Here is a 144179-nt window from a genome sequence, read left to right as displayed (position 1 = left end):
TTCTAGCCTCTCATGGAGGCTATTGAAGCATGGCAAAAGTTAAAAAAAAAGTTTAAAAAAATGTGAAAAAAATAAAAAAACATAAAAGTTTAAATCACCCCCCTTTCGCCCCAATCAAAATAAATCAATAAAAAAAATATCAAATCTACGCATATTTGGTATCGCCGCGCTCAGAATCGCCCGATCTATCAAATAAAAAAAAGTATTAACCTGATCGCTAAACAGCGTAGCGGGAAAAAAACTCGAAACGCCAGAATTACGTTTTTTTGGTCGCCGCGACATTGCATTAAAATGCAATAACGGGCGATCAAAAGAACGTATGTGCACCGAAATGCTATCATTAAAAACGTCATCTCGGCACGCAAAAAATAAGCCCTCAACCGACCCCAGAGCACGAAAAATGGAGACGCTACGAGTATTGGAAAATGGCGCAGTTTTTTTTTTTTTTCTAGCAAAGTTTGGAATTTTTTTTCACCACTTAGATAAAAAATAACCTAGTCATGTTTGGTGTCTATGAACTCGTAATGACCTGGAGAATCATAATGGCAGGTCAGTTTTAGCATTTAGCAAACCTAGCAAAAAAGCCAAACAAAAAACCAATGTGGGATTGCACTTTTTTTTGCAATTTCACCGCACTTGGAATTTTTTCCCCGTTTTCTAGTACACGACATGCTAAAACCAATGATGTCGTTCAAAAGTACAACTCGTCCCGCAAAAAATAAGCCCTCACATGGCCAAATTGACGGAAAAATAAAAAAGTTATGGCTCTGGAAAGGAGGGGAGCGAAAAACGAACACGGAAAAACGAAAAATCCCCCGGTCATGAAGGGGTTAAGCTTCGTTCTTTGAATAAGGCTCCATAAGCTGCGGATATCAGAGGGGTGATCATTGTGCCGTGTACGTTAGATCTGCGAGAGACCTTTATTTTCGAATAAATGGGTAAATGAGGGAAATTGTCGGGGAGTGTTTTTTTTAAAAATAAAGGACTTTTGCGTGTGCTTATTTGTTCTTAAATAACTTATCTGCCAATTATGAAGATATAAATGTTTAATAAATATTCGCTGCTTCCTCCTAGAGATGGGCGAGGGAAGCAATGAAAATTCATTCTATCTTCCGATTTCAGAGATCATTGGGTCAAGCATCGGTTCCCCGGGTCCTAATAGACTCAGTGATGAGATGCGGCCAGCCAATCACAGTAATGCAAGTATCCAACATGGCTACTGCATTACTGTGTATGGCAATCAATCTCCGCATGTTGACTGGTTTTCTAACAGTCGTGAAACATATGGGACAGGGACTCGAGCATTGCGCTTGAGCATGCCGGATACTTGGACGAGTAATGGGCATGCCTGAACACCCTAATGTTCGATCCAGTAATGAGCAGTGCCGAGCGCGCTCAGTCATCTCTGCTTTCTACACGCTGTTGTCAAACATGGTGGGGCTTAACACTTTCACCTGGTGAACTGGATTCTCTAAGCCTCAGGTCCAGGTGGGCACACAGACCCCTGGAGTTGGTACGGAAAGAAGAAAGGCATGTGGGAAGCGAGGACACGGCACATTTTGGATTTTGGGGAGCAACAGGATGGATGCAGTGCAACCCAGCTGGAATAAAAACAAGTTAAAGCACATGGAGTACTCTCAACAAGTCTTGAGACTAATCCCTAAAACATAGGTTTGTGTCCTAATGGGTCTTAAATAGGATTATGGACATGATGTCACTGAGGCTCATCAGGCAATCTAAAAAACTTGACGTGGAGCACAACAGAGGGCAGCAGACCATGGTGAAGGAAGCAGAGCCAAGGGATAACCGGGACAGGTGTGTAACATGTAGAAAAATGACTGTAGATTTTAGGATCTAGATAAAACACTCTAGGAGTCAAATTAATTTGTTTGGTGGCATCATAATAATAATAAGGTCTAAAATAACGTTATACTACCTTTTATCCATCCCCTATAAAATTATTGCGATAAATATAAAAAACTGCTACCCCAGATGGGCACTACAGCTTTAGTCTTTTTATCCGAAGTTTTATTGCCGAAAAATCCTTGCGACATTTCCCTCTCTGTAACCTTATTGTGTCGGCTCTAAAACATATGAAACACAAACTGCTTGTGTCTAGTACTTTTCTCCATGGGAAAATTATGTTCTCTGCTCCAGTTTGACAGTTTGTTAGAAAAAAAAATAGAAGCGAAAGCCCCGGTGGACACACAACGATGGCCCAGATATTGTGACTATTACTTCCATTGTAGCGTTATACATTCTGAACTCAGTGTGGATTTTATTAAACCAAGATCGCATTTCTTCTATTTTGTTTTTGTGTCTGATGCTCCTCGTACTCCGTGTTCTTTCATACACTTGCGTGATAAAATTCCGAGTGGTGAATGATACTTTTCATTACTTCAATTGACACCTTAATAAAAGTGATCTTCATTAAAGGAGCTGTAGGAGAGAACGCTTCTGATTGACATTTGCTGCTTGATTAGATTGTAAAGATATGATTTTAGCTTTGTCATACAACAAGTCTCTCTCGGCTGTTTTCTGCATTTTAAATCAGTCCTCTTGGCGATGTAAAGGCGCGCGGCTTCGATAAGATTCTGCAGTGAGAAATTATACACTGGTCTCAATGTAGATTTCCATAAACACATTTCCACCGGTTCAATGGAAAATTGGATTACAGAATTCTTTAACAGGATAGATTAGACTATCGGAGTTTTTGTATCTTATTTTTAGCTAATGAAAAAAAGATCTTTGGCTTCACTTTCTGTCCGTCGGATATCCCCTAGACATCTAAGGGGGGTCCATACACTTTAATTTGGCTGATTCCTCAAGGAATTGGACAAATGCTATATTTGCACACGGCTATCTCTACCGATTAGAGGAGCATCGAAGATCGAGTAGAATTTCCTAAAATTATTGGTTTCATGCAAATTCGAGCACTTTGAGATTCGATTCGCTTTCCACCAGAAAAAAAAAAAAACTTGTCCGACAGCATTTCCCACATTGAAGTATCAGGTAGCGGGCTAATGCCAATTTTGGAAGCCCTACAGGTTCCTCCATGATGCTCTATGGCTGTTACATCTACTTGTTACATATAGCAAATTATCATGCCTTATACAATGGTGGTCAGTACTAGGGCCATCACCAATCGGTGGTTCCCAGTGGAGCACAGTTTATAGGGCAGACTTGTTTTCTAACTTCAGAGTCACTGGGTAAATCTCACTATCCTTTAAAGTGTAGGCTTTTGTTGTCAGTGGGGTCCTCTCCCTTTCTTCTGTAGAGTTTAAGATCTTATGGTAAGTGTGGTCCTCTCGCTTTCCTGTAGAGTATAAGCTCTTATTGTAAATGGGGTCCTTTTTCTCTCTTTACTGTAGAGTGTTAGCTCTTATGGTCAGTGGGGTCCTCTCTCTATGTCTGCTATAGAGTGTAAGATTTTATGGTCAGTGGGTTCATCCCTCTCCTGTAGAGTGTAAGCTGTTATGGTCATTGAGTCCTCTCTTTCCCTCTCCTGTAGAGTGTAAGCTGTTATGGTCAGTGAGTCCTCTCTTTCCCTCTCCTGTAGAGTGTAAGCTGTTATGGTCATTGAGTCCTCTCTTTCCCTCTCCTGTAGAGTGTAAGCTGTTATGGTCAGTGAGTCCTCTCTTTCCCTCTCCTGTAGAGTGTAAGCTGTTATGGTCAGTGAGTCCTCTCTTTCCCTCTCCTGTAGAGTGTAAGCTTTTATGGTCAGTGGAGTCCTCTTTATCTCTCCCCTGTAGATCGTAAGCTCTCTCTTTCTCTCTCTCCTATAGAGTATAAGCTCTTATGGACTGACCTGGTTTGGAGTAGTGATATTTCAACCACTAAGGGCAGCACCGGCAGGTATTGTAGGAAAAAAATTGCCAAGGAGTCGGTACACAAGAGAAGCAATGTAGTTAAAAGATCAGCAGGTAGTATAGTCAGGAATTGCCGGGGGCCGGTACAAGGAAGCCGCAATATAATCTTGGAATGAAGGAGCAGGTAAAAAGGAAGCTTGACTAAAGGCTGGTAGCTCAATAATCTCACAAGGAAGGATGTGCAATGCCAGGTTTAAGTAGGTTGTTCAGGGTGAAGCCAATCAGAAATTCAGGGTGGAAACAAACAGGAACTCAGGGTGGAGGCTTTCAGAAACAAAACAGGTACTAGTATCTGGGTTAGCAAGGAACTGTCCAGCGAGCTCCATAGCTCAGAGGGTAGAGCTGCTGCCTGATGCACAAGACCTTCTGGGTTCGATTCCTGACACTTTTACTCAACTGGGCCCTACTGACCATAAATGCTTTTACTCTACAAGAGAGAGACTAACCCATTGACAACCTTGCTGTACAAGTTGTGTTCCACTGGGAACAGCTGATCTGTGTTGGTTCCGGTACTGACCACCCTAGTATAGGTTTTGATAATCCATAAGATGTCATTTACTCAGGGCTTTATTGAGAAACCCACATGGCAACACAAACTGACATTGGCCCACTTTCTGTTGCTTCAGCAGTGTGGGGAAATCTGCCAGGGAATGCTTTTTTTTTGCGAATCGAATCTCACAGTGTTCGAAATCACATGAAATGGTAATTTCAACTCAAACTTGATTGTCCTCGTATCGATCTGTTCATCTCTAGAACTGTGCATGATGATCACCCAAAAGGTCGAATTTCCCTCCACAAGCCTTTTGTCCGCTCCATGGCTAAACCTACAGAAATGTCCACAGCAGATTAAAGCTAAGAATGCTTTTAAAAAATCCCTACAAAATGTTTTCTAGACCTGGAATAGTGTAACAAGTAGATTCAGAGCGGCTTGCTTTCTATTGTGCGTTATCAGCCTGGGTTCCTTGTATGGTAACACAGGTAGCATAACAGATGCCTACGCCTTTGGTAATTACATATTGGACAAAGCACTATGTTACAAATAAAGGGATACATTAAAAAAGGAGGTAACTGTGATTATAGGTTCTAAGTACGAGTTCCATCACTGTTTACGCAAGTTGTATCTATCCTCCTACGAATTACACAATTCCGCTGCAAATGATGTGATGCCTCATTCACACCTAATTCTAAATAAAATGTTTGCTAGGATGCCTCCATGATTCTCATAGACTTCATTAAAAAAGAACACAACGGCCGCTTCACTGCTAAGGCTCCTTCTATATGTATCTGCAGATGGTCATCTAGTCTTGGTCAACGGGGCTCATGAGAGTCAACTCTCCTGATACCGGGCAAGCAGGCTATTTTCATGAAAGATGAGAGACTAAAAGTTGGATATGCTCTAAATATCTGAAAAAGTATCATTCCTATGTATTTAACATAAATTTGAATTCCCATCTCACTTATTGATGGCTGAGATGGCAATATCCATCTCACAGCAGTGGCCACAAGTGGTCCAGACTGCAGTAAATGCGGAAAGACTTGAGCAACCCTGTTTCGATAACTCTGTACCACTCCTTGGCTGTTTCTATAGTCCTGACCACCTGTGACACACAGAGATAAGATGTGGATATCCTTTAAGTTTAATGTGTCATCTCAACAGGCTGCAATACGTGGTCGCATACAACATAAACATCTCGCAACAAAGTATCACAAAATCATGTTCTTTGTTTTTCAGTTGTCCTAGCTCCAGCACCATCTGCCTCACTTGTCTCCTCCGCTAGCTTGCTCCTTTTGTGCCTCTGTTCATTGGGTTACAGTGGTAACCAAGTGCACACCTCTGTGGTCATGCTCCCAGGCGTTATGGGATGGCTCCAGCAGAATGCTGCCTGAGTATTCAGGTAGTTGCTATGCTAACCACTACCAAAAATTATTATGCTAAGCTCCACTCTACATATCAACCCCACAGTGAGACTACTGATATAACTAGCTCTATAAAATTGATTGCTACATCTACAGTGAAACACAAGATCATCTGAAGTCTGCTACATCACTGGGCTCTACATACACAGTGATTCATTTGACCAGTTCAGCTCTGCTAGATGGCTCTACTCTGCTACTCATCTATGTTAAATCACCAGATACACTCTACTCTGCTACATTATTGGGCTCTACTACAATACTACAGTGAGTCACCAGATATACTCTGCTTCATCACTGGGCTATGTTACATTAACAGGGCAATATGGTGGCTTGGGCAACATGTAGCTCGAGCTGCAAGGTGACTCAGGTGGTACAGTGGCTCAGGCAGAATGATAGTTCGGGCAGCACAGTGGCTTGAGCAGGATGGTGGTTTGGGCAGCAAAGTGGCTTGGGCGGTAAGGTGGCTTGGATGGTAAGGTTGCTCGGGTGGCACAGTGGATCTGGCAACACAGTGGCTGGAGCAGCACACTGGCTTGGGCAGCATGGTGGTTTTGGCAGCAAAGTGGCTTGGGCGGTTAGGTGACTTGGGTGGCAAGGTGATCGGGCATAACAGTCGCTCGGGCAGCTTGGTGGCTCTGGCAGCATGGTGGATCATGTGGCACAATGGCTTGGACAGCACAGTGGATTTGGCAGCACCATGCTTCAGGCAGCATGGTGGTTTGGGTGGCATGATGGCTCGGGCAGCAAGTGGCTCTTTCAGCATGGTGGCTCTGGCAGCACAGTGGATTGGGCAGCATGGCAGCTCAAGCAGCACAGTAGTTCGGGCAGCATGGTGGCATTGCAGCACTGTGTTCCAGGATTCATATCCCAAGGACAAAGGAGCTAACATGTCTTTCCCATGTTTGTGTGGATTTCCCCTGGGCACTCTCACAGCCAAACTAATAAGGAATTTAGATTGTTTGCCCCAATGGGGTCAGTGATGATGTCTGTAAAGAGTGGTGGAAATTAATGGTGCTATATAAGCAGGTATATAAATATAACAAAAAATATATTTTAATGTGTGACTCATGGGAATAACAACTGGTGTGACTTATACCTAAAAATATATTTTGTTGCATACTGTTATGTTACAGTTCATAGAGAGTTAATGAGTCCAATTGTTAAAAACGATCCTGCAAAACCTCTTCATTGACATTTTACCTCGAATTCCTAACAAAAACACCAACAAGGCATCAATAAAAGCTCATCGTTATCATCATGGCGATATAAAATCATCCCGGATAAGCCGGCTATTCATCCCTAGTGGGTTTTGGCATTGAGACTAAACATTGTAAACACGATACAAAAATGATCTATTATGATGATCGATAATGGGTCGTCTTGTACTATTACTGGATGAATGACAGACTATAAACACATACCAACTTCTGGGCTTCTGGGGAAATAAAAGCACTTTTTTAAATCGGATAAATAATGATTTTTTTTCTTCTTTTTTTTTTTTCTTACGGAGCAGACGTAGCAAGGTTTTGTATCGTAGAACTTTGTACACTCATGTTATATTAAACAAATGCTGTAATTCTCACTTAACCAGAAACCGCCAGACAGAATCAATTGGAAATTGACTTTTTGCTCCTTGTATGGCACAGTTTAATTCATGTTTGAATGCTTTTAAATTCCATTGACCAACTCATAAATGTTTAAAATACTTACCCGGCAGCCTTCCGACAGTCCATCCGTCATGGCGCCCTTGACAGCTGACACGGGTACAATTAGAGGTAGAGCCCATAAGCTCACGAGCGTCTTCTGGTTCAATTGCACTGGAGGGAAAGTGGAATCCTACACTTGCTAATGGTGTCTAAGTAAGTCTACGAACCTTGCTCTCTCGTCACCATTGGGAAATCCACTTGCTTAGTGAGCATTTAAAGATGGAATCAAATGTGTCACTGAACGAGAGGTTCTACAGCTGCATCTCTTCAACCTACTTACAATTAATGTTAATTCTGAAATGGCTTCTGCATTTGATGCCACCGGTGGGAATTGCCCAAGCTTTACTTGCTACTTGTGCATATTTCATGCAGAACAAAACTGCTGATGAGTTTTTTTCTTTGCTTCTTGTCTTCATTTGATTTCCATTCCTGGAAAATTGAGAGCATGGCCAACTTTGAAGAACTCAAGCTGTGCCGCCAGAAAAGGAGCGATGGGGGAATTTTGTATAAATTCACTGGAGTAATCTAATACCCTTGGTATGTAGGAGAGGAAATTGACTTGAAGGCTTGGCTCTTTAGTAATCTTCCCCGATATGTCCATAACTCACCCTACCGGGCAGTTTATCATCATTTGTGGTGCTCTGTTTAGCATGGTGTGGTACCAATTGGCACTATGAGTGGTTTCATTTGGAAAATTGGGTGCAATTGGGTCATAATTTGTGATGATCTGCTTGACACTATTATGTACCATGGTACTAATTGGCACTGTAAGTGGTTTCATTTGGGAAAATTGGGTAAAATTGGGTCAACATTTGTGGTGCTCAGTTTGGGATTATTATATAACCTTGGCATGGTTACTAATTGAGCCTATGAGTGGTTTCAAGAGTAAAATTGGGTCATTATTTGTGATGATCTACTTGACAGTATCATGTGCCATGGTACCAATTGGCACTATGAGTGGTTTCATTTGGGAAAATTGGGAAAAATTGGGTCAGAATTTGCGGTGTTCGGTTTGGGATTATTACGTAACATTGGCATGGTACTAATTGGGTCTATGAGTGGTTTTAAGGGTAAAATTGGGTCATAATTTGCGATGAGCTGCTTGGGACTATTATGTAACTTTAGTATAGTACTAATTGGGTCTATGAGTGTTTTCCTTTGGGAGCATATTACTGTAGCTTCACTCTTTGCCTACTATTCTTCAAGGAGTTGTCTTATCATGTTTACTGGGTCAAATGTCAAAGTGGTTGTAAAAAAAAGTAATTTTGCATTATATATCTTAATAAAAATCTTCTAAATTCTCAAGAGCAGAGAGATTTTTAATTCCATAATTCACTGCTTCTTGCTCAGGTTACTGGTCTCCCGTGCAGTCTGTCAAAGGTGACTAGCCTCCTAGGCAAGGAGTGCAGAAGTTGCAAGCTCTTTTCTGTGCAGCTTGTAACCGCTGCTCTGATGCTGGCAAAATTGTTCAATCTAGCCAGCCTCAATACCCCAACGCTCTTCTGATGCTACAGAGGCAAGTATGCTTGTGTTTGTAGCATTTTATTTTTTTATGGATTTCCTCAAATAAGATTGTGAGACTCACTGAGAAGGTTTATTATTCTGAGTAATTATCAGTGGCGCAACTTGAAGCGCATTGGGTTCAATGCAAAAACTCGAAGAGGGCCCCTAACCGATGGTGTGAATTTGCCAGGATCAGGTGTTATACAGTTCAATAAGGAAGACCACCATTCAAAAATAAAGTCTTTACGGAACGGTAACTTGGTGGCGGTTATGTATAAGGGTTTGCGGGCACAAAGTCTTATGGACGTTTCCTTTACAGTATGAAGCATTTTTCCACACAGCATCCTTCCTTTGCAGCTTACTCCAGGGCTTTCAAGGCACGCTGTTTATCCCGACTTCACCACAACCCAGCTTTAACACTACAGTCCTGACCAGCAAGTCTCCTTACTTGATCAGGGGTTCCGCCTCCTATTTCTGCCACTGCTAGCGCCCTGGAACTCCCGCTCGGGAGCCTTCACTAGTCCCCGTCTCTCAGTCCTGCTAACGTCTGTTACCTTCTGTGTTACTAGCTTCAGGATTCGTGGCTAGGCATCCTCTCCTAGGACCTGTCTCCGGAAGGCCACTATGTCTGATCGGTCACTTTTTTCTGGATCTCACTATCCCTTGTCCTTCAGTCTCCCTTCACTAAGGGTCACCCTTTTTGCAGCTCTGCACACCACTCACTCCAAACTCTTTCTCATTAACCAACAGAAAGCGGTCACCTGCCCCTAACGCTCCTCACTCCCCACTCTTAACTTACCCTATTGTCTACTATCTATATCTTTACACTACCTATCCTATAATGCTATATCTTACGCTATCCTATCCATACTTATCCTACACTACTATACACTACTCTTGACAAAGCGTCGGTGCGAAACGCGTGTCGGGTGGTCGTGGTGATATTCAAGGAGTTCCTTGATTTCATTATGGGTAGGTACTGAATCTATTAAGCTCTGCTGAAATGGACTAGCATGTATGAATTAGGGCAATGTTAGACCATATACTCACTGTTAAACCAGCTAGTATTCTCCCTTTGGCATTGTATATACCTATAACTATACCTAAGGTTAGACCTTACCCACCACTTCCTTTCTCTATACTTGATTTATTCTCTTCTTTGAATCCTCAAACATGCATCATCAATTATGTGGTTCATGACTTAATAAAATGTGTTTAATAAAATATAATTGACTTTTATACTTTTGTGAGTGTGGTTTATTGAAAACTTTGTATTAATATGTAGGTTGCTATACACTGTAATATGCGATTGATATTTTTAGAGGTAGGAACGTAACGGTACAGTCCATCTCACTTACAAATGTAGTGCAGATCTTTTATTGTGAATGGACAAGTAAACTTGCTGCCAGGTTGTCCAACTCCGCCCCCAGGACTGATTGGCTTCTTCCTGCCTATGCACAGTGTAGTGTGGGCGGGGTTATACACAGCTCAGCATTCAGAGATCTGCAGCAGTAAAAACTGTGATTTTATCAAAACTGCAGCAAACAGCCCAGTGGTTCTTGCTGCTGCATGTTATATTTGGTGAATTTTTAGCCAATTTAGGGCATTTTGATGCTAATTAACAGAAAGCAAAATGTAATAATCCTAAAGATAATTCCTACAGACCCACTAAACCGAGCACAACCTGTGAGAACACTGCATGAAAAAAACTCTCCGTAGAGGCATAGTAACGAGAATACAGCCACATTCAAGGCATCTACTATATGATGTTGGATTAATAATGCAGAATAAAACTCCCCATAATGGATAAAGCTAACGTCTTATGTGATCGGTAACTGCTGTGTTGCCAATGGGGCCTGCAAATGTCCAACCCCGCACCAAGGCCATAAATGTGGCTCTTTAGGTCCATAAAACGACAGTGCAGGATTTACCCAAACTTGTCACTTGGGAGGAATGTTATCTAATGAAGCTTGCTGCGCTGTCAGACCAGAATAAGTATTCCTTCTGCTGCTCGCCTCCCGTGGCACAGCCTACTGAGCCTCATTTTCTGTTGGTACACATAAAATCTTACGTGGGTTATAAATAAAATGATGGATTCCAGAACCAAGAAAGAATCGGGAGAAGATGAAATTTAGAGCGAAACATGGAATCGCCATTTGACGTTATTAAAGTTTCAGGTATGCGATCAGAAGGCGGCCAACGGAGGGATAAAGGAAAAGAAACCGATATCAGAGGCTTTTTATGGTAGATATAAGATGTTTGTAGAAATCAAAGCAGTCGGCACTAAGAAAAAAGATATTATTTTGTTCCCAATCACAGTAAGGAGAGGTAAAGGCGGACTTTGTAAATGCTGGTTAATCAAGTTGAAGATGAAATGATCTCTAAAAGGTCTAAAGTTAACGACAACACCTTTCCTTTGCATCTGAGGCAAAAAGACGTATTTTCATTTTTTTTACATTTTTAAAATTACAAAAAGGAAAATTGGAAGATGCAAAAGTTTGGGCACACTGTTAGTACCTAGTAGCACCCCCTTTTGCAGTATCACAGCTTACAAAATGCTTCTTGTATCCAGACAAGAGTCTTTCAATTCTTGTTTCAGGTATTTATATCCATTACTCCAGTTCTGTGAGATTCCCGAGTCGTCTTCCATCCTCTGCTATTTTGAGGTCCAGCCACAGATTTTCAATGATGTTCAGATAAGGGGACTGTGAGGGCCATTGTAAAACCTTCAGATCATTATCCATTTGTAGAGGCCATGCTCTGTTCAACTTCAGCTTTTTTACAGATGGTGTTATGTTTGCATCCAGAATTTGTTGAAATTTCATTGAATCCATTCTTCCCTCTATGCATGAAATGTTCTCCGTGCCATTGGCTGCAACACAACCACAAAGGATTATTGATCCACCCCCATGCTTAATGATTGGTGACTCGGTGAGAGATTCTTTTCCTTAATTCCTATGCCCTTTTTTCTTCACGCATATCTTTAATCATTGTGACTAGAGAGTTCTATTATAGCCTCATCAGTCCACATGACTTGTTTCCAAGATGCATCAGGCTTGTTTAGACGTTCTTTTCATACTTCTGATGCTGAATTTTGTGGCAAGGATACAGGAGAGGTTTTCTTCTAATAACTCTTCCATCAAGGCCATATTTATGCAGGTGTCTAGTACAGTAAGACAAAGTACCATAACTTCAGAAATCTTTCTGAAGGTCTTCTGCAGTCAAGAGCTTTGACTGAAATTTTGCTAGGTCTTCCAGACCTTTTCTTGGCCTCCACTGCTCCTGTTTACTGGCATTTCTTAATTACATTTTGAACTGAGGAAAGGGAAATTTGAAAAATCTTTGCTTTTTTCTTATAGCCTTCTCCTGCTTTGTGGGCCTCCGCCATTTTTATTTTCAAAGTGCTAGGAAGCGGCTCAGAAGAACCCATGGTTACTGTTACTTGGCACAAGGTTAGAGAAATTTGCATCACCTGGCCTTTCCTAATGATGTTAGTGAACAAGCCATAACCCTAACAGGCTAATTCAGGTCTGACCTTGATCAAAGTTATCTGACCACACAAATCTCCAAGGGTGCTCAAACCTTTGCATCAACCCAATTTCCTTTTTTATAATTCTTAAAATGTAAAAAATATAAAAAATGTAAACAAACGCAAAGGAAATATCTATCTATCTATCTATCTATCTATCATCTATCTATCTATCTAATTAGCGCATCATCTGAAATTCGAATTCACCAGTTCTTCTGAATTTGACTCCATGAAATAATAGTATTAGGTTCATATAGTAAAGTAATGATAAACTAAAAACTTTTTATCTTGGAACAAAGCCACATAAGAATTCCTAAACAACAATACTCTACTTACGAAAACTAAGATTACTACAGTGTGTCCGAGATATAAAGTACAAGGCATCAACTGAGCTTAATGGACTTAACGATCTGTTCAGAAGAATTAGTCTCTTCCTGTGTACAGTAAAGTCATGTGCCATAAAGCTGTTTTGGTTGACAATTATAACGCCTGATCTGGTCATTAACCGCACATTTGGATTGTAAGAACCTTCAAGGTAATTCCGAAAGCATTAAATGGATTATCAGCTGGAGGTAAAGCCTAAGTCAAAGTTGAAACAAAAGGTTCCGATATAGAATTACTCTGAGTTTTATTGTGCCCATGGAAGGTAATTATTCTGAGGGACACCCTATATCTTTACAGAACATGTTCATGCATCACATACTTATATTCTTTGGCCAACGAGTTATCATTACTAAAGTCTTGTTAGCTATTTGCTAAAAAAAATGCTTAAGAAATAGACACTAGAGGTAGGACATTGGTTACAAAGTGTAATGGGCTGGGTGGTGGAACCACTGTGCCAAAGACCAAGGAAGACCTTGAGGGGCATGACTTGGAGCCCCACCCAATCTGACCACGGGCATGCAGCAGCTAACGACACCGAGATCCATGGAGAGACAAGGGAGGTGATCCAGGTGCTACTCCAGGTCTGACCTTGGGTAGATGGCAGGTGACCCCTAGGAACGGGTAGCTGATGATGTCACTATCCAGAGTTTGTTGACTCTCCCGAAGAGCCTACTCTCGCATCCAATGCAAATGTTTTGGGCATCAAACCCATTGTTGACGAGAAATGAAAACTTAATACAATACCAGAAAAATGATTCCTTGCACCGTACATCATCCTTGTAGAAAACTAAGAGGATCTTGCTTGGTCTATTCTTGTCACTACCCTCCAACATTTTATGATTTCTTCCTGACAGCATAATGATGAGCGGGTTAGGTGAGTTAAGGTAACGGTTCAACTTTGCAGCTGGAGAAACCTCTTGAGATTCGTTTCGGCGCATCACATGTCAGTCTACATAATTTAGTAAAATAACACTTTGCCTATTATTTTATTAATTAGCATACATTCACTTTTCATCGAAGTCGCATTCAGTCCTTTGAAAGTTGCTTTAGCTTTTATCTTGCCGATGCTGAATACGTGTATTGCGGAGAAAGCAAGACCGAGAATGTCATCAATCCGACCCCAACGGTGGATGGTGACAGCAGGCGCTGAGGCTTTTGATTACATGCAGACATGGTATAAATATAGGAGTTATGGAAAAGCGGAGATGATCACATCTGAGTTTTTATTTGACACAATGTATAAAATGCTGAATTGTAGGAAGAGTGAGGCAGATAGGAACTGGTTAACTGAAGTCATCAATCCCAAAATCTCCCCATTAGTGCAAGTTACAGAAGTTGGATCCTCACCTGTCATCTGTCCAGCATACATATGTTTCAATTGCATATATCACTATCTCTATGTAGAAATGCACACTTTCAAACTGGCCTCTAAGCCAAATACTTGAATAATACTTTCTGTTCTGTACAGATGATTTTTCAGCAGACTCATTATCATCATAGACAGGACTACACTCACTACACTACACCTCTAGATAACACAGGATCCACAATTCACAATAGGTGAGGTCACAGCTCACCTCCTCCTCCTGTACAATGACTGATAACACCTCTATATACAGTAGATAACACAGGATCCACCATTCACAATAGGTGATGTCACAGCTCACCTCCTCCTCCTGTACAATGACTGATAACACCTCTATGTACAGTAGATAACACAGGATCCACCATTCACAATAGGTGATGTCACAGCTCACCTCCTCCTCCTGTACAATGACTGATAACACCTCTATATACAGTAGATAACACAGGATCCACCATTCACAATAGGTGATGTCACAGCTCACCTCCTCCTCCTGTACAATGAGTGATAACACTTCTATATACAGTAGATAACACAGGATCCACCATTCACAATAGGTGATGTCACAGCTCACCTCCTCCTCCTGTACAATGACTGATAACACCTCTATATACAGTAGATAACACAGGATCCACCATTCACAATAGGTGATGTCACAGCTCACCTCCTCCTCCTGTACAATGACTGATATCACCTCTATATACAGTAGATAACACAGGATCCACCATTCACAATAGGTGATGTCACAGCTCACCTCCTCCTCCTGTACAATGACTGATAACACCTCTATATACAGTAGGTAACACAGGATCTGTTGTGAATTCTGTGGCTGAGTTCACTTCTGTGGTCACAAGTGGTATTGCAGTCTCTGGGCTTCCTCCCTCAGGTGTTTTGGTGAGCTCGTTGGCTGCCTTGCTATTTAGCTCCACCTGAGTCTGTCTTCCTTGCTCCTTGTCAATGTTCCAGTGTTGGATCTGAGCTACTGCATCTTTCCTTGGGCCTGCTGCTCTGCTAGATAAGTGCTTCTAGTTTGTTTTCTGTTTTTTCTGTCCAGCTTGTTATTATCTTTTGCTGGAAGCTCTGAGAAGCAAAGGGGTGCACCGCCGTGCTGTTAGTTCGGCACGGTGGGTCTTTTTGCCCCTTTGCGTGGTTTTCGTTTTAGGGTTTTTTGTAGACTGCATAGTTCTCTTTGCTATCCTCGCTCTGTCTAGAATATCGGGCCTCACTTTGCTGAATCTATTTCATTCCTACGTTTGTCTTTTCATCTTGCTAACAGTCATTATATGTGGGGGCTGCCTATTCCTTTGGGGTATTTCTCTGAGGTAAGTCAGGCTTGTATTTCTATCTTCAGGCTAGTCAGCTCCTCAGGCAGTGCCGAGTTGCATAGGTAGTGGATAGGCGCAATCCACTGCTGCTTCCAGTTGTGTGAGGATAGATCAGGTACTGCAGTCTACAGAGATTCCACGTCTCAGAGCTCGTCCTATTGTTTTGGGTTATTGCCAGATCTCTGTATGTGCGCTGATTACTGCACGCTGTGTTGCCTGATTGCCAGCCATAACAGTACAAGGAGCCCTTCAATGATTTCCAATAGAGGGAAAAAAGAAATCCTGACATCATTTTTTTTTCTTAGCTCTGTCTTCAGTCTTTTTTTTCCCCTAGACATTAGAGTGCTTCAGGACACAGCTGTGGACATGGATATTCAGGCTCTGTGCTCCTCAATGGATAATCTCGTTGTAAATGTACAAAAGATTCAAGATACTATTGATCAGAAATCGATGCTAGAACCAAGAATTCCGATTCCTGATTTGTTTTTTGGTGACAGAACTAAGTTCCTGAGCTTCAGAAATAATTGTAAGCTATTTATGGCCTTGAAACCTCATTCTTCTGGTAATCCTATTCAACAGGTTTTGATTATTATTTCTTTTTTGCGCGGCGACCCACAGGACTGGGCGTTTTCTCTTGCACCAGGAGATTCTGCATTGAGTAATGTTGATGCATTTTTCCAGGCGCTGGGATTGCTTTACGATGAGCCTAATTCAGTGGATCAAGCTGAGAAAAATCTGCTGGCTTTATGCCAGGGTCAGGATGATGTAGAAGTATATTGTCAGAAATTTAGAAAATGGTCAGTACTCACTCTGTGGAATGAATCTGCACTAGTGGCTTTGTTCAGAAAGGGTCTCTCTGAAGCTCTTAAGGATGTAATGGTGGGATTTCCTATGCCTGCTGGTTTGAATGAGTCTATGTCCTTGGCCATTCAGATCGGTCGTCGCTTGCGCGAGCGTAAATCTGTGCACCATCTGGCGGTATTGTCTGAGAGTAAACCTGAGCCTATGCAGTGCGACAGGACTATGACTAAAGTAGAACGGCACGAACACAGACGTCTGAACAGACTGTGTTTCTATTGTGGTGATTCTACTCATGCTATTTCTAATTGTCCTAAACGCACTAGGCGGTTCGATAGCTCTGCCGTTATTGGTACTGTACAGTCTAAATTCCTTTTGTCCATTACCTTAATGTGCTCTTTGTCATCATATTCTGTCATGGCGTTTGTGGATTCAGGCGCTGCCCTGAATCTGATGGATTTGGATTATGCTAAACGTTGTGGATTTTTCTTGGAGCCTTTGCGGTGTCCTATTCCGTTGAGAGGAATTGATGCTACACCTCTGGCCAAGAATAAGCCTCAGTACTGGGCCCAGCTGACCATGTGCATGGCTCCTGCACATCAGGAAGTTATTCGCTTTTTGGTACTGCATAATTTGCATGATGTGGTCGTGTTGGGGTTGCCATGGCTACAAACCCATAATCCAGTATTGGATTGGAACTCTATGTCGGTAACCAGCTGGGGTTGTCAGGGAGTACATGGTGATGTTCCATTTTTGTCTATTTCGTCATCCATTCCTTCTGACATCCCAGAGTTCTTGTCGGACTTTCAGGATGTATTTGAAGAGTCCAAGTCTGATGCCCTTCCTCCGCATAGGAATTGTGATTGTGCTATCGATTTGATTCCTGGTAGTAAATTCCCTAAGGGTCGTTTATTTAATTTGTCCGTACCTGAACACACCGCTATGCGCAGTTATGTGAAGGAGTCCCTGGAGAAGGGACATATTCGCCCATCGTCGTCACCATTGGGAGCAGGGTTCTTTTTTGTAGCCAAGAAGGATGGTTCGCTAAGACCGTGTATTGATTACCGCCTTCTTAATAAGATCACTGTTAAGTTTCAGTATCCCTTGCCATTGATTTCTGACTTGTTTGCTCGGATTAAGGGGGCTAGTTGGTTTACTAAGATTGATCTTCGTGGTGCGTATAATCTGGTGAGAATCAGGCAGGGAGATGAATGGAAAACGGCATTTAATACGCCCGAGGGTCATTTTGAGTATCTGGTGATGCCGTTCGGACTTGCCAATGCTCCATCTGTTTTTCAGTCTTTTATGCATGACATTTTCCGTGAGTATCTGGATAAATTCTTGATTGTTTACTTGGATGACATTTTGATCTTCTCAGATGATTGGGAGTCTCATGTGAAGCAAGTCAGAATGGTTTTCCAGGTACTGCGTGCTAATTCCTTGTTCGTGAAGGGATCAAAGTGTCTCTTCGGTGTGCAGAAAGTTTCATTTTTGGGGTTCATCTTTTCCCCTTCTACTATCGAGATGGATCCGGTTAAGGTTCAGGCCATCCAGGATTGGACTCAGCCGACATCTCTAAAAAGTTTGCAGAAATTCCTGGGCTTTGCTAATTTTTATCGTCGCTTCATCTGTAATTTTTCTAGCATTGCCAGACCATTGACCGATTTGACCAAGAAGGGTGCTGATTTGGTTAATTGGTCTTCTGCTGCCGTGGAAGCTTTTCAGGAGTTGAAGCGTCGTTTTTGCTGTGCCCCTGTGTTGTGTCAACCTGATGTTTCTCTTCCGTTCCAGGTCGAGGTTGATGCTTCTGAGATTGGTGCAGGGGCGGTTTTGTCACAGAGAGGTTCTGGTTGCTCAGTGTTCAAACCATGTGCTTTCTTTTCCAGGAAATTTTCTGCTGCTGAGCGTAATTATGATGTGGGCAACCGAGAGTTGCTGGCCATGAAGTGGGCATTCGAGGAGTGGCGTCATTGGCTTGAGGGTGCTAAGCATCGCGTGGTGGTTTTGACTGATCATAAGAACCTTACTTATCTTGAGTCTGCCAAGCGCTTGAATCCTAGACAGGCCCGTTGGTCGTTGTTTTTTGCTCGTTTTGATTTTGTGATTTCATACCTTCCGGGCTCTAAAAATGTGAAGGCGGATGCTCTGTCTAGGAGTTTTGTGCCCGACTCTCCGGGGTTATCTGAGCCGGCGAGTATCCTCAAGGAAGGAGTCATTGTGTCTGCCATCTCCCCTGATTTGCGGAGAGTGTTGCAGAAATTTCAGGCTAATAAACCTGATCGTTGTCCGGCCGAGAAACTGTTCGTCCCTGATAGGTGGACTAGTAAAGTTATCTCTGAACTTCATTGTTCGGTGCTGGCCGGTCATCCAGGAATCTTTGGTACCAGGGAGTTGGTTGCTAGATCCTTCTGGTTGCCATCTCTGTCACGGGATGTGCGTGCTTTTGTGCAGTCCTGTGGAATTTGTGCTAGGGCTAAGCCCTGCTGTTCACGTGCCAGTGGGTTGCTTTTGCCCTTGCCGGTCCCGAAGAGGCCTTGGACACATATTTCGATGGATTTCATTTCTGACCTTCCCGTTTCTCAAAAGATGTCTGTCATTTGGGTGGTCTGTGATCGCTTTTCTAAAATGGTCCATCTGGTGCCCTTGGTTAAATTGCCTTCCTCCTCTGATTTGGTGCCTTTGTTCTTCCAGCATGTGGTTCGTTTACATGGCATTCCTGAGAATATTGTTTCTGACAGAGGTTCCCAGTTTGTCTCGAGGTTCTGGCGAGCCTTTTGTGGTAGGATGGGCATTGACCTATCTTTTTCCTCGGCCTTCCATCCTCAGACTAATGGCCAGACCGAACGAACCAATCGGACCTTGGAAACATATCTGAGATGTTTTGTTTCCGCTGACCAGGATGATTGGGTGTCATTTTTGCCGTTGGCTGAGTTCGCCCTTAATAATCGGGCCAGCTCGGCTACCTTGGTCTCTCCATTTTTCTGCAATTCTGGGTTCCATCCTCGTTTCTCTTCAGGACAGGTTGAGTCTTCGGACTGTCCTGGTGTGGATAATGTGGTGGACAGGTTGCAGCAGATCTGGACTCAGGTAGTGGACAATTTGACCTTGTCCCAGGAGAAGGCTCAGCTTTTCGCTAATCGCAGACGCCGTGTGGGACCCCGACTTCGTGTTGGGGATCTGGTTTGGTTATCTTCTCGTCATATACCTATGAAGGTTTCCTCTCCTAAATTTAAACCTCGTTTTATTGGTCCGTATAGGATTTCTGAGATTCTCAATCCGGTGTCTTTTCGTCTGACCCTCCCAGACTCCTTTTCCATACATAATGTATTCCATAGGTCGTTGTTGAGGAGATACGTGGCACCTATGGTTCCATCTGTGGAGCCTCCTGCCCCTGTTTTGGTGGAGGGGGAATTGGAGTATATTGTGGAGAAGATTTTGGATTCTCGTGTCTCTAGACGGAAACTCCAGTATCTGGTCAAATGGAAGGGTTATGCTCAGGAAGATAATTCCTGGGTTTTTGCCTCTGATGTCCATGCCCCAGATCTTGTTCGTGCCTTTCATGTGGCTCATCCTGGTCGGCCTGGGGGTTCTGGTGAGGGTTCGGTGACCCCTCCTCAAGGGGGGGGTACTGTTGTGAATTCTGTGGCTGAGTTCACTTCTGTGGTCACAAGTGGTATTGCAGTCTCTGGGCTTCCTCCCTCAGGTGTTTTGGTGAGCTCGTTGGCTGCCTTGCTATTTAGCTCCACCTGAGTCTGTCTTCCTTGCTCCTTGTCAATGTTCCAGTGTTGGATCTGAGCTACTGCATCTTTCCTTGGGCCTGCTGCTCTGCTAGATAAGTGCTTCTAGTTTGTTTTCTGTTTTTTCTGTCCAGCTTGTTATTATCTTTTGCTGGAAGCTCTGAGAAGCAAAGGGGTGCACCGCCGTGCTGTTAGTTCGGCACGGTGGGTCTTTTTGCCCCTTTGCGTGGTTTTCGTTTTAGGGTTTTTTGTAGACTGCATAGTTCTCTTTGCTATCCTCGCTCTGTCTAGAATATCGGGCCTCACTTTGCTGAATCTATTTCATTCCTACGTTTGTCTTTTCATCTTGCTAACAGTCATTATATGTGGGGGCTGCCTATTCCTTTGGGGTATTTCTCTGAGGTAAGTCAGGCTTGTATTTCTATCTTCAGGCTAGTCAGCTCCTCAGGCAGTGCCGAGTTGCATAGGTAGTGGATAGGCGCAATCCACTGCTGCTTCCAGTTGTGTGAGGATAGATCAGGTACTGCAGTCTACAGAGATTCCACGTCTCAGAGCTCGTCCTATTGTTTTGGGTTATTGCCAGATCTCTGTATGTGCGCTGATTACTGCACGCTGTGTTGCCTGATTGCCAGCCATAACAAGGATCCACCATTCACAATAGGTGATGTCACAGCTCACCTCCTCCTCCTGTACAATGACTGATAACACCTCTATATACAGTAGGTGACACAGGATCCACCATTCACAATAGATGTCTCAGCTCACCTCCTCCTCTTGTACAATGACTGATAACACCTCTATATACAGCTGATAACACATAATCCACCATTCACAATAGGTGATGTCACAGCTCACCTCCTCCTCCTGTACAATGACTGATAACACCTCTATATACAGTAGAAAACCTAGGATCCACCATTCACAATAGGTGATATCACAGCTCACCTCCTCCTCCTGTACAATGACTGATAACACCTCTATATACAGCTGATAACACATAATCCACCATTCACAATAAGTGATGTCACAGCTCACCTCCTCCTCCTGTACAATGACTGATAACACCTCTATATACAGTAGAAAACTTAAGATCCACCATTCACATTAGGTGATATCACAGCTCACCTCCATTTTTGGATGTGATGTGACCATTGCTGGATGTGATGTGACCATTGCTGGATGTGAAGTAACCATTGATGGATGTGATGTGACCATTGCTGGATGTGATGTGACTATTGATGGATGTGATGTGACCATTGCTGGATGTGAAGTAACCATTGATGGATGTGATGTGACCATTGCTGGATGTGATGTGACTATTGATGGATGTGATGTGACCATTGCTGGATGTGACGTCACCATTGATGTTGATGTGATGTGACCATTGATGGATGTGATGTGACCATTGATGGATGTGACGTCACCATTGAGGGATGTGATGTGACTATTGCTGGATGTGATGTCACCATTGAGGGATGTGATGTGACTATTGCTGGATGTGATGTCACCATTGAGGGATGTGATGTCACCATTGATGTTGATGTTATGTGTCCATTGCTGGATGTGATGTCACCATTGAGGGATGTGATGTCACCATTGATGTTCATGTGATGTGTCCATTGCTGGATGTGATGTCACCATTGAGGGATGTGATGTGACCATTGATGTTGATGTGATGTGTCTATTGCTGTATGTGATGTGACTATTGCTGGATGTGATGTGACCACTGATGTTGATGTGATGTGACCATTGCTGGATGTGGTGAGACCATTGATGTTGATGTGATGTATCTATTGCTGGATGTGATGTCACCATTGAGGGATGTGATGTGACTATTGTGAGGTGAGGTGACTAAATGTAAGGTTATACACATGGGAAGAGGGAATCAATATCACCATTACACACTGAACGGGAAACCACTGGGTAAATCTGACAGGGAGAAGGACTTGGTGATCCTAGTTAATGATAAACTTACCTGGAGCAGCCAGTGCCAGGCAGCAGCTGCCAAGGCAAACAGGATCATGGGGTGCATTAAAAGAGGTCTGGATACACATGATGAGAGCATTATACTGCCTCTGTACAAATCCCTAGTTAGACCGCACATGGAGTACTGTGTCCAGTTTTGGGCACCGGTGCTCAGGAAGGATATAATGGAACTAGAGAGAGTACAAAGGAGGGCAACAAAATTAATAAAGGGGATGGGAGAACTACAATACCCAGATAGATTAGCGAAATTAGGATTATTTAGTCTAGAAAAAAGACGACTGAGGGGCGATCTAATAACCATGTATAAGTATATAAGGGGACAATACAAATATCTCGCTGAGGATCTGTTTATACCAAGGAAGGTGACGGGCACAAGGGGGCATTCTTTGCGTCTGGAGGAGAGAAGGTTTTTCCACCAACATAGAAGAGGATTCTTTACTGTTAGGGCAGTGAGAATCTGGAATTGCTTGCCTGAGGAGGTGGTGATGGCGAACTCAGTCGAGGGGTTCAAGAGAGGCCTGGATGTCTTCCTGGAGCAGAACAATATTGTATCATACAATTATTAGGTTCTGTAGAAGGACGTAGATCTGGGTATTTATTATGATGGAATATAGGCTGAACTGGATGGACAAATGTCTTTTTTCGGCCTTACTAACTATGTTACTATGTTACTATGTATTGCTGGATGTGATGTCACCATTAAAGGATGTGATGTGACCATTGATGTTGATGTGATGTGTCTATTGCTGGATGTGATGTGACCATTGATGTTGATGTGATGTGTCTATTGCTGGATGTGATGTGACCATTGATGTTGATGTGATGTGTCTTTTGCTGGATGTGATGTGACTATTGCTGGATGTGATGTGACCATTGCTGGATGTGATGTGACCATTGATGTTGATGTGATGTGTCTATTGCTGGATGTGATGTGACCATTGATGTTGATGTGATGTGTCTTTTGCTGGATGTGATGTGACCATTGCTGGATGTGATGTGACCATTGCTGGATGTGATGTGACCATTGATGTTGATGTGATGTGTCTATTGCTGGATGTGATGTGTCTATTGCTGGATGTGATGTGTCTATTGCTGGATGTGATGTGACTATTGCTGGATGTGATGTGACCATTGCTGGATGTGATGTGACTATTGCTGGATGTGATGTGTCCATTGCTGGATGTGATGTGACCATTGAGGGATGTGATGTGACTATTGCTGGATGTGATGTGACTATTGCTGGATGTGATGTGACTATTGCTGGATGTGATGTGACCATTGCTGGATGTGATGTGACCATTGATGTTGATGTGATGTGTCTATTGCTGGATGTGATGTGACCATTGCTGGATGTGATGTGACCATTAATGTTGATGTGATGTGTCTATTACTGGATGTCATGTGACTATTGCTGGATGTGATGTGACTATTGCTGGATGTGATGTGACCACTGATGTTGATGTGATGTGTCTATTACTGGATGTGATGTGACCATTGCTGGATGTGGTGAGACCATTGATGTTGATGTGATGTATCTATTGCTGGATGTGATGTGACCATTGAGGGATGTGATGTGACTATTGCTGGATGTGATGTCACCATTGAGGGATGTGATGTGACTATTGCTGGATGTGATGTCACCATTGAAGGATGTGATGTGACCATTGATGTTGATGTGATGTGTCTATTGCTGGATGTGATGTGACCATTGATGTTGATGTGATGTGTCTATTGCTGGATGTGATGTGACCATTGCTGGATGTGATGTGACCATTGATGTTGATGTGATGTGTCTATTGCTGGATGTGATGTGACCATTGATGTTGATGTGATGTGTCTTTTGCTGGATGTGATGTGACTATTGCTGGATGTGATGTGACCATTGCTGGATGTGATGTGACCATTGATGTTGATGTGATGTGTCTATTGCTGGATGTGATGTGACCATTGATGTTGATGTGATGTGTCTTTTGCTGGATGTGATGTGACCATTGCTGGATGTGATGTGACCATTGCTGGATGTGATGTGACCATTGATGTTGATGTGATGTGTCTATTGCTGGATGTGATGTGTCTATTGCTGGATGTGATGTGTCTATTGCTAGATGTGATGTGACTATTGCTGGATGTGATGTGACCATTGCTGGATGTGATGTGACCATTGCTGGATGTGATGTGTCCATTGCTGGATGTGATGTGACCATTGAGGGATGTGATGTGACTATTGCTGGATGTGATGTGACTATTGCTGGATGTGATGTGACTATTGCTGGATGTGATGTGACTATTGCTGGATGTGATGTGACCATTGCTGGATGTGATGTGACCATTGATGTTGATGTGATGTGTCTATTGCTGGATGTGATGTGACCATTGCTGGATGTGATGTGACCATTGCTGGATGTGATGTGACCATTGATGTTGATGTGATGTGTCTATTACTGGATGTCATGTGACTATTGCTGGATGTGATGTGACTATTGCTGGATGTGATGTGACCACTGATGTTGATGTGATGTGTCTATTACTGGATGTGATGTGACCATTGCTGGATGTGGTGAGACCATTGATGTTGATGTGATGTATCTATTGCTGGATGTGATGTGACCATTGAGGGATGTGATGTGACTATTGCTGGATGTGATGTCACCATTGAGGAATGTGATGTGACTATTGCTGGATGTGATGTCACCATTGAGGGATGTGATGTGACTATTGCTGGATGTGATGTCACCATTGAAGGATGTGATGTGACCATTGATGTTGATGTGATGTGTCTATTGCTGGATGTGATGTGACCATTGATGTTGATGTGATGTGTCTATTGCTGGATGTGATGTGACCATTGCTGGATGTGATGTGACCATTGATGTTTATGTGATGTGTCTATTGCTGGATGTGATGTGACCATTGATGTTGATGTGATGTGTCTTTTGCTGGATGTGATGTGACTATTGCTGGATGTGATGTGACCATTGCTGGATGTGATGTGACCATTGATGTTGATGTGATGTGTCTATTGCTGGATGTGATGTGACCATTGATGTTGATGTGATGTGTCTTTTGCTGGATGTGATGTGACCATTGCTGGATGTGATGTGACCATTGCTGGATGTGATGTGACCATTGATGTTGATGTGATGTGTCTATTGCTGGATGTGATGTGTCTATTGCTGGATGTGATGTGTCTATTGCTGGATGTGATGTGACTATTGCTGGATGTGATGTGACCATTGCTGGATGTGATGTGACTATTGCTGGATGTGATGTGTCCATTGCTGGATGTGATGTGACCATTGAGGGATGTGATGTGACTATTGCTGGATGTGATGTGACTATTGCTGGATGTGATGTGACTATTGCTGGATGTGATGTGACCATTGCTGGATGTGATGTGACCATTGATGTTGATGTGATGTGTCTATTGCTGGATGTGATGTGACCATTTCTGGATGTGATGTGACCATTGCTGGATGTGATGTGACAATTGATGTTGATGTGATGTGTCTATTACTGGATGTCATGTGACTATTGCTGGATGTGATGTGACTATTGCTGGATGTGATGTGACCATTGATGTTGATGGGATGTGATCATTGCTTTATGTGATGTGACCACTGATGTTGATGCGATCCACCTAAAGTCCATATAACACTGAACTGGAAGATGCCACAAGATCACTACAAGCAGTGAAAACACTTTTTTCCTATGCCTTATGGGTATTCTAGGCTTCTGCCTCGCATTTAGCAGTGATGTTGGCAATTATGCAATGCAGATGCTTTTCCTGCCAATATGCATTTCCATTTTAATCCTCCAATAATAAATAAGATAGTAAAGGACTAAAATCCAAGAAGCTTCTAGAGAGAGAAGTGCAGTCGTACTTGGCAAACATAAGGAAAACATGCTTACATAAAAAGCAATATTGATTACGCCGCGTTCTGTCTCTTTCTCTGGAGGCTTCTCTGGCTGTCACAAAGTATCTGTACTTGTGTATATAAGCAGATCCTCTAAATTTAGAGTAATCTCTATGGTGTTATGAAACACACCAGTGAGCTTCTCTTCTACAGATCAGCGGATGTTCACATGCAAATCGGCCACCAGTGAGCGCCAAGAGTCCCAGTGACTGCTCCCTTCCTTAGAATGTATATGTGATGTCTTCATCCCCAAGATCCGGAGAAAATTGCATGGCTTCTCCCTCTCGCGCGTTCCGTGTTTATGAGATCTGACAAATGGGAAAATCCATGTTGTATAAATTACCGGCTTGCTGTCTATTTCCTCGCTAAACAATGTCTGTGATTAGAACACCCACACGTGCCGGAGTGACGACTTCACAATGAAATTCGCTGCAACGTGACGCCTGAGCGGTGTCAGTGGGCCCCTATAGATCGTGCCCACAGATGCCGCATCGCCTAATGATATGTTCCATTAAATATAACACAGATGTGCTGTTTGCTCATTCGATCGTCCTTGCTACACTCTACTTTGTTCGCATTGATAAAATATTTCGAATTACTAGTTATATTCTCCTTTTTTTTAAATTGCATATGCAAATCTATGGGGGCGGCAGGACCATCTACCCTCTTCATAGCTAGCATCATAATGGAAAGGAGTCTGGATAAAAATGGAAATATTCCCCAAAGTCCCAGAAGTTAAGGTACTGTGCAGTATATAGGAGAACTTTCTGGTTGAGACACTGTGTATATGACCATTTCTCGCATCAGCACTGTTGATAAGTACATTGTTTTGCTAGGGTGATTGCACTATGCATGCACTGGGTATGGAGCACTCTCTGGCAGTGGCACTGGGTATGGAACACTCTCTGGTGTGGCACTGTGTATGGAGCACTCTCTGGCAGTGGCACTGTGTATGGAGCACTCTCTGGCAGTGGCACTGTGTATGGAGCACTCTCTGGCAGTGGCACTGTGTATGGAGCACTCTCTGGCAGTGGCACTGGACACGGAGCACTCTTTGGCAGTGGAACTGTGTACAGAGCATTCTCTGGTGTGGCACTGTGTATGGAGCACCCTCTGGCAGCGACACTGTATGGAGCACTCTCTGGCAGTGGCACTGTGTATGGAGTGCTCTCCAGCAGTAACACTGTATGGAGTGCTTTCTGGCAGTGGCACTGTGTATGGAGCGCTTTCTGGCAGTGGCATTGTGTATGGAGCGCTCTCTGACAGTGGCACTGCATATGGACCGCTCTCTGGCAGTGGCACTATGTAAGGCGAGCACTCTGCCAGTGGCACTGTGTAAGGAGCGCACTCTGCCAGTGGCACTGTGTATGGAGCTCTTTCTGGCAGTGGCACTGTGTATGGAGCGCTCTCTTGCTATGGCACTGTGTATGGAGCGCTCTCTGGCTGCGGCACTGTGTAAGAAGTCCAATCTGACAGTATCAATGTATATGGAGCACTCTTTGACTGTGGCACTGTGCATAGAAAGCTCTCTGGTTGTGGAAGTGTGTTTGGAGCGCTCTCTGGCTGTGGCACTGTGTAAGAAGTGCTCTCTGGCAGTGGCACTGCATATGGAGTGCTCTTTGGCAGTGGCACTATGTAAGGAGAGCACTCTGCCAGTGGCATTGTGTAAGGAGCGCACTCTGCCAGTGGCACTATGTATTTGGCTCTTTCTGGCAGTGGAACTGTGTATGGAGTGCAATCTGACAGTGGCAATGTATACGGATACTCTTTGGCTGTGAACTGTGCATAGAGAGCTCTCTGGCAGTGGAAGTGTGTTCGGAGCGCTCTCTGGCTGTGGCACTGTGTAAGAAGTGCTCTATGGCAGTGGCACTGCATATAGAACTCTCTCTGATAGTGGCACTACATATGGAGCACTCTCTGGCAGTGGCACTATATAAGGAGTGCACTCTGGCAGTGGCACTGTGTATGGAGCTCTATCTGGCAGTGGCACTGTGTGTTGAGCACTCTGGCACTGTGTATGGAGTGCACTCTGGCAGTGGCACTGCATATAGAACTCTCCCTGTCAGTGGCACTGTGTATGGAACCCTCTCTGACAGTGGCACTGTGTATGGAGCCTTCTCTGAAAGTGGCCCTGCATATGGAGCACTCTCTGGCAGTAGCACTGTGTAGGGATTGCTCTCTGGCAGTGGCACTGTGTACGGAGTGCTCTCTGTTAGTGGCACTGTTTATGGAGCGCTCTCTAGCTTTGACTCTGTATAAGGAGCAATCTCTGGTAGTGGCACTGCATATAGACCTCTCTCTGGCAGTAGCACTGTGTATGGAGCAGCACTCTCTGGTAGTGGCACTGTGTATGGAGCACTTTCTGGCAGTGGCACTGCATATGGAGCACTCTCTGATGGTGGCACTGCACTACTGCACTACTGGTAGTGGTACTGTGTATGCAGTGCTCTTTGGCAGTGGCACTGAGTATGGAGCGCTTTCTGGCAGTGGCACTGCATATGGAGCACTCTCTGATGGTGGCACTGCACTACTGCACTACTGGTAGTGGTACTGTGTATGCAGTGCTCTTTGGCAGTGGCACTGAGTATGGAGCGCTTTCTGGCAGTGGCACTGCACATGGAGCACTCTCTGGCAGTGGCACTGTGTATGGAGCGCTCTCTGGCAGTGGCACTGCATATGGAGTGCCCCTTGGCAGTGGCACTATGTAAGGAGAGCACTCTGCCAGTGGCACTATGTATTTGGCTCTTTCTGGCAGTGGAACTGTGTATGGAGTGCTCTCTTGCTGTGGCACTGTGTAAGAAGTCCAATATAACAGTGGCAATGTATATGGAGCACTCTTTGGCTGTGGCACTATGCATAGAGAGCTCTCTGGTAGTGGAAGTGTGTTTGGAGTGCTCTCTGGCTGTGGCACTGTGTAAGAAGTGTTCTATGGCAGAGGCACTGCATATAGAACTCTCTCTGGTAATGACACTGTGTATGAAGCACTCTCTGGCAGTGGCACTGTGTAAGTAGCGCACTCTGGCAGTGGCACTGTGTATGGAGCACTATCTGGCAGTAGCACTGCGTGTTGAGCACTCTGGCACTGCGTAAGGAGTGCACTCTGGTAGTGGCACTGTGTATAGAGCGCTCCCTGGCAGTAGCACTGTGTATGGAGCGCTCTCTGGCAGTGGCACTGCATATGGAGCACTCTCTGGCAGTGGCACTATGTAAGGAGAGCACTCTGCCAGTGGCACTGTGTATGGAGCTCTTTCTGGCAGTAGCACTGTGTATGGAGCGCTCTCTGGCAGTGGCACTGCATATGGAGCGCTCTCTGGCAGTGGCACTATGTAAGGAGAGCACTCAGCCAGTGGCACTGTGTATGGAGCTCTTTCTGGCAGTGGCACTGTGTATGGAGCGCTCTCTTGCTGTGGCACTGTGTATGGAGTGCTCTATAGCTGTGGCACTGTGTAAGGAGTGCAATCTGACAGTGGCAATGTATACGGATACTCTTTGGCTGTGGAACTGTGCATAGAGAGCTCTCTGGCAGTGGAAGTGTGTTTGGAGCGCTCTCTGGCTGTGGCACTGTGTAAGAAGTGCTCTATGGCAGTGGCACTGCATATAGAACTCTCTCTGGTAGTGGCACTACATATGGAGCACTCTCTGGCAGTGGCACTATATAAGGAGCGCACTCTGGCAGTGGCACTGTGTATGGAGCTCTATCTGGCAGTGGCACTGTGTGTTGAGCACTCTGGCACTGTGTATGGAGTGCACTCTGGCAGTGGCACTGTGTATGGAGTGCTCTCTTGCAGTGGCACTGTGTATGGAGTGCTCCCTGGCAGAGGCACTGTGTATGAAGCACTCTCTGGCAAAGGCATTGTGTAAGGAGCGTTCTCTAGCAGTGGCACTGCATATAGAACTCTCCCTGTCAGTGGCACTGTGTATGGAACCCTCTCTGACAGTGGCACTGTGTATGGAGCCTTCTCTGAAAGTGGCACTGCATATGGAGCACTCTCTGGCAGTGGCACTGCATATGGAGCACTCTCTGGCACTGTGTATGGAGTGCACTGTGGCAGTGGCACTGTGTACGGAGTGCTCCCTGTTAGTGGCACTGTTTATGGAGCGCTCTCTGGCTTTGACTCTGTATAAGGAGCAATCTCTGGTAGTGGCACTGCATATAGACCTCTCTCTGGCAGTAGCACTGTGTATGGAGCAGCACTCTCTGGTAGTGGCACTGTGTATGGAGCACTTTCTGGCAGTGGCACTGCATACGGAGCACTCTCTGATGGTGGCACTGCACTACTGCACTACTGGTAGTGGTACTGTGTATGGAGTGCTCTTTGGCAGTGGCACTGAGTATGGAGCGCTTTCTGGCAGTGGCACTGCACATGGAGCACTCTCTGGCAGTGGCACTGTGTATGGAACACTCTCTGATGGTGGCACTGCATATGGAGCACTCTCTGGCAGTGGCACTGCATATGAAGCACTTTCTGGAAGTGGCAATGCGCATGGAGCACTCTTTGACAATGGCAATGTATATGGAGCATTCTCTGTCAGTGGCACTGCATATGCAGCACTCTCTGGCAGTGGCACTGTGTATGGAGTGCTCTCTGGCAGTGGCACTGTGGAAAGAGAGCTCTCTGGCAGTGGCACTGCATATAGACCTTTCTCTGGTAGTGGCACTGTGTATGGAGCACTTTCTGGCAGTGGCACTGCATATGGAGCACTCTCTGGCAATGACACTGCATATGGAGCACTCTCTGATGGTGGCACTGCACTACTGCACTACTGATAGTGGTACTGTGTATGAAGTGCTCTTTGGCAGTGGCACTACGTATTGAGTGCTTTCTGGCAGTGGCACTGCACATGGAGCACTCTCTGGCAGTGGCACTGTGTATGGAGCACTCTCTGATGGTGGCACTGCATATGGAGCACTCTCTGGCAGTGGCACTGCATATGGAGAACTTTCTGGAAGTAGCAATGCACATGGAGCACTCTTTGACAATGGCAATGTATATGGAGCACTCTCTGTCAGTGGCACTGCATATGAAGCACTCTCTGGCAGTGGCACTGTGTATGGAGTGCTCTCTGGCAGTGGCACTGTGGAAAGAGAGCTCTCTGGCAGTGGCACTGCATATAGAACTCTCTCTAGCAGTGGCACTGTGTATGTAGCACTCTCTGGCAGTGGCACTGCATATGGGACACTCTCTGGCAATGGCACTGCATATGAAGCACTCTCTTGCGCTGACATTGTGTATGGAGCACTGTCTGGAAGTGGCACTGCATATGGATCACATTCCAACAGTGACACAGCATATGGAGCACTCTCTGACAGTGGCACTGCATATGGGGTGCTCTGTGACAGTGGCACTGCATATGGGGCACTATCTGACAGTGGCACTGCATATGGTGCACTCTCTGACAGTGGCATTGCATATGGAGCACTCTCTGGCAGTGGTACTGTGTATGGAGCACTCTCTGGCAGTGGCATTGCATATGGAGCACTCTCTGGTAGTGGTAGTGTGTATAGAGTGCTCTCTGGCAGTGGCACTGCATATGGAGCGCTCTCTGGCAATGGCACTGTGTAAGGAGCTCTCTCTAGCAGTGGCATTGTGTATGGAGCACTGTGTATGGAGCACCCTCTGGCAATGGCACTGCCTATGGAGCCCTCTCTGGCAATGGCACTGCATATGGAGCACTCTCTTGCATTGGCATTAAGTATGGAGCACTCTCTAGCAGTAGAGCTGTGTATGGAGTGCTCTCTGACAGTGGCACTGTATATGGAGCACTCTCTGGCAGTGGCACGGTGTATGGAGAACTTTTTGGCAGTGGCACTGCATATGGAGCACTCTCTGGCAATGGCACTGTATACTGAGCACTCTCTGACAGTGGTACTGTGTATGGAGTGCTCTTTGGCAGTGGCACTGTGTACGGAGCGCTTTCTGGCAGTGGCACTGCACATGGAGCACTCTCTGGCAGTGGCACTGCATATGGAGCACTCTCTGATGGTGGCACTGCATATGGAGCATTCTCTGGCAGTGGAACTGCATATGGAGCACTTTCTGGAAGTGGCAATGTGCATGGAGCACTCTTTGACAATGGCAATGTATATGGAGCACTCTCTGGCAGTGGCACTGCATATGGAGCACTCTCTGGCAGTGGCACTGTGTATGGAGTGGTCTCTGGTAGTGGCACTGCATATAGAACTCTCTCTGGCAGTGGCACTGTGTATGTATCACTCTCTAGCAGTGGCACTGCATATGGAACACTCTCTGGCAATGGCACTGCATATGAAGCACTCTCTTGTGCTGACATTGTGTATGGAGCGCTGTCTGGCAGTGGCACTGCATATGGAGCACCCTCTGACAGTGGCACTGCATATGGAGCACTCTCTGACAGTGGCACTGCATATGGGACACTCTCTGACAGTGGCACTGCATATGGAGCACTCTCTGACAGTGGCATTGCATATGGAGCACTCTCTGGCAGTGGTACTGTGTATGGAGCACTCTTTGGCAGTGGCATTGCATATGGAGCACTCTCTGGCAGTGGTACTGTGTATGGAGTGCTCTCTGGCAGTGGTACTGTGTATGGAGTGCTCTCTGGCAGTGGTACTGTGTATGGAGTGCTCTCTGGCAGTGGCACTGTGTCACTGTGTAAAGAGCCCTCTCTAGCAGTGGCATTGTGTATGGAGCACTGTTTATGGAGCACCCTCTGGCAGTGGCCCTGTATATGGAGCACTCTCTGGCTGTAGCACTGTGTAAGGAGCACTCTCTCACAGTGTCACTGTGTATGGAACACTCTCTTGCTGTCGAACTGTGTAAGAAGCGCTCTCTGGCAGTGGCAATGTGTATAGAGTGCTCTCTGGCTGTGGCACTGTGTAAGGAGCGCACCCTGGCCGAGTCACTCTGTATGGAGTGCTCTCAGGCAGTGGCACTGTGTACGGAGCATTCTCTGGCAGTGGCACTGTATTTGGAGCACTCTCTGGCTGTAGCACTGTGTAAGGAGACCTCTCTGGCAGTGGCACTGTGTACGGAGCACTCTCTGGCAGTGGCAGTGTGTATGGAGCCAGGTACCGACTCCTGGCATTTGAAATCACACAGGCCCATGTTGTCCCTGTCCCCATGAACCAGATGGGATATATTACTAATATTATCCTGAATGGAGGAAAGGAAGATTTCGTACAATACCAATATTTCTAATGGTACCCGTGGCCTGCTGGGGTAAGTGACGGAGTCAGCAACTTTGTGCTCCATCACAACTCTTAACAGTATAGGTATCTTGAGAACACTGATTCTGTTAACAGCGTAGCAGACAAGGTGGTCCCCAATCAGACAGGTCCTTCTGGCATTTGCCAGAATTGCTTGTCTGGCCCTGTATGGAGCATTCTCTGGCAGTGGCATTTTGCATGGAGTGTTCGCTGGCTGTGTCACTGTGTAAGGAGTACTCTCTGGCAGTGGCATTGTGCATGGAGTGCTCTCTGGCAGTGAAAGTTTGTATGGAGCACTCTCTGGCAGTGGCACTGCGTATGGAGCACTCTCTGGTAGTGGCACTGCGTATGGAGCACTCTCTGGCAGTGGAGTTGTGTATGAAGCACTCTCTCTTGCAATGGCACTGTGTATGGAGCGCTCTCTGGCAGTGGCATTGTGTTGGAGTGCTCTCTGGCATTGAAATTGTGTATGGAGCACTCTCTGGCAGTGGCACTGCTTACGGGGCACTCTCTGGCAGTGAAACTGTGTATGGAGCACTTGCTGTCTGAGGCACTGAGTATGTGACTAAGCTAAGCTTGGGCTCTGTGCGAAGAGATCACTTCTGGTTACTGCATTGTTCATGGGGCAGTTTCTGACTAGAGCACTATTTATGGAGAACTGTCTGCCTGAGGCTCCATGTATGGGACTACTTATGGCTTGGATACTGTGCAGTAACATACTCCTTAACTAAGACACTGTGAATGGGGCAGGCTCTGGCTAGGACACCATTTCTGGAGCCCTCTTTCGCTGAGCCCCGGTATATGGGACTAACTTTGGCTTCAACAATGTGCTTTGAGATACTCTTTGGCTAAGGCACTCTGCATGGGACTCTTTCTCACTGGGGCACCATTTATACAGCACTCTCTTGCTAAGGCAGAGTGTATGGGATTAACTGGCACAGCCACCATGCAGGAGGATAATTTTTGGCTGAGCCATAGTGCATAGGGCACCTTCTGGCTGGGGGTTAATTTATGATGTACTTTAACTAAGGCACTGTGTATGTAACCAATCCCCGGAAAAGGCACTGGAAATGACAGCTAACTCCGGCTGAGGCACTGTTATTATGGCACTAGGTGTAGTGGAATTCATTGGCTGTGACCGATTATGGAATTACCCTTTGCCTAAATGGGGGTCAATCTTTGGTCCTGTATAGAAGCACTTTGGCTGTCCCTTGGATAGTTCAACCATCATAACAAGAGCATGGACATTTGGGTAAAGCTTATATGAAAAAAAATCTCATCGCAACATATTCTTAAAAATGGCAAACATGGGGCCGATTCATCAAGAGTGGCGTAGCGCCAGTCTTGATGTAGTAGAAGAGACGTTGAATTCATTAAGAGGTGCATGGCACTTAATAAATTTGGCGCTCCTTCTCCCTGCCCCGCACCAGAAATGCTAATTCGGTCAAGGTCTCGAATAGCATTTCTGGTGTAAAACATGGCTCCACTTTTCAAGAATTGTATTGGCAGGTACGATTTACGCCCCATGCCTCTCTGGCTCATAACCAGTACTGCCAATTTCGATGAAGCTCATCCAAAATTGTGTGAAAACTCATACTTTTGAGCAACTCAATGCTACTTGAAAAATTGCATCTTTTGAAAGCTTTTGTGCCCCTTTTTTTTTAGCGTAGAAGCTTTGTTGAAATGGCACCAATGTCATTAGTTTTCCACCTTGTGGTCCTATTAAGACATATCTTAACATGATATTTGATGTAGATTCTTATTCTTGTTTTATGGCCGAAATATGGAAAACTAATATGATTGATTTCGAAAATAAAAATTCAGGTCGTGTGGGCACCTTATTCCTTGGTTATGTGCAAAGCAATCATGGAGGAGCTCGGTCTCCGCCTGCACCGGGTACAAAGTGATGAATATGGATATTCATTTAGAAAATGCTAATCCTTATTAGCATATATTTTTCATTTTATTTTTTCCCGTACAGAGAAATATGCTCCATGTCGAATAATCTGAGCACCTTTCAAATGTAAAACTGTGGATTATCCATACTTTGCCTCTAAATCCGGCCTTTAGTAAATGGAGGTATTTCTTTCTAGAACATTAGTACAAATAACGTAACATCCTTCAAATGAAGAAAACAGCTTCCACCTTGTAATTCATTGTTTGCTTGCCAGGCATATAATAACCGCGCGGTTTGAGTAATACATTTCAGAAAATCACATTTGGAGATTTTTCCTCATTGTCCGAGGAAGCGAAATAAGATGGAAAGGCGGAGGGGAGAAATGATTTTAGATGGTGCACTATTGTGTGTCATTCTGGGTTCTGACAAAATCCTCAATTCTAGATAATTGGAAAATGGGACCACAACTATCAAACCAAAGCAATTAAACTTCCTCTTCAAATCTAATTTCATTAAAAATTGGTTTTTTTTTTTTTATATTTTTTTTTTTTAATTCAAGTTAATAAGTCTTATGGTCTCTGGTATTTTAAGCATTAGTAAAATTCTTATTATAATACTTTTTTTTAAATGTATTTAATAATTTTTCTACAACGTAAAAAGTAATGAAGAATTAATACAAATGGTGACTCATTAGATGGGAGATTAAAAAAGGTTGTCCACTTATTTTTGATTGATGGTCTATCCTTAGAAAAGGCCATCAATACCTGATCAATCTTTGCAAAAAGGAAAAAAAAGAGCATGAACCGCACATCCCAAAATCATACGTTGATCTAAAGCCGCTAGGCAAAAATTTATATACTGAACATGAGGTTTTCAGTTTAACATTCTGATCAGATTGTATGAAGCCCACTGCCACTTCACGGCAAACCTCGTAGTGGGTCCTATCGCCCTAACGGAGCGGAGCCGTGCGGCGACCACCGCCACAGCGGCCATGCACCAGCAGCGGCGGACGGCCTGTTGCCCCACAGCACCCATGCTGCGAGACTGAGCCCCCAAGACTCCAGACCGCGCCGCCCCACCAGCACAAAGCCACAGCAACAATGGCCGCCACACAGCACCAGCACCAAAATGAAAGGAGCATTGAAACTCACCTTCCTCCAGCTCTTCAGTGAGAGCCAAAATGGGCTAGACCCCTTACTTTGCAGTCTCCTGCTAATTAAAATCACCTGTGCCAAATGGGAGGAGTGCTGGTCCAAGAAAGAGACAAGAACATGCTTTGCAAAAAGGAAAAAAAAGAGCATGAACCGCACATCCCAAAATCATACGTTGATCTAAAGCCGCTAGGCAAAAATTTATATACTGAACATGAGGTTTTCAGTTTAACATTCTGATCAGATTGTCCGCTCCGTTAGGGCGATAGGACCCACTACGAGGTTTGCCGTGAAGGGGCAGTGGGCTTCATACAGTCTGATCAGAATGTTAAACTGAAAACCTCATATTCAGTTATATTAATTTTTGCCTAGCGGCTTTAGATCAACGTATGATTTTGGGATGTGCGGTTCATGCTCTTTTTTTTCTTTTTTGCAAAGCATGTTCTAGTCTTCTTCTTGGACCAGCACTCCTCCCATTTGGCTCAGGTGATTTTAATTAGCAGGAGACTGCAAAGTAAGGGGTCTAGCCCATTTTGTCTCTCACTGAAGAGCTGGAGGAAGGTGAGTTTAATTGCTCCTTTCATTTTGGTGTTGGTGCTGTGTGGCGGCCATTGTTGCTGTGGCTTTGTGCTGGTGGGGCGGCGCGGTCTGGAGTCTTGGGGACTCAGTCTTGCAGCATGGGTGCTGTGGGGCAACAGGCCGTCCGCCCTGCTGGTGCATGGCCGCTGTGGCGGTGGGCGCCGCACGGCTCCGCTCCGTTAGGGCGATAGGACCCACTACGAGGTTTGCCGTGAAGGGGCAGTGGGCTTCATACAGTCTGATCAGAATGTTAAACTGAAAACCTCATATTCAGTTATATTAATTTTTGCCTAGCGGCTTTAGATCAACGTATGATTTTGGGATGTGCGGTTCATGCTCTTTTTTTTTCTTTTTTTTTCTTTTTTGCAATACCTGATCAATACCTGATCGGTGGAGATGTGTCACCTGGTAACCCTGTTACCTGCGTTGGTCGGAAGTTCTCGGATGCTGTCGAAACACAGCAGTTTCGTCAAAACTCAAGTGGCCGCTAATCCAGATCCACCCTCTGTTCATTTAGATAGGGGGAAGATCTACAGTAACCAGCCGAAGCCAATGTAGAAATGACAGAGCTGCTTGGTTTCGACAGCAGGAACTTATGGCCGATGCCGGTAACAGATGATTGGTGGTGGTGTCAGGTGTCACCTCTCCCGACCATCAGACATTGATGGCCTATGTTAGGGTAGACCAAAAATAAAAAAAGTAGTGGCCAAGACCTTGAACTTCTTCACCCCAAAAATATTCCATTTTGGAAAGAGTTTTAAGGATCTCCCCCAAATTTCGAGCAGTCACGTGCGGCTCATGTCATCAAAGTTTTATGCATCGTCTTGGGCATAATACATGGCTCTGATGTCTCCAAGTGACCATGTGGGGCATATTCAAACATGGTGCCACCAGGAGCAAAGAGAAGAAACAAGTGGAGCCAATTTGAAAGCTGGGTTGGGAGACCTGAGGATATGAGTATGATTTTATTGTCTTTATTTACCCGCCTTTTCGACCTTCAGAATTCATCAAAATGGTGGTTGTCCATAACTGGAAAATAACCACATGACAGGTGATATTATTGGTGGAAAATCAATCTAAAGATGCCATTACACATTATTCGCTTACGCATGGGATTCTTCCAACTCCCCGCAGGTAATGCTAAAAAAAGAGAAGGATCAGGCATGTTGAACTTCAATGAGCTAAATCACCATGAGAGATATCTGGTGGTGGCTTACTTCCCTATCCCAATTAAAAACACATGCATGCTCGATGGAACTGAGCATGCCTGTATATAGAGGGGAAAACGGTCGATTCGTTTGATGAACATCTTCTAAAGTTGAATTGATCGTCAGCTCAAAACTATAAAATATACCAAGACACGCAAAGAGGATTTTGTAGGGCATGTACTGTATGTAGTGTAATACTAGCATACTATTGATGACCAGTTATAACGGTAGAGTTGTGTTTAAGCAGAAATTCATAGGTAGCATTTTATGTCGCACTTATTCTATGACCCTCCACTTCATTGATTTGCAGGATTACTTTTGCACGGATTAGTTTCTCGGTTTCCGTCGATTTCAATTCATCCCTTTTTATTAACATAAAAAAAAAAAAGCCAAGTGGACAGTTTTCTCCTGTTAACATCCAGTGACAGCAATGAGAGTTTCCGCAAGAAAACTGCCAGGTCGGCTTTGCTTCCAGTATATGATGAAACTATAATGCATGGATAAGAGATGTAAGCCTCAGCTAAAAGCAGCAGCCACCGGTTAAAAAGAGCCAGAAAGAAAAATTCCTTCGTCTTTCCCATGAGTGCAATTCTCTCCAGAACGAGACCTCACACAACCCTCCTTTTAAGTGGCTTGGCTTTACAATAAAAGCTGCAATCCTCACACGAGTACTGATAATTCTGCTTAGTTTACACACCGGGCCAAATATAGCCATTGTTTGCAGCTCCGCGAAGTCTAGGATAACTCAATGATAATACCCAACAGGGCGTGGGAGTCTTGCCTAATGGCGCCAACATGTAAACACACTTCTGACTACTATGTATCACTTATGTTTAGAGATCGAGATGGAAAAAAAATCATCATTGCCATCTTCATAAAATCAGAACTTTATTGGAATACGCTAAATGATAAAAGACTACAGACCAGAAATTCTCCCAAAATTCGCTTTAGGCAAATTCACTCGATTCGATTTTAAGTACATAGATTGCCAAGAATTTTTTTTTAATTTTGCGCTAAGGTTTCTCCAGAATCCAAATCATAAGAAACTAAGGGTAAAGAAGGGATTAAAACAATAAAATATGATATAATCAACAGTTTTAAGCCCTCATGTGATCAGGGAGCTGTAAGGACAAGTGAGTGACTTCAACAGGTAAAAAAAAAATTTTTTGCCAAATTTGAGTCAATCGAATTCCAACATTTTGGGATGCACCAGTGGCTTATGAAACGTGAAGGCGGCTTTACTCTGCAACCAGTGACGGACTGGGACTGAAATTCAGCTCTGGCATTTGAAATCACACAGGCTGCCCCGATCCCCAAGCACCAGATGTGGATATATTACTAATATTACCCTGGATGGAGGAAATCTACTACAAGACCAACATTTCTAATAATAACAATAATATTGCTATATAAGATTAACTAATTATAATATCAAAATAATAATATTGCAATATTACAAATACCAACAAAACATAACTAAATATTACCAGCATATGCAGTGTTAATAATACGACCATACTGATCGTTAAAGGGGTTGAGGTTAACGTCTATGTAACTTCAGACTTCTAGCGCACACTGTAAGGATTCTCCGGTGTCGGCATTGGGAGCTAATTTCACTTTAGAGCTTTAGCTTTGGGGTGTAAGCTGTTCAAGATTCGCCACTGCACATGATCACCATCTCCCAGTGCCGGCACCGGAGAATAATGACAGTGTGCAAGCTCTGTGAGGATTCGGAAGTCTGCAGTCACAGAGTCACATAGAGTCACGGCAGAATTTAAACTTAACCTTGAACAACTACTTTAACCAAAACCACTGTACTAAGACTGATATTATCACCATTAGAGAAGAGCGAATTTGATCGGGTCCCTGCTTATTGAGCAAGCTATAACGCTAAGGCTAGGTTCACATTGCGTTAACAACAGCCCGTTCAACACATGCGTTAATTGGCTGCTGTTAACGCAAGTGCCGGCATGACATCGCGCTAGCGCAGATAGAGCTACCAGATGCTCTATCTGCGCTAGCAGTGACGGACCCGGAAACGCTGCAGGCCGTGTCCGAGGGTCCATCACTCAATGACGGCACATCGCTAGCGCACGCCCATTGTAGCAATGTGTCCGACATAGGAAGTAATGGCGGTATTAACGGACGGCGTTACACCGCGTTATGCCGCAGTGTAACGTAGTCCGTCTAATGGACGATCAAAACGTAATGTGAACCTGGCCTTACCGAATAAGCTGCAGAGGGAACCCTGATACATGGAGCGTGCCAGCTGATCAGCTGTTTCTTGCTGCAGCTGCATGTGCAGCGGCTGTGTGAAAGTCACAGCACATGCATGGAGAGCCTGCTTGTTGTGACAGTGACACAACTGCGACACATGCAGCTGCGGCTCAGAACAGCTGATGAGCCGGCGTGCTCCATGTATCCAGTACACTATATAGTGTGGTGGTCCAGCCCACATCCTCTTATATACTATGATGGTCCAACTCACAACACCCTATATAGTGTGATGGTTCCCCCTCAAATGAAAAAAATCCTATACTCACCTAATCCAGACTCCACACCCTCCACAGGGTTAGTCTCCTCTTCTATTTATTCTTGCAGTGGATGCTGGTGGTACAATGCAGTGATGTCATTGCACCACTGATGTCCCCTGCTTGGTGCTGGCCTCCAGCAGGCCACAGACAGACATGAAAGAGCCAGCGACTTTGTGCACTGTCACAATTAGTTAACATTATGAACGTCTTGAGTATACCGACTCTGTTAACAACATAGCAGACAAGGCGGCCCATGACCAGACTTGACCAGATGGCCAGTCTGGCCCTGGTGACGATACAGAAGGTGAGGGTTGAGCTGGTTGTAGACTTGTTGGAAGAGGTGGGCCTTCAGGTTCCCTTTGAAGGATTCCTCCATTGGCGAGAGCATGATATGTTTGGGCATAGAGTTCCAGAGTAGGGGTGATGTGCAGGAAAAATCGTGCATGTGATTGTTGGTAGAGGAGATAAGAGGGGAGTAGAGAAGGAGATCTTGTGATAATCGGAGGTTGCGTGCAGATAAGTACTGAGAGACTCGGTCACAGATGTATGGAGAAGACAGGTTGTGGATGGCTTTGGATGCCATCGTTAGGGTTTTGACCTGGAGTCTTTGTGCAATGGGGAACCAGTGAAGGGATTGACAGAGGGGAGTCTAGGGAATAGTGGGGGGACAGGTAGATTAGACGGGCAGCAGAGTTTAGGGTAGATTGGAGGAGTGCAAAAGTGATAGAAGGGAGGCCACAGAGCAGGAGGTTGCAATAATCGAGGCGGGAGATGATGAGGGCATGCACTAGTGTGTTTGCAGATTCGTGGTTAAAGATTGTGAGGATCCTGGAAATATTTTTGAGCTGGAGTTGGCAGGAGGTGGAAAGGTCTTGGACACAATATGTGGTTTGAAGCAGAGAGCTGAGTCAAGGGTTGTTAAATGTGTCTACAAACAACATTGTCAGAAAGGTAAGGATGGACGTGGAGTTAGGGGCAAAACAAAGCCACTGAATCCCACAACCATATTGGAAATAAACTTATGTCTTGTATATTCGGGAACAATTATAGGCTTATAAGCCTTGGCTACTGCATTAGTGAACTGCTGCCCCTGTCTCACAAATAAGTCTTGTGTTTAGCTCTTTTACTCTCTTTAAGTGAACTCCGGTGAAATGAAGAGTGATTTGTTTGCTGAAATCATCAGCAGGGGAGCATGTAATTGCTCAATCCGCAGTCTCAAATTGTGCTGGGCTATTGAAGTGACTGGACATGAAGAGACAGAAGGGAATGGATTTGGCTACAGAACTCTGCCCCGTAAGCCTTCCAAAAAGACAGGGAAAAAAATCTTTTTATGTCAAATTAGGCAATGATACATCACACCGGGTTCTGTAATCTTCTGATAACGAACAGTAATTGCAATCTGTGCACAAATATTGCGAGGCAGGTGTTTCCAGTCTTATCTTCTAGACGTCATGTATCCAACAAATTTGCGAAAAGATAATTGTGATGCCCAGTTCTTAACTTTTCGCAAAAGGCAATGAGGTCTATTCAATAAGATTGATACACTTGGATTTATGATGACAACTTGGTGGCAAATTGTATATCTTTCAGACCAATCTATAGGCTAAATTATTGACCTACAGCTTTGTGTTGACATTGTGTTGACCTTCATACACCACCACTGTTCAGGTACATGCAAATATTACATTACTCTCTTTCACAAATTCCTCTTTGCTTCTATATAATAATAAACTGGGTAGTTTGTTGAATGAATGATAAGGTGCTGCTTCTGTCCATACATTGTGAAACAAAAGTATTAGGTCAGCTACTGCTCATGTGAGGTGGTAAGTGGCTTTATTCTGTACAGAGGCACACCCGAGAATTTATGTGTTCTCTTGTTGGCCAGTCTGAACCTGTACGCCATCCTAATCTGAAAATATTGGCAAATAAGCAGTCAAGGGATGTTGCATGGTTGTTCTGTATCCCTAGATTAATGGAAGAATCCATAAAAATATTTTAAAAAATATTGACTATAAATGTAGGTGATTGATGTAGAGTGCGGTTTAGTGTAAAACTGTTGGATCTCAGCCATACAAGCCCTAAGCGGTTTACAATGGGTTTATTTGGTGAGTTCATAAAGAGAACAGCCTTCATTTCTGTGATAGTTAAAAAAATAGAAATCCATTAAGCTCAATCTATAAGCCTAAAGTATTGATCAAGAAATAGAGAGAAAAACCTATGGGATAGTTGCCAATCGCTTTATTTCGGGAATAATATCCTCATTGTCTCCAAATATCCCAGGATCAATGACCAATATCATCAATGAAGATCTTATATTATACCATTAAAGTGGGTGTCCGAGCATAGAATATTGATGACCTCTCCTAAGGATAAGTCATCAATATCAAATGGGTGGGGGTCTACCAATCAGCTAATATTGATGACCAATTCCTTGGATAGGTCATCAATATTATGTGCACCATTAACCCTTTTAAGAAATCGTATCCAAGATATTCTTACCAAACTCTTTTAGGAAATGACCTATTACAAGGTTGCTGGAATAAATTTCCCCTAAAACCGTGTGTTGCTGAACTGCATATCGTAGAGATGGGTGAACCTGAACATCCAGGTGTCCGCCCATCTCTAATCGTACATGTTCATCACCACAATGAAGCTAGAGCAAGATATTGGACCAGTTCATCATTGTTACTTGTGTGGGCAGAAAAGTTGTGACTATATAAGCCAAAGTGGGATTATATTTGGCTGCCATAGTCCTGTAGTAACATTCAGGATGGGAGAAAACTCTGATCCTGGCTAAAGCGCTGTGGTCAGGGCTCTCTTTATCCTATCCATCTCAAAGACAGCAACACATTTGGTGGCATTACAGTTCAAGTCCTCGTCCTCTCTAAGAGCAATTTGCATGTTTAATTTCCGAGAGGAGCATTGCATGGTCTATAAGTCTACTGTCAAGAGTGACCAAGTCTGGCCACTGTCGAAAGGTGTCGCACCCTCACCAATCAGAAGTTGATAATCTATCCTAAGGATAGGTAATCAATGTTAAAGTTGTTAGGGCTAGCGGAACGCACCAAATAATAAGACAGATAGAGTAAGGTGCGTTCGCAGCCCGGGGTCCACCGTGCAGAGATGGAACCTGCTGCCAAGTAATGACGGACTATATGGCGGTACAATGTGGATACACACACGGTTTAACTTCACCCTGTGTGGAGGAAGTGAACCCTGTTGCGTCACAGCGCCGCGGTACCGCACCAAGAGTGCAAGCAAGGAATCTCAGAACTCAATTCCAAGACACAGGATTTGAGTTCATATAGACCTCAGGCGCTCGACACCGCAACTGGGGTGTCAGAATGACAGAAATAATAATAATAAAGGTGCACGAGAGTGCGTGCGGTGCCGCACTGGCGGATGCCACTAACGACCCAGGCTTGGGTCAGTAAAGCGCTGTGAAAGCGCACGGAGACGCATTGGCGGTCACAGTAATTAGATGCTGTTTTGTGTGTTACGTGCTGATGGCTAAGTCGGGCGCTAGAGAGCAATCATCCACCTTACACGAGCAGTCATACACAAGGGAGGGGATAATTAATGAACGACTTTCACACATCAACACACACACGTTTACAAATGTACACTAGCGCATGGCAGAGCGGTCATGCGAACCTTTTAAAGCTGCAGCAAGTACAGGACCTTCCCAGAAGGACCAATGGGAGGCTGCCACAGAAGTTGAGCACCTTCAGGACCTTCCTGGAGGACCAATGGGATCTGCTGTAGTATCTGAGCATGTGACCCTCGATCTCCAACGGGAGATCTTGCCCTGGGCATGCTCAGAAGGGGAAAAGCAGGACTTAGTACCAAAAGCGTATGCTCACCGCTGCCCAGCACTGGCTTCAATGGCAGAAGCTGGAAAAGCAGCAGTAACCCTATGCACAGAGTGAGACTGAGCAAGACGCTAGGACTGACGTCTCCACTTAGCAGGCTGCACTGCGGCTGGAAAAGAATGGGAGACTGCAGCGGAGATGGTTCGAGATTCCCCCGTGCAGAGGTGGTAACTCGACACCTAACAAAAGTAGTGGACAATCATTTTAAGTAAACAAAAGGTCACCAAAGATGGAAAAAGACAAATCTTCATCAAATGCAAAGACAGTTGTAGAGGCAAGAATAGATTCTTGTCCGGTGTATTGTTGCCTTTTTTTTGTATCCCATTTTTTGGGGGGCCTTTGCAGCAACTGCCTGGCATTGGTGACTAAAGTTGGTCATAACTTGTCACTGACAGGAGGCAATAATGTATCATCAATTCTAAACCAACCAACTCTTGTCTTATTTGATCTTTTGCACAGCGATAAGTGCCATTTCTTTGCAGAACCGTCCATCCCATACGTGGACTATAACTTCCATCCGCTTTATCCCTTTTCAATACACCAGTTGGACATTTATTCACTTGTATTTTTCTCCTTCTACCTTTGTAGTGCAAATCCGACATGATGGACTTTTGTATAATTCGTCCTCGGAGTCTGAGTGAGTAATAGATCATTTATCTGTATTGCGCAATTTTTTTTTTCCTCTGCACATTTGAGCTTTTATTTTTTTTTCCCTTGGCAATCAACCAAGCTCCTTTCGACCGAACATTCATCAATATGCTCAGGTAGTCCAACGGCAACTTGCAAAAAAAAAAAAAAAAGAAAAAAATTGTAACCCTCCTGTCTACGCTAGTTAATCCAAGAGAAAGACAGGCCGGCGGAGGCCGTTGTGTGTTAAGGAGGAATGTGGAATGTGAAATTAAAATGTAAATTAAAATGTAATTGGTTTTGTGTGCATAGTTTAGATAAGATTTACTTTTGAAGGATGACTTTGTGTTTTAACTCAGCGGGGCCAAATACCGAGCGACACACTTGCGCTTAATAATGGCGACCGGTAGGGACCATAAATATTGCAAACGATGCAGTGTGAATGGGAACGCCCTGTGAACCATGCGAAAACCCCCTGTGATTAATTCTGAAACTGTTCTGTTCATATCAAAACCTGCGGTGGCTTCCCTGATGAGATCAATACGCCATAGCTTAGAGATTCTAATAGAAGTGTTATTATCTTTTAATCTACAGCAGAATGCCATTTTTTTTCACTGCAGATTTTCTTCTTCCAACGTTCAGACAAGCCTACATTTTTACGGCGACCTTGAAACCACTTGCATTTTTTTTTAATAAAATGAAGACACATTAGAACCTTTTTTTTTTTCAAGGATTTATCAATGATGGAGACACGGTCTGTGTTTGCGATGCCAACGCTTAAAAGGCACATTTGTATTCCAAGACTTACAATTGGTTACGATGACCTTCGCTGTCAGAGTCGATTTTCTCGGCAGACAAATGTCTTCAGCGTTGAGCGGCAAAGGACAGATTTTTCAGGGGGAGGGAAGAAAGAGACTAATAAAAAAAAAAAGAAAAACATCATTGAGCCCAGACAGCTTGTAGATTCATTTGCTTAGTGTTCAGATTTCATAAATCACATTTTAGAATAGGTATTTTCTAGCAAACCAAACAGCCTTATGTGTCTTTACGTCAAATATCGAGCCAACAGATCAATGGGGCGTAAAACAGGAGAACTTCAGGCTGCAACAACAACAAAAAAAGGCAAAAATACAGATCTTAATGCTTCGTCTGTGTCTCGAAATGTCCCTGGTATATTCATATTTCTTTCACCAGTGTAGAATACAAATGGAATGGCTTGAAGGGGCAACGTTGCTTGACTTACGGCTCTCGGAAAATATCACCTTAAAAAAACCTCTGCATTTTTTTCATTTTCAATTTTGCCTTTTTTGGCTGCGGTGCAAAGTCTTTATCAGGACCCCACAAGTGTTATACATGACACAAAGTACTGAGAGATGAGTGGATTGTTTGAAATTTAAATTCGACCGGTTTGTAGAATTTTCCCCAGAAATTTGATTTGCAGAGAATAAATTTGTGTGTATCTCAATATTGGAAAGGAGAGGAGAGTGAGAGAGAGAAGTACAAGAATAATAAATGTATTTTCAATATGATCTGCCTACCTCACTCACCCAGTGAATCTGGAGATGGAATCCATCTCAGTTGTACATATCACCAGTCCTGCGCTTGACTGGAATAGTTGACCCAGTGTTGTGCTAACTATGACTGTAAGGGCGTAGTCTGACGTCTGTAGAACACGGACGATGATCACATCGCAATGAACAGATGGGCCGGCGGCTTTGCTGACCCGAGCGTGATGTATTTATATGCAGCCATCACGCTCAGTTTAGGAAAGCTGCCGGCCAGTCGATCCACTACGATGCGATCGTCATTCCTCTTATATGGCCGTTTGACTGCAACCCAAATGGGAGATGTGATGTCATGGCTGTAGGGCATTATGAGGAAGCCCATTTGGCCATGCAAAATAACATTAGCCAGCTGTCTGATGAATCACGAAAACCAAAGAACTAAGCCGGAGCATAAATTAGTATACATGCAAGAGCACGTTGACACTGCGGCCATTTCACAGACAAAAACCCAAGAAAAAAACAAAATGAGCGAGGGGCACACAAGCACCATTATGAGAAAGCCCACTTGGCCACGCATAAGAACATTAGCCCACTTTCTGATGCTTCAATAAAACCAAAGAAAAGAGCCAGAACATAAGCTGGTAAACATGCAATGTATAAGAGCGCTTTCACACTGTCACTGTGTCCCCTTTAAAGGATAGCCAATTTGGTTTGAGATACAAACGATCTCCGGATCAGCCATTGTTGGTCCGGTCAAAAATGAAAACACACACAGTGAGTGTCTGTCAGTGTACAATTCTTGTCTAATTGATAATCAAAATGATAATGATAATCAAAGCAAAGTAAAAAATATTTATCATAGTAACACTGTGGTCATTTCACAGACAAAACCCAAGAAAAAAACAAATAAAGCATATATCCTGTAGTAAGTAAATAGTAATAGTGTCACACAGAGTGTAGGACAGTCTAAGTGCAATGCAGAGGGATAAGGGAAGGGGAGCTAAACACTAGGGAAGGGGGGAGTGGAGACCCCTAGACCGATGTAACGTCACCCTGTCTGTCCTATCGTCCCTATATAGGTTCCGCACCTATCGCAGAGCAGGATTTCTAATCCTTGCCTGACCCTGGCAATAAGCCCTGCAGCGGGGAGGACAGGATGTGCTAGTCAATCCTCACTACCACTAAAGACAACTGGGATAGACAAACGAAACAAGGGAACACGTAGCTTGAGAAGACTTAGAGAGAAACACCAACGTCCTCCAAACTCCGAAAAGGATAATAGCCGATAACTACTGCTCCAAGCCTCAACAGGGAAATGCAAATAGAAAATAACACCCACAACTCCAAACAGGAGGTTGGGAGTTATAAATACCCAGATCCAGGTGACATCATAACGCCATCCAGCATCTGCTGTGACACTTCACAGAAGAGGAGACAGTAGACTAGGGGTTGGGATTATGTAAGTATGAGGTTTGTTTTCTTTTTTCTTAAATCTATAAGGTACCTTGATGTAAATGTTTATTTATAATACTGTCTAATTCTCAACAATAATATGGCACTGTGGTTCCTGTATGGTCCGCAGTCTTAAGATGGCTATTAATAACAACTCCCAGTATCTCCTTATCATAGTTAAGGACATTCTATGAGTTGTAGGATTGTAGGTTTATGCGATACAATTGTTTATGGGGCTGTCTTGATATTACAATTGATTGTTGTACTAAGCTTGGCTCTTGTATTCAAGCACTCTTTCTTCTGGTCATGTATTCATATACTTATGATGGTACTGGTGGTGATGTATTCATGTACTAATGGAGGTTCTGTGACATGTTAATTTACTGCTGCTGGCTATGGTGACATAGTCAAGTACTGATGATTGGTCTGTTGATGTACTCATATACTGATTCTGGATCTAGTGATGCATTCATATGCTAATGATGGTTCTGGTGGCATATTCATGTGCTGGTGGTGGTTCTGGTGACATTCATATACTAATGGTGGTTCTGGTGATGTATTTATTTACTCATTTTGTTTTTGGTGCCATATCCATGTACTATTGATGGCTCTTGTGCTCTAATTATGTACTGATGATGATTTTGTCTTCATATTCATGTACTGACTATATCACCAGAATCATCATCACTACATGAATACTACACCAGAGCAATCATCACTACATGAATATGTCACCAGAACCACCATCAGTACATGAATCACTACATGTCATTCCTACTCATCTGTAGAGTGTTAGGGTTGGAAGACCAGGGACTTTCAGTACAAAATATACAAAGCTGAGCCTACATAAAAATATAGTCTGTAAAATATACAAAGCTAAGCAAAGAGTACCTTGAATTGGCTGGAGCTGATTGTGAGAATTGTCACAGGCTCAAAATGGCTACCTCGGACAGGCTTGACACAAGCCACTATGTCTGGTAGATCCCAGAGAAATCCCGACCTTCACTCAACAACCCTTGTACAGGAATCTGGTCTCACAATTGTCTCCAGTATATTCCTTCCATGGAAGGACTGTCAAACGGAGGAGCGAACCAGAGACATGAGGGGTCGCCAATCAGGGTCAAAGTCAAGATGTCACATCAGGAACAGACTTGTAAAACAAGAGGAGAGCCAAAATACTTGCCAAGGTTAAAAAATAGAAGAAATCCTGGAAACCACTAAAACCAGGGAGGAGAGCACAAGTTCGATAGCAAAACAAATTGACTAGCAGTGGAAGTCAGAGACCCAAGGGTTTAAATAGCAGACAGCCCCACCCAGTTCTCTCTGAAAGGAGTAGTAAAAACCCAAACAATTAACCCCATAGCTTCCTGATCCCATGGCACCAAAATTACCAGGAATAAAACACTTATGCCATCAAGTATCACCCACAGCCAAGGCACAAAGACACCTTGAGGCCGAAGCATAGCCCAGAACAGATGTAACAAGAGTGTTGGGAATCAGACGCCCTTTGGTGTGATATTGATTGCTCTTCCTAAGAACAATAGAACTGATGGCACAATGGTGTAAAATATGCCAAGATACTAACCCCATTAAATCTACCAAAGCTATAAGATCAGCAGTTTATAAAGACTCCATGGTAAGGAAAAGCTGAAGAAAAAGTTTGGTATGTGCAGTGGAATACATAGAAGTCAAAGAGACCCCAAAATCAACGATCATAACGGGTTCATCATCATGTTTTACCACTCAGAACAGAAAGGTCTTGGGGCAATTTCCAATCCACATGTTTCTTGGCACTGCAGGTTCTTTGGGATCGAACCACGTTATTGACCAGGAAAATGGCGGGATCATCCAGCCACACCTACCTAGTCCTCCGCGATCCCAGGACCTAACGGAAATCACACAGTCTGTCACTGCGATATACACAATTGCAAAAAAAACAAAACAACAGTATGATGTATAAAAAACTTTTTACATCTTTCCTTTCAATGGACTAGTCGAAAATATCAAGAGTTTATTGTAACGTTACAAAGTATCACTTTAGCTTTTTTTTTATATTGCATCTGATCAGCACAATATAAATGTACACCTGTTATAATAGGAATAACCGGCTGATTTCTATAATCTGGAAGACCAAGTCCGCGAGGCTATTTGTCTCCTACTGTGCAACTCTTGGTGCAGCATCGGTTAGAAAAACTTGACATATTGCTATTTTGTTAGTGAAATTACATTTCTACTTCCTGCAGAAGAAAAAAAAAACTGTCTATGAACTGTGTAATAACTATATTTCCATAAAGCTTTTAGCAGATTGGAAGCAGGGTATGAAATAGACAATTTGTATCTGCTCCTCTAATGCTTCCAAAGCAGGTATTACTGAATCCTGTTCAAAAGCAACATTTACAAATTACAATAACCTTCTACCCGGTTTCTAGTTTGGGATTTTTTTTCACTCCGCTGAGCACCGCACTGAATTTATATCTTTATAAGCAGGTATATTCAGGAAATAGAAAATGTAAAAGGAGTTTTATATGTAGCAACCGTTTTATGTTTGCCTTTTTTCGGGTCTGCAAGGATGAAAATAAACGCTATCTGGATCTACATTAGAAGATCTCATCGTTGAGATTTAAGAAAGGTGGTTGTATGAAATTTGCTTCAGATGCATAAAAGCTAATTGTTATTTTTTCACCTTGTGAAATGGATTCTCAAAGAACCTGGTTTGGATCGGTAAAAGTGCAGCACGGAAAAATGGCTCTGCTGCAGCAGGATGGTCTGGTTGGAACAACGAAGGCAGAGTAGAGACTGGACGACAACCAGAGTTCTAGAGTAGTAGTCCATTAGGGCGCTTGAGGCTAAGCTTAATAAATCCCTGCTGTTGTCTTCGGTCAAAAACGACCGACCTTGAACTTCAATATTCTTTAAAATATTCAAGATGCGGCTCTGAAACCCGTGGCCAACCGACCCATCCTCATTTAAGTCAATCATCCACAAGTTTCAGAACCGCATCTTGAACACCGCAAAAAATACCAAAGTTCAAAATCGGTCTCCCCAGACCGAAGACAACAGCAGAGTTTGTAAGGAGACTGATGGAGCAAAGTAAAATCCAATGTGTTATAGTAGAGCCCAATGATTTAGCAGAGCACAATGTATAGACATGTTACATGCACAGATAACCTCATATCGAGACATACTCTGCCCCAATAAAGCTATTCTAAAAGTCAGAGGAAAAACAGATACGGGCAGTACTCACCACATATGATAAATTCTTCATCTTTATTTGTATAAATCCATAAAAAGTAGAAAAACAAGAAAAGGAAAGCTTCAGCAAGACCCATTACAGGCAGCAGACGTTTTGCATCTCTTGATGCTTGAATGGGCCCAAAGCTCTGCCGAATATGTTGGCACTACGTCGGCAAGCCTTATGAACAATCCACTGAAGATAGAAGAGCCTGGTGTTTATGTTATGGAAATTTGGTTTGGATAAATCTATCCCTGTGTGTGCTGCGGCCGTTCCCAATAAGACTGAGTATTTTGAGCGCTCATCAAGAATGGACTGTACACCATTGTGACAGAAACACATTCCATCAATACTGATCATTTATTGTACATACATAGTTTTATAATTGCATATATAAGGGAGGTGGTTAGGGGTGGCTAGTTAATTACCATATTGTCTAGCTCCTCTGTTATTAGTTATCTAAATATATATGGAATATTGTGATTAATGCACAAATGAATGCTGATTAAGCAACTAAAATGTAGCTCTCTGCATCTAGGACAAAGTTGAGACATCTGATGAACACTTAATACATCTGGTGCTGTTCTGCTTTTCGGGTGTCTGGAAAGTACCGAGGAACCATCTGGCCTAGCTCATGTGGTCAAGTCGAGCAATTGATGATAAACTGGCTGAGTATATATTAGCTATGGATATATGAGTATATATGATTATAGAGGAGTATACATGCAAGTGAGATCTACATGATATATATATTTCTGTCACATTGTTCCCTTCATGACCCTTGGGTAATAATCACTCCTCCTTATTTAGTGTAGGTCCACTGTGGACTGTCTTGCACAGGTACTTGCCACCAAGACAATGGAACCAACCAGATCTGAATGTCCTCTCTTCAAGATCCCCATGGTGGATGCCTCTGTGATAATAATGCCTTTGTCTACTTGTCTATTCCTATACAGACAGCGTATTAACATAGTAACATAGTTAGTAAGGCCGAAAAAAGACATTTGTCCATCCAGTTCAGCCTATATTCCATCATAATAAATACCCAGATCTACGTCCTTCTACAGAACCTAATAATTGTATGATACAATATTGTTCTGCTCCAGGAAGACATCCAGGCCTCTCTTGAACCCCTCGACTGAGTTCGCCATCACCACCTCCTCAGGCAAGCAATTCCAGATTCTCACTGCCCTAACAGTAAAGAATCCTCTTCTATGTTGGTGGAAAAACCTTCTCTCCTCCAGACGCAAAGAATGCCCCCTTGTGCCCGTCACCTTCCTTGGTATAAACAGATCCTCAGCGAGATATTTGTATTGTCCCCTTATATACTTATACATGGTTATTAGATCGCCCCTCAGTCGTCTTTTTTCTAGACTAAATAATCCTAATTTCGCTAATCTATCTGGGTATTGTAGTTCTCCAATCCCCTTTATTAATTTTGTTGCCCTCCTTTGTACTCTCTCTAGTTCCATTATATCCTTCCTGAGCACCGGTGCCCAAAACTGGACACAGTACTCCATGTGCGGTCTAACTAGGGATTTGTACAGAGGCAGTATAATGCTCTCATCATGTGTATCCAGACCTCTTTTAATGCACCCCATGATCCTGTTTGCCTTGGCAGCTGCTGCCTGGCACTGGCTGCTCCAGGTAAGTTTATCATTAACTAGGATTCCCAAGTCCTTCTCCCTGTCAGATTTACCCAGTGGTTTCCCGTTCAGTGTGTAATGGTGATATTGATTCCCTCTTCCCATGTGTATAACCTTACATTTATCATTGTTAAACCTCATCTGCCACCTTTCAGCCCAAGTTTCCAACTTATCCAGATCCATCTGTAGCAGAATACTATCTTCTCTTGTATTAACTGCTTTACATAGTTTTGTATCATCTGCAAATATCGATATTTTACTGTGTAAACCTTCTACCAGATCATTAATGAATATGTTGAAGAGAACAGGTCCCAATACTGACCCCTGCGGTACCCCACTGGTCACAGCGACCCAGTTAGAGACTATACCATTTATAACCACCCTCTGCTTTCTATCACTAAGCCAGTTACTAACCCATTTACACACATTTTCCCCCAGACCAAGCATTCTCATTTTGTGTACCAACCTCTTGTGCGGCATGGTATCAAACGCTTTGGAAAAATCGAGATATACCACGTCCAATGACTCACCGTGGTCCAGTCTATAGCTTACCTCTTCATAAAAACTGATTAGATTGGTTTGACAGGAGCGATTTCTCATAAACCCATGCAGATATGGAGTTAAACAGTTATTCTCATTGAGATAATCCAGAATAACATTTCTCAGAAACCCTTCAAATATTTTACCAACAATAGAGGTTAGACTTACTGGCCTATAATTTCCAGGTTCACTTTTAGAGCCCTTTTTGAATATTGGCACCACATTTGCTATGCGCCAGTCCTGCGGAACAGACCCTGTTGCTATAGAGTCACTAAAAATAAGAAATAATGGTTTATCTATTACATTACTTAGTTCTCTTAGTACTCGTGGGTGTATGCCATCCGGACCCGGAGATTTATCTATTTTAATCTTATTTAGCCGGTTTCGCACCTCTTCTTGGGTTAGATTGGTGACCCTTAATATAGGGATTTCATTGTTTCTTGGGATTTCACCTAGCATTTCATTTTCCACCGTGAATACCGTGGAGAAGAAGGTGTTTAATATGTTAGCTTTTTCCTCGTCATCTACAACCATTCTTTCCTCACTATTTTTTAAGGGGCCTACATTTTCAGTTTTTATTCTTTTACTATTGATATAGTTGAAGAACAGTTTGGGATTAGTTTTACTCTCCTTAGCAATGTGCTTCTCTGTTTCCTTTTTGGCAGCTTTAATTAGTTTTTTAGATAAAGTATTTTTCTCCCTATAGTTTTTTAGAGCTTCAATGGTGCCATCCTGCTTTAGTAGTGCAAATGCTTTCTTTTTACTGTTAATTGCCTGTCTTACTTCTTTGTTTAGCCACATTGGGTTTTTCCTATTTCTAGTCCTTTTATTCCCACAAGGTATAAACCGCTTACACTGCCTATTTAGGATGTTCTTAAACATTTCCCATTTATTATCTGTATTCTCATTTCTGAGGATATTGTCCCAGTCTACCAGATTAAGGGCATCTCTAAGCTGTTCAAACTTTGCCTTCCTAAAGTTCAATGTTTTTGTGACTCCCTGACAAGTCCCCCCCATTGGTGCCAATGGGAACTGTGTAATGCTTCATTCCCCTATGACGGAGCTCTTGTGAACGTGAACACTTCTTACTTAAGCCACCAAACAAAATAGACTGTTGGCCAATCGTTTGGCTGGCAGCTACGTCTGTCAACTTCTGCCAACATGGCTGAGCACTCTGTCCTGTGTTCTTTATGAGAGAGCTGCTGTCAATCTCCTTTGGCAGCAGATAATCTCTAAGAGAACAAAAAGATCATCAGTCCAACATCGAACATGCCATATCATCTATTCCTTTATGTCATCTGTTGGGGAAGAGTTGGTTGGCTCCCACACAAATTAGACTGTCGATTGAAACCACCCATATTGACAAGTTTGGCCAACAATAGTCTAATATTTATCGGGGGTCTGTTGTGAATTCTGTGGCCAAGCTCCCTCCTGTGGTCGTGAGTGGTACTGCGGCTGGTTCTGTCTATAAGCTTCCTTTGGTGGATGAGAGTGGTACTGCGGCTTCTGAGTTTCCTTCCTCAGGTGATGAGGTTAAGTCGTTAGGTGCTGCTCTATTTAACTCCTCCTGGTGCTTTGATCCTGGCCTCCAGTCAATGTTCTAGTATTGGTCTTGCTTCCTCCTGGATCGTTCCTGTGGCCTCTCTATCCTGCATAAGCTAAGTTCTGCTTGTGTTATTTTTGTTTGCTATATTTTCTGACCAGCTTGCTATATTGCTTTTTTCTTGCTTGCTGGAAGCTCTGAGACGAGCACCTCCGTACCGTTAGTCGGTGCGGAGGGTCTTTTTGCCCCTCTGCGTGGTTGTTTGTAGGTTTTTGTGTTGACCGCAAAGCTATCTTTGCTATCCTCGGTCTATTCAGTAAGTCGGGCCTCACTTTGCTAAATCTATTTCATCTCTGTGTTTGCATTTCATCTTTACTCACAGTCATTATATGTGGGGGGGCTGCCTTTTCCTTTGGGGAATTTCTCTGAGGCAAGGTAGGCTTATTTTTCTATCTTCAGGGCTAGTTAGTTTCTCAGGCTGTGCCGAGTTGCATAGGGAGCGTTAGGCGCAATCCACGGCTACCTCTAGTGTGGTGTGTTAGGATTAGGGATTGCGGTCAGCAGAGTTTCCACGTCTCAGAGCTTGTCCTATGTTTTTGGTAAATGTCAGGTCATCTTGTGTGCTCTGAACTTCAAGGTCCATTGTGGTTCTGAATTACCTGTTCATAACAGGGGTCTTTACTTCTCTAGTAAAGCAGCTGATTGCTAAGGGTTTCATTAAAAGGTTCTTCAGGTCTTCATTTTATTTCTTATCGGCTACCTGCCTGTTCTGCTGTGCATCAATCTCTCTTGTCTCAGAGCTGTGACAGACCACTCCTGGTGACAACTCTCCTTGTTCTTCTGACGGCATATCGACAGAGCATTTCTTTCTCTTCTGCTATGCTTATTCTATGGGCATCACCGCCAACGTCATGTTGACTGTTAGCCTGCCCTCTGCTGTGTTAGGCTGAGCCAACTGTCAATCAACATTACATCGGCAGTGACGCTTCATCCACAGAGCAAAGCCGAAGAGAAGGAACTGATCTGTCAATATGATGTCACAGGAAGTAGGAAAGTTGTTGGCAGGAGTGGTCCGTGACCCTTCTGAGCCTAGGAGAACAGGCAGGCAGTTAGCAAGTTACCTGGCAATAAATGCTTAGTCCCGGATAACCCCTTCAACTAAACACATTGTGATCACCTTATTGTTGAGGGAAGCATATGGCAATGGGGAACATACAAAGTGGACAAACTTTTAAAAAGCTGATTTAATATTTTTTATATATATTTTAAATTTCTTAAATGTATAATTTTTTTGGATGGACTTAAAAAATAGTCTTCAACTCTTCAAACTTGTGCAGAAAAAGGAGTAGTGAAATATAACTTCGTGTTCTTTCTTTTTCCTTGATGTTATTCTAACTTGAAGGATATTTTATGCTTCTGACTATTGCAATTAATGAAATGGAAATAAGACTCTGGATTCATGCGGTTTCCTAAAATCAAAAGAATTATTTTCTATAGACTTAGAAAATGATATACTTTCCAAAATATGTTTTAGATTAATCTCAGTTTCATAATGAGCGTTCTTGTACTTTAAGCCGTTCTTAGGTTTTCTTGCATGTTTCTTCTGTGCTTTTGTTGAATTGCCACTGGAATTTTTTTTTTGTGGTTTTGTGTAAATTATTCATTTTGTGTTTTACTATGTTAATTCTGAAAACCTTGCTAATTGCACATTGGAGTTAGTTAATCTAATTATGTTACAGCATTTGTTGACAAGTACCTCAATCAACATGTAGGTCACATAGCAACATAGATATTATCTTGGGAAAAAAAATCGTCAAGTTCATGCTCTGATTATATTTTTCAAAGAAATGAAGAAATGCATTTCTTTCCAACATTCTCAATGAATATGAGTAAGTATACCATATAGGCATCTGACAATGGGCATTTAAAACTTTCTATGTAGTCTTCTTTATGAGCAGAGGATCACGAGAAGGTTACTCAAGTTAAAAATTCAACAGTGTAACCAAGAAGTGAGAGTCCCAAAAATCCAACCTTGGAATGAAAACAGGTTTTAGGCAATTACTTGGTCATCTCTATCCACAAACTGATATCTATGACAAGTGCAGAGCCGGAAAAGGAACCAGGAACAATAGCTGGAGAAGTCAGTTTTCCTCTAGACACTCAAGGCCACCATTAGGGTAATACAGTTTATGCAATCGTTAAAGATCCAGGTGGTCTATAGTAGCATGCGGGATGGACTCTCTTTTCAATTTGGTAAGATACAGCCTTCAATTGATGATCCAGTTTACTTCTGGGCCTCTTATGCCGTATCAACACCCAATCTCCTACTTGAAGAGGTTGCTTTTGTGTAAGAGTCTAGTCTGGGTGCTCCACCTCCCTGAGCTTTTCTCCACTAACCGTCTCATTAACTGGAGTCGATGTCGATGCCGCCGGACCATGGTGCTTTGGCTGCTTGTCGGGTAAGTGTCCTCCATATCCAGCACCAACGCAGTAATCTCCAGCCTCTTTGTCCAGAAAGTAGTGTGTAGGGTGTATATCAAGTGGTCACATGGACCCTGTGTCCAGCAAGCAGCAGATGAGTTCCCCATCATATTCAAACCCAGGTGATGGGCCTTTCAGAAACAATATCTTTGGAGTCTTCCTTCCCTTTGTCTAGGATATGGGGGTCACATGGCATGGGGTCACATTAGTTTAACTGGCAGCTTCTGCTTTCATTGCTCCGGCTCGGGCAGTCCCAGGATATATATCCCCTGCCGCCTCAAGTCCAAAACTCCACTCTCTGTTCTCCTAATCTTCCAATGGGTGATGAACTCTAGATGACGGGTCAAGTGGGGGAGGATATTCTCCTTCATATATCGAATTGGGGGTGCAATTTTCTGAAGGTTGCCAGAGGCTCCCTTTATACTATGCAATTCCCCTTGGATGTCCCTGATCTCCTGACATAATTCTCGAGCACAGTCGGGTTGTCTGCTAGCTGCTTCTGAATGTTTGGCCACCTGGTGGATCGGACTACACCCATTAGTACAGGCCCCACTTTTTCTCAGACTCGAGCATCAGCCCTAACCTCCAGGAATCTCAAGTCAGGATTAAATTGTAGCCGCTTTTTTAGGGCCTGTCTCAAATAGGGGTCTCTCAGGCTGGCAACTAATTGGTCCAGCAGCACTTCATCTAAAGGCCCCCGCCCCAGGTATTCTTTTTTGTGATATGGGCCGTCACTTCCTGCAGATTGTTAATATATTGGGCTACAGTCTCGCCCTCCCCTTGGACATGTTGAAAAATATGCTTCTTTAAATTGCCAAGGTCAGTAGTGTCACCGTGTATGTCCTCCAAGATCTTAATCAACTTTTCTACAGTTTCATGGTCCTTTGGCTGTCAGTACATAACTGTCTGTCTCACCTATCCTTCAAGGGTCAGTAAGGCCAGCTCTGTCTGTACATAGTGAGTCAAGGGATACATATTCAAAATTCCAGAAACGGCTCCGAGTCTGCAGTCCAACCTAGTTCTAGTGGGGGGTGGGGAAAACCCAGTATTTAATGGGAACAGTCTCTAGAAGTTTCTGTGACTTTCTTTGCCTTGACTAGGGCTGTTGCTCCATCATACTAGTGGCATGTTTTTCATACAATGTCAACCAACACTCTCTGGGCCGCTCTAGTGTCAACTAGACCCTGTCTGGACTGCAGCCTTCTCCATGCCCATGCCAGGTAGCGTAAGTCCGAGCTGTAAGTGGTAGCCCGTCTCACACATCTCCTTCGATCACTGGTCCAGGCTGGAGTCTTTGGCCAGGCATTCCCAGGGCCTCTTCAATGCTTGACCGCTGATGAGCATCTCCTTGGTCCGTATCGGTGGGGGCTGGCACTTGACTGTTGCCCAGCATTACCTAGGTCAGGAACTCTTTTGGGTCTTTGGTGCTTGATCATTGATGAGCTCATTCTGGATCTTGACTGGTGTAGCTCTTGTCTTCAGTTCTTGACTGTTGTCACCTCGGTCTGGGCCTAGCTGGTACCCGTGGCTGTGGGCTACTATCTCGGCTGCTGGAGCTGCAGCAAGAGCATCTGTCACTTCTATTGGTGTCAAATCTCCTCCCATTTTGGCATGCTGATCTTCTTTATTGAACCTGATCTGGGGCACTGCCTAATTCTATTCCCTTTGAAACTCTCCTCCTTGAGAATATCTCCACAGGGTTTTGTTCAAGTCTGAAGGCCACACGGCTTTGCAACACCTTGTCTCCTATGCCCGTTCTAATACTATAAAATAGTAATATTTTGTGAAAAAGCCTTCATGTTAAGCAGTAGACAAAACCATGGTACATTCCTAATGGTTACACCCATGCCTACAGTGATTTTAAACTTTTTACTGTCTGCTAGTGCTGTACATCCAATGAAGGTAAACCATGCAGCTGCAATGGGTTCCTTGATGCATTATGCCCAGCATTTAGATTATCTGCCTCCTCATGAAGCAGAAAACGCTAAATGAAGTGTATTTCACTATTCAGCTGGTGCATCTGAGTCTCGATGGGACACTAAATGGGGTTTGTTGCACAGGGCCACCTTAATAAAAAGCCGAGCAGCTCATTGCATGAACGAGGTTAAGTGAGTCGTTTGTTTTTTTCATTTCAGCCAGAGCCAATACATTATTTTGTTTAGGAAGGAGGGGCATCATCTGTGGGCACAGGATGGGTGCATCATAATGTGTTGAAGGACAAGGTGGGAACATCATACTGTGTTGTGACGTTAGGTATATATATCATACTATGTTGGGGTGCCAAGTGGGGACTTCATACTGTGTTGGGGAGCTACAGTAGGTGAGGACTTCATACTATGTTGGGGAGCTAAGTGGGGACTTCATACTGTGTTGTGGAGCTACAGTAGGTGAGGACTTCATACTATGTTGGGGAGCTAAGTGGGGACTTCATACTGTGTTGGGGAGCTACAGTAGGTGAGGACTTCATACTATGTTGGGGAGCTTTGTGGGGACTTCATACTGTGTTGGGGAGCTACAGTAGGTGAGGACTTCATACTATGTTGGGGAGCTAAGTGGGGACTTCATACTGTGTTGTGGAGCTACAGTAGGTGAGGACTTCATACTATGTTGGGGAGCTAAGTGGGGATTTCATACTGTGTTGGGGAGCTACAGTAGGTGAGGAATTCATACTATGTTGGGGAGCTAAGTGGGGACTTCATACTGTGTTGGGGAGCTACAGTAGGTGAGGACTTTATACTATGTTAGAGAGCCAGGAGGGGACTTCATACTGTGTTGGGGAGCAAAGTGGGGATTTTGTACTGTATTGGTAAATGCACCATGGAAGCATCATACTGTATATGAGGCATCTTTAGGGAATCTCATTGTGAGGAGGGGCATTTTGGGGTAATTACACTTCATTGGGAGTATAAATTCTGAACGCGGTTCGTGAGTAGGGTATCAGAATGGGTGAGAGTAATAAGGACTTCGCTAGACACTATTCCTGTGTGGTCGCACAAAAAAGACTGGGCAGAGATAGAGGTATAGCAAAGTGAAAAAAAATGACAATACATACCTTCCATTCTTGCTTTTTAAAGTAGGTAAGTATGCTCTTATGTGCCTTCACCACTCCTGATTCCTCTGGGGCTACCTGTTTTGGACTTTTCCTATAATTCTATGTATGCTACGGCCCTCTCCTTTCCTTTTAATTCATTTTGTGCATGGTCCTGAGCGTTCACAAAATTCTATATTTTTTGTCAGTACTCGATTTGAGATCATTAGCAATTTTCTGCACATTTCACAGTCTCGACATATCAGGAATAGCAGAATAATATTGTAAGCAAAATTACAGCATAAATCTTCAAAAACTGATCCGATTACTTATTTATCAGAGGGCCAAGACTTGATGCCAAATGCGTTGTCCGGCTAGTCATAACTACACACAAAACACACAGAAAGGAGAAACAATAATATCAGTTAATGCTTTTCTTTGTTTCATTGAATAAAATGATTCTTATTTTAAGTAAGTTCATGTGAAAAATGAGTTGTTTGCTACACACAACTATATTTTAACACTCTGTCGTAATGACATTTTTAACACCCTCTGTTCTTGTGAAGAAGGATCTGAATTTAATTTACAGATTTGCAGTTTCCATTAAAATTCTTTTTATGCCGTAAACAATTTTTTTCTTCTTTCAATGGTTTTAAGATATGTCAACTTTCCATGGAAAGTTTAGATCAACTCTTAAAGACACAAAATGTTCTGCAAACATAGACCGTAAATCCTGTACATAAAAACTATACTGTAGATCTAAATTATCCAAGCGACACATTACACACCTGACTGCTCCTCAGGGGAGGAGCTTAGAGTAGTTATCAGCTCGCTCAATGATCTTAATAACTGTGAAATGCTCGTTGAATTGTTGTTAGAAATAGTCAACAAAATATATAGCAATGAATTCTACTGAAAATATAAAGAGACAGCCTTTTGCTTAGCATATGAGCATTCCTCAGCTGATTATTTACGTTATATCACAGCATGGGCACTACTCAAAGTACAGTCATGGCCAAAAGTTTTGAGAATGACACCAAAATTATATTTTCACATGATCTGCTGCCCTCTGGTTTTTATTAGTGTTTATCTGATGTTTATATCACATACAGAAATATAATTGCAATCATATTATGAGTACCAATAGGTTATATTGACAGTTAGAATGAGTTAATGCAGCAAGTCAATATTTGCAGTGTTGACCCTTCTTCTTCAAGACCTCTGCAATTCTCCCCGGCATGCTCTCAATCAACTTCTGGACCAAATCCTGACTGATAGCAGTCCATTCTTGCATAATCAATGCTTGCATTTTGCCAGAATTTGTTGGTTTTTGTTTGTCCACCCGTCTCTTGATGATTGACCACAAGTTCTCAATGGGATTAAGATCTGGGGAGTTTCCAGGCCATGGACCCAAAATCTCTATGTTTTGTTCCATGAGCCATTTAGTTATCACCTTTGCTTTATGGCAAGGTGCTCCATCATGCTGGAAAAGGCATTGTTGGGCGCTAAACTGCTCTTGGACGGTTGGGAGAAGTTGCTCTTGGAGGACATTCTGGTACCATTCTTTATTCATGGCTGTGTTTTTAGGCAAGACTGTGAGTGAGCCGATTCCCTTGGCTGAGAAGCAACCTCACACATGAATGGTTTCAGGATGCTTTACAGTTGGCATGAGACAAGACTGGTGGTATCGCTCACCTCTTCTTCTCCGAATAAGCTGTTTTCCAGATGTCCCAAACAATCGAAAAGGGGATTCATCAGAGAAAATGACTTTGCCCCAGTCCTCAGCAGTCCACTCCCTGTACCTATTGCAGAATATCAGTGGGTCCCTGATGTTTTTTCTGGAGAGAAGTGGCTTCTTTGCTACCCTCCTTGAAACCAGGCCTTGCTCAAAGAGTCTCCGCCTCACAGTGCGTGCAGAAGCACTCACACCAGCCTGCTGCCATTCCTGAGCAAGCTCGGCACTGCTGGTAGTCCGATCCCGCAGCTGAAAGAGTTTAAAGATACGGTCCTGGCGCTTGCTGGTCTTTCTTGGGCGCCCTGGAGCCTTTTTGACAACAATGGAAGCTCTCTCCTTGAAGTTCTTGATGATGCGATAGATTGTTGACTGAGGTGCAATCTTTGTAGCTGCGATACTCTTCCCTTTTAGGCCATTTTTGTGCAGTGCAATGATGGCTGCACGTGTTTCTTTAGAGATAACCATGGTTAACTGAAGAGAAACAATGATACCAAGCACCAGCCTCCTTTTAAAGTGTCCAGTGATGTCCTTCTTACTTAATCATGACTGATTGATCACCAGCCCTGTCCTCATCAACACCCACACCTGTGTTAATGGATCAATCACTAAAACGATGTTAGCTGCTCCTTTTAAGGCAGGACTGCAATGATGTTGAAATGTGTTTTGGGGGTTACAGTTCATTTTCTGGGCAAATATTGACTTTGCAAGTACAGTAATTGCTGTTAAGCTGATCACTCTAACATTCAGGAGTATATGCAAATTGCCATTAGAAAAAATGAAGCAGTAGACTTTGGAAAAATTAATATTTGTTTCATTCTCAAAATTTTTGACCATGACTGTAGTTCCACTCCCCTGAGGATTAAACCGTGAGATTTAAGCATTTATAGACAAATATTTTTTAATAACTGTAGATTATTTGATAACAATGGTAAAATTTCATACAATTATGGTTCTATTCCCCAGTCATCCCCACCTTTCTCTCCTTCACTGACTAGGTAGTCAATCCTTTGAGCATGTAGTCAATCCAAGGAAGGTGGTGCTTGCCGGGGAATAAAGCCAAGGGATGCAATGCTTTTGGAAGCGCTCTTACCACGCCCAGAGCACTTAAGCCTCATATAAATTCCAACATTGATATTTCAGACAGGGAACAACAATTTGTAAGTAAAAGTAAGGATTACATTATCTTTGAGAAAGCAACATAACCATATCAACAGGTTAAGGGGGTGAAGTAGACTATTCACATAAAAAAAAATATTTTCGTGATTATAGGGCTTTCCACTTTCAGCAAAGTGAGCCCCAAACTCTGTAAAATACTTAAAATAACAAATTTAGCAGATACTCACCATTCAAGTGTCCAGCACTGGTTCCCCGTTGCAGCTCCAGTCTTGGTATTTTGGCTGTTTTCAACAGTGCATGTCATTACTCTGCCATGTCACTGATCTCAGTCGGCTCGTGACGCATATCTCAGGACATCAGTTGAGCTGCTAAGCTCAGTGATTGGTAATAACAGTGATGTGGCCTGTTGACAAGGCATCACCACTGGAGTAGTGGTGGGGAATCGGTGCTAGATCCCGGGAGAGTGAGTACCTACTGGCTGAGTTGTTTATTTTAAGTATTTTATAGAGTTTGGAGACCACTTTCCTGAAAATGGACAGCCCCTTTACATGTATGCATTGGAAGACACCATCATTGTTGCCCATGTGGTCTACAGCATCATTGTTGTCCATGTGGTCTACAACCAAGAAGTTGCGACTCTTCTACTTACTGAAAGTATCTACACATTACATAAGTGCATCTTTTTGGTAGGTCTACCCCTACTTTTGATCGAAGTAATAATATAATAATATATATTTTCCATTAATACATTTGTGGGTTGACCATCTAAAAAGTTGCCACAAAGTAAATTAGCCATTCAGGTCAAAAGTACTTTGCCTGGCATTGGTGCCCAGTTAACTTACCGTACATGCTCTACTGTACAGTTAGGGTCATAATTTCCTAGCACGTGTCTATGACATATCAAAAAGGGATGCATTCCTCCTTAAATCATGTAAATCAATTAATAAGCATAGCTAAAAGCTAATACCAAGAAATGTGTTAGGCTATGTATCAGAATTTTCCATCAGTACATAGGCTATTGTTATGAAAGGCAATTCAGTATCACAATGGACATGGAGGTCAGAGCACATACAGTGATCTGACAATAACCCAAAATAATAGAACGAGCTCTGAGACGTGGGAACTCTGCAGACCGCAATCCCTGATCCTCTCCAAACACAACTAGAGGCAGCCGTGGATTGCGCCTAACGCTACCTATGCAACTCGGCACAGCCTGAGAAACTAACTAGCCTGAAGATAGAAAAAATAAGCCTACCTTGCCTCAGAGAAATACCCCAAAGGAAAAGGCAGCCCCCCACATATAATGACTGTGAGTAAGATGAAAAGACAAACGTAGGGATGAAATAGATTCAGCAAAGTGAGGCCCGATATTCTAGACAGAACGAGGATAGGAAAGATAACTTTGCGGTCTACACAAAACCCTAAAGAAAACCACGCAAAGGGGCAAAAAGACCCTCCGTACCGAACTAACGGCACCGAGGTACACCCTTTGCGTCCCAGAGCTTCCAGCAAAACAAATAGACAAGCTGGACAGAAAAAATAGCAACAAATAGCAAATAAGCACTTAGCTATGCAAAGCAGCAGGCCACAGGAATGATCCAGGGAAACACAAGTCCAACACTGGAACATTGACAGGAAGCATGAATCAAAGCATTAGGTGGGGTTAAGTAGAGAAGCACCTAACGACCTCACCAGATCACCTGAGGGAGGAAACTCAGAAGCAGCAGTACCAGTTTCCTCCACAAACGGAAGCTCCCAGAGAGAATCAGCCGAAGTACCACTTGTGACCACAGGAGGGAGCTCTGCCACAGAATTCACAACAGTACCCCCCCCTTGAGGAGGGGTCACCGAACCCTCATCAGAGCCCCCAGGCCGACCAGGATGAGCCACATGAAAGGCACGAACAAGATCGGGAGCATGGACATCAGAGGCAAAAACCCAGGAATTATCCTCCTGAGCATAACCCTTCCATTTAACCAGATACTGGAGTTTCCGTCTTGAAACACGAGAATTCAAAATCTTCTCCACAATATACTCCAATTCCCCCTCCACCAAAACCGGGGCAGGAGGGTCAACAGATGGAACCATAGGTGCCACGTATCTCCGCAACAATGACCTATGGAAGACGTTATGTATGAAAAAAGAATCTGGGAGGGTCAGACGAAAAGACACAGGATTAATAACCTCAGAAATCCTATAAGGACCAATGAAACGAGGTTTAAACTTCGGAGAGGAAACCTTCATAGGAATATGACGAGAAGATAACCAAACCAGATCCCCAACACGAAGTCGGGGACCCACACGGCGTCTGCGATTAGCGAAACGTTGAGCCTTCTCCTGGGACAAGGTCAAATTGTCCACTACATGAGTCCAAATCTGCTGCAACCTGTCCACCACAGTATCCACACCAGGACAGTCCGAAGACTCAACCTGTCCTGAAGAGAAACGAGGATGGAACCCAGATTTGCAGAAAAATGGCGAAACCAAGGTAGCCGAGCTGGCCCGATTATTAAGGGCGAACTCAGCCAAAGGCAAAAAGGACACCCAGTCATCCTGATCGGCAGAAACAAAGCATCTCAGATAGGTTTCCAAGGTCTGATTGGTTCGTTCGGTCTGGCCATTAGTCTGAGGATGAAAAGCCGAGGAAAAAGACAAGTCAATGCCCATCCTACCACAAAAGGCTCGCCAAAACCTCGAAACAAACTGGGAACCTCTGTCAGAAACGATATTCTCTGGAATGCCATGCAAACGAACCACATGCTGGAAAAACAATGGCACCAAATCAGAGGAGGAAGGCAACTTGGACAAGGGTACCAGATGGACCATCTTAGAAAAGCGATCACAGACCACCCAAATGACTGACATCTTTTGAGAGACGGGAAGATCTGAAATAAAATCCATAGAGATATGTGTCCAAGGTCTCTTCGGGACCGGCAAGGGCAAAAGCAACCCACTGGCACGAGAACAGCAGGGCTTAGCCCGAGCACAAATCCCACAGGACTGCACAAAAGAACGCACATCCCGCGACAGAGACGGCCACCAAAAGGATCTAGCCACTAACTCTCTGGTACCAAAGATTCCAGGATGACCAGCCAACACCGAACAATGAACCTCAGAGATCACTTTATTTGTCCACCTATCCGGGACAAACAGTTTCTCCGCTGGACAACGATCAGGTTTATTAGCCTGAAATTTTTGCAGCACCCGCCGCAAATCAGGGGAGATGGCAGACACAATTACTCCTTCCTTGAGGATACCCACCGGCTCAGATAAACCCGGAGAGTCGGGCACAAAACTCCTAGACAGAGCATCCGCCTTCACATTTTTAGAGCCCGGAAGGTACGAAATCACAAAGTCAAAACGGGCGAAAAACAGTGACCAACGAGCCTGTCTAGGATTCAAACGCTTAGCAGACTCGAGATAAGTCAGGTTCTTATGATCAGTCAATACCATCACGCAATGCTTAGCTCCTTCAAGCCAATGACGCCACTCCTCGAATGCCCACTTCATGGCCAGCAACTCTTGGTTGCCCACATCATAATTCCGCTCAGCAGGCGAAAACTTCCTGGAAAAAAAAGCGCATGGTTTCATCACTGAACAATCAGAACCTCTCTGCGACAAAACAGCCCCTGCTCCAATCTCAGAAGCATCAACCTCGACCTGGAACGGAAGAGAAACATCAGGTTGACACAACACAGGGGCAGAAGAAAAACGACGCTTCAACTCTTGAAAAGCTTCCACAGCAGCAGAAGACCAATTGACCAAATCAGCACCCTTCTTGGTCAAATCGGTCAATGGTTTGGCAATACTAGAAAAATTGCAGATGAAGCGACGATAAAAATTAGCAAAGCCCAGGAACTTTTGCAGACTTTTCAGAGATGTCGGCTGAGTCCAATCATGGATGGCTTGGACCTTAACAGGATCCATCTCGATAGTAGAAGGGGAAAAGATGAACCCCAAAAATGAAACCTTCTGCACCCCAAAGAGACACTTTGATCCCTTCACAAACAAAGAGTTAGCACGCAGGATCTGAAAAACCGTTCTGACCTGTTTCACATGAGACTCCCAATCATCCGAGAAGATCAAAATGTCATCCAAGTACACAATCAGGAATTTATCCAGGTACTCTCGGAAGATGTCATGCATAAAGGACTGAAACACTGATGGAGCATTGGCAAGTCCGAATGGCATCACTAGATACTCAAAATGACCCTCGGGCGTATTAAATGCAGTTTTCCATTCATCGCCTCGCCTGATTCGCACCAGATTATACGCACCACGAAGATCAATCTTGGTGAACCAACTAGCCCCCTTAATCCGAGCAAACAAATCAGATAACGAAGGCAAGGGGTACTGAAATTTAACAGTGATCTTATTAAGAAGGCGATAATCTATACAAGGTCTCAGCGAACCATCCTTTTTGGCTACAAAAAAGAACCCTGCTCCTAATGGCGACGATGACAGGTGAATATGCCCCTTCTCCAGGGATTCCTTCACATAACTGCGCATAGCGGTGTGCTCAGGCACGGATAAATTAAACAGTCGACCTTTTGGGAATTTACCACCAGGAATCAAATTGATAGCACAATCACAATCCCTATGCGGAGGTAGGGCATCGGACTTGGGCTCATCAAATACATCCCGATAATCAGACAAGAACTCTGGAACCTCAGAAGGGGTGGATGACGAAATTGACAAAAATGGAACATCACCATGTACCCCCTGACAACCCCAGCTGGACACCGACATGGATTTCCAATCCAATACTGGATTATGGGTTTGTAGCCATGGCAACCCCAACACGACCACATCATGCAGATTATGCAACACCAGAAAGCGAATATCCTCCTGATGTGCAGGAGCCATGCACATGGTCAGCTGGGTCCAGCATTGAGGCTTATTCTTGGCCAAAGGCATAGCATCAATACCTCTCAATGGAATAGGACACTGCAAGGGCTCCAAGAAAAACCCACAACGCTTAGCATATTCCAAGTCCATCAAATTCAGAGCAGCGCCTGAATCCACAAACGCCATGACAGAATATGATGACAAAGAGCAGATCAAGGTAACGGACAGAAGAAATTTTGACTGTACCGTACCAATGGTGGCAGACCTAGCGAACCGCTTAGTGCGCTTAGGACAATCAGAGATAGCATGAGTGGAATCACCACAGTAGAAACACAGCCCATTCAGACGTCTGTGTTCTTGCCGTTCAACTCTGGTCAAAGTCCTATCGCACTGCATAGGCTCAGGTTTAAGCTCAGGTAATACCGCCAAATGGTGCACAGATTTACGCTCACGCAAGCGTCGACCGATCTGAATAGCCAAAGACATAGACTCATTCAAACCAGCAGGCATAGGAAATCCCACCATGACATCCTTAAGGGCTTCAGAGAGACCCTTTCTGAACATAGCTGCCAGCGTAGATTCATTCCATTGAGTGAGCACTGACCATTTTCTAAATTTCTGGCAATATACCTCTATCTCATCCTGACCCTGACAAAGAGCCAGCAAATTCTTTTCTGCCTGATCCACTGAATTAGGCTCATCGTACAGCAATCCGAGCGCCAGGAATAATGCATCGATATTACTCAATGCAGGATCTCCTGGCGCAAAAGAAAATGCCCAGTCCTGAGGGTCGCCGCGCAAAAAATAAATAATAATCAAAACCTGTTGAACTGGATCACCAGAGGAACGAGGTTTCAAGGCCAGAAATAACTTACAATTATTTTTGAAACTCAGAAACTTAGTTCTATCTCCAAAAAACAAATCAGGAATAGGAATTCTTGGTTCTAACATAGATTTCTGATCAATAGTGTCTTGAATCTTTTGTACTCTTGCCGAGAGCTGATCCACAAATGAAGACAGACTTCTAATGTCCATCGCTACACCTGTGTACTGAACCACCCAAATGTCTAGGGGAAAAAAAAGACAAAACACAAAGCCAAGAAAAAAAAATGGTCTCAGAACTTCTTTTTTCCCTCTATTGAGAATCATTAGTACTTTTGGCTTCCTGTACTGTTATGAAAGGCAATTCAGTATCACAATGGACATGGAGGTCAGAGCACATACAGTGATCTGACAATAACCCAAAATAATAGAACGAGCTCTGAGACGTGGGAACTCTGCAGACCGCAATCCCTGATCCTCTCCAAACACAACTAGAGACAGCCGTGGATAGCGCCTAACGCTACCTATGCAACTCGGCACAGCCTGAGAAACTAACTAGCCTGAAGATAGAAAAAATAAGCCTACCTTGCCTCAGAGAAATACCCCAAAGGAAAAGGCAGCCCCCCACATATAATGACTGTGAGTTAAGATGAAAAGACAAACGTAGGGATGAAATAGATTCAGCAAAGTGAGGCCCGATATTCTAGACAGAACGAGGATAGGAAAGATAACTTTGCGGTCTACACAAAACCCTAAAGAAAACCACGCAAAGGGGCAAAAAGACCCTCCGTACCGAACTAACGGCACGGAGGTACACCCTTTGCGTCCCAGAGCTTCCAGCAAAACAAATAGACAAGCTGGACAGAAAAAATAGCAACAAATAGCAAAGAAGCACTTAGCTATGCAGAGCAGCAGGCCACAGGAATGATCCAGAGAAACACAAGTCCAACACTGGAACATTGACAGGAAGCATGAATCAAAGCATTAGGTGGGGTTAAGTAGAGAAGCACCTAACGACCTCACCAGATCACCTGAGGGAGGAAGCTCAGAAGCAGCAGTACCAGTTTCCTCCACAAACGGAAGCTCCCAGAGAGAATCAGCCGAAGTACCACTTGTGACCACAGGAGGGAGCTCTGCCACAGAATTCACAACAGGCTATAGAATGAACAATGTATGTCCCACATAGACAGAAATTGCTTCCACCTCTAACAATAAAGTACCGGGATCTCTCAATTCTCAATGGGAAATGATTTTCATAATACATTTATATAAGAAAGAAGGAAAAATACTTGCTCCATTAACCTTAGAGATCAAATAGTTAAAATTGCGAAATATTTGGTTTGGCTGGCAAATTGGCAGTCGCCAAATCAATACTGTGTTACGCCTGTCTCCCAAAGGCTTCTTAAAAGTAATCTTAAATTGCCTAGAGTGTTGAGTATTGAATTTTCATATAATGTGGCTTATTTGTGACGCTACCCTATTTTATCTGCGTGAAAAGTACGGGCAGAAAAATAGATTGGTTGGAAACCTTAGAAGTACTTATCAAAATTGGTTGGAAATGACATATTTCATAGTGTGCCTGCTGGCATCCTAAACAACAGCAACGCAATCCGTGATATAACAATTTCCATCCTTATATTATGATATTCTTTTCTGCATTAACACAGAAAAGAATCATCAGATTCATCCTTTGAATACTAGAACTGAGCCTCTAATAAGAACCAAGATTCAAAAACTTTCATTCACTAATTTTCGAATCTGGTATAGATCACCAATTTGGATCAATCTTGGCTTATTCTCTCACTCTCTCTTTTTTTTTTTGCTTATATATTGGTGGAAAAATAAGGGAAATAATTTCCTATTTTATTAAAATATATTTTTTGTAAGACCACTAAGAATTTTTAGAAATTTGTTCTCTGTTCCTTAACAAACATTTTTACACACAAATATATTTACATATCAGACACATTTTTTTTTCTAGTAAAAGCAATTTGGATTGACAGTAGCGCTTAAAAAATGTGTATTAATTTATTTTTTACTTGTTTTATTTAATTAATTTATTTAATTTTCAAATTGTGCCGCCCATAAAATGAGGTGTAAGCAAGAGCATATAAATGTTGAAAAAAAAATGTTTTCATGAATTTCCCTTGTAACTAGGGTTGGTATATTAGCCCCAGTAACAAGGAAACTGCAGCCTGCTGTCTGCATAGCAGAGCAGGTTATTCTGTGACCCAGAAACTCCTGCTCCCTCTTAATACACAGCGATCATCTGACCTCTCAGTATGGAAGAGGAAGTGCCATCAGCACTTATTATTACTGTATACACAGCGCTTTTAGTGATGTATATACAGCGATAGAGAAGAGACAGATGGTAATAAACCATCTCTGCCTTCTGTATGGGGATCTTGGACAGTTGGATTCCTGCTTCCGCAGCTACACGATACCGTATAGCTGCACTACTATGCAGTTAAATGTTATCTTTATTGCCTATGGTGCATTTATAATATAGACAGTCTATGTCACTATTATGGGACAATGGGAATTAGGAGTCCAATTCTAGTTGATCCCATCCTCTTTGCTGTTGGTTAGTGTGAAGATCTGAGGTTGTATGTTGTAATAATCACTTAGACAGGTTAACAATTAAACTGTTTTTGATTCCCTACATCCATGGTCTTACAGCAATTCCGGCTAGATGGTCATAATGCAATTTCCTCAGTCCACAAGATCCCATTCTGGGGCCGATAGTTCCACTGCCCTCGTACCAGGCAAAACCCATTGTCTCCCAACTTTTGGTTGACCCACAGCTTTTGTATCTCCTGTCAGTATAGTCTATAGTCAAAGTCCATGCTCAATACCACAACCATAGAACGTGTCTTCTCCTCCAGTGGGAGACAACAGTCCTTAAGATGGTTCCTCACATCCAGACAGTACATATCACGACCATAGCATGTGTATCAAGCTCCAGCCGACAACAACAGTCTTTAAGATAGTTCCTCACATCCAGATGACAGAAATTTTGACTGTAGCACATGTACTGTATCAAGCTCCAGCTGGCAACAACATCCCTTAAGATAGTTCCTCATATCCAGATGTTAGATGTCACGGCTGTAGCACTGTATCAAGTTCCAGCCGGCAACCACATATAGTACAGTCCCAACCAAGGTTCTCCAGGCATATTTGTAGGTTCAGTGATGGGCAGAGGAGCATTCCTGTATTCTACCGGATGGAGCTATGGGTCCTTGGGCTGGTCCTGAAGAAGGCCATGTTGCTGAGGCAGCCAGAGACTTTTTATATCTACACCTTGCCTTCAGTACATTATTCCACAAGATTGGAGGAAGGTGGAGTGAGGTGATCCTTCATTGTTCGATTGTTCAAATAATCTGCATATCTTTCTTAAGTTGTGTAGGTTAGAAAACTGCAGTGGGCTGATGCAATACGCAATCAGCATGCTTTCACAAATTAACATAAAACAGGAGTCTACCTACAGTCTCAAGTGAAACAATGGTTAAATTGAGGCCCCCGAGACACTATCAGGAGTAGTAGAATGACTGTTTTTACCTTTACCTGTATCTTATGTATTCATAGGATCCAGCCTACACGTCTTCCTCCAATTATTGTCACTGAACGGAAACAGTGATTCCAAGGGCTGAACACTTTCCAGGTGAGATAAGTACACGTAAACTGACGAGCAAGCAAATCTCTAATAAAACAGAACAATAAGATTGACGTAACTAATGCTCAATGCTGGAAAAAGTCTGTATCCCTTAGAGCAGGGGTCCCCAACTCCAGGCCTCGAGGGCCGCCAACAGTGCAGGTTTTCAGGATTTCTTTAGTATTGCATGGGTGGTAATGTGATCATCTGCACAGGTGATGATTCCAACCCCTGTGCAATACTAAGGAAATCCTGAAAACCTGCACTGTTGGCGGCCCTCGAGGCCTGGAGTTGGGGACCAATGCCTTAGAGCTTTGGATTCTACTCTATGTCCATTGGTCCAGTAGTTTTTAGAACAAGTCCAGCTCCTCAGAGTTGGCAAGAGCTGCACTGGCCCTTTAGGATGAAACAAATACCAGACCCTTATGTACTAGCAGTCAAAACCCATTTTGATCATCATCATTAACCCTACTCTTGTATATACTCCATTAAGTAAAAAGATGTTATTAATTGTGAGACCATTGTAAAAGGAAACAGGTTAGAAGTTTCTAGGCCTCCACACTAGCACCAACCTGCTATCAAGGACTGTAATTGGTTGACAATGGTGTGCTTACACATTTTGGCCAAAGTGGCCTAATATAGAAAAGTAGTTTGAAAACAGTGCCCCCTGTAAAGAGTCAACCGGGTGGTGTTCCTCTTTTGAGGGCCTTGATCACTAGTCCACCTCCTGTCTTGAGGGACTTTCTCTAGATCACAAGCCACCTTCAGAGGAATATGGCATTACATAGAGTGCAGATAAAGCTGAGGCCGGCATACTGGTTTTCCTGTACGTGTGCCAGCCTATGGAATGTGAATCAAGCCAATGAGATCCGCCAGCTTGACTCTTCAGTGCCGCTGCTCCACCTTTATGACTCCTCACTGGTCAGTAGAATATCATTTTTTTTCTATGTTATTCTAAATTGACCAAAATTCCCCAAAAAATAATTATCAACCCATCGCTATCCTAAATAACATGTCGATGGCAATTTTGGGAGCTAATTTCTCCTGATGGGTTCCCATTCTTTTTTATCCTAATTTTCTTCTCCTTGAAGAAATATTTTGCTAGCAATTTAAAAGTAAGTAGTAGTGAATAATCTACTGCTGCTATAAATTCCTAATTTACATGAATGAAAAAGTAAAAAGAAAAAAAAAATTAAATAGTATTACTAAAAGTGAAAAATATCCAAAAGTAATTTACATTAGACTTTAAAGGGTTACTCCCATCTTTGTAGATGGATATAGTCAGTTAGTCCTTGTAAATAGGAGCAATTTTGCAATTTACTGCATATTAAAACTTTTAGCCGTTCATGAGATATTAACAATTTTCTTTATTGGCAGCTCGTTGCCTTGGAGACCGACTACTGCTGCCAGACGAGAAAATAAAAATGTTAATATCTCAAGAATGGCTGCAAATTTTGACAAGCTGTAAATTGTAAAAGTGCTTGTTTTTACAAGCACTATATGTCAATATCCATATAACCTTTAAAGGGATTGTCCCAACAGGGTAAGTTATCATTTTTCCTTATTTTCTAATGGTAGAATAGGACTATTCTAGATCTCATAGAGATAGAGCAATTCCTGCATGTACTGCTCTATACATTACAGATAACCGAGGACAGTGCTTGCCCATCTCAACAGTCCCATAGACAATGCACAGAGCACCGGCGCATGCGCAGCTACTGCTTTGTTCAGACAGGGAATTTCAGAGCTCCATCCACAGCTGGGTCAACTAATTAAATGCCTTTTTTGATAAATATCTGAATATTGTTGGAAAAAGCTCATAAAGGGTTAGAATTCATTTCTGAGCTCCATAACCTCTACGATTAGTAAATTTCTCCTATGCCTGGGGCTAGACTGTGCATCGAGTCATAGATGACATTGATATAAAAGGCTTGGGTATATATTCTCTGGTTAATATTACTGAGGTTCAGTATATCTTATCTCATTGCTATCTTTATGCATGCATATCTATTGGATTTTCGAGCCGTAATGCTTGTACCGTGTTCCATTAGCTCGCATGGCGAAGGCTCCTAATGCAATGTCACAGATGGTTATTGTCCATATTAGGTGTTGTATAATGGGGGATTATTGGATATTGTGTCTGAAAAGGGATTTCTATTGAGGATATCAGTAGAATATGGAATATGTAAGGTGCAGAGTAATATAGAGTTCAGCGCACAATGAAATATGCAGGATAATAAAAGTCAGAGCAGGATGTTTATTGTGTCCACAGGGATTTGGATATAATAATGGAATAGGCTTGTAAATTGCTGCCTAGGTTCAACATAGATAAATGTCATATCGTTGCATTTGTGGATTGGAAGTGAGAATGCCACATATACACTTAATGGAATTACGGGAAGACAGGAATCGACAGAGAATAATGCCGGCAATGACTATACATAGTGTAAACAATATATGTGTATGGATTGCTCCGGCTGAGATTGGTTCATTTTTCTTATGCTGCACCTGATGTTATTAAAAGTGGCGTGCACCGTTTATTAAGTGAAAAAAGCAAATAAAACCATTAAAAGGTTTATACTTTTTTTTTTACTGCGGGCTAACAGAAATGTAGTTGCTAACTATCTGCTTGTTCTACCCGGTAGTGGCTCAGAGTGGTCACTGACCGCTCCTGCCAGCCATTCAGCTGGTCAAAGTCAACAGAGCAACTCTTCCCCTTCTCGGTTGCTCTGTTGAAAGGACATGAATGCCAACGTCATGCTGATTAAAAGCCAGCTTCGCAGGGAGACGGCTGTCAATCAGCATAATGTCAGCAGTCACGCCCCATCGACAGAGTAGAATAGAAGCCTCTGCTCTCTCAACTTGACTTGAGCAGAAACCACTGAAACGCCGGCAGGAGCGGTCTGTGACCACTTTACGTCAGCAGATATCATCGCCGGGCACAATAAGCAGGTAGGTGCTACCTACATGTTAACTTCGAGGCCCATAGTAAAAAAATAGTCTTGGATAAACTCTTTAAAGGGAACCTGTCATGTAAAAAATGTTATTAACCTGCAGGTATGGGGTTAATCTGCAGGTCAATAACGTTCTGAATCTGCCAGTATTGGTACAGCTAGACCTACAATGTCCTTTTGTGGTAGAGTTACATGTCCATGAGATGGGAGATGGAGCGGTGTTGTCACAGGGTACACCATCTCTTAGATGTCTCCGTTGATATGCCTTATATCAGGAAAATGTTCTTTTGCCAGAAAGTATTATGATATCGGCAATTCTGGATTGTTGGCAATCAAGTAAGAAAGTTATTACCTATTCCATGCCGATTTGGGAAATTCCATCAAAGCATCGCTCACCGCGCACGTCTATGATTGCCATGTTTTCTGTGTAGATCAGAACCCTACAGTTACGAAGTCTGACTATGAAATAAACAAGGACCGTCTGGGTCATATTTATTTTATCCTCCTCCAAAACAGACACCATAAATTATGTTGGATGAAGGATTTGTAGAGCATTTATTATAAATTACACTTTGAAAAGCTCTGCATGTAATTAAGTTGTTCTTCGAGCTCCAACAGTAGGATTTCTCCCGACTGACTGTGAATTTTACATAGACCGGTTCCTGCCGTCAATCTCTCCTAAACTCTCTTTATTAGATCTCGGCTTTGATGGAGAACCGCCACCTCCACCTCCTACTGAGTTTAGTATTCATGGCATTTCATAAGCATAGGATGTGTTTTGTCTCACCTGTTCCCGTGATATATTGTTGTCAGGAATGACACGGCTGATGTACTTATCCATAATATTGCCTGACACTATTCTCTTTCGCCAGTCAGCACTTGTCAAAACTTTGGCCTTGGTTCATCAAGGAGCACCGTTTATCACTGTCTCACTGCCATAAGTTGAGATTACGGGATTTCCCCCTTATAACAAGTGATGGCATTGACAAAGAAGCATTAATCTCTGCTGTTCTCGCAACACACAGACAAAGCCTCCTCCACGACAACATTATTTTTGACATGACGAAAATTTCCACTACGAGCATTAGAATCATTTTAAGAATGGTCACCTTTATTTTTATACGTTACGAAATAAATCATCTGGTTTCGAAAACTCATTCTCGATACCTTTTTAGGGGATGCTACGTTCATAAAGGGTGGAGAATCATTGAGGACCATCAATAATTAGATGGAGCAGTGAGCAGATACAGGACATCACAAGTTCTAGACATGGTGTCGTCTTTTCGATCCATGAGCTTGAGCTAAGAGGAGATAGGAAAGGTGTCTCTTATGAATGTCTTGTTCAGATGTCTGTTTTTCGCAGACAAGTGCTTTGCTTATTTTTCATGGATAGCATGAATTAACTACAATAGTTAATGGGGTCACTCACATGTCTGTGATTTTCTGCAGACCGAGTGGTCTGAGCAAAATTCTGGAGGAATGTCTAATTTTGATCAGAATCGGCAATGACAGTCTATGGGTTCGTGAAAAATTGAGACCAGATAACATCTGAGTGAGGTCTGATTTTCATGAACTGTTACATATGAAAAGAATAGAGATTTTTTTTTATTTTTTATGTATGAGAAAAACTGATGACACTCGGACCAAACACGGATGAAACTCTGACGAAAAATCACTTATGAAACATGAAAAGGTATCAACCACTGAGGACTCTCAATTCTAAATATTTTTTTATGAAACATGGTCAGTTTTTCTTGTATGTGAAAAAAATGGACATCTGAATGAGGCATAAGGAGAATTACACATAGAGTCAATTGAAGGGGATGTTTTTATTTAAAAAAAATGGCCCCTTATATCCTGAAAATAGACAAAAACAGATTAACCCTAACAGGACCCTTCACAGTTGCTTATGTCACCTGCTGGCCTAATGTCTTCCTCTTCCAGTAAGGGATATCTGTCCAACCAGGAGATCTCCCAGCTCTCTTTTGGCTCATATGGAATGTCACTGCTGCAGCCAATCGGTGGCTGCTAATTAGCTGCAGAGATCAAATGACATTCCCCACTGGAAGAGGAAGCTTTGAGTCAAAAGGTGGACTTGGTCACTTGTATGGAGAAATGGCAGGGTCCCATAGGCGAGCAACCATTTTTTTTTTATTAAGACCAACATGGGCACATTTTCCAAATAAAAATAAGTAGACAACCCCTTCAATTTTAATCAGAGTGAAATAATCTTTCACATTGCCTGTGATCATGCTACAGGAGACTTGAACACTTGCCTTCAGGTTCTCCCAAATACAGTTGTGTCCACCTTCAACTTAGCAAAAATGTTGACAAGGACTCGAAATTCAATACACTATCAATACACGCGAGCAAAACCATCAACAGGCTACAACTTACACCCCAGACACTAGGTGGCCATATATAGACACATATAGGATAAATATCTCCTAATTATCCTCAAATCATATTTTTCCCAAGCTGTGCTACACATCTCAGCAAACGTTGAGCCAAGACGAAAGAAAAGATATTCTGTGATCAGCTGAATTTGTGGAACCTTCTAACAAGATGATGGACAAACCTTGTAAAACCAAAATTAACTACAATTGGTTACTTATAACTTACTGTAGATAAACTTTACACGCAATGTGATGCATGTCTATGGTAATTTTGTCCGTTCCCAGAAATAGAAAAGCCTTGGCGAAATGGGAAAGAATAAAAAATTGTTCAAATGTTTCATGGCCTCAGTCTCATGCTTCCAAAATATCCTGTATTTTTGCCGTTATCCTACCCATGTGTCGTAATAGTAATATTGAATCATCGATGACAGATCTTTCCAGTTTTTTATTTCACGTATTCCAGACTGTAGATGATGGTGGTGAGTACATGAGAGCTTGCTCAGGAGTTGGATTTTTTGTTAAGAGGGGGCGGCGTTAGGATGGAGTATATATCAGAAATGATTTTGGCTACCCTAGTGTTAAACAAACATAATTCCCGTGCCAATTTCTATACCTAAATATACAGAATCTGCAGCTTTATATTAAGATAAATAAATATATTATGCATTTACCATTCCATCGTTACCTGATCTAGATTTAGCAGATCTAATTTTACTCTAATTGCGCTTGTAAATCTTGGCACATTACGCTTCACCCATTTATATTCCGGTAACTGCGCTGCCTTACATAATGCTTGATTTACCCAGAAATCTCTCATTTCCAGCCGCGTCTGTTTATTGAGAACTTATCAGATCATCTCAGTGGTAGGCTCTTAATACCATATTAATGATGCACCATCATGCATTTCATGACCATTTTTAACAAAATTTCATTAGGCAGGACACATAATCGTCATTAAAAAATGTTTACACATCTATAAATTGTTATTAAACTCCACGCGGAAGGTCACCGCTAATCTCATAAGGTGAACGAGTCCTATGTGCTCAGGAGATTTTTTTAACTAGATCAAGAGGCCATCTCCTGATTAATCAGATGCTGTGCTTGAAAAGTATTGACAGGAACTGAACAAAAGGGTCAGATCTTCGGGCCGTGAACAATTATTCCTAGCTAATGATTGCCCTTCAGGTATCTGAGCTTGAGGCTGGAGATGTATGGACACGTTTATTGTATTTGGCTTTGCGTCTCATCAATATACATTTCTATAAGGCTGTGAATCTTTTGCCACTTCATGGCCTACAATAATTACCTTAATAACGCAAGTGTTCTACCAATTTGAAATACTAAAGAGCTGATGTAAGGCTTTGTATTGCATTTTTTGCTACTTGTATTTATCTCTCAAGAGGTTAAGTACACCTGCTGTTTGTGGTGCTTGCCAGCTGCTTTCTCGATGCCCAAGTTAGTCTCTGACGCTATTAGGTGAGTCTGGGAATCGTCTCTGTCTTGTAGTTCAATGTTTAAGATCAGGTATATTCCTCTAGGGCTATGAGGTTATCTCAACCTGGAGACGTCACTGTCCTCACAGTTTTTTTTGTTCCTGATAGAGGAAGAACACAGATAATATTTTCTCCAGTATGGACCAGTCTCAATTTATCTCGAGCCACGTTCCAGGTATCTCACTGGATGGAGACACTATCAACCCTTATGGCGGCTGTCATGGTCCATGGTGTTTGGAACCTTCATAATCTTCTTCACTCGGCCTTTGTCCCACTTGTCAAATCAAAAGTTCACCTACTCATTCCAAAGTGAAGACATTTGATGGTTGGGATGGGACTTGTCAGTTTTGTTCATGAATTTCAAGACATAATTGTTGAGTATTTGGAGAATCTTACCGAGTAGAAAGATCTATGTGGAAGTTCTTGAATATGTTATCAAATCTAAACATACTGTACTTTAGTTGAAGTAGTAATCAAGGAAACATTTTAGTAGTCCTCAAGCAAAGACTACTGTCGGCCACTCTGTATCCCAGATCCAAACCAAAGCCACCATTGGTGAGTAAGTTAAAATATACATAGCTCTTTTGGCTGCTGCTTTGTCTATATGAAGTCATTTTCTAATGTACAATTACAAAATTGGGGGGGAGGACTGATGTCGAAATTTGTTGCTCAATATGAAACACCAGTCTGGACTATTATTGGTCGAAATGCCTTTGAGATTGAACACCAAGTTTGCTGAAATAATGATGTTCTATGTGCAGTGCAATAGACTGCCCCTACACAGTCATGTTTTAGCACCTCTCACTTAAAAAAAAAAACTTCTGACAGATTCCCTTTAAGCCATTCCCACTTAAGAAAGATGAAGCATGAGAAGATTATCAGCATGTTCTTCTGTTTCGTGATGAAACAAAAAAAGTAATGAGAATGGAACATAAAAAATGAACAAAAATTGGACAGATTTAAGTGTCACTGAGCGGCTCATGATTCATAACAATATTACACAACTTCACTTTTTTTCTATGAGTAAATAAAATTGCAAGTTACCTTGTGACCATCACAGAAACTTCAAGTTCTTTTCATTTTTGGTGGCTTACAATCACTATAATTGCCTCGGTCAACTTCGGTTCATAGTGGAGCCGTAGGGTTTGTGCAGTGATAGAGAGGCTTTAAGGATATATCTTTTATAGTGAAAAAATAGCTTTTAATGGGTTATGTTTCCTATTATTTCTTCAAATACACCTATTTTTCCAATTGAGTCATGTAGCATGACGATAAAGTAACTGCTAAGCTTCTTTTCGACGTGCCGGATTGTCTTCCCGATACGGTTTCGTAATGCAACAAATAAGCAACTGGTTACATAAGATTTTGTTTTCCTCCCTTGTTTGTACACGTTGTTATCTACAGTACAACAAAAGCGTTGTTAGCTCTTCATTAAGTAGCAGCTGTAGAAATTTCAAGGACTCATCACTTGGGAATATTATCTTTGCCCAAAGGGTCATATCACCAAGGTCCTAATCATTGCTGTAATCATTTGTCCAAAAAAAATCACTGCGGCAGCAATACTTCCAGTCACAAATTGAAGGAGCGGATAAAAGATGTCTTTGTCCAACTATCGCGTGTGCTGTTTATGCTTACAAATGAGGTATTTTGGAAGCAGGAGAGGTTTGACTAAAAATAATCTATTGTTGAAGTTTATAGAAGCTGAAAATTCAGCAGCGACTACAGAACATGGAGATATAAGATCAGGAATTGATGCTTGGTGAGCCTGGGAAAAAAGACAAGCATGTTGAATGATTTCGAAAGAAAATTAAACACATATTCAAATAACAATATTAAAAACAAATTGATTTCCCTAATTTTAGAGGTGAACAAATAAATTCACAAGACCCTGGTCCAACAGCCAGTTCAGTATTTCATGACTGCTGGATGGGAGCTCTGCAAACTGTCTCCTACATGCCGAACTGTAAAGGTGGAGAAGATGGCGGAACACCCCTCTGAAGACCCCTGTTGTTTAATGTGTGATAAATTTACTATATTACATGTTTTTATCACCCTAGAAGCTGCAGTGCCTGTTATGGGTGACAGGGTTAACTGTAGGCATGGCCCAAAGTTGGGGCGGAGTAATAGGGACCTGTGTGTTAGTTCCTGGTTTGTAGTGAATTGTAGTGAATTAGAGAAGACATAGGACTCTTAAAGCTGTATTTGGGTGTGTGCTGAAACTAGCCTGAATTGCAAAGAAGTAGCAAGCCTTAAGACAGACAAGCAGCAAGGAACAGGCTACTCCATTTCTCAGAACCCATGAGTTGCCCTGGCCTTTACCCCTTAAACCCTGTACTGGGATCTGGACTAACACAGAATCCCCTGGACAAGGGCCACACTGGCATCTGCTATGCAGTTGTGCAAGCTAGCAAGAAGGATAGTCAAGTAGCCGGGTCAAGTACAGGAGATCACGTCAGAATCAGAATCATAAGACAAGAGGATGGTCAAAATTCACCCCAAGGTCAGAAAACATGAGCAGTCTAGAAAACAACAGAAGCAAGGACTACAGCATAAGTCTGGTAGCAAAGATAATTGTATGGCAGTGTAAGGCCGAGACCCAGGGGTGTAAATAGCAGATAGTTCCACATGAGACCCTCAGAAAGGTGTAATAAACAAAACAGACAATTAATCCCAGAGCTCCCTGATCTAGCGGCACCACAAGTCCTAGGAACAAACAGGACCAATGCTGTATTGCATCACCTGCAACAAAGGAGCATCTGAAGCAGGAACTTGAGAAACAGGAGTCGGCACAGAGGTTACAGAGGCATCCTTGGCTCCTTTGTTGGCCTTAACTGGCCTGGTGTGATGTCATTGTGCATGATGAACACATGACTTTGCTCGAGGCTAGCTAATCAAAAGATAAACCGGAGAAACCGGCAAATAGAAGGTGGTTTACAGTGCTCCCATCAAGCAGCCATGGAATACTACTGACCTGGTCACTGGACTAGATTCCTGCCAATTTATTTGCTATTCTCTACTAATTATCTAATATTTACTCCTTTGGGGATTGTCAAACACTTTATGGCTTTGGGGGACAATGTCAACTTACAGATGGGAAATAAACTAAACAATAAAAAGCTGAAACAATATAGCTGTATATGTTAGTTTACAAATAGTTGATTAGTAACGTAAACCATGAAGTAATGTTGGGCTCACAGCCGGTCTGATACTTCCGCCATCCAGTGAACCCCAATGTGTTAGAATGGTTCCAGTTCTTGGGTTCATCGCTTTGCTTGGAATAATATCACTTCAGACTGCTAGCTTTCCTAATGAATGAATGGAAACCAATGACAATAAAGGAATTTGGCAATTGCTGACATTATTCTTTAAGTAGCTTTGACTTCACTACTGACTACTGCAATTAGCAGTGTAGCTTGACCCTGGCATGTCTGGTGATCATGCTTCTGGATACTTAGTAATACCATTTCTCCTGTGGGAAAAGGCAGGCAAGTTAGCTTACCCTTGGCTGCAGGTGATTACTGTTGCGGACACTCAAGAGCAGTACAAACAAGGAACAATCAAAAATTTCCCATGTCCAGCTGGAAAAAAAATGTGACTTAAAATAAAACTTTATTCATCAATTTCAACGTTATGCCTTATTCATCGTATGAATTTGATATTGTTACACATCTCGGTATCCCAGGCTTCGCTCCCTTCTCCTGGGTCTGCTGCCCTCTGCTGCACTCCACATCTGGTTTTGCCGGTTGCCCAGTGTGTATCATTGACATCATCTAGCTAGACCTATTTAAGGCCCATTGATACACATACCTGTGTCTTGGGATTTAGTATCTGGACCTCTATGTTTGGTGTGGACCACCATCTGTCCATACAGTGCTTTACTTGCTATCTTTCCTGTTGGGTCTCACTTCATCCACCCTGACGCTCCTGAGATTGCAGAGTATGCCAAGTTCTCACTGCTTGCTCATCTGGTGAGGACTGACGGACATATGGTATGTCTCCCATAGTCACATGCTGTACTACTGGCATCACCACTCACTGATGCTATAATTGTTACATATAGTGGGCTCACACGGAGAGGTGGACCCTCTAAGCCCAAGGTTCGAGTTGCCATATGGGCAATGGGAACTGGTAGTGCCGCAGGCGGTGTAGCACATGGAAAACAAAGTTGCTGAACACTTCATGCAGATTGTAGAACTACTAAAGATCTTGCGAAGATTGCAAAGATACTGGAAACCGCAGACAAGCAGGAGGTGTCATGTGGACAGGTATAGACAACTGATAGGTATCAAGGTTACTGGAAACCACGGACAAGTATCTCATGGGTGGGAATTCACAGTCAGGAGGCGTCCTGATGACTATGGACCGGTGCTGCGCAAAGACAACTCAAAGAGTTACTCCAAGTCTTAGAGAGCAATGCCAAGATACAAATGTGTGTCTTGGGGGGCCTTATATAGGCCCAGGAAATACAACACATTGGAGAATGCCGGGTTACTTGAAAAGCCCGTCGTGGAGCACAAAAACGTTTAGCACACCAGGGCATGTGCGTCACAATAATGCTATTAATATGGCCATGACCTCTAATTGGATGCAGTGGTCAAGGGCTGGATGTATGTGAAAAAAGCGCTGCTGGAGAGTCAACATGAGTGATGTTGGAAGGTCAATGTGAGCGCTGCTGGAGGGTGAACATGAGCGCTGCTGGAGGGTGAACGTGAGCGCTGCTGGAGAGTGAACGTGAGCGCTGATGGAGGGTGAACGTGAGTGCTGATGGAGGGTGAACGTGAGCGCTGCTGGAGGGTGAACGTGAGCGCTGTTGGAGGGTAAACGTGAGCGCTGCTGGAGGGTGAAGGTGAGAGCTGCTGGAGGGTGAACGTGAGCGCTGCTAGAGGGTGAATGTGAGCGCTGCTGGAGGCTGAATGTGAGCGCTGCTGGAGGGTGAACGTGAGTGCTGCTGGAGGGTGAACGTGAGCGCTGCTAGAGGGTGAATGTGAGCGCTGCTGGAGGGTGAACGTGAGCACTGCTGGAGGATGAACGTGAGCGCTGCTGGAGGGTGGATATGAGGGCTGCTGGAGGGTGAACGTGATCGCTGCTGGAGGGTGAAGGTGAGAGCTGCTGGAGGGTGAACGTGAGCGCTGCAGGAAGGTGGATATGAGAGCTGCTGGAGGGTGAATGTGAGCGCTGCTGGAGGGTAAAGGAGAGAGCTGCTGGAGGGTGAACGTGAGCGCTGCTGGAGGGTGAACGTGAGCGCTGCTGGAGGATGAACGTGAGCGCTGCTGGAGGATGAACGTGAGCGCTGCTGGAGGGTGAGTGTGAGTGCTGCTGGAGGGTGAACGTGAGCGCTGCTGGAGGATGAACGTGAGCGCTACTGGAGGGTGAATGTGAGTGCTGCTGGAGGGTGAACGTGAGCGCTGCTGGAGGGTGAATATGAGTGCTGCTAAAGGGTTAACATGAGCACTGCTGGAGAAGGGTTTAATTTGCTACTTTTATTACGTTAGCAGCTTTTTTATTTTTAATGTTTAAGTTGGATAATCCTTTTAATTTTAGACCAGAGGTCCATTATACACCCATTTTAGTTAAAGTACTAGTGCCCGAACTATGGAGGAACCTTTGCAAAAAGGAGACTTTAGGCAAATTGTCCATTAGGTTCAAAGGTTCCACATAGCTCCACAGATATTGCAGAATTGGGAATAATTTTGCCCTAATTTGACTTTACTTGTCTCTTGGAAGAGTTTAGTAGATTATTGCTGCTGGTACCAATTGGTATCTTGGTGTTATTATTATAATTATATTTCACCTTTTGTAACATTATCTTATATTAACGTTAGCAAGATGGAAGGAAAATCCTTTTAGCAAGGAAGAATACAGTAACGTTTGAAACTAATGACTATATCTAGATGTAAAAAATGCAAACCACAAAACATTTTATTTGGATTACTTTAATTTCCTGTGCAGTCTAGACATGACTATTCCAGCACTTGTGTCTCTGGCAAAAAAAAAAAGTTTTTACCAAAAATAGTAAGAACGAAGAAAAGAAATTGAATGAAACTTGCTAGCTCGACTCTATAGCATTTAAACAAAAGCTTAGTCACTTTATCTTCTGACCCAATTCTCTGCATATGCAAAATATATTCCCAGCACAAATTCCGGAATTCTTCTCCAAATGGAAAATGTCAGCGTTGCCAATAGGCAACTGCTCTGGTTTCACTTGAGACATAAACCTTTTTTTTTGTAATCAGACATTACAGTCAAAGGCTTAAGGGTATGTTCACACGTTCCTGATTTCCATCCTTTTTTTTTCAGGACTGTTTTTTAAAAAACTGCAGCTCTTGGCAGAAAACGCAGGTCCTTTTTTTTGTCCTTTTTTGATGCGTTTTTTGATGCGTTTTTTGATCCTTTTTTTGATCCTTTTTTTATGCAGTTTTCTATGCAGAGTCTGTGTGTTTTCTAGGAAGTTTTTTAGGGTTAAAATGGCTGAAAATACCCTAACCCTACCCCTAACCCTAACCCTAACCCTACCCCTAACCCTACCCCTAACCCTAACCCTACCCCTAACACTAACCCTAACCCTACCCCTAACCCTATGCTAACCTTAGTGGAAAAAAAAAAATTCTTAATTTTTTTTTATTGTCCCTACCTATGGGGGTGACAAAGGGGGGGGGGTGTCATTTCCTATTTTTTTTTATTTTGATCACTGAGATAGATTATATCTCAGTGATCAAAATGCACTTTGGAACGAATCTGCCGGCCGGCAGATTCGGCGGGCGCACTGCGCATGCGCCCGCCATTTTGCAAGATGGCGGCGCCCAGGGAGAAGACGGCCGGACGGACACCGGGACGCCGGGTAAGTATAAGGGGGGGAGATTAGGGCACGGGGGGGGCATCGGAGCACTGTGGGGGGGCATCGGAGCACGGGGCGGTGGTATTGGAGCACGGGGGGGCGGGATCGGAGCACGGGGGGGCAGCCACACTCCGCCCACGCACTTCCGCCCGCTTCCCCGCACTTCCTGCTGCAGCGGTTCTGCACCACAAACCGCAGTAAAACCCGCAGATATTTTTTTCATCTGCGGGTTTTACTGCGGGTTTGACCTCACAATGGAGGTCAATGGGTGCAGAACCGCTGCGGCTCCGAAAAAAGAAGTGACATGGTACTTCTTTTTTCCCGCAGCTATTCAGCGCGGCTTTTTTGTTTATTTTCCGCATTGTGGGCACAGCAGTTCCTGTTTTCCATAGGGTACAATGTAATGTACCCTGCATGGAAAACAGCTGCGGACCCGCAGCGGGAAAATCGCGGCAATTCCGCATGAAAAAAAGGATCGTGTGAACATGGCCTAAAGGTTTCGTCAGGAGAAAATGCAAAAATTTGGCACAGAACGGGACGTGAAGTATGGAAATGGAAATGAATACCATTGATGGAAAGTCTTAGAATAAAAAAATTATTTATACAGGAAAGGTATATATATATATCTTTGTACCGTGTTAGTCAGTAGATAGAACAATATTAAAATTTGAGAGTCCTCAGGGGTTGATACCTTTTAATGGCTAACTGAAAAGATGGTAACAAATTGCAAATTGCTTTCGAGACTACGCAGGTCCCTTTTTTCTTGATGAATGGACCTGAGAAGTCTTGAAAGCTTGTAATTTGTTGCCATAGATTTAGTTAGCCGTTAAAAGGTATTAAACACCCTGAGGACTCTCAAATCTCAAATGTATGCACTTGCGATCTACCCATGGTTGAAACAAATTTTTAGATCAGTGTGGTTTACATCATTGAGACCAACACCAATCTCCAGGATGGGAGACTTATGTTCTGGTCTTCATACATAACCATGACCAGGAAAAGTTGAGTGAAGAAGTTGGTCATGCACGTGCCCTGCTGCTCCGTTCAAGATTCATGGTGCTGACTAAGATATCCAAGGCTCCGCTATCATAAATCCCATGGTTAAAGAAAGGAAGACATTTTATTGGTGCAACCTATGCGTCCCCACAGGGGCCCAACAGAAAGGGGGAACCATCTCCACCCAAAGAAGGTGAAATTCTTGTTTGACCACAGACATGAAAGGGCCCCTGTGCAAGAACAATAGATGGGCCTTTTGCAGTTCAATAGACCATCCTAAAAAAAACAGTGGACACTAGTCTAGCTAAGCCTTTTCCAGCTCAAGAGAGGGAGGTCACACCCCAGCTTGCACAAAATGCAAAAACACAAAGAATAAACACAAAAATTGAGCTTGGTTTGAGTTGGTATACATGCAGCACATAAACGCATCTTTACAACATAGCTTTAAATTTGCCATAAAGGACAAGGCAGACTCAACTATGGATCTGCATCTATGAACCTGCAACTAATAGAATGGTATTGGTAATGGAGAAATGCAAGATTCTACATCAGGGCAGGAAAAGCAAAAATTACATCTAGAGAATGAGAGTAATAGAACTAAGCAACAATACGTGCAAATAATGTATTAGGAGAAGCATAGAGTCTAGATAAAGTGAAGTATCTATTCCTCTTTGATCTGACCTCATCGGAAATACTGTGTCCAGTTTGTGGCACCACATAAAAAAAGTAAAAAAACTGAAGCAAGTTAAGAGAAGAGCAACCAGGATGGTGAGCGGATGGCAAATTATGTCCTATGAGGAACGGTTAAACGATCTAGGAATGTTTAGGTTGCAAAAAAGAAGGCTAAGATGAGACTTAATAGCTGTCTACAAATATCTAAAGGGATGTCACAGTGTTGAGGGATCATCTTTAGTCTCATTTTCACATGGAAGCACGTTAAGCAATGGAATGAAACTAAAAGGGAGAGGATACAGATTAGATATTAGAAAAAAGTTTTTGACAGTGAGGGTGATCAATGAGTGGAACAGGCTGCCAAGAGAGGCGGTGAGTTCTCCTTCCATGGAAGTCTTCAAACAGAGGCCGGAACAAAAACATCTGTCTGAGATGGTTTTGTGACTCCTGCATTGAGCGGCAGGCTGGACGGGATGACCCTGGAGGTCCCTTCCAACTCTAACATTCTATGATTCTGTGATTCTATGATTTCAGCCTCCATTGTCCAATATATTTAATACATTACATTTAATAGGATTTTGAACATCGGTAAGTCACCTGCTATGCAAATTTCAAGATTCCCATTTCCCTAATCGAGGCAATAAAAGAGTAACCTGTACTTTTCCAAGTGCTATATTCATTCTCCAGATTTCTTGTTACTTGCTTCCCCTCAAGTCAAAGTTCAAGGGTTCCATGGATAGAATTTCCTTTCTTCTGCTACTCCCATGGTCTTGGATCAAATTCAAATTATAAAGTGGGTTTGTTCTTGAACAACTTTGGTTGTTCTATGGTTTTTTAAATTCTTTTTCTACATGGGAAAGTTTTTTTTTTCAACTCCTAATAATAATTTACAAAAGTAAACTAGTAATGGAGACAACCGGGCCAGACGGGAGGTAAAGTGTAACTGCCACACATTTCGTATTTGGAGAGTTGAAGGCATATTATCAGACTGTGAAGCAGGTTCGGTGCTGAGTTGTTCCTGTCTCCCAGTGAGGAGGACATCATGCACAGGTGAAGTGGGGATGATTTGCAGGTTGTTTCATCTCAGCTTCCCAGCATGACTAAAGACTACAGGGCGCCTCCAGCAAGTTCCATTTTCACACTGTACTTTACCTCTCACTTCCCACTTTTCTCTGCTTCCATTTCTTAGAGAAAATGAAGCTGTATTTTACTAAATGCAAAATTAGACGGCCATAATATCATTTATCCACACTTTGCTAGAGAACAAAAAACTGCTACTGTGCTACCGCCATGGCACCAGAGGTTGCAAATTACAGCCTTAAAAAATGTAATCAGTGTGATTGCTTCTTAAAGGGAACCTGTCACCCCGTTTTTTCAGATTGAGATATAAATACTGTTAAATAGGGCCTGCGCTGTGCGTTACTATAGTGTAAGTAGTGTACCCTGATTCCCCACCTATGCTGAGAAATACATTACCAAAGTCGCCGTTTTCGCCTGTCAATCAGGCTGGTCTGGTCGGGTGGGCGTGTTCACAGCGCTGTTTCTTCCTCAGCTTTACGTTGGTGGCATAGTGGTGTGCGCATGTTGAAGTGACTAATCCACTGTGGGCACGTGAAGACACAGCGCGCGATCTGCGCTGTCATCCCTTTCGTCGGTGGGGGCGGACATCTTCCTGGGGCCGCGCGTGCGCAGATAGAGTGCTCTGCTGCACGGGGCTTCAGGAAAATGGCCGCGGGATGCCGCGCGTGCGCACAAGAGATCGCGGCGGCCATTTTCCCAAAGCCGAGATGCAAACTCGGCTTTGGGAAAATGGCCGCCGCGATCTCTTGTGCGCACGCGCGGCATCCCGCGGCCATTTTCCTGAAGCCCCGTGCAGCAGAGCACTCTATCTGCGCACGCGCGGTCCCAGGAAGATGGCCGCCCCCACCGATGAAAGGGATGACAGCGCAGATCGCGCGCTGTGTCTTCACGTGCCCACAGGGAATTCGGAACTTGGACATGCGCACACCACTACGCCACCAACGGAAAGCTGGGGAAGAAAAGAGCGCTGTGAACACGCCCACCCGACCTGACCAGCCTGATTGACAGGCGAAAACGGCGACTTTGGTAATGTATTTCTCAGCATAGGTGGGGAATCAGGGTACACTACATACACTATAGTAACGCACAGCGCAGGCCCTATTTAACAGTATTTATATCTCAATCTGAAAAAACGGGGTGACAGGTTCCCTTTAAAGAGGTTGTACAGGAAATATATATATCTTGGTACCGTGTTGGCCAGTGGATATCTAAGAACTGGTCCAATTATTATGGACATAACTTTATCACTCATGGTAATTCTGCTTCATGTCACCTGTCTTATGCACTTTTTTTCAGTTTTTTTTTCTATACTATGTTGTGCATAAATATGTGATTCTCCAGAAGTTCTTTTAGTCTTTGCCTGATGAAGAGACCTGTGTAGTCTTGAAAGCTTGCAATTTGTTACTATCTTTTCAGTTAGCCATTAAAAGGTATCAACCACTGAGGACTCTCAATTCTAAATATTTTTCTAAAGAGGTTGTAGACACCAGACTGATAAAGAAGTAAATGAAGAAAAGGAATGTAATGAGGCATTATACACATATGCACACAAAACAGCAATGATGAATGCAAAAGAGTTCATAGAAGAACGGAAAGATTAGGGCCCTACCTTATCTTCAACCACACGGGACTAGTTGGCTTCATGCATGTTTTGGTTATCTACTTTCAATGATTCTTGGGAAATTATTTGGTTTGGTGACATTGTAAAGCCTAATCAGAGCATATTCTTCCATATTCTTCCTTTAAATGTTAGATGAGGCTAACCTTGGCTAGACCTCTTCTTTTTGGGACCTCATAGGAGGTGCCATGTTTTGGGCTGCTAATGCTCTACATGAACTCGTAGAGGCTCAATTTCTTTTGGTCTGCACAGTAGATCTTTCTGACCAAAGGCTACTCTGCCTACTAAGGGATTTGTCCAGGACTAACATATTGATGACCGATCTATAGGATAGAACATCAATATCAGATTGGAGGGGGTTTGACACTTAACACCTTCACCAATTAGGTGTTATCTTCTAAAACCAGATTTAAGCAATGTTTGGAGTACATTGGAGCCATTGTCTTCTGGCACCATGCAATATTTAGATCTGGCCATAAATGGAAATTTAACACAAAATCCTGGTTGTCCTAAAGAAGGAGTCGGAGTGTCTCTGAAATGCGTTGACAATAAATCTACAATCCATTCTCTATAAGTTTAGCCTAATTACCCATTGTTCCATCTCTCTTACTTGGATAAGACCCTATTGCGCTTTTGCACCTTTTTTGAGTCCATCTTTCACGTCTTTCTGCTTTTTTTTCTTTGACCCTTGTGCATGACTTAATAATAACTAAAGTATGGAGTCCTGTACTAAACCTTTGAATGAGGCCACCACATGCACCCCACCCAAATCGGACAACAACCTACTTCTCTGTCTTCACCCACGAAACTCCTAATCTGGCTCTGTGCTCTCCTCTCACCAGACCTTTGGAACATGCTGCTCTTTGATGTGTCAATAAAATTCCTGTTGACAGCCAGCAGGATGTTTGTCTTTGTGCCATTGTGGTCTACCTGTTGCCCAATTGTGGAGCGGTCTACTTTATGTGTTGACGCGTGTTAGTTGCTTGAGTCCTTCTTCAGCTCCTGTGCACACATCAGGCCCATGCTGGAGGCCCCATATTCAACAAAGATGTCATTTTTGGGTAAGTACTGATTCTTTTGTTATTTTACATCTATTTTTCACTTTTGGTCAATTTTTTTGGGCAATCTCGAAAACCACTTTTCTTGGTAGTCACACAGACAGGAAGTCAAGTGGTTGTAGGCAATGGGTTACTGCTGATGCATCCTGCAATAAACACAAGGGGGAGCTCTGTAATAAATGAAATGTGTATGCGGCTATTAGATGTGGCTTAACAGCAGCAGAGATAGATAATGAAGCGGTAAAAACAGAGAAACTAAGCCATCATTAAAGAGTTTCTGTAATATCTGTGAATACGAACACATTGTAGTAAACACTTCTTTCTTTCGCACTTGTTTAGAGGGGGGAAAGTTACAAATACAAAAAAAAAAGATCTTCTAACAACATTTTACATCTGTAGCCAGAGACTCTTGCATTTGTTTTGAGGTTGTAAAGTATTTCAGTTGGGCATTTGCCAGGTACGTCTGCACTCTCTACCGGGAAACGGCCGCAGCTGAGATGTATTAAAGAATCATCCTGCATCCAAAATGAACAGGAGGGCATTGTAAAGTAGACACCCCTGCATTAGCTGTGCAAAGAAACCAGATGTGATTACAGACATAACAAAAAGCCAGGCCTCGGACATGTGCCACACCTGCCATCGCCTTTAAAGGGAACCAGTGAAGATGAAAATGTTATCTGATCTGCATTCAGCGTGTTATAGAGCAAAAGAAGCTGAGCAGATTAATATAAATTTTTGTGAGAAAAAAATCAGTACAACTTGCATTTTATTCATTGAAATCCTTGGTGTTTTTATGAATGAGTCCAGTCGGCGGTCCTATTCAGTAATTGACAGATTTCTCCGAATTGATGATAGGCTGTAAAGACAAAATAGCACAACCGGACAACAGGGGGTTTGTGCTGTGGTACCTGCTCACCTGGTAAAGCTGTGAAAAAGCACAGCTCTTGGAATATCTCTGAAACAAAAGTCCGGTTGGTGCTGGTCTACTGGTTTGTAGGTCCAAGATCAAAATCAATTGGTGTGGAGAAGCAGTTGTGCTGCACTGCTGGCTTCTCAAAGAATAAGAATGCTCAGAAAGGGATGTATAATAAAAAACGTGGTTTAATCTCTACACATTTCCAAGTCCAATTGACTTCTTCATCAGAATCTCAAGTTCAAATCGGGTTTTGAAGATGGCCCTTCCATGTGATCATTTGCTAGGCCTACATATGACCCACCAAAACACATACCTGGTGTTAGGGCTGGCGGAACGCACCAAATAATGTAAAGGAAGATATAGGTTGCGTTCGCAGCCCGAGGTCCACCCTGCAGAGATGACACCTGCTGCTCGGTAATGGTGGACTATATGGTGGTATAATGTGAACACCCACAGGTTAACTTCACCCAGTAAGTAAGGAGGCGAACCCTGTTGCTTCACAGGGCCGCAATACCGCTGAGTGAATGCTAGTGTTAGGTCACAGAACTCTGCCCCAAGGACACAGGGTTAGAGTCCCTCTAGATCCACTAGTGCTTGGCGCCGCAACTGCGGTGCCAGGGAGAAAACCTAAATAATAAAGATTTAGCACACTGAGTGCACGCAGCGCCGCTCTTGAGGATACCACTAACCGCCCTAGCTAGGAACTGGAAAGTGCACTAGATGCGTACGGCGCCGCACTGGCGGGCACTGCTGAGATGACGCAGTATAATCGTGCCTTGTGCAGGATGGCACTAACTAGCCCTAGTCAGCTCCAACACCCAAACCACATACAACATCACTAGGGAGGGGATTGATTAGGAGCTTTCACCAGATATCAAACTCTCATCCACACACACAATATAAGTTTTATACTAGCACATGGCCGAGCGGCCATGCGAACCTTTTATAGCAGCGTCCTTCCGGGACCTTCCCAATGGTCCAAACAGGACCGTTTCAGGACCTGGGCATGTGACCCCCGACCTCAAATGGGAGGTCTTCCCACGGCTATGCTCAGTTGAGAAAAGGCAGGACTTAGTCCCAGGAACGTCTGCTCGCCGCTGACCAATGTTGGCTATAATAGCAGAGCCAGGAATGACAGTAGTAACCAGATGCACAGCATCAACTTGGACAAGATGATGGGACTGGCATCTTTGCCGAGCAGGCTCCTCTGTGGTTGGGGAAAAATGGGAAACTACAGAGGACATGGTTTGAGGTTCCCCCTGTGCAGTGGTGGAAGCTCGACACCTAACACCTGGATTTTGGTATTAAGACTTTCTAGTTGCTCCAGAGCTCTGTCTGTTACTGTTCCTAGTCTTCCAGTACCTTTGCTACCTGTTCTCTGTTATACAGGACCTCTGCTACCTGTTCCCAGTTTTCTAGGGACTCTGTTACCTGTCTGTGATCTTCCATGAACTATGCTACCTATTCTTTGTATTCTAGGACCTCTATGTGTCCACCTGTGGCTTTCAGGACGTTTCCTGTTCACCTGTGGCTTTCAAGACCTTTGCTACCTGTCCCAGACTTCTATGACCTCTGCTATGATTCCACCTGCAGTTTTCAGGATGTCTCCTGTCTGCTTTTAGGTTCCAGGACCTCTGCTACCTGTTCTTGACCTTCCACTACCTCTACTACTGTACTGCCAGTGGCTTCCAGGAAGTCTCCTGTCTGCCTGCTGCTTCCAGGACCTCTGCTGGTCTTTCAGATCCTCTGTTGCTTTTCCACCTGCGGCTACCACTTCCAGGACATCTTCTGTCCGCCTGCAGCTTCCCGCATCTTTGCTATCTGTTCGTCATCTTCCAGAACCTCTTCAACATATCCACCTGTGGCTTCCAAGATGGCTACTGTCTACTTGTGGCTTCTAGGACCTCTGAAATGTGTCCGCCTGCAGGATCCAGGGATTACAGTAAATTAAACACAAGTTATCCTGAATCTTTACTGAAAAACTTATATAGCATTTTGCTCTGTTTCTCTTTCTAAATACAATGCTGTCCTCAAATCGGCTCTCTTAATTACAATATGAGAGGTGAATGCAGACTATTATATTATTCCAATATACCATAATAGCTTATTAATGAAATAAATAAATACACAATTCCATAGCTGATCTTTTTCTTTATATAATCTATCGCGACTCACTATCTTTACATTCTACTATGAAGTTCCACAAATGTTTTGTTTGGGTTAGTATCTCATGAAAAAGAATTTATAAAGAGTTGCCATTAGAAATTTTCTTTTGGGGTGGAAAAAAAACATGCAGTTTTAATGGCTTTTTGTGTCCTTTTTTATTTTGGGCAATTTTTTCTGCCACTTTATGCCATTTTTAACCCTATAACGTCTATTTATTTAGACTTTGTTAAGAAAAAACACTTCTTAATGTTTATCGCCTTTTTGGGTGTTTTTGTTTTTGTGTTTTTGACATTACAAATCATGGCATTCTAGTAGTAATCTTAAAATCACATAATATGTGATTTACTTGACTTGCAGTATTAAAAAGACAGCTAAAAAAGTTGTAAAAGGAGGTACTAAAAATATATTCAAAAAAGTCTGCTGAAAATTTTTCTCAAAAAAATCTTCTGTAAAATCATAGCAACAAATATGAGAATATAGCCTAAAAAGTATGAATATGAAGTTGCAATTGTTGCCAACAATTTGGATTCATGGTCTACATTCTTTGAAGCCAACAGTTTAATATAAAACTACAAGAAAGCCATTGCCTACTAAAAGTAACTGTTATGACTCATATAATCATTAGTGATGAGCCTGATATTGTAGTCACATAATCTGTACCTTACTTTTTCATAATACGCACTGGGTTAGTCAGTAAAAAAAAAGTAATGGACGGTTGGAAAGGAGTATGATTGCAAAATCCGACTACACAGAATGTATTTGTAGTCTGTTACCATGGAGACATAGAGGTCTGCATTGAAGCTGTAACAGCTGCTTAATTTCCTTTTTTTAAAGGAAAAAATTGAAAATTTAAGTAACGTGAAGTAAAAATGACAAAAATGTTAGTAGGTAACTTTCTTTAGTCATTTTATTAGGAGTAATTGAAAGGATAGAGATGATGTTTGTTATAGGTTATGGCATTTTAAGTTCTTTGAACCTTTTTAATAGGCGTTAAATGTACAAGAGTTTAATTGTAGGATGAAAGCGGATGCTGAGCATCAAATGATGTTTTATAAATAATTATCTAATAGGACGCCTCTGGGCACAATACATATGTTCCACGTTATTAGCAGATTACTTAAGAGCAAATAATGGGGCTGCGTGGCAGGTGGATGTGCAGCCAGCAGACTGAATAGTAATTAATTGAGTGTTATGCCAGCCTCTCCACTCACAAACTCAAAATAATGGAACAGCCATAGGCACCTGATTACAAGAAAAGCAAAAATGGTGCAAAAGGGGAGAAAATATTAATGACAGAACTTAGGGAATGAAAACGGTAATAAATACATTGAATCTGTTACTGTCGAAAATCTGAGAATACTAATAAAGGGGCTCATACAACAGAATGCAGCCTAAGAAGTGGGTGTGCTGGAGCTCCTGCACTCTACTCTGCAATATTCTTGTGCTACTCTGCTACATCATTGTGCCAACTCTGCCACGTTGGGTTTAGAAGTCTGCTACATCATAGTTAAAACTCTGCTACCGCATTGTTCCAGCACTATCACTCAACCATTAGGGTTGAGCGAAACGGGTCGAACATTTTCAAAAGTCGCCGACTTTTGGCTAAGTCGGGGTTTCATGAAACCCGATCCGACCCCTGTGCGCGGTCGGCCATGCGGTACGCGACTTTCGCGCCAAAGTCGCGTTTCAATGACGCGAAAAGCGCCATTTCTCAGCCAATGAAGGTAAACGCAGAGTGTGGGCAGCGTGATGACATAGGTCCTGGTCCCCACCATCTTAGAGAAGGGCATTGCAGTGATTGGCTTGCTGTCTGCGACGTCACAGGGGCTATAAAGAGGCGTTCCCGCCGACCGCCATCTTACTGCTGCTGATCTGAGCTTAGGGAGAGGTTGCTGCCGCTTTGTCAGAAGCAGGGATAGCGTTAGGCAGGGTCCATTAACCACAAAACCGCTTGTGCTGCAGCGATTTGCACTGTCCAACACCACCCTCGGTGTGCAGGGACAGTGGAAGTTTTTTTTTTTTTTTTTTTCCCCTCAGCGCTGTAGCTCATTGGGCTGCCCTAGAAGGCTCCCTGATAGCTGCATTGCTGTGTGTACGCCGCTGTGCAAACCAACTGCTTTTTTCAAAGCACAAATCCTCTTGTTCCTTCCTTTCTGCACAGCTATCTTTTTTGTTTGTCCACACTTTTTATTTCATTTGTGCATCAGTCCACTCCTTATTGCTGCCTGCCATACCTGGCTGAGATTACTGCAGGCAGGGAGATAGTAGCTGCCTGCCATACCTGGCTGAGATTACTGCAGGCAGGGAGATAGTAATTGTAGGACATTCCCTGTTTTTTTTTTTTTTTTTTTTTTGGTGGGAGATTAAGATTGGCAATTTGGCATTTCTGCTAGAGTGCCATCCCTGTGTGTGCCATCTCTCTCACATAGTGGGCCATAGAAAGCCTTTTCATTTTTCTGTATTTTTTTTTGTGGGGTGTATAAATTCTCCCTGATAAAAATACAGTGGGAGATTAATATTGGCCTTTGGGCTTGTGTGCCAGTCCTGAGTGTGCCATCTCTCTCACAAATAGTGGGCCATAGAAAGCCTATTTTATTTTTTTGGGGGTTTTATAAATTCTCCCTGAAAAAAAGGGAGATTAATATTGGCCTCTGGGCTTGTGTGCCAGTCCTGAGCGTGCCATCTGTGCCAGCCCTGAGCGTGCCATCTCTCTCACAAATAGTGGGCCATAGAAAGCCTATTTATTTTTTTTTTTGGTTTTATAAATTCTCCCTGAAAAAAAGGGAGATTAATATTGGCCTCTGGGCTTGTGTGCCAGTCCTGAGCGTGCCATCTGTGCCAGCCCTGAGCGTGCCATCTCTCTCACAAATAGTGGGCCATAGAAAGCCTATTTAATTTTTTTTTTTGTTTTATAAATTTTCCCTGAAAAAAGGGAGATTAATATTGGCCTCTGGGCTTGTGTGCCAGTTGTGAGCGTGCCATCTGTGCCAGTCCTGAGCGTGCCATCTCTCTCACAAATAGTGGGCCATAGAAAGCCTATTTAAATTTTTTTTTGGTTTTATAAATTCTCCCAGAAAAAAAGGGAGATTAATATTGGCCTCTGGGCTTCTGTGCCAGTCCTGAGCGTGCCATCTGTGCCAGTCCTGAGCGTCCCATCTCTCTCACAAATAGTGGGCCATAGAAAGCCTATTTTATTTTTTTGGGGGGTTTTATAATTTCTCCCTGAAAAAAAGGGAGATTAATATTGGCCTCTGGGCTTGTGTGCCAGTCCTGAGCGTGCCATCTGTGCCAGCCCTGAGCGTGCCATCTCTCTCACAAATAGTGGGCCATAGAAAGCCTATTTATTTTTTTTTTTTGTTTTATAAATTTTCCCTGAAAAAAGGGAGATTAATATTGGCCTCTGGGCTTGTGTGCCAGTTGTGAGCGTGCCATCTGTGCCAGTCCTGAGCGTGCCATCTCTCTCACAAATAGTGGGCCATAGAAAGCCTATTTAAATTTTTTTTGGTTTTATAAATTCTCCCAGAAAAAAAGGGAGATTAATATTGGCCTCTGGGCTTCTGTGCCAGTCCTGAGCGTGCCATCTGTGCCAGTCCTGAGCGTCCCATCTCTCTCACAAATAGTGGGCCATAGAAAGCCTATTTTATTTTTTTTTTGGGTTTTAGAAATTCTCCCTGGAAAAAAAAAGGGAGATTAATATTGCCCTTTGGGCTTGTGTGCCAGTACTAAGCGTTCCATCTCTCTCTCTCTCTCTCTCTCTCAGTCAGTGGGCCATAGAACGCCTATTTTTGGTTTTATTTGTTTTATAAATTCTCCCTGAAAAAATCATTTTATTTTATTTGGTTTCTAAATTCTTCCTGATAAAATCTTTTTTTTTTTATTATTTTTTTTTCTAAAGTCTCCCTGAAAAAAAAAAAAAAAAACAGTGGGAGATTAATATTGGCCTTTCTGCTTGTGTGCCAGTCTTGACTCCTGGGTGTGCCATGTCTCTCTCTCTCTCTCTCTCTCTCTCTCCAATTGTGGTCCATAGAAAGCCTATATTTTTTTTCCTTGATTTGGGTTCTAAAATCTACCAGAGAAAATAACTACATCAATCATTGGTAGAAAAATATTGGCCTCTGGGTTTGTGTGCCACTCCTGACTCCTGTGTGCGTCATCTCTCAGTCAGTGGGCCATAGAACGCCTATTTTTGTTTTTATTTGTTTTATAAATTCTCCCTGAAAAAATCATTTTATTTTATTTGGTTTCTAAATTCTTCCTGATAAAATCATATTTTTTTTATTATTTTTTTTTCTAAAGTCTCCCTGAAAAAAAAAAAAAAAAACAGTGGGAGATTAATATTGGCCTTTCTGCTTGTGTGCCAGTCTTGACTCCTGGGTGCGTCATCTCTCAGTCAGTGGGCCATAGAACGCCTATTTTTGGTTTTATTTGTTTTCTAAATTCTCCCTGAAAAAATCATTTTATTTTATTTGGTTTCTAAATTCTTCCTGATAAAATCACATTTTTTTTATTATTTTTTTTTCTAAAGTCTCCCTGAAAAAAAAAAAAAAAAACAGTGGGAGATTAATATTGGCCTTTCTGCTTGTGTGCCAGTCTTGACTCCTGGGTGCGTCATCTCTCAGTCAGTGGGCCATAGAACGCCTATTTTTGGTTTTATTTGTTTTCTAAATTCTCCCTGAAAAAATCATTTTATTTTATTTGGTTTCTAAATTCTTCCTGATAAAATCACATTTTTTTTATTATTTTTTTTTCTAAAGTCTCCCTGAAAAAAAAAAAAAAACACAGTGGGAGATTAATATTGGCCTTTCTGCTTGTGTGCCAGTCTTGACTCCTGGGTGCGTCATCTCTCAGTCAGTGGGCCATAGAACGCCTATTTTTGGTTTTATTTGTTTTCTAAATTCTCCCTGAAAAAATCATTTTATTTTATTTGGTTTCTAAATTCTTCCTGATAAAATCACATTTTTTTTATTATTTTTTTTTCTAAAGTCTCCCTGAAAAAAAAAAAAAAAACAGTGGGAGATTAATATTGGCCTTTCTGCTTGTGTGCCAGTCTTGACTCCTGGGTGCGTCATCTCTCAGTCAGTGGGCCATAGAACGCCTATTTTTGGTTTTATTTGTTTTCTAAATTCTCCCTGAAAAAATCATTTTATTTTATTTGGTTTCTAAATTCTTCCTGATAAAATCACATTTTTTTTATTATTTTTTTTTCTAAAGTCTCCCTGAAAAAAAAAAAAAAAAACAGTGGGAGATTAATATTGGCCTTTCTGCTTGTGTGCCAGTCTTGACTCCTGGGTGCGTCATCTCTCAGTCAGTGGGCCATAGAACGCCTATTTTTGGTTTTATTTGTTTTATAAATTCTCCCTGAAAAAATCATTTTATTTTATTTGGTTTCTAAATTCTTCCTGATAAAATCATATTTTTTTTATTATTTTTTTTTCTAAAGTCTCCCTGAAAAAAAAAAAAAAAAAACAACCAAAAAAAACAGTGGGAGATTAATATTGGCCTTTCTGCTTGTGTGCCAGTCTTGACTCCTGGGTGTGCCATCTCTCTCTCTCTCTCTCTCTCTCTCTCTCTCTCTCTCTCTCCAATTGTGGTCCATAGAAAGCCTATATTTTTTTCCTTGATTTGGGTTCTAAAATCTACCAGAGAAAATAACTACATCAATCATTGGTAGAAAAATATTGGCCTCTGGGTTTGTGTGCCACTCCTGACTCCTGTGTGCGTCATCTCTCAGTCAGTGGGCCATAGAACGCCTATTTTTGTTTTTATTTGTTTTATAAATTCTCCCTGAAAAAATCATTTTATTTTATTTGGTTTCTAAATTCTTCCTGATAAAATCACATTTTTTTTATTATTTTTTTTTCTAAAGTCTCCCTGAAAAAAAAAAAAAAAAACAGTGGGAGATTAATATTGGCCTTTCTGCTTGTGTGCCAGTCTTGACTCCTGGGTGCGTCATCTCTCAGTCAGTGGGCCATAGAACGCCTATTTTTGGTTTTATTTGTTTTATAAATTCTCCCTGAAAAAATCATTTTATTTTATTTGGTTTCTAAATTCTTCCTGATAAAATCATATTTTTTTTATTATTTTTTTTTCTAAAGTCTCCCTGAAAAAAAAAAAAAAAAAACAACCAAAAAAAACAGTGGGAGATTAATATTGGCCTTTCTGCTTGTGTGCCAGTCTTGACTCCTGGGTGTGCCATCTCTCTCTCTCTCTCTCTCTCTCTCTCTCTCTCTCTCTCTCTCCAATTGTGGTCCATAGAAAGCCTATTTTTTTTTCCTTGATTTGGGTTCTAAAATCTACCAGAGAAAATAACTACATCAATCATTGGTAGAAAAATATTGGCCTCTGGGTTTGTGTGCCACTCCTGACTCCTGTGTGCGTCATCTCTCAGTCAGTGGGCCATAGAACGCCTATTTTTGTTTTTATTTGTTTTATAAATTCTCCCTGAAAAAATCATTTTATTTTATTTGGTTTCTAAATTCTTCCTGATAAAATCATATTTTTTTTATTATTTTTTTTTCTAAAGTCTCCCTGAAAAAAAAACAAAAAAAAAAAAAACAAAAAAAACAGTGGGAGATTAATATTGGCCTTTCTGCTTGTGTGCCAGTCTTGACTCCTGGGTGTGCCATCTCTCTCTCTCTCTCTCTCTCTCTCCAATTGTGGTCCATAGAAAGCCTACATTTTTTTTCCTTGATTTGGGTTCCAAAATCTACCAGAGAAAATAACTCCATCAATCATTGGTAGAAAAATATTGGCCTCTGGGCTTGTGTGCCACTCCTGATTCCTGTGTGCGTCATCTCTCACTCAGTGGCCCATAGAAAGCATATAGTTTGTTACATTTGTTTTCTAAATTCTCCCTGCAAAAATCTTTTTTTTTTTTTGGGGGGGGTTTCTAAAGTGTTCCTGAAAAAAAAAAAAAAAAAAAAAAAATAATAGTGTGACATTAATATTAACATTTGTGCTTCAGTGACAGTCCTGCGTGTGGGGCATCTCTCTAATTTGCAGCCACCAAAAAAAGAGTGTGTAACATTGGGCCTGATTTTCGCTGTGGTCTCACCAACCTGTAAAGGGGTAGCTAAATCATACTGAAGTTATAGCTCACCGTGTAAGTTGTGTGACTACAACAAATAACGTTAGTTTGGTTACGTTTTTAAAACAATGAGGAAGTCTAGTGGAAGAGGTCGTGGCCGGGGGCGTTCATTGTCAGCTGGTAATGAGGGTAGTGGTAGTGGTGGAGCATCAGGTGGTCGTGGGGGAAAAAATATTGCACCTAAGTCTGGAGCTGTGGAGCCAGGTTCGTCGTCCGGCTACACAAGGCCTCGAACGCTCCCTTTTCTGGGATTAGGAAAACCGCTTTTAAAGCCGGAGCAGCAAGAGCAAGTTTTGGCTTATCTTGCTGACTCAGCCTCTAGCTCTTTTGCCTCATCTCGTGAAACTGGTAAAAGTAAAAGCAGCGCGTCGTTAGTGGATGTTCACGGTCAGGGACAAGTCACTTCCTTGTCCTCTTCAGCAAAAACAACAACAGAGAAGAATGCAGCAGGCGACACAACGGGTTACTCCATGGAGCTCTTTACACATACCGTCCCTGGCTTAGAAAGTGAAGCAGTTAACAGTCCATGCCCATTACAAATTGAATCTGACATGGAGTGCACTGACGCACAGCCACAGCCAGACTACTATGCTGGTCCTTTGACTCAGACCACAACATTGCCCTCGCAGGGTGCTGATCAAGAATCAGACCCTGATGAGACTATGTTGCCCCATCACGAACGCTATACCACCGAACGACACGGTGACACAGACGAAGTTGCGCAGGAGGTACAAGAAGAGTTATTAGATGACCCAGTTCTTGACCCCGATTGGCAGCCATTGGGGGAACAGGGTGCAGGCGGCAGCAGTTCTGAAGCAGAGGAGGAGGAGGGGCCGCAGCAGGCATCAACATCGCCACAGGTTCCATCTGCCGGGCCCGTATCTTGCCCAAAACGCGTGGCAAAGCCAAAACCTGGTGGAGGACAGCGTGGCCATCCGGTTAAAGCTCAGTCTGCAATGCCTGAAAAGGTATCCGATGCTAGAAAGAGTGCAGTCTGGCATTTTTTTAAACAACATCCAATTGATCAGCGCAAAGTCATCTGTCAAAAATGTTCTACTTCCTTAAGCAGAGGTCAGAATCTGAAAAGTCTCAATACTAGTTGCATGCATAGACATTTAACCACCATGCATTTGAAAGCTTGGACTAACTACCAAACGTCCCTTAAGGTTGTTGCACCCTCGGCCAATGAAGCTAGTCATCAACGCAACATCCCTTCCGGCAGTGTAGGACCACCATTTAGCGCACCACCTGCTGTATCTGTGCAGGTATCTTTGCCAGGCCAAAGCAGTCAGGGTCAGGGAATCACCAGTTTCGTAGTAGGAAACACTGCATCTAGGGCACCGGCGGCAACAATACCATCTCCCACCGTCTCTCAGTCTGCCATGTCCACCGGCACCCCCGCTAGTTCCACGATCTCCAGCTCTCCAGTCCAGCTCACCCTACATGAGACTATGGTTAGAAAAAGGAAATACTTAGCCTCGCATCCGCGTACACAGGGTTTGAACGCCCACATAGCTAGACTAATCTCGTTAGAGATGATGCCCTACCGGTTAGTTGAAAGCGAAGCTTTCAAAGACCTGATGGACTACGCTGTACCACGCTACGAGCTACCCAGTCGACACTTTTTTTCCAGAAAAGCCATCCCAGCCCTCCACCAGCATGTTAAAGAGCGCATCGTCCATGCACTCAGGCAATCTGTGAGCACAAAGGTGCACCTGACAACAGATGCATGGACCAGTAGGCATGGCCAGGGACGTTACGTGTCCATCACGGCACACTGGGTAAATGTGGTGGATTCAGGGTCCACAGGGGACAGCAAGTTTGGGACAGTTCTGCCTAGCCCACGGTCTAGTAAACAGTTGTCTGTAGCCGTTCGCACCCCCTCCTCCTCCTCCTCCTCCTCGTCCTCCTGCAGAAGCAAGAGCTCGTCCACAGACCGCAGTCGCACAAACACTCCATCCGCACCTGCCACTGTTGCACACCAGGTCTCCCATTATGGGGCAGCTACTGGCATACGTCAGCAGGCTGTATTGGCTATGAAGTGTTTGGGCGACAATAGACACACCGCGGAAGTTCTGTCCGAGTTCTTGCAGCAAGAAATGCAGTCGTGGCTGGGCACTGTAGATCTTGAGGCAGGCAAGGTAGTGAGTGATAACGGAAGGAATTTCATGGCTGCCATCTCCCTTTCCCAACTGAAACACATTCCTTGCCTGGCTCACACCTTAAACCTGGTGGTGCAGTGCTTCCTGAAAAGTTATCCGGGGTTATCCGACCTGCTCCTCAAAGTGCGTGGACTTTGCGCACATATCCGCCGTTCGCCTGTACACTCCAGCCGTATGCAGACCTATCAGCGTTCTTTGAACCTTCCCCAGCATCGCCTAATCATAGACGTTGCAACAAGGTGGAACTCAACACTGCACATGCTTCAGAGACTGTGCGAACAGAGGCGGGCTGTTATGTTTTTGTGGGAGGATACACATACACGGGCAGGCAGTAGGATGGCAGACATGGAGTTGTCAGGTGTGCAGTGGTCGAAGATTCAAGACATGTGTCAAGTCCTTCAGTGTTTTGAGGAATGCACACGGCTGGTTAGTGCAGACAACGCCATAATAAGCATGAGCATCCCCCTAATGCGTCTGCTGATGCAAAGTTTGACGCACATAAAGGATCAGGCGTCTGCACCAGAGGAAGAGGAAAGCCTTGATGACAGTCAGCGATTGTCTGGTCAGGGCAGTGTACATGACGAGGTACCGGGCGAAGAGGAGGTGGAGGATGAGGAGGATGATGGGGATGAGTATATTTTTAATGAGGAAGCTTTCCCGGGGGCACGGGAAATTGGTGGCGTGGCAAGGCCGGGTTCTGGTTTTTTGAGGGACACAAGTGACGTAGATTTGCCTGCAACTGCCCCTCAACCAAGCACAACCGCAGATTTGACAACGGGAACTTTGGCCCACATGGCGGATTATGCCTTGCGTATCCTCAAAAGGGACACACGCATTACAAAAATGATGAACGATGACGATTACTGGTTGGCCTGCCTCCTTGATCCTCGCTATAAAGGCAAATTGCAAAATATTATGCCACATGAGAACTTGGAACTAATATTAGCAACAAAACAATCAACTCTTGTTGACCGTTTGCTTCTGGCATTCCCTGCACACAGCGCCCGTGATCGTTCTCACACGAGCTCCAGGGGCCAGCAGACCAGAGGTGTTAGAGGGGCAGAAATCAGAAGTGGCGTTGGCCAGAGGGGTTTTCTGACCAGGTTGTGGAGTGATTTTTCTATGACCGCAGACAGGACAGGTACTGCAGCATCAATTCAAAGTGACAGGAGACAACATTTGTCCAGTATGGTTACAAACTATTTTTCATCCCTTATCGACGTTCTCCCTCAACCGTCATTCCCATTTGATTACTGGGCATCCAAATTAGACACCTGGCCAGAATTGGCAGAATATGCATTGCAGGAGCTTGCTTGCCCGGCAGCTAGTGTCCTATCAGAAAGAGTATTCAGTGCTGCAGGTTCAATACTAACAGAAAAAAGGACTCGTCTGGCTACCCAAAATGTAGATGATCTAACCTTCATTAAAATGAACCACAACTGGATTTCAAAATCTTTTGCCCCACCCTGCCCGGCTGACACCTAGCTTTCCTATGAAAAGGTCTTGCCTGTGGACTATTCTGAATGACTTTTCCAATCTCGTAATTTTCTTCACCTGATTGTCCAGCATACGACATGTTTCCACCTCACGAAATGGCCAAACTCCCCACACGGGCCCGTGCTATCGCCACTTTGCGCTTGGACCCTTGAGAGTGCTGTTTGTCTGAAGAGGTGGGTGTGGCCGCTTTTGGTCGACGGCACTGCCACTGGGTCCCTCATAGTACAATAAAGTGTCTCTGGCGGTGGTGGTGCGCACCCAACGTCAGACACACCGTTGTAATATGAGGGGCCCTGTGCCTGTAACGCCGGCCACAAGACAGTTCCCCCCCCCAGCTCAAACAGTGCTCTACCACTAGCAAAATTATCTCTCACAGCTTCACCAATGTGTAGTCTAGGCGCTGACATCCTTCAATGCCTGGCACTGACAATACCATTGTTTTGACATTTTTGTTATGTTAGGCCTTCGAAGCCTGTCTGCGGTCCCTTCTTTCTACAACTACTACACTGACCAGGCCACTGCTGGCCGTGTTACCCTGGAACCAATTTAAAAGTGCCTACAGTCAGCCCAATTTTGTTATGTTAGGCCTTCGAAGACTGTCTGCCGTCACTCCTTCCACTAGACTTCCACTGACCATACACTGCTGCCCATGTACCCCTGGAACCAATTTAAAGTGCCTACAGCCAGCCCAATTTTGTTATGTTAGGCCTTCGAAGCCTGTCTGCGGTCACTCCTTCCACTAGACTTCCACTGACCAGACCACTGCTGCCCGTGTACCCCTGGAACCAATTTAAAAGTGCCTACAGCCAGCCCAAGTTTGTTATGTTAGGCCTTGGAAGCCTGTCTGCGGTCACTCCTTCCACTAGACTTCCACTGACCAGACCACTGCTGCCCGTGTACCCCTGGAACCAATTTAAAAGTGCCTACAGCCAGCCCAAGTTTGTTATGTTAGGCCTTGGAAGCCTGTCTGCGGTCACTCCTTCCACTAGACTTCCACTGACCAGACCACTGCTGCCCGTGTACCCCTGGAACCAATTTAAAAGTGCCTACAGCCAGCCCAAGTTTGTTATGTTAGGCCTTCGAAGCCTGTCTGCGGTCCATTCTTTCAACTACTACTACACTGACCAGGTCACTGCTGCCCGTGTACCCCTGGAACCAATTTAAAAGTGCCTACAGCCAGCCCAAGTTTGTTATGTTAGGCCTTGGAAGCCTGTCTGCGGTCACTCCTTCCACTAGACTTCCACTGACCAGACCACTGCTGCCCGTGTACCCCTGGAACCAATTTAAAAGTGCCTACAGCCAGCCCAAGTTTGTTATGTTAGGCCTTGGAAGCCTGTCTGCGGTCACTCCTTCCACTAGGCCTCCACTGACCACACCACTGCTGTCCGTGTACCCCTGGAACCAATTTAAAATTGCCTACAGCCATGTGTTATTATTTTAGGCCTTGGAAGCCTGTCTGCGGTCACTCCTTCCACTAGACTTCCACTGACCAGACCACTGCTGCCCGTGTACCCCTGGAACCAATTTAAAATTGCCTACAGCCAGCCAAATTTTTTTATTTTAGGCCTTCGATGCCTGTCTGCGGTCCATTCTTTCAACTACTACTACACTGACCAGGTCACTGCTGCCCGTGTACCCCTGGAACCAATTTAAAATTGCCTACAGCCAGCCCAATTTTTTTATTTTAGGCCTTCGATGCCTGTCTGCGGTCCATTCTTTCAACTACTACTACACTGACCAGGTCACTGCTGCCCGTGTACCCCTGGAACCAATTTAAAATTGCCTACAGCCATGTGTTATTATTTTAGGCCTTCGATGCCTGTCTGCGGTCACTCCTTCCACTAGGCCTCCACTGACCACACCACTGCTGTCCGTGTACCCCTGGAACCAATTTAAAATTGCCTACAGCCATGTGTTATTATTTTAGGCCTTCGATGCCTGTCTGCGGTCACTCCTTCCACTAGGCCTCCACTGACCACACCACTGCTGTCCGTGTACCCCTGGAACCAATTTAAAATTGCCTACAGCCAGCCCAATTTTTTTATTTTAGGCCTTCGATGCCTGTCTGCGGTCCATTCTTTCAACTACTACTACACTGACCAGGTCACTGCTGCCCGTGTACCCCTGGAACCAATTTAAAATTGCCTACAGCCATGTGTTATTATTTTAGGCCTTCGATGCCTGTCTGCGGTCACTCCTTCCACTAGGCCTCCACTGACCACACCACTGCTGTCCGTGTACCCCTGGAACCAATTTAAAATTGCCTACAGCCAGCCCAATTTTTTTATTTTAGGCCTTCGATGCCTGTCTGCGGTCCATTCTTTCAACTACTACTACACTGACCAGGTCACTGCTGCCCGTGTACCCCTGGAACCAATTTAAAATTGCCTACAGCCATGTGTTATTATTTTAGGCCTTCGATGCCTGTCTGCGGTCACTCCTTCCACTAGGCCTCCACTGACCACACCACTGCTGTCCGTGTACCCCTGGAACCAATTTAAAAGTGCCTACAGCCAGCCCAAGTTTGTTATGTTAGGCCTTGGAAGCCTGTCTGCGGTCACTCCTTCCACTAGACTTCCACTGACCAGGTCACTGCTGCCCGTGTACCCCTGGAACCAATTTAAAATTGCCTACAGCCATGTGTTATTATTTTAGGCCTTCGATGCCTGTCTGCGGTCACTCCTTCCACTAGGCCTCCACTGACCACACCACTGCTGCCCGTGTACCCCTGGAACCAATTTAAAATTGCCTACAGCCAGCCCAATTTTTTTATTTTAGGCCTTCGATGCCTGTCTGCGGTCCATTCTTTCAACTACTACTACACTGACCAGGTCACTGCTGCCCGTGTACCCCTGGAACCAATTGAAAATTGCCTACAGCCAGCCCAATTTTTTTATTTTAGGCCTTCGATGCCTGTCTGCGGTCCATTCTTTCAACTACTACTACACTGACCAGGTCACTGCTGCCCGTCTACCCCTGGAACCAATTTAAAATTGCCTACAGCCATGTGTTATTATTTTAGGCCTTCGATGCCTGTCTGCGGTCACTCCTTCCACTAGGCCTCCACTGACCACACCACTGCTGTCCGTGTACCCCTGGAACCAATTTAAAAGTGCCTACAGCCAGCCCAAGTTTGTTATGTTAGGCCTTGGAAGCCTGTCTGCGGTCACTCCTTCCACTAGACTTCCACTGACCAGGTCACTGCTGCCCGTGTACCCCTGGAACCAATTTAAAATTGCCTACAGCCATGTGTTATTATTTTAGGCCTTCGATGCCTGTCTGCGGTCACTCCTTCCACTAGGCCTCCACTGACCACACCACTGCTGTCCGTGTACCCCTGGAACCAATTTAAAAGTGCCTACAGCCAGCCCAAGTTTGTTATGTTAGGCCTTGGAAGCCTGTCTGCGGTCACTCCTTCCACTAGACTTCCACTGACCAGGTCACTGCTGCCCGTGTACCCCTGGAACCAATTTAAAATTGCCTACAGGCATGTGTTATTATTTTAGGCCTTCGATGCCTGTCTGCGGTCACTCCTTCCACTAGGCCTCCACTGACCACACCACTGCTGCCCGTGTACCCCTGGAACCAATTTAAAATTGCCTACAGCCAGCCCAATTTTTTTATTTTAGGCCTTCGATGCCTGTCTGCGGTCCATTCTTTCAACTACTACTACACTGACCAGGTCACTGCTGCCCGTGTACCCCTGGAACCAATTTAAAATTGCCTACAGCCAGCCCAATTTTTTTATTTTAGGCCTTCGATGCCTGTCTGCGGTCCATTCTTTCAACTACTACTACACTGACCAGGTCACTGCTGCCCGTCTACCCCTGGAACCAATTTAAAATTGCCTACAGCCATGTGTTATTATTTTAGGCCTTCGATGCCTGTCTGCGGTCACTCCTTCCACTAGGCCTCCACTGACCACACCACTGCTGTCCGTGTACCCCTGGAACCAATTTAAAATTGCCTACAGCCATGTGTTATTATTTTAGGCCTTCGATGCCTGTCTGCGGTCACTCCTTCCACTAGGCCTCCACTGACCACACCACTGCTGTCCGTGTACCCCTGGAACCAATTTAAAATTGCCTACAGCCAGCCCAATTTTTTTATTTTAGGCCTTCGATGCCTGTCTGCGGTCCATTCTTTCAACTACTACTACACTGACCAGGTCACTGCTGCCCGTGTACCCCTGGAACCAATTTAAAATTGCCTACAGCCATGTGTTATTATTTTAGGCCTTCGATGCCTGTCTGCGGTCACTCCTTCCACTAGGCCTCCACTGACCACACCACTGCTGTCCGTGTACCCCTGGAACCAATTTAAAAGTGCCTACAGCCAGCCCAAGTTTGTTATGTTAGGCCTTGGAAGCCTGTCTGCGGTCACTCCTTCCACTAGACTTCCACTGACCAGGTCACTGCTGCCCGTGTACCCCTGGAACCAATTTAAAATTGCCTACAGCCATGTGTTATTATTTTAGGCCTTCGATGCCTGTCTGCGGTCACTCCTTCCACTAGGCCTCCACTGACCACACCACTGCTGCCCGTGTACCCCTGGAACCAATTTAAAATTGCCTACAGCCAGCCCAATTTTTTTATTTTAGGCCTTCGATGCCTGTCTGCGGTCCATTCTTTCAACTACTACTACACTGACCAGGTCACTGCTGCCCGTGTACCCCTGGAACCAATTTAAAATTGCCTACAGCCAGCCCAATTTTTTTATTTTAGGCCTTCGATGCCTGTCTGCGGTCCATTCTTTCAACTACTACTACACTGACCAGGTCACTGCTGCCCGTCTACCCCTGGAACCAATTTAAAATTGCCTACAGCCATGTGTTATTATTTTAGGCCTTCGATGCCTGTCTGCGGTCACTCCTTCCACTAGGCCTCCACTGACCACACCACTGCTGTCCGTGTACCCCTGGAACCAATTTAAAATTGCCTACAGCCATGTGTTATTATTTTAGGCCTTCGATGCCTGTCTGCGGTCACTCCTTCCACTAGGCCTCCACTGACCACACCACTGCTGTCCGTGTACCCCTGGAACCAATTTAAAATTGCCTACAGCCAGCCCAATTTTTTTATTTTAGGCCTTCGATGCCTGTCTGCGGTCCATTCTTTCAACTACTACTACACTGACCAGGTCACTGCTGCCCGTGTACCCCTGGAACCAATTTAAAATTGCCTACAGCCATGTGTTATTATTTTAGGCCTTCGATGCCTGTCTGCGGTCACTCCTTCCACTAGGCCTCCACTGACCACACCACTGCTGTCCGTGTACCCCTGGAACCAATTTAAAATTGCCTACAGCCATGTGTTTTTATTTTAGGCCTTCGATGCCTGTCTGCGGTCCATTCTTTCAACTACTACTACACTGACCAGGGCACTGCTGGCCGTGTACCCCTGGAACCAACATCAGAAAATATAAAAATAAGTATTTTGCTTATAAAAAAGAAAATACTGGTGAGATATCAAATGCAGACATTTTAACATTAAAAACAAACACACAACTAAAATCTGGTACAGTACTAAAAATGGCCACCAGCTACAATTACTTTCTCCTGCAAGTAGTTAACTGAAAGTTTTTTTAAATTGAAAACACACATATGGCATCCACCGAGTGTTGTCCTGTCGCGTCTTCTTTATATTATTGCCGAGAAGATGCAAAATAATGAAAATAATAAAATCATTAATTACCAAAATAATAGAGAAAGTCAACACCACATTGCAAATAAACATTCATTCCAAATAAAGAAGCAGGGCGCGTCCGAGGGTGAGTATATACCTAATAAGAATCTAATCACCCTCGGACGCGCAATGCTTATTTCCAACAGCCTTCCTTCCTAAGAATCATCCCTTCCGTGGTGTAGAGAGACGTTGTGTTACACTCCAAGGTGTTCCCCAGGTTGCCTTTCCTGAGCTTCGATCTACCGGCTCTCGTTTAGTAGTTGTTGGAAACTACGCTGCATTAGGCCTTCAAATTGGGTATGGGGTGTAGAGAGATGGTGTGTTCCACTCCAAGGTGTTCCCCAGGTTGCCTTTCCTGAGCTTCGATCTTCCGGCTCTCGTTTAGTAGTTCTTGGAAACTACACTGCATTAGGCCTTCAAATTGGGTATGGGGTGTAGAGAGAGGGTGTGTTACACTCCAAGGTGTTCCCCAGGTTGCCTTTCCTGAGCTTCGATATTCCGGCTCTCGTTTAGTAGTTGTCGGAAACTACGCTGCATTAGGCCTACAAATTGGGTATGGGGTGTAGAGAGAGGGTGTGTTACACTCCAAGGTGTTCCCCAGGTTGCCTTTCCTGAGCTTCGATCTTCATGCTCTCGTTTAGTAGTTGTCGGAAACTACGCTGCATTAGGCCTACAAATTGGGTATGGGGTGTAGAGAGAGGGTTTGTTACACTCCAAGGTGTTCCCCAGGTTGCCTTTCCTGAGCTTCGATCTTCCGGCTCTCGTTTAGTAGTTGTTGGAAACTACGCTGCATTAGGCCTTCAAATTGGGTATGGGGTGTAGCGAGAGGGTGTGTTACACTCCAAGGTGTTCCCCAGGTTGCCTTTCCTGAGCTTCGATCTTCCGGCTCTCGTTTAGTAGTTCTTGGAAACTACACTGCATTAGACCTTCAAATTGGGTATGGGGTGTAGAGAGAGGGTGTGTTACACTCTAAGGTGTTCCCCAGGTTTCCTTGCCATTGCTTCGGTCTTCCGACTCTCGTTTAGTAGTTGTAGAAAAGTACACTGCATTAGGCCATACAAAATGGGTATGGGGTGGAGAGAGATGGTGTGTTACACTCCAAGGTGTTCCCCAGGTTGCCTTTCCTGAGCTTCTATCTTCAGGCTCTCATTAAATTGTGGTTAAATGGAACAACTGCATTTGGCGTACTAGTTGGTTTGGGGCCTACTATCGGTGTCTGCCACTCCTTGCTGTTCTCCTCCACTGAACAAAGCTGTGCCGCCTGTTTACTACGGTTGCCAATTTTGAACTGCATTTCGACTACTTACTGATTTGGCCCTACTCTCTGTGTCAGCCTCTCATTCCAGTTGTCCTCCACTGCAATGCCCCCTGGTTATTCCTGTGTTACCAATTTTGAACTGCATTTAGCCCACTTTCTTCTTTGGGCCTATATCTGTGTTTCCACTTCATCGTGCCCATTGCCCAGCCAGTGATAGATGAGTCTGCTGGTACATTGACCCATAACGCAACATTCCCCGTGCACGCTACACAACAACATTGTGACCCTGCTGAAAGTCAGGTTGCTCTTCCCGCATACCATACCACCTTACACGGGGACAAAGAGGAAGGTGCAGATGAAAGTGCAGGTTCCTTCATCAGGTGGGGGGAGGAATACTAGTTGGCGACGTCACTGGCACAGGGCCTCTCATAGTACGCAAAAGTGTTGCTGCCGGTGGGAGGCGCCCCCGCCGTGCAAACACACCGCTGTACTTTGAGGGGCCCTGTGCCAGTGCCAATGCCAACGAGTGGGCCCCCCCTGCTTGCTCAGGTTCACAGCACTTGCAAAGTTGAAATACTTACCTCTCCCTGCTCCACTGCCGTGACGTGGTCCAGATTTCCTGGGCCCACTAATTACTTGAACCAGCCCTACCCCCCACAACTTTAGCCAAATGACCCCCAATTTCAAATGCCTTCCAATTATTATAAGGTAAATTACGCTTGACAAGCTTCATTAAGAAGAATGGATGGTTTTGACATTAAAATGGGCACTCTAGGTGTTTTCCTGGCCCCCACTCACTGCCGACTATGCTGCCCCATTGACTTGCATTGGGTTTCGTGTTTCGGTCGATCCCGACTTTACGTCATAATCGGCCGATTTCACTCGACCCGACTTTGGACATAGTCGGGTTTCGCAAAACCCGGCTCGACTCTAAAAAGGTCAAGGTCGCTCAACTCTATCAACCATCACTGTGCCAGCTCTGCTAAATACACCAGTTGCTTAGCCAACCATGCTACATCAGCAATAATAACCAAAACAGCTCTGATTCATTAATGATCACTGTACCAGCTCTGCTTGATCAGTCATTGCGTTTCCAGCTCTGCTACATCATTCATTGATGCTCCTGCTGTGCTACGTCAATTCAGCATCTCCTCTGCAGCCTATTACGTCTTGGAGACCACTTCAGCTGTTCAGCAGAACCAGCACCACCTGTCCGCAACTGCTTAAGAACTGCTCATCCAGACTTGGGGCTTCGAGGATCTCCCTCACTAGGGGAAATGTAAGACTCAAGACATGAACAAACATTTACTTAGAAGACCTCGAAGGGGTTGTCCCATAAATAGCAATTTATTGTCCCATAAATGACAAATCTCACTTGGTGCACAACCACTGAACCCGCCAATGATCATTGGAACAATGAACGGAGAAGTCTGTGTGACCACAGCTCCTTTAGACCATGAATATAGCAGCAGTCCTGCATCCACTCTACATCTCCGTGCATACAGAAAACTACTGGATCCTCATTCTCATGACCAGTCAGTATCTCAGTGGTCGTTCCCATGAAGTTCATATATCTCCACCTATCCTGGTGAGATAACCTCTTTAAGGTCCATTTCGCTGAAGTACCAGCAGCTATTCTTTGTCTTTTGGACCTCAGTTGACCATAAACTTCTTACTCCATAGCCCAGCGTTCCCCAACTCGAGTCCTCAAAAGCCACCAGCAGGTCGTGTTTTCCGGATTTTCATAGTGTAGCATGGGTGATGCAATTATCACCTGGGCAATATTAATGAAATACTGAAAACATGAATTGCTGGTGGTTCTTGAGGACCGGAGTTGGGGAACACTGCCATAGCTCATTGGGTCTGGTTAGCAAAGTCCACACAGGTTCTCAGTATTTAATCTCATTAACCCCTTCACCACTTCTTCCCAGAGCCACAACTTTTTTTATTTTTCAATCAATATGGCCATGTGAGTGTTTGTGTTTGTGCCCGACGAGTTTTAATTTTGAGTGATAGCATTGGTTTTACCACTAAGTGTATTGGAAAATGGGAACAAAATTTCAAGTGCGGTGAAATTGCAAAACAAGTTCAATTCCACAAATTTTTTTTTTCCATGTTCACTAAGTGATAAAACGGACCTGCCATTACGATTCTCCAGGTCATTATGAGTTAATAGATACCGAACATGTATAGGTTCTTTTTTTATCTAAGTGGTGAAAAATAAATCCAATATTTGTAAAAAAATCAAAAGAGCTCTATATTTCAAGAACTGTAGAGTCTCCATTTTTCGAGATCTGGGGCTGGGTGAGAGCTTATCTTTTTGCTACTGAGCTGACGGTTTTATTGATGCCATTTTGACCTAGATGCAATGTTTTGGTCACCTATTATTGCATTTTATTCTAATGCGGAAACCATAAAAATGTAATTATTATTATTATTATTTATTTATATAGCACCATTGATTCCATGGTGCTGTACATGAGAAGGGGTTACATACAAGTTACAAATATCACATACAGTAAACAAACTAACAATGACGGACTGATACAGAGGGGCGAGGACCCTGCCCTTGCGGGCTTACATTCTACAGGATTATGGGGAAGGAGACAGTAGGTTGAGGGTTGCAGGAGCTCCGGTGTTGGTGAGGCGGTAGCTCCGGTGTTGGTGAGGCGGTAGCTCCGGTGTTGGTGAGGCGGTAGCTTCGTTGGTGATGAATTCTGGTGTTTTGGTTTTTTCTCATTACGTCGTTTACCGATCAGATTAATTCTTTTTATATATTAATAGATCGGGCGATTCTGAACACAGCAAAACCAAATATGTTTGTATTTTATTTTATTTTGAAGTGGGTTATTTGAACTTCTATAATTTTTTTTTTTAAATATATATTTTTTTAAACTTTTTTTTACACTTTTTACTTACTCCAAAAATCTCTTTTGGAGACTTGAAGCTGTGATCTTCCGATCACTTGTGCTTCAGCTCTGCTATGTGTGGCAAAAATTATCATCTGCTATGAACGCTTGCCAGTGGGCGGCAATTATAGCAGATCTGCAACGATAAGCATTGGGGTCTCCTGCAGACCCCCGGCTGTCATGCAAACCCATCATTTGACAGGAGTGCCGATGGACGTGATTTGTGATGCACTTGTGACGTTAAATGCTGCTGTCAGAGATTGACAGCGGCATTTAACATGTTAACAGCAGCAGGTGGATCGCGAATCCACCCGCAGCTGTTAAGGACACACGTCTGCTGATCAGATCACCTTCTTATTTTTCCATACTTATCAGATTAAAGGTCATGTGCCTCAAAAGCTGGAGGCTCAGCGCCATATCCCGCATCAAAGGGAGGGAGGCAACCTATGATCTAATGCAGTGGTCCCTAACTCCAGGCCACGAGGGCCGCCAACAGTGCAGGTTTTCAGGATTTCCTTAGTATTGCATAGGGGTTGGAATCATCACCTGTGCAGATGATCACATTACCACCAATGCAATACTAAAGAAATCCTGAAAACCTGCACTGTTGGCAGCCCTCGAGGCCTGGAGTTGGGGACCCCTGATCTAATGTTACGTCATATGTCGTAAATGATGTAACAAATATAAAAGCTAAAATATAAATTAAAATAGAGCAAAAAATAGAGGCAGACTATTTAAAATTTAAAAAAAAATGTCATTTATTGAATCTTATCGTATTGTAGTGTACGATTGGCCTTTGTTTCCTTCGTTTCCGCCATCTGCCTCTGTAATAAATGTTCTCCCTGTCTTTTCTGGCCTTTTTCATTATAACTAATGTCCATGAAGTTATTTATTTTAATAGCAGAATATTCAACTCCTAGGGAAAAAAAAAGTCAAAAAACACCCACCTCAATCCATCATCATTAAATAATTGCTCATACGGATATATTATTGGCAGTACCTTCTTCCCCGTCAAATAAAATATAGTACAGCGCAGCGAGTGTAACCCCGATTCAAGTTATTCCTTAATATTCTTTTTATTTTCTGCTTTTCACTCCGAAAATATAGGTTGATTGCAAAACTGACAGCTCAAGGGCAATGCTCAAATTCTGCCAAAAGATTGCTTTGATTTTTGTCAGTGTGTGTCGACACGCCACTTTCATTTAAAAACGGGCGCTCTCCAAACTTTCAATCTTACCTCAATCGTATATAAAAAAAAAAGTGCAGCAGTCAGCAGCTGAGATGGGCGGCTGATGGAAATAAGTGACATACAAGATTCACTTTCAGGGATGTGCGGATTGTATATCTGTTTGTTCGGATGAAAGAGTTTCATTAATTTATTTTTTTTTTTGCCGGTATTTTTGTAAAGTGATGTTTCCATGTATGAGTGTTGTATCCAATATTTATTGCCCGGTACTGCAATATTTCTGACACTACAGGTAATTTACGAACCAAAATGCCCAGAGTAAGTGCATAAAGTGGGTAAAAAATAGCAAAAATAGAGGTCTACATTCTGTGCACCCAATATATTGTGTATTTTTTTGACACTTTTTACACCTGTCGACTGGAAAAAGGGGATAGGTTGTAAAATACGCTAACTTTGACTGATGTGTATCATTTTTTATCATATTAATTCGAAGGAAGCTGGAAATGATTGTTTTAAAAATGTTGCAACAAAGCAGAATGTACCAGACTAACGTGCGCTTGACTTCTTTCAAACTTGGGTGAAGCCACCAAGTTTTTCAAGCAGAAGACACTTTGTGTAAATGTCAGCGGTGTTTTTCTTTTCGCGTATTTTTGATGTCTTTTTGGTTGTTCGTTCGGTGTTTTATTCTTTTTTACTTGTGTGTCTAAAATAATGAGCATCCGGAAAAATGGTCAGGTTACTTTATGGCTTCGAAAACCTAAAGAATCTCAAGAGACCAAAATTATAAACAGCAAGTTTCGGTAGTTATGGTTATTTCTTTTCAGAGTTTCTGTAGAGGCTTTTTCTAGATGGTTTATGGAGCGTATCCACCTGACAAAAGATGTTGGGTGCACATACCCTTAGACTATATTGAAGCTTATGGACAGCAATGTCTGGTTGTCTAACAATCCATATATGAGCTTGTTGACTTCAGATTTGTAGACCCACAACTGGTCGGGATGTCGAAGTCTGTGCTCAGACTGCGAATGTTGAATGTGTGAAACCGACGCTATAATTATGGGCAGGAGACATAAGAGGGTCTGTGTGGAAGGACAATATATGGGCCCTACAGTTCAACAGCTTATCATAATGCATAATTCCACCTCCTTTGGAGTTGGTAGTGTCCCTCTTTCCTCGTGGGCGCCTGGTTGTACCAATGGTTTGTCCGCCCTTAGTTATGGGTCTACTGAGGGAGGCACTCATGTGACTCTTCACGCACTTTCATCTCTGTCCTAATTAGTTGACCAACAGCTGCTGCATTTCTGCATATATTCATGGCGGCTATCGGTCTCTAGTAAGTGGGGTGGGAGTAAGTCAGGAGGGGTAGAACTCTTCTTGTGAATATATGTAAGGAGGTGGCTGGACCCTTCAGTTGCGCCCTCTCCTTCTGTCGTATGACCCCCGTGCACTTTATAAAATAATGTCCATGTATTCCTATTGGGCTATATTTGCAATGTCTCTGTATTATACGTGTTTGATGCCTTGCACCATATTGTAATGTGTTTCCCTTTAATTGCTGTCTGTAGTAAGGAACATTAATAGTTACCAGGGGGCAGGGCCAGCAGCAGCAGTAAGGCCACAGGAAACTGCTGTTTCCTTCCAGTTCTGCCTGGATCCTTGACAGGGGCAGACGTGTCAGACAGACGGGCTACTGCCAGTCCCCCCAGTTAGGAGAGGTCTGTTGCTTCCAACTAAAGAAGACTATCACACAAGCCCCCAGGATTGGATAGGGCCTTCGCTGAAGGGGTCTCAGGCGTACAGATACCAGCGGATTGGACAACTGCGATCCTCATCAATACAGCTGCATCTCTGGACTCTTAATTGCATGGACTGCTGTGGCCCGAGGAGAGAAGATAACTTCATTTGGGGGAACAGCCTAACCCATCCCATATTGCATGTACAAGGGTCCGGGGTGTCTACAGACTGTGTTTGGTGGGTGGGCTCGGTCCAGACTACCACCCCGGTGCCCCTTGTTATATATACATAATTATGACACCATTTGGATTATTATCAGGCTCTAGTAGCTGAAGAGCACATGCTTTATTGTGCTGTTTGGGCTAAAACCACCCTTACACAATAGACTAACGTTGGGCAAACCCACCGATATCGATGACTTCGGCTTACAATCTTATGCTAAATTATGTTAGCATGCATTCTGATGCTTCAGCAGTGTGGAAAATGGTGCTGGGTAAGTTTTCTTTTTGGAAAACCACAAACCATGCCTCAAAATGTTTGATGTCAGGTGAAACCGCAAATTTCCAGAAATTCGACTGTAACTCGATCCTCTGTACATTGTTCCGCCTATCTCTACTAACTAAAAAATTCAAGTAAACCCATCAAAGAAGGACTCTTGACTTAAAATGGTTACTTGCAAAAACTAAGTCCAGCTAGAAGACATGAAGTCTACTATAGTATGTCACTTTGAGAAACTCTTACCCAACTCGCTACTCTAAAAGTTGACTTCTCCAAAATTCAATATTTACAGAGGTCTTTTTTGTTTATAAGGATACAGTTTAGGGGTCCAGCTGGGTGATTTGGAGGTAAAGAGTTGTATGGGAGGCAGCATATAGTGTAATGTAAACCTAGAAGGCAAAGGGTAATTGTAACCTTTCCATATATTAAACAGTGCTAAATGCAAAAAGGGACCTCTCAAATTTTGCACGGTCAAAAGAGTCCGGAGCAAGTTTATTGCATTTTCTACATCGGTACTCGTTTATCATGTAGAGTTACATCATTTTAGTCTTTACTTCTCTGTTCGATAAAACTTTTCCCATAGTCAGCATTGAGTAAACTCTTTCCAGCCGTTGGCTAATAGACATTTTGCACCTGCGAAATGACTTCTAATTTAGTGAAATGGTGGGTGTATCTATTGTGTCGGGAAATCACTATATTGACTCCATTCTTACATAACAAATGGAGATCATAAGCTCCTGCTCAATATCAGTGTTTTATAGAAGGAAAGGTAACAGCTCTTCAGTGCAGTGAACATTTTTCATTCTACTCCAATAACCATGAGACTTCACATTTGCTCACTTTTACTCCCACACTGACACGTTGCCACTTTAAGCCAGACTATTACAGTAGATCATAGAAATGTGTTACGCCTACGTGCACTGATAAAACAACAAGTGAATTATGACGTAACAAATATATGTCCTTTGCAAGAGATTATCAATTTTAAAGCTGAAGCGAAATGATTTTGGCTTCAAAACTTTGTGATTCAACTCCCATAAATCCACCACAAATGTCAGCCGGCTGGGTTCAAAAGTATAAGATAGTCCCTTAAGAAAATTGGTAAAAAAATTGGTAAAAAAATAAAAATTAATCATCTCTCCCCAGCTCCCCACTTGGTCATTATAGTCTCCAGTCCCAACGGACATCAAGTCATCATGAGACCAATTGGGTGCCAAAGACCCAATGAGACCTGCTCGTAGGGTGATAATGCCTAAAAACATGATCAAAACAAAAACTGTGACTTTAAGGCTAAGGTCACAAGAACATACAGTATATCCTCTCATCCAAGAGAATCGGGTCATTTATGAAAATCATAATCTGATCAAACTTTTTATGGCTTGATAAAGGCCCTTCGCAGCCGAAATGTTGTGATTTTTCTGTAGTAATAAAGTTACCAAAATGAGGATGTCTGGTGCCCTGGTTCTTGGTTTTCTCCATAAGGTTTAGCACTACTTGTCAGTGTCACCCAAGCCTAAATTTTCAAATTATGTAAAAAAAAGGTGGTGTCCTGATATTATGATATTACAGTCTATGGTCCGAAGGTGTCTACTGCAAGCAAAGCTTAGAGAGGCTGTTGGGTGCCATATGGGCATTCCAATATTTAGGGGGTTGTCGGCTCCCAAAGCCCAATAATGTCTTTATGTCTTGTCAGAAGGTACATGAGATACTTTATAGTTATGGTTACTGCCTATAAGGCCACCTGGCTTATAGGGATTGTCTTAAAATTAAACTGATTGACTGAAGTCCAATAGGTTCGACCATATTGAAATACTGAGATATGCCAACAGGTAATGAAGGTACATTGCTCTTCATGCCTTTCTCTCTCTGTGGTTGGTGAAGGACACAATGTTCATACCTCCACAGACCAGATGCATCCAATTCACAAAAAAGGTGCAATAGCAGACATGTTACGTCAATTTTTTCTGCCTTTGGTCACGTGCAGCTTATATCCTCTAAAAGTTATTTTACGGTAATTACCGAACGATCTACTCATGAGAAGAGGTCCCGCATTATTTATCCCTACCTCGAAGTGCCTTTATAAATATGATATGCATTTTTTTTTCCAGTAAGCAGCTTCTCTGCAGAGCCTAGTCGACCATGTCAGCAGCAGGGTAATCAAGCACGTTCCTCAGTATTGTTACGGATGCGAGATTCTGCTGATAACAGAAGAGCGAGGGCTTTCACAGCTCAGCAGACTTTCAGTAAGAGTCAGATTTGATTTTCTAATTGTGCGGCTGTGAAGAGCTTGAGTTTCTTGCTTAGAATTTACATTGTTACGTGTTATCATCCGCTCTAGGCTTCTGTAATACAATTAAATTGATTCATATAAATGCACTACTGGAATCAACGTCAGGTTTTCCAGATACTAAACAACGTTCACCGTCTTCTGATGAAACTATAAGGGCTGCCAACTCCTCAAGGAGAAAAACGAGCCATTAAATCAACATACTAATATGAAGAAATTGTAAAGATGTGATGGAAGGACTTTTCTGCTTCTCGGTGAAGAGTGTTTGTGATAGGGATGATGTTGAGGAGGCTCTTTTGGTTACAGGACTTGGGACAGTGATTCGGGAGGTTCGTAGAGTAGCAATTATGGGTGCAGACATTGTGCGTATTATGTTGCTGTCAAGCAATACATGAGATCTGTCACTTGTTCTCAAATCTAATTCTTTTTAATGATGAGATGTCTCAGTTGTTCCTGTCCCAGTCTGCACCGAAAAGCTAAAAAAGAGCTGTAAAGAAAAAGGCCATTACAATCTATTCTCATTGCTCAAGTGGCCACTAGGAAATTTGGAACATTTCATTATTTTTATATTGTCAAAAAAATAAAAAATTGTTTCAAAGACTAGTTAAATTTTTTTGCTACATTTAATCATTAATTGATCTTTGCGTAATGGGGTGCAGTACAGGGATCATCCTTATTCTCATTCGCACATGGAAAGGAGGAACTATGAGGGACAATTAAAGGGTCTGGGAATGTTTAGCTTTCAAAAAAGGCTAAGAGGAGACTTAATAGTTGGCTGTCTACAAATATCTGAAGGGCTGTCACAATGTAGATGGATCATCATTATTCTCATTTGTGCATGGAAACACGAGAAGCAATGGAGTGAAACAAAGGGTGAAGCTACAGATTAGAGATTAGAAAAAACTTTTTGATGGTGAGGGTGGTCAACAGGCTGCCAAGAGAGGTGGTGAGTTCTCCTTCCATGGACGTCTTCAAACACGGGCTGGACAGATATCTGTCTGAGATGGTTTGGCGACTCCTGTATTGAGCAGGGGGTTGGACTCAATGACTTCGGAGGTCCCTTCCAACTCTAACATTCTATGATTCTATTCGACAGCTAACCGCGGAAACCGTCAAGCAAAGGGTCCTTAGGAAAGCCATTTCAAAACTGGGATGTACAAATCAAAGGCAGAGTTGGCAGAAAACAAGCAAAGGTCAGAGAACGGAGATACACTATATACACGGGTAGAATGCAACCAAACCAAAGATGAAAAAGCTACAATTACCAGCCAGGGACTGACTGCTAGAGGTATAAATCGGGAGTCCTGCCCACGACTTTAGTAGAAACTAACAACAGCGGTTCCAGTGAAGCGCTGCCTAGCGCCAGAAGCTGGGACAGTCAGTGATTTCTGACAAACATGCTACACTTTGCAAATTGATGAATTGCTTTTAATATACTATTTTAACTTATTTTGTTCCCTTTTCTCCCAATCTATGTGTTGAAGGGACTGTTTTAACCGCCATGTTTATTCACTTAGGGTAGCTGGTTTGAATTGTAGCTGTACTAAAATGAGCACTCCAGTGTGAGTTTCTCTGCTCCCCTACCCCATGCTAAAGTAGTGGAGTGCTTGTAAATATTACTTGAGAATGGGGGAGGGGACCAGCGAAGCTCACACTGGAGTATTAATTCTTGGTACCGTTACAGGCTTCACCAAGTGCATGGACAACGCAGTTAAAACAGCACTCTCAGCATGAAGTTTGGGAGAAAAGGTAGCAAAAAAAGGTAGCAGTATAAATTGCAAAGTTTTATAACTTTGCAAAACCTGATCAATAGTTAAATTTAAAAAAAAAGTTTAGTGACTCTTTAAATAAAACAAAATGATTTACATAACGTCATCCTTAGTCTTGTCCAAGTTGGTGAAGCATTTAATGATTGCTAATTTACCTACAGATGTGTCCAACCATAGCATTTCTTGAGTTCAGTTAAGAATTTACATTTCTCTGAAAAATGTAATAAATTATCACGGCTTGGTAGCAAAACCCTAAACAAACTGCACCTGGGTGGCCACATATCCCTTTCTCATGAACAGCACCATGGAATTAACCCCTTCATGACCTTGGGATTTTTCATTTTTCCGTGTTCGTTTTTCACTCCCCTCCTTCCCAGAGCGATAACTTTTTTATTTTTCCGTCAATTTGGCCATGTGAGGGCTTATTTTTTGCGGGTCGAGTTGTACGTTTGAAAGACATCATTGGTTTTAGCATGTCGTGTACTAGAAAACGGGAAAAAAATTCCAAGTGCGGCGAAATTGCAAAAAAAGTGCAATCTCACACTTGTTTTTTGTTTGGCTTTTTTGCTAGGTTCACTAAATGCTAAAACTGACCTGCCATTATGATTCTCCAGGTCATTATGAGTTCATAGACACCTAACATGACTAGGTTATTTTTTATCTAAGTGGTGAAAAAAAATTCCAAACTTTGCTAAAAAAAAATAAAACAAAAATTGTGCCACTTTCTGATACTCGTAGCATCTCCATTTTTAGTGATCTGGGGTCGGGTGAGGGCTTATTTTTTGCGTGCCGAGATGATGTTTTTAATGATAGCATTTTGGTGCAAATACGTTCTTTTGAACGCCCGTTATTGCATTTTAATGCAATGTCGCGGCGACCTAAAAAACGTAATTCTGGCGTTTCGAATTTTTTTCTCGCTACGCCGTTTAGCAATCAGGTTAATGCTTTTTTTAATTGATAGATCGGGCGATTCTGAGTGCGGCGATACCAAATATGTGTAGATTTGATTTTTTTTAATTGATTTATTTTGATTGGGGCGAAAGGGGGGTGATTTAAACTTTTATATTTTTTTTATTTTTTTCACATTTTTTTTAACTTTTTTTTTTACTTTTGCCATGCTTCAATAGCCTCCATGGGAGGCTAGAAACAGGCACAGCACGATCGGCTCTGCTACATAGCAGCGATCTGCTGATCGCTGCTATATAGCAGAAATGGAGGTGTGCTGTGAGCGCTGACCACAGGGTGGCACCGGTGATCAGTAACCATAGAGGTCTCTAGGACCTCTATGGTTACCATCCTGATGCATCGCCGACCCCCGATCATGTGACGGGGGTCGGCCATGACGTCATTTCCGGCCGCCCGGCCGGACGCGGTAGTTAAATGCCGCTGCCTGCATTTGACAGCGGCAGTTAACTAGTTATTAGGTGCGGGCAGATCGCGATTCTACCCGTGCCTATTACGGGCACATGTCAGCTGTTCAAAACAGCTGACATGTCCCAGCTTTGATGCGGGCTCACCGCCGGAGCCCGCATCAAAGCGGGGCTTCTGACCTCGGATGTACTATCCCGTCCGAGGTCAGAAAGGGGTTAATGGTGCTATATAAATAAATAAATAATAATAATAATATAGACTCCCGGTAGAGTATTGAAAAATCTAGGAGTTTTTTTTATATAGTTAATCATCAAGTGTCAGGCATTGAGCAAAGGGGAGACATCTAGAAGGATAGTCGTGTATAAGAAAAATAAAATAACTGGAAAATATAATTTCTTATCCTTGCCTTAAGGTGCCAACATATTCTTCAGCACTTGTTGCATCTTCCTACTTCTCGACGCTTGGGGTGGAATCTTCTGTCCCCTTGCAATGCTCCAGGCTTCAGGCCTTCATGGCACCCTGAAGGGTTCTGTGCAGAAAAACGGGAGGTCAATGGTGCACATCGTGACGTCGTGATGCCACTTACTTCCTGTGCAGAACCCTCCCAGACACCATAACAATCAGAAGTCCGGCACAGTGCGAGAGGACTGAAGATTCCAACGCGAAAGGCAAGAAGTCAGAAGATGCAACAAGAAACGAACATGTGGTGGTGAGAAGCAGAGGGGCCGAAGATAGGCGAGTGGTAAGTTGAACAGAATTTTTTTTTTTTTACTGTTTCGTGTCCTGTTATGGTCTGAAAAATAGAGTCCAGTGGTCATCAATTTGCTGAATCAAAGCGAATTACAAAAAATCCTTATTCCGGCCAATTTGTTAAAATTTGAGCAGCATTCAATTCCACTCAAATTTATTCATTCTTCTCCATCAACTGCATTTCGAGAAAAAATTCCCCAAAAAAGCCATCAAAATATTATATGGCATCAATAAAAATTTCAGCATAGTGTGCAAAAAACAAGCCCTCATACAACTGAAAAATAAAAAAGTTACAGGTCTCAAAAAAGGGCAACAGCAATGGCGGAAAAACAAATGTAAAGAGAGAATGGCAAAATTGCTATTTTTTCTATCATTTCAACGTATTTGGATTCCCCCCCCCCCCCCATTTTTCAGTGCACTACATGGTAAAATGATTGGTGTTATTCAAAACTGCAACTCGTCCTGCAAAAATGCAAGACCTCCTCTATGTGGGTGAAGGGAAGAATGACTAATGAAATCAATTATTAACCTTACATAAGCTAGTAATATATGTGGTGTGGCAAGATGGCGTCTACATCCTGGAACTGCGCCCTGGAGTCCTTGGAATGTGAGGTGGATACACTGAAGACCATATATGGAATAGACCTAGCATGGACCTATCACAGACTGACATGATGGCTGCTGAGAAGCTGTGCAACACCCTCTTTCTGCCTGCTACATGATCTTTTGTTTATGCTAATAAAGTTAATTTCTCTGCCAGCAAGAGAGGAGCACACATCTGACCTTGAATCCGATGTCTTTCTTCTATGCATGCACTTGGCTCATGTTTATTAGGTCAGGGGCAGGAAATTCACTAAGATCTCACCTTAAGAGATCACCCCAAGATGTGGACAAAAACATGAAAAGTTATGCCTGTTGGGGAAATAAGGGAGGGAATAAGGGGGGTAATAAGGGGGGACAAATAAGGTTGGGGGGGAATAAGGTGAGGGGAAATAAGGGGGGGAAAATAAGGTGTGGGGAATAAGGGGGGATAAGGGGGAAATAAGGTGGGGGAAATAAGGTGGGTGAAATAAGGGGGGGAAATAAGGTGCGGGGAATAAGGGGGGGTAAGGGGAGAAATAAGGTGGGTGAAATAAGGGGGGAAAAATAAGGTGTGGGGAATAAGGGGAGAAAAAAACTAAAGTGCAAAAATGTAAAATTCCTGGGTCATTCATAATGGTACATTCAGTTTCACATAATATCTGAGGCTGGAAACAGATGAATATGTTGGACAATGTAGACCATCAGGACTTGGAAGGATTTGCATGGCTTTGGCAACCACTGGAGCCACCTCAAATATGCCGATTATTAGGATTCTGCGATTAGGAACCCCAAAAATATTTTGGCTTGAGGCAGAGAATCTCCATATTTATGCCAATTCATTCTCTATATTTCAAATAGTTTCAATGTAGTATTTCAACTAATGCTGAAAATAGGAGGAAAAATAAATAACCTCACACCTCATGGTAAAAAAAATCCTAAAAGACAAAAATTAAAGGGAAGCTGTCAACAGGATTTTGCGATGTGATCTGAGATGAAGGGTCTGAGACTCTCATGTGTCACTTAGGCCTCTTTCACACTTCCGTCGTTTGGCGTCAGTCGCAGTGCGTCATTTTGGGAAAAAACGCATCATGCAAATGTGCCCTCAGGATGCGTTTTTTTCCCATAGACTTGTATTGCCGACGGATCGCGACGTATGGCCACACGTCGTGTCCGTCGTGCACTGGATGCGTCGTGTTTTGGCGGACCGTCGTCACGAAAAAACGTTCAAGGGAACATTTTTTTGTACATCGGGTACGCCATTTCCTACCACGCATGCATGGCCGGAACTCCACCCCATCCTCCCCGGCACTTAGAATGGGCAGCGGATGCATTGAAAAATTGCATCTGCTGCCCACGTTGTGCCAAATTTTAACAACGTACGTCGGTACGTCGCGCCGACGCTTAGCGATGGCTGCGTCCCGACGCAAGTGTGAAAGAAGCCTTACTGGGATGTGTAAGTATTATCAGTGTTTCATCAGCAGGAGATTATCACTACAGGACTAGGTGTCTCATGCCTCCTGGTCCAACCACACCCCCACCACTGATTGGCAGTTTTCTGCCTGTGCATAGTGTAACACACAAATCAGCCAATCAGTGGTGTGGGCGTGGTTATATAGAGCTTAGCATTCTAATCAGAGAAAACAGTGATTGCATCACAACTACTGCAACTAGTAACCTAAGTGATACATCATTGGAATCAGAATCTCTGCCCCTAAAATATGACACTTTTAGATTAAACAGCAAAAGCCTGCTGCCAGATTCCCTTTAAAAGCATTCGTAGCTCAGACCAAGCACAGAATGTGTGCTACTTATAATCCTGGTGCCGCTTTAATAATACCAGCACGTTCAGTGTATGGAGAGCACATGATCTTTCTATACATGATCTCCAGAGGACGTTATTCATCGACTTGTTCAGCATTATAGAATATGATCAGAAGGAAACGTCGGAGTGGCATTATACAGTATATAAAGCAAATAACAGCTTGTAATGGAAGAGAATGGTAAGGGAATGATTGATAAAAAAGGTAAAAATAAAGTAGATTTGCTTTCGAAAATGTAAGTGCAAAATCTCATCCATGATTGTCGAAGTCTCCCAAAGGGTTTACCATACAACTGAATTTCTATTGACGGCCTCGTAGATAAACAATAATATTTCTGTAGATGAAATATCCACATGTGAATTTATCAATTGGGTTGGCGTCTTGGTAAATTATTTTCTGTACGGATATAGATTACTATCATTACCAAAGGGGACCAGGAGGATGAAGGCAGCAATTGATCTGAAAGATAGACGAGGAGCAAAGAAGAACGAATACGAGGAAAACATGTAGATAATTCTGAGGCTAAGCTTCGGATCAGGAAAATTAACCTGCACGCACGACTCTTTTATATAGAGGGTGAAAAATAGCTGCTTCCTAATGGTTGCCTATGTCCTGGAGACAAAAAAATGTATTCTGATCATGGAGGGATTTTTTTTTCTATTTTTGGTTTATTTATTGTGTTACATTTTTAATAATTAATTATACTATTATTATGATTTCTAATAATTAATATTATTAATAATAATATTTAATAAGCCCACTAACAGTTGTTAAAAAAAATTATATAAATGCATGTAATGAGTTATCGCGATGTTGGGACCTCTCGATGACAAGAATATTGGTACAGAGCCAACATTCTGATAGAGTTTCAATGGAGTTGGATTGCCTGGAAAGGTGGTATAGTCAAGACTAGGATGACCATGTTCACGTATCTTTACTACAGTCACTCAACATCTTTTGTTTCATTGCCACCGCCACAACAACACAGTCTTGCAATGCTCTAGCATTGTCCCTCCCCTTATAAGACCCTAAAGAGGTTTTGTCCCCCAGAAGCCATCAAAATTGTCCAGTCACCACTTACAAGTCCCACACGACAGACCAGTGAGTCCACGCCAATGATGGGTAGTCTGCAGAGATGAGTGAACATATTTGAGTAAAAAATATTAAAATTTGAGATCCTTCAGTAGTTGATACCTTTTAATGGTCAACCGAAAAGATGGTATCAAATATCATGCTTTCGAGACTGCTCAGGTCTCTTCATCAGGCATAGATATATTTTTCCTACATATTCGAGTGAAATTGAATTCTACTCAAAATTACAGAAATCTGTATTGGCCAAAATGTAGATTTTTTTTTGTAAATTGCTTCTGAAGTGTAAAAAGCCATTAAACTCTAAAAAGAACTACTCATACTCACTTTACCACTGAGCTCTCCGGCCAGCAGTTCCTTATCGTCACCCAATCAGGTCTTCACCACATCTTCTAATCCCTGTGTTCACATTGAAACAAGGACGGAGATAGCAAGGTCATGGTGCACATGGTGGCATCATGACACTTTGGCCTTGGCACGGCAACACCGAAACATCCCGGGCCTCATCAGAGCTAGAAGTCCCAGACAATCATGAGAGGCTTTCTGGGATTTCAATGCAAGCGGTGGTGATCAAAAGATCCAGACCGCGAGTGGCAAAAGAGCTAAGCGATGAGGTGAGTATAAGGATTTTATTTATTTATTACATTTTCCTTTTATCATTCTTGGTGATCAGTAAGGATCCCAGAGTACGATGAGGGACATTAAATTCAAAGAGAATAACATCTTTTCAAATTGAATTTCCAAGAAAATCCAAATTTTGCCTAATCTGATCATGTCTAGCAGTCCGATCTTTCCACAGAAGTCACCAGGACTACCATCAATGAGCAGGTCGGTTTCTCCACACCATCATTGGGTTGTTCCACCATCTACCTAACTGACCATGGCAACTCTTTACTAGGAACAGCAGTGGTGTTGGGATAATAGAAAACTTGTGTAGGGATTCTCTTGTTGTGGGTGATGGTGTCAAACAGTCGCTCATAAAGGCCTAATTTTTATTGTTTGATGTGTAAGAAATTAGACGGCAACAAATTAGCTTTTCTTGACCTGGCTTGACTAGCAAAATCTCCCTATGAGTATTATATTTCCAGCTAATAGACCTAAGTGCCGTAGAATAAGAGATGAACTCACTGGTACTGTACGTTCCGTCTATTTTTTTTTTCCCAAAAGGCATCAATTTTTCATGTTCTCTGAAGAATTCGCACTTCTAATAACCTTTACCTCCAATAACCTCATCATATTTATTTTCATTACCATAGCATAATGCATTTGATGTTCTCTTGCAAATCATTGTACATTTCTGTAATTTTATTTAAAAAAAAAGCTGGGATTTCTGGAAAGTCAGTTATCACTACGACTGGCAATGATGCATCGCTACAGAGCGCAGTCATTAGCTCCTTCTTACATCTTCGCGAGCAGAAGTAAGAAAGCAATCCTCTTAATGCCTTAATATTGTTACACAGACAAACAGTAAACCAAAAAGTATTCTGATAACACGTGCGGGAAATGGATATTATATTCCAGTAAGAATTAAATCAAGCAGGACACTTAACAAACAAAAAATCGCGGACCGCAGATTAGTAGTGCGAAGTGTTAGGAAGTCGATATATGAAGGAAAGGCCAATGGAAAGGTGGGCGCAAAGTCAAATTTATTGACAAACTTTTAACAGAATAAAGAGATGAAATTGGCAAGGGAAACAATTTTGGAATAAAGTATTTTTGTACTTCGTTATTCTTGACAACATTTTGGATATAGAATTGAACAGGTTATTTTAGGAATAAAGCATAAAGACCTTCTAAAAAGTTTTGGGCCCTGTTAGGTGGTAAATGTATGATCTGTGGAGAAAACACACCTGAGACACCCACGATGCCTAGAATGCAGGTCCTATTGATGCACTCAACTGGGTCTTCCAGTCTCATAGAGTGTTCCCTCATTGTGATTGTGGATGAAAGTGGAAATACGTGACTCAAGAACCATGTTTCAATGATTGCTAGAGACCCCAAGAGTCATCGTTTTCATAGAATCCTAGAATGTTAGAGTTGGAAGAGACCTCCAAGGCCATCGTGCCCAACCTCTTGCTCAATGCAGGAGTCACTAAACCATCTCAGACAGATGTCTGTACAGCCTTTTTGAAGACGTCCATTGAAGGAGAACTCACCGCCTCTCTTGGCAGCCTGTTCCACTCATTGATCACCCTCATTGTCAAAAAGTTTTTTTTTTGTAATATCTAATCTGTAACTTCTCCCTTTCAGTTTCATTCCATCGCTTCTCGTGTTTCCATGTGCAAATGAGAATAAGGGATGACCCCTCTATACTGTGACATCACTTCAGATATTTGTAGACAGCTATTAAGTCTCCTATTAGCCATATTTTTTTTCAAGCTAAACATTCCCAGATCCATTGATTATATGGGCACCCCTATGGACTTTTCCTTCTGAAAACCATGTTAATGGAGTCCGTGACCACTATTCTGACTGCCTTATTATCAATAAGTTAGTTTCCCAGAGTAATTCTTCCATCAATCAAATATTTTTTGTTTTAAAAGCGAGAAAAAAACTCAGTCTTTTATATATTTAACAATAGGCTTACAATTTGTCCCTCCCCCACACAAAACTGTACAACTCAGGGCCAATAGAGATAAAGGGAGCCTATCAGAAGAAATCGAATGCTGAGACCAAGCACAGACGCTCGGTGCACCCTTGGAACCTCTAAGCATTTCAGTACACCTTGCCCCCTACTTTTCTACCATCTATTACCATCCCCCTTCTTTCTTCCTTAATTGACAGTTGTGGTATCAGAGTAGGTCAAAGATAGACGGAAAACAAGTAGGTAGGAAACACTATTTGGCCATGCCAAGGATGCACCAAGCTCTTGTGCTAGCTTTAAAGTGTAATTTTGTGCTGGCAGGATTCCTTTCAGGAATGCAGAAAGCCTTAAAGGGGTACTCTCAAATTGTCTCTTGACCAGCTCAGAGCTATGCAGTCTCCTTACAGCCGCTTTACTTCCTGGTTTCTGGCAGGATGGACACCCCTCCTCAAGCAGCAGGTCTGGTGAGCAGCAGAGCTGTTGCATTAATAGAACTATAAAGCTCAGCACAAGTTCTAATGGTATCAATAGTCTTTTCTGTACTATTACTCTGCTATTACTGTATTTACACATATATAACAGGACACTTGAAAAAGCCCGCAGCTCAGCACAGCTAGAGAGCGGAGAACCGTGATTAGGAGACCTTTTCTGAAATATGCAGGGCTGGTAATTTTAAAACAGCAGCTCATCAGGAGCTGAGAGGGAAGGGATCAGCTATCTGCTCTATAAAAATCAATGGCCTGTAGAGAGGTGGATAGGATACTAGGAGTTAATGCACTCTCCTGGAATGTGGCATCTGTCTTGGGAGGTACTAATGGCTGAGCTCCATGAAGACATGCTCCACACTATGAAAGATAAAAGCTCTCACAGTAGAAGAAGCAAGTGAATTTGTAAACTTGCTTACTGTCATGCTATATAACTTATTAAAGCAATCTAATAAATTGAGAACATCTCTTTAAGGTGGCCATAAACATTAGAGAAATGTTGGATAAACTCATTGGTGGGACCGGCCAACCTTTGTGTATGGGGATGCTTTGACTTTCATCTGATGGCAGATGTCTAAGGGAGGATAAAAGTAGGATGTCTAAGGGAGAATAGCAGATTTTAAGGGAGGATAAAGAAGTTCCAGAGATGTCTGCCAGTAACTCGCTCTCCTTATTCAGAATTCATGCATACTCAGTCGAGTACAGCCTACATGTGTGAACAGCAGGCAAACAAGACGAAGACTTAAATTGCCAAAAACAAGCACCGTTCAACCATATATGTGCTGGTTTTGTTACATTTGCTTGGAACAATCATTGGCATTCTACGGGGCCATAAAATTGTTTGCGCAGTCATTCTTTCTTATACAGTTTCATTAGTGTCGGCAGCACATCCTGTTTACAAGAGGGGATGTAAGTTATAATTAGATACCATATTCGTGACAATTTTATGTTTGACGATCGTTTCCGAACATAGTCGCTCATCTGACTCCAATGGCATTTGGCTATGTTCGACGAATATTGAAAATTCGGCGATCGTATCCCGAACCAAATATTTAAATATTCACTCATCTCTAGTTATAATCTATGGAAACACATAGGTCTGCATTTGTACTGTATATACACAAATTTGTAGTAGGCTTTGGTGAAAAACTATTAGCAAAATTTCCTATTTTTACATTAGATGTATTTACACAAGAAAATGGTAGTAAAGGCGGATGTAACTTTTTTAAAAGTTCAGCCACTGTCCAATTTATTGTATTCGGAGATCGTCGCTGACTTATCATCTAAGTTCTACCTTTATTAAAATTTATTTTTAAGAACTGTTTATTCTTTTTATATGACTATTTTTGGAGGGTTATGATTATTGCTAATTTATTATGTTCATGACCCCCAGGAAGAAGCTACGTTGCGAAACGCGCGTCGGGGTTATCCTCCCCACGGCAATCCTCCTATCAGCAAGTATATGTATGGTGCTAATATTTCGGCCATGACTCTTTTATGTCCCCTATATGAGTGTGTATGGATTTAAGTTTAATCTATGGAATGCACTGGCACCTTATTAACCCCTTACTGACATCGGACGGTATGGTACGTCCGATGTCAGCTCCCCTGCTTTGATGCAGGGCTCCGCGGTGAGCCCGCATCAAAGCCGGGACATGTCAGCTGTTTTGAACAGCTGACATGTGCCCGCAATAGCGGCGGGTGAAATCGCGATTCACCCGCCGCTATTAACTAGTTAAATGCCGCTGTCAAACGCAGACAGCGTCATTTAACTACCGCATCCGGCCGGGGCGGCCGGAAATGATGTCATCGCCGACCCCCGTCACATGATCGGGGGTCGGCGATGCTTCTCCATTGTAACCATAGAGGTCCTATAGACCTCTATGGTTACTGATCGCCGGTGGCTGTGAGCGACACCCTGTGGTCGGCGCTCACAGCACACCTGATTTTCTACTACATAGCAGCGAACAGCAGATCGCTGCTATGTAGCAGAGGCGATCGAGTTGTGCCTGCTTCTAGCCTCCCATGGAGGCTATTGAAACATGGCAAAAGTAAAAAAAAAAGTTTAAAAAAATGTGAAAAAAAATAAAAAATATATAAAAGTTTAAATCACCCCCCTTTCGCCCCAATCAAAATAAATCAATAAAAAAAAATCAAATCTACACATATTTGGTATCGCCACGTTCAGAATCGCCCGATCTATCAATAAAAAAAGCATTAACCTGATCGCTAAACGGCGTAATGAGAAAAAAATCGAAACGCCAGAACTATGTTTTTTTGGTCGCCGCGACATTGCATTAAAATGGAATAACGGGCGATCAAATGCACGTATCTGCACCGAACTGGAATCATTAAAAATGCCAGCTCAGCACACAAAAAATAAGCCCTCAACCGACCCCAGGTCATGAAAAATGGAGACGCTACGAGTATCGGAAAATGGCGCAATTTTTTTTTTTTTTTTTAGCAAAGTTTGGAATTTTTTTTCACCACTTGGGTAAAAAATAACCTGGTCATGTTAGGTGTCTATGGACTCGCACTGACCTGGAGAATCATAATGGCAGGTCATTTTTAGCATTTAGTGAACCTAGCAAAAAAGCCAAACAAAAAACAAGTGTGGGATTGCACTTTTTATTGCAATTTCACCGCACTTGGAATTTTTTTCCCGTTTTGTAGTACACGACATGCTAAAACCAATGATGTCGTTCAAAAGTACAACTCGTCCCGCAAAAAATTATCCCTGACATGGCCAAATTGACGGAAAAATAAAAAAGTTATGGCTCTGGGAAGGAGGGGAGTGAAAAACGAACACGGAAAAACGAAAAATCCCAAGGTCATGAAGGGGTTAAGACCCATAATACAATTGTATAGCTATTATACCGAGCACGCTGTGCTATGTGTCACAAACCCCTTATTGATTGTGTGACCATTAACACACATAGCCTATGGAATGCACTGACACTTTACTAAGATCCACTATATATTGGTATAGCTATTATTGCAAGTACACTATACTATATCCTACATACCCCTCATTTAATATGGGACTATTGACATACATACCTTTATGATCCACACCATTATATATATATATATATATATATATATATATATATATATATATATATACATATATATATATATATATATATATATTTTTTTTTTTTTTTTTTATATTGTTGTATTTATTCTGTGGATATTGTCCAGTACAAATCCAGAGCCTGCAGTTGCACTTGTGCTTAACACTCATTAAATATTACTTTCTTATGTATATATACTTGGTTTTATAACCTATATATGGATTGCTTTGGGGCCACTCTGCCTTGTTTCAATTGCCCTTTTTTTGTATAAACTCTAAGTATTAATTACCTTGTCTTTTAATTGTTATCAATAAAATATTTTAAATTTTATTTTTGGTTTGGTACTCTCCCATCTTTTGGATATATATAATTTTTTATGTTGTTTGTTGTTGACAGAGATCAAGGAAAAAAGTAGGATTTCTAAAACTGGATTCAGACACAGCAGACATATTTTCCAAGACACATCAGGCAGGTTCATCCAGACACATTAGTCCTCACTATCCCAATGGATCTTACAATCTAATTTATCCACCACAGACATATATTGTATATACTCACACTCCAGGGCCATTTTGTTTAGAAGCCAATTAATCTATTAGCATGTCTAGCATGTATTAATGGGAGGAAACCGACTGGCTAGAGGAAACCCAAACGAAGAAAATTAAATATAGATCATATGTAGACCAACATAGCTTAGTTGCAGGTGCAAACCCTCAGGCTCAACATCCTGACTTTCATTGATGAAAACTACAAACGTAAATTAGGTAGACACTGAATAGTGATTCTTAAAGGGTGCGTTCCCATGGTCAGTAAACGCTGCGGGTTGTACGCTGGGTACATCCACAGCGCCCAGATGTGTCCACAGACACATGCGGATCACCAGCGGAGATGGACATGCGGCGCGTCTTTCCAGACTGCAGCATGTCTATTTATCTTGCGGAGACGCGCAATTTTGGTACCCAGCCCCATACCTAATTATTCATCTTTTAGCCCCAAATAACCAAAAGAAGAAATTGGAGTCTGCATAGGAGTCATAGACACAAATGGTAATGGAATGTTGTGTCGCAAGCAATAGTGACCAACTCATTGATGTAAATTCATTCCTATCAGAGCTCAAGTGCAATAATGTCTAGAGATGAGAGGATTGCGTCACGCAACCCCAGTTCATGGTCTAGGTCAGTACTCTTTTGCCATGGACAGGAGCAGTGTGAAATTTCTCAACTTCTGGGTTTCCCGGGACCACGTTAGATTTGTTAGCCTGGCGTGATGTCATCTGTGAGATATCCAGCAAACTAGTGATGTTTCACCAGCTTTGCTAATCATAAGCTGAAACTTGGATCCTGTAAGATAAGGAAATTTACCACGGACAGAAAGCACTAACCGCGGACCGCTATTACACATACAACAATCATTGAGTGTATATCAAGCATCAAATAAATGGCCAGTCCCATGCATTTAACAATAATCACTACCTATGTTTTGCTCATGTGCCTTCAACCTGAACACGCGTTTTGTGTATATAGCTTCCTCAGGGGCGCTAAACATATTGAAAGAGCCTCTCTGAAGCTTGCCGAATTTCTTCGGTATCCCAGTGTTACTCCAATGCTGCAAAAGTAAAGATGCTTCTGCTAGCATCATCAGAAAGCACAACCATGCCTCAGGTCTTAACTGTCAATCTTCAAGAGTGCACTGTCACTCTGCAGAAAGGAGGATGCTGGGATGCAGAGGAGCAGTGCACTCCTGAAGACTGTATCGACATTGTGAACATTATTTCTAAGGAGTGATCTCATAAAGGATAGCCTGAATGATCAAGTGATAGCCGGAATGGCAGTACCATGTTTCTTTTGTTCTAGTACTCCGCCCTCATGTATTACCAGTCTATTTTAGCTCTGTTTTGGTTCCACCAATGATTTCCTTATCGCACTCAATTCCGAGCATCTTATTGCTACTTATTTCCTTTATATTTGCCTCCCAAGTAACATGGGCAAATAGGTTAATTAACACTGAGCGCAGCAGCAGGAGCGGGCGTCAGTACTTAAATGCTAGTTTGGCTTTTTGCAGCTGCAAAGTTCTTTGTGTATTTCATGCTAAATTATTAGCGATTTTCTACTCCCTCGATGCAAGAAATTGTTTGAATGGAACCCATAATTAACAAATCTCCTCTAATATGCAAGACCATCTCTTTCCATTGTACACCTGCTAACATCAACGGAAAAAAAAAAATTATATATATTTTAGCCTATCTCTTATTCTATGCATTTGATGCAAATTGCTCTTCAAAAAATAAAATGAAATAAAAGTTGAAATTAATATTTAGGCTAATTGCTATCCTGTGTTGTATGAGACGACAGCCGGGATTCAGTTCTGAAAATGGGTGAAAATAAAAAATAAAAAAACAAAAAAAAAAACAAACGGCTTTTATTTTCCCGTAATCATATTCCAGTCACAAAACGTCATTGTTTCTGCAGAGATAACTGGCGCTGCCTCGCAGCCTGCTTCAGGTGCTAAATCTGATTGATTCTCCAAGCCTTGACTCATTACCAATGCTCATTCTTTGGCATTTTCACAAGAGATAAAATTAATCAGAAATATTTACAAAAGAACAACAATAGTGGAAAAAGTGTAAAGGAATTGCCGTAATATTAATTATATTTAAAAAAAAAAAGAAGAAAAAGGTTTAGTGAAATTATTTAGCAGCAAATTATGAAAAATCTGTTAGATGCCCTAATTTTAATGAATGGAGAAATAGATTTAAAAAAAAAAATTGGATAAACATAAATTGTGGATTTAAAAAAGCAAATTTTTTAAGGAAAAAAGAAAACTTAAAAGGGTGTTTTACCCTAAATAATACATATTGGGTCTGACTCATTAAGACTGGCCTTCCATAAGGCAATTTCACTGAAGGGATCGCTGGAGCATGATGCGCCAAATACATGAAAAGGTGCCACCACTTAATGATTTCAGCACATTTTCTCTTGGGCGTGCGCCTCTGTCAATCTTGCCAGAATTGCTGCTCCAGTCTTGGACTGAAGAAAAATTGCTGGCGTAAAAGACACTGGCACTATTGCCGAATTTGATGGATTGGTATAGTCTTGCCCTGTCTCGACTCTTCTCCATTTGAGCCATTTTGTCAGAACTATTTCAAACTAGCATTAAAACGCCAAAGGTCAAACAATTTTTGCGCAACTCCATATTTCACAAATATTGTGCTATTTTTCAAAGCATTTTACACTCGTATTAGGTCATAAAAGGTTTAATAAATATAGGCAACAGTGGGGAAAATAACCTGTTCTCACCTCCTTGACCAGTGCTGTTACTCGGCACTGGCTATTCTGTTTCTTACTGGTCTCCTGGCATAAACAATGTCATATGAAGGCTGCAGCTGATCAGTGTCATGATTCTGCTTATCGGTGTGTCTGGAAGCAGTAAGTGACAGTTCAGCCATCCAATCTAGGACAGGAGTGTGTTGAGCTGTCAGTACGAGGAAGAACAGCTCAGCCGTCAATTTGGAGGCTGAGACATGCTAAGCAGGCAGTGCGTTGAGTGACAGTTCAGTCGTCCAGCCAGGGCTTGCCAGGGCTTTCTTCATGTGTCTGCTATTTGAGTGATTACCTGGCTATTTAGCTGGCTCTCTGCCTCCAATTATTGCCAGTTCTAGCTTTGCTCAAATGCTGTGCGCTTGGTCTGATCTCTGTGTTCCTGTATTTGACCTTTGTTGCCAAACCTTGGACCTTGCCTTTGGCTATCATTTTGTCTTGATAAACTACCTTCCCATAACTCTGACCTCAGACTGTGACTTGACTATGCTTTTACCTCACCGATTTGATTATGACGAGCCCTCTTAGTGTCTGACCCTGGACCTCTTGACTTCTCAGCCTCACGGTTTGGCCATGAGTAGTAACTACTGTCACATTACAACTGGCCTGACACTTTTATTTTTCCTCTCAGTATAGATCCTATTCAAACACTGTGGGATCAGGTGATGAATCTGACCCAGATGGTTTAGGATCTGGCTACAGAGTACAAGAAACTATAAATGTCACAGGGTCAGGTTTCTAGCATGATGAGTGTTTCTCAGAGCCCTCTGCAGCCAGCAGAGGTTTTGACACTGCTATCTTCTGATGTGCAGTTGGTTTCTTCTGAATCAGTAATTGTCCTGTTAGTTTGCAGAGATGTAGGTTCTTTTCACCCTGCAACCTCAATCATCAGGGAATCATGTCCTTACTATGAGGGTGTCTTCAGACTTTGGAATTTCCTTTGTCCATTCAAGTCCCAGAGCGGTCATCTGTTGATGCTTTTTTGACACCTTAGCGTTAATCTACAATGAACCTGACAGAATCCAGGTTTAGGAGGCAAAGATCACAAACTTGACACATTGGGCAGCACCACTGAGAACTATAGTACTGAGTTACGTCAATGGTCCACTGTAGTTCTGTGGAATGATGCTGCTCTCAGGTGTCAGTTTCGCAGAGGCCTTTTAGATAATTTTAAAGATACTCTTGCTCTGCATACGCCACCATGCGCCATGGGGGAGGCGACTCAAGCCACTTGACTGAATTGCAGGATTCGAGAGAGATGTGGGGAGCAACAAGGGGTTTCGGTCATTCCCTTTGAAGCTGTCCACTTACCTGAGGTGGAACAGATGAAAGATGGAACCTGCAGCTCATGGACCATTGAGAGCAGACCTCAGCGTGACTCTGCTTCAAATGTGGGTGTCATTTTATCAAGGACTGCTTGATATGTTCTCAAGGTAGCAAGTTGTAGGGAAATGCCTAAGTCTCTGTGATTGTCTAGGAGGTCACCCTGAACTCTAGGTACCCTTTTACTCCTCAGATAAAGTACTGCTGAAAGTGGGACCTCTTTTCCAAAACTGGTCATTATGAGGGCTAGATTTAAATAAATGTGGGTCTGTAGGTAACTTCATCAATTCGGGACTGTCTCTGAGATTAGGATTAGAGATAGTTAGGTTGGAAGGACCCGAACATTTCATTCTGAGTCTATCTCCTGCTATGCTTTAGACAGTTTACCTGCTGGGTTGGTATTTGGGTTTCCATGGCTGGGTACTCACAATTCTGTTATTGATTCATGTCGGAAGAATATTGTTAAGTGGAGCCCCAATAATCATAAGAGATATCTTAGTTCTGTACAAATATTCTCCGCTAGTGTGGAGGTTCTTCAAGGGAACTTGAAAGACTCCTGAGATGTATTCTTTGAAAAAGAGGAAGAGATAGAAATCACCATCATTCTTATGACTGTGCTATTAATCTTCTTCCTAATGCCAAATTACCTAAAGCTCACCTGTATAATTTATTGGGTCCTGAACGTACCGCCATGAACGAATATGTAAATGAAAGTTTATGGACGGGTCATATCCTTCCTTCCTCTTTGCCTGTAGCTGATGGGTTTTTCTTTATTAAAAAGTTGGGATCTGCATCCTTGCCTTGATTTCCATTAATTAAGCACAATTACAGTTAGGAATAATTAAACTCTTCCATTCATTTTGTGTCTATATAATCAGCGGGGGCCGAATGCTTTTCTAAACTTGACCTTAAAGGGGCTCATGGTTTGATACATATCCGGAAGAGTGATGAGTGGAAAACAGTGTTTTTAATGTCTAAGGGTCTGTTTGAAAATCTTACCATGCCTTTTGGGTTAACCAATGCACCTGCAGTTTTTCAAAACTTTATGAATGATACATTTTGTGATTGTGTTGGAAGGTTCATTCTGGTATTCCTTGATGATAGTCTAATTGCTCCTCCTGATCTGGATTTGCACTATGAACATGTTTGTTTTGTTTTCTAAATGCTTAGGGAAAATTATTTGCTAAATTGGACAAATTGTCTTTTTCTGTTCAAGAAATATAATTCCTGGGGTTCATTGTATCGGCTGAGAGGTTTATGATGGATCCTGGGAAGGTGGAAGCCATAATTGATTGGGTTCAACCTCGTGACCATAAAATATTGCAACTTTTTCTATGATTTATCAATTGCATTACAAAATGTATTACGGTAGGTGCTTTTCACATATAGCTAAACCTCTTACTTATCTCACACGTAAGGGGTCGGATAGTAAGGTTTGGTTGCGGAATGCTATAGAGGCCTTTAATAAATTGAAAGAGGGCATCATGTCCGCTCCAGTTTTTGTCCAACCCGATCTCCAGAAACTGTTCATTGTGGAGGTGGATGCTTTAGATGTCGGGGTAATGGCTGTATTATCTCAAGGTCTCAAAACACTGGCCAACTTGTCCATTTTTCTCTAGGAAATTTTTGTCTGGTGAGAGAAATTCTGATGGTACGAATTGGGAGCAACTTGCTGTCAAATTAGCTTTTGATGAGTGGAGACATTTCTTGGAGGGAGCACTTCATCAGGTCACTGTGGTGACGGATCATAAAAATTTTGCTTATATTGTATCAGCTAACTGGTTAACACCAAAGCATGCCAGATGGTCATTCTTTTTTTCTAGTTTAAATTTTTCTATCACGTTCAGGCTGAGGTCCCAGAATGCGATGGTTGAAGCCTTATCATGCAGACTTGATTCAGTTTCTTCTCCAGCCTCCATTATTCCTCAAGATATTGTAGTTTCTATGGTAACCTCAGAGTTGGGATGGGATATCCGTAGCGTCCAGTCGTTGACTCCTTCCTCTACTCCAGGGTCGAAATCATTTGTGCCTTTGTAATTAATGTTACCTTTTGCAGGAGCTTTATGATTCCATCTTGAGTGGTCATCCTGGGGTCAGTACTATGCAGAAAGCTATTGCATAACTCTTTTGGTGGCCAAGCTTAATGATATTAAAGAATTTGATTCCACTTTTGTTTCCACTTGTGAATTTTGTGCACTCACAAAAGTTTGCCATAACCGGCTGGTAATTTGATCAGTTGCCTATTCAAAAAAGACTGTGGACTCATTTGTCCATGAATTTCACCACTGATTTGCCTTTGTCCTGTAATTAACTGCACCCAGGCACAGACTGCTGTCCTGGCCTTCGCTGATCCATGTGTCATCCTTCAAAATTCATTCCGGTATACCATCATGTCAAGTCTGTGCTGCTCACTCAGACTATCAACTATTGCCTTGCTGGAAGATACCAGACTGCATTTGCTTCTCTTCTATTCCTGCAATTAACTGCTCCCCTGCTGGAAGATGTCAGTTTTCCTGTATGAACTTAATCTGATGCTATCTTATCCTCAGAAAATCCACCTCATCTGCTAAACCCTTAACATTGCTATTAGGGCCTACAACTTTTTGTCTAATTCACTAATAACCTATAAATCTTCCTATCTCCTGCATATCAAATAAAATCACCGAAAATTAATATTTACAATTGACTTGAATAAAACAAATCAATCTAAGCAAATCAGATAAAAAACTGAGTCAAAAGAACATAAACTGCTAAAAAAAGAAATTCCTGTTTGATGGTTAAAAAAAAAATTGCTATCAGAAATGAAGATATTAAAGATTGAGATTTTTCCGTTCACATCCAAGCAATTCAAAATGTTGGCTCGATGATAGTTCCTGTGACAGTGGCTTAAAATATTACTGGTGCCTCAAGCTACGAGCATTACAGGAGAAGGATGTAGGCCAAATGAGCACCAGCTGTTCACTTTTACATGCTTCTTGAGTCCTAAAGATGACATTTGTTCTGTGTTTTTTCCCTCCATCATCTGAGTGATACAAGATAACATACACACTCCTGGCAGGCCACCCAACGGACCAGAGGCACAGGAGGACACTCGCTCGTTTTTCAATAATTCGGAGTAATATATCTATTGTACTAAATATACATTATTATACACATTAAATATATATTATTATATTTCTTTATTCAAGTCTTGTGGAAGGTCATTGATGGACTGGAAAAATCCTGAACAATAAGATATAATCATACCCACAATGTATCTGTCTAATAAATGAAATTTACGACGCATGTTCCTCTGCCTCCAACCTCCATTAACCCGAAAAACACTCCATTATGCAACAAGCAATACGAGACATGAAATTACGTATAAATGTTACAATGAATGAAATTTATTTCAATGATTTATATGTATAAAATATTGTATGGTAATAGACCATTTTACTCTATGTAATGCTGCACTTTACGGTTCCAAAAATTCAGCAGAACACTGTAAAAAAAAATAAAAAACCAGGCAAAAACTGCTTTATCATCATACCGCCGAACAAAAAGTGAAATAACACGTGATCAAAAAGACGGATATAAATAACCATGGTACCACTGAAAGCGTCATCTTGTCCCGCAAAAAATGAGCCACCATACAGCATCATCAGCAAAAAAATAAAAAAGTTATAGTCCTCAGATGCAAAAATAATTATTTTTTCTATACAATAGTTTTTATCGTATAAAAGCGCCAAAGCATAAAAAATTATATAAATGAGGTATCGCGGTAATTGCACTGACCTGAAGAATAAACCTAATTATCAATTTTACCAAACATAGAATGGTATAAACGCCCCCCACAAAAGAAATTTATGAATAGCTGGTTTTTGGTCATTCTACCTCACAAAAATCGGAAAAAGCGATCAATAAATGTCACGCGCCCGAAAATGTTACCAATAAAAACATCAACTTGTCCCACAAAAAAGAAGACCTCACATGACTCTGTGGACCAAAATATGGAAAAATTATAGCTCTCAAAATGTGGAGACGCAAAAACTATTTTTTGCAATAAAAAGCATCTTTTAGTGTGTGACAGCTACCAATCATAAAAATCTGGTAAAAAACGCTCTAAAAGTAAATCAAACCCCCCTTCATCACCCCTTTAGTTAGGGAAAAATAATAAAATTAAAAAAAGTATTTATTTCCATTTTCCCATTAGGGCTAGGGTTATGGCTAGGGTTATGGCTAGGGTTAGGGTTAGGGTTAGGGCTAGGATTAGGGTTGGGGTTAGGGCTATGGTTAGGGTTGGGGTTAGGGCTATGGTTAGGGTTGGGGTTAGGGCTATGGTTAGGGTTGGGGTTAGGGTTATGGTTAGGTTTGGGGCTAGGGTTGGGGCTACAGTTAGGGTTGGGGCTAAAGTTAGGGTTAGGGTTGGGGCTAAAGTTAGGGTTAGGGCTACAGTTAGGGTTGGGGCTAAAGTTAGGGTTAGGATTACATTTACAGTTGGGATTAGGGTTAGGGGTATGTCAGGGTTAGGGCTGTGGTTAGAATTATGGTTGGGATTAGGGTTAGGGGTGTGTCAGGGTTAGGGGTGTGGTTAGGGTTAGGATTGGGATTAGGGTTAGGGGTGTGTTGGGGTTAGGCATGTTGTTGGGGTTAGTGGTGGGGTTGGGATTAGAGTTAGGGGTGTGCTTGGGTTAGGGTTTCAGTTACAATTGGGGGTTTCCACTGTTTAGGCACATCAGGGCTCTCCAAACGCGACATGGCGTCCGATCTCAATTCCAGCCAATTCTGCGTTGAAAAAGTAAAACAGTGCTCCTTCCCTTCCGAGCTCTCCCGTGCACCCAAACAGGGGTTAACCCCAA

Source organism: Ranitomeya imitator, chromosome 9 (assembly GCF_032444005.1).
Source record: "Ranitomeya imitator isolate aRanImi1 chromosome 9, aRanImi1.pri, whole genome shotgun sequence".
In the NCBI taxonomy this organism is placed as follows: Eukaryota; Metazoa; Chordata; class Amphibia; order Anura; family Dendrobatidae; genus Ranitomeya; species Ranitomeya imitator.
This window is presented reverse-complemented; position numbering follows the sequence as displayed.